The 144,179-nt window shown below is 44.3% G+C and overlaps 1 protein-coding gene and 1 long non-coding RNA gene across 7 annotated transcripts; one reads left to right on the top strand and one right to left on the bottom strand.

The window, feature by feature from the left end:
* Positions 1-36,960: 36,960 nt before the first annotated feature.
* LOC101950137 (uncharacterized) lies at positions 36,961-45,620 on the bottom strand. Of its 3 annotated transcripts, none has more exons than XR_256321.5 (3): positions 45,447-45,620; positions 39,988-40,168; positions 36,961-39,775 (listed from the first exon to the last, which is right to left on the bottom strand). It is a non-coding gene; the product is annotated as an uncharacterized LOC101950137 (long non-coding RNA). The 3 variants fall into 3 exon arrangements; XR_010590929.1 differs by lacking the exon at positions 45,447-45,620 and adding an exon at positions 44,417-44,819; XR_010590928.1 differs by lacking the exon at positions 45,447-45,620 and adding an exon at positions 44,445-44,819.
* Positions 45,621-45,805: 185 nt separating this feature from the next.
* SMAD6 (SMAD family member 6) lies at positions 45,806-118,917 on the top strand. 4 transcript variants are annotated; one of them, XM_005300728.5, is made up of 5 exons: positions 45,806-47,486; positions 55,191-55,247; positions 57,817-57,894; positions 78,202-78,368; positions 118,007-118,345. In XM_005300728.5, the coding sequence occupies exons 1-5, from the start codon at positions 46,682-46,684 to the stop codon at positions 118,166-118,168; spliced, it is 1,269 nt and encodes a 422-aa protein (XP_005300785.2). In that variant the 5' UTR covers positions 45,806-46,681; the 3' UTR covers positions 118,169-118,345. The 4 variants fall into 4 exon arrangements, with proteins under 4 accessions (XP_005300785.2, XP_005300784.2, XP_042712497.2 ...); XM_005300726.5 differs by lacking the exon at positions 78,202-78,368 and having other exon boundaries at positions 45,833-47,486; positions 118,007-118,917; XM_005300727.5 differs by lacking the exons at positions 57,817-57,894; positions 78,202-78,368 and having other exon boundaries at positions 45,828-47,486; positions 118,007-118,917.
* Positions 118,918-144,179: the final 25,262 nt, after the last annotated feature.

Genomic DNA, 144,179 nt, shown 5'->3' with positions numbered 1-144,179 from the left:
TTCCCTCGCTTTTCTCTCATTAACACCTCTTCATCCCACTCCCAGGAAATTTGGCAAGTTCATCTTCAACAGAGGGCAAATTCAGCTACCACCAGACCTTCCCTAACAATGTGCAAAATCAGTATGCGTGACTGTAAAAGAAAACAGAAAAGCCTTCCAAAAGGGAGGGCCCCGTGTGTGTCAGTTATGGCAGCCATGAAATGTAATAAACTTTCATACAGGAATGACTGATGTATGATTCTGTTTACTCTTACTCAAGCAATAAATGATATATCACGCCAGCCCCAGCCTTGCATGGTTGGCAATAATGCAGAGGGACAACCTAACAGCCAGTCAGTTTTTGTGTGAGCAAAAAGGTGCTGTTTCCTTGTCATTTAGGGCTTGATCCTCCTCTATTTGAAGTCAGTGAGAGTTTTGCCACTTAGTAAAGACATGTATTCTCTGAAGGTTTTGGAAAATGGTGAGCAACTGGAAAAAGGGGTTGGGGTGTGTAGGGTTGGAAAAGTTTAGGCTACCTCAGGCCTTGGCTACACTGGCGCTGTACAGCGCTGCAAATTGCTGCGCTCAGGGGTGTGAAAACGCCCCCCCCCCCGAGCGCAGTGAGTGCAGCGCTGTACAGCGCCAGTGTAATCAGCGCCTGCAGCATTGCACGCTCGCTCGCAGCGCTGCAAGCTACTCCCCTCGGAGAGGTGGAGTACATACAGCGTTGCAAGAGAGCTCTCGCAGTGCTGGCGGCGCGACTACACTCGCGCTTCACAGCGCTGCCGCGGCAGCGTTGTTAATCCCCAAGTGTAGCCAAGGCCTGAACAATAGCGAGCATTCCTGCTTTAATAATCTGTCAGAAACATGTCAGTCCCATACAAACACTGTCTCCCTTAAATTGTTAATCTTTTGTTGATGAATCATATCCTCTGAGTCCCATTGGCATCTGAACCCTCCGTAGCTTTTAAACCCTTCCTGCCCATGATGGTAAGTTAATGTTGAAACCATTTTGCCCTCTGTTGAACAGCCCTAGATTTTTATTCCTTGACAGACATTCACTGGTACTTGGGTGTGGGTCATTTTTGCCTGCTTTTAATTAGCACCAGTACAGGGGTCAGGTGATGTCCAGATTCTCTAAACTACCCTCCTTCTGATGCAGCCAGCAAATGTCTTCATATAACAGGGCACCATGTCAGAGGATTTTGTTTCATGGGGGAGACATCACCCCCTATTCTGGTTTCCATCTCTGGCTAGCTAATTAAGAAAAGATCACTCAGGTAAGAAGCAGGACAGCATTTGTTGACCTTGCTTCTCTGCTAATCCAGAAGTTTCTTTGTCAGTGCAATTAAATAAAAATGAACGACAACCTTTGAGATTTACAAAAAAGTGTGTGTGTTTGTGTGCGAGAGAATGGGCGGCGGGGGTGGTGGTGGTGGACTGTACTGTGCAGCTGTGTAATTGGAGTTGAGACCTTTATGCCACTACATAATTTGTGTGTGAAATATCAACATATTACAAGAAGCTTGCGACTAGTCCCTGAAGATAACCTTTCTCACTGATTTCTATTTATTCTTCAAGCTAGCTAGTATGTCATGTTTGCACAAGCAGTCCCAGGTAAACAATGGGATTTTGATTTTCCATGTTCATAAATTTGGAGAATATGTCTGAGATGAACCCAACCCCAGTGGCCGAGTAAGCTCCCTTCCCACTCAGTGCAGGTCTAGGGTTGGCTCCGCGTCAGAGCATTAGGACACCAAAGGCCACATTGTCCATTTCCACGTAATGTATGTAAAAACTGGTCCATGTGGCACATGCCCGTGGAAGCTGCTCCATTCAATTTAATAATAGGCACCAAGGCGCCTCAGGTCAAATGTTTCACAGGCATTCCAGATTATTGCAGATTTCTCTGAAATATGTTATTTTGAGGGAGAAAACCCTTTCTGGTAAAACTGACCCAAATGATAGGTGCTTTGTAGGATTGCAAAAAGAAAGCTATGAGTTTAGGAACCTAGCACTTCATGTTTAGGAGAAAGGCACCAAAATAGCTAAAAGGGCCAGAAGTCAGGACAATTAACAGCAAACCCAAAACCACACATGTAATAATCCAGGCCCTGACACTGCCAAACTATGCTACAATTAGTCTCTGCAACCAAGAAGTCAGTCTCTGTAGATGTTGCCTGTAGAACCAACCCCCGCCTTTCTGCCCAACCCCCCCAACCAACCCCAATCCCCAAATCTAATAAGCTTTAAAAAGTATATTTAAAATTAACTCATTTAACTTAATTCGTTTTTCATTCATAACATTTAAAAATCCAAAATCTAAACCCTGGCCCCAAGCAAAATTGCTGCCAGGAAAAGGGAGAAGACCCAGTGACTGATGTACGGACTGCTGCTATGGCACCATTGTGCAATGCTGTCACTCGTGACATTGCACGAGCTGCAGAAGGTGGGAAGCAGGGAAACAGGCAGGAAAACAACCCGTGAAAGGAAGCCCATTTGCAGACTGTCTTCCTCCAAACCACGTCAAGGCCAAGTGCCTTTTTCCTTCTGAAAGACTAGCTCTTCTCTTCGTGGACTCACCTGTCCTGATAGAAGTTCATTGTACAACCTTTTTTTAAAGAAGTGTAAATTGATACAATTTTTAAAGGGATCCATTTGTGTATATGAGAACTAGAATTTATAATCTGTGTAATGATGTCACTAAAGAGCAGATCTGATTTGTCTTTTCCTGCGAAGGGCCAGACCTTGATTGTAGACACATCACCTTTCACAACTGATTTGGGGTTCAGGGCTGGTGCAGCTGAAAGTCTGACCTTTTCCCCGCCCCTCAAACTTTTTGTACCCTCCCCAATGTCAAACTAGCAGCTGTTCTTTCCAGAACCACAAGTTAGAGAAGTTGCCCCATTTTTGTGTGCAGCTTGTAAAACCAGTTCTTAAATTTCATCCTGTAGGTTTGGGTTTCCCCCAGAAGCCACATGGCTGCTCTACGAGTGCATACGCCATGGATTTTATGTGGCCGGTGTTCAGGTACCATCGTAGATAGAGGGAAGCCCTTTTTAAATTTGGGACCAAACATGGAGGTTAGATTGTCCAAATTTCATAGCAGCTGCTTTTCTTTTACATTTGCAGTATTGGAGCTGAGGGTTTCCAACTGTCTTGAACTGTTGATTAGAGCTGCTAAGAAGATTTACTGGGTTAAACACCTCAGGCACAGGAATTGCTCACAGGCACTGGAGCTGGGGTTCTAAAACCCATTCTGAAGCTGTGCAAGCAAGACTCCAGCGTCTAATGCTGCCAAGTGCCTGAGTGCCCCAGCCTTGCCCTACTTATCTGGAGAGCCTGTCAGCATGTTCTATTGCTAGTGGAAACCACTTTAGTGCTGGAGCCAGACACCAAGGTGCCAGGGGGTCCTCATTTCATTTCTTTGCATGGGAAATTCTCACGCAGCTTAGAACAAATTCTTTTCTGCGTTTCAATTTCTTTTCTTTTGATCCTCAAACCGGCATGATCAGAAAGTGACACAATCCCTGCTACTGGTAAATTTATCCAGAAACTCTTGAATGTAACCATTAATTAATAAAATAAAATAAAATTAAAATAAAGGCTAACAGGTACCAGTCCACATTAAAGTTTGTGGCTTTAAATTGCCAGGATGTTGCAGCGGGTTTAAGCTGCACAAAGGGAGCCATATACATCTCTACCCCAATATAACGCTGTCCTCGGGAGCCAAAAAATCTTACCGCGTTATATCGAACTTGCTTTGATCCGCTGGAGTGCGCAGCCCCGCCCCCCCTTTCCCCGGAGCGCTGCTTTACCGGGTTATATCCGAATTTGTGTTATATCGGGTCACGTTATATCGGGGTAGAGGTGTAGTTAAAAACGCTATCACCAAATCAGAGCTAAACTTCAGGTGTAGGGTTTACAAAATGTACCCCAACACACAGATTTTTTTTTTTTTTAGAAGTAAGCTTTTTTTCAGTAAGAACTTCTGAAATCTATCCTACAATTAAATAATTACTCATCATGTGAGTGCCACTGCAACAATGTATGTGGTGGAACTCTGCCATGAGCCTCTACCTCTCTGCGTGTTTAAAATCAGTCTTGTCCATGTCTAGTGACAGCATGTGATACCTCAGTGAATGCTCAGAGATCCAGACTGAACTGTATACTGTAGATATTCCATAGTTTTACTTAATTGCTCCTCTGAGTAAAGCATGGGCTTTCTCCAGTGGCTTTTGCACTAACCTCTCTCAGGATGCAATTTAACTTTCAGTCTTGCCCATGAGATAGAATGTTTAGTACTGGGGGCAAAAAGCCAGGGAAAAATATCTAGGGCCAGATTGTGCCACTGTGGAACAGCCTTGAGCAGGGGCCATTTCCGAGAGGCATTATGATTCCCCAAACTCTTGGGAGCACAGCTACTTTCCCACCCTTTAGGAGGGAGGAATGTATGCGCTGCCTAGAAGTGAAGTGCTCTACAGACCCCATTCTCATATCCAGCCCCAACTAGCTATGCTACTTCCAGTTCTTAGGTGGCTGGTTACATGCACACACTGATCTCAGCCAGAACAGAGCCCCGAAAAGTGTTAAAAGAAATTCCTAAAGTGGCTGCATTCCTGACAAACCCACCATAGGTGCTTCCATGATGACCCCACTGGGGGTCACAGCTGTCCACTGTGACAGCCAGTAGCACAATCATGTGTCCTTTGGTTTTATAGGCTCCTTTATGCCTGGCACGGGCCCATGTAGCAGGTGGCAGAGTTCTGGCCGGGCTGGCACATATTCACTAGCTTGCACTGAGGAATGGCACCCGGATAACCACTTTGCCATGCGGGTGCAAATTTGACCCCACCCACAAAATAATGGGCCAGTGAAGCCGCTAGCTTCTTTTACCCCACTGACGCCAATGAACGCCACTCACACTCTGCGCTGTCCTGGGTGGCTGGTTGGATTGTAAGGTCTTCAGGCCAAGGACTCTGTCTGTTCTGTGTTTGCCCAGTGCCATGCACAATGCAGTCCTGACCCTTGACTGGGGCTCCTAGGTGCTCTGGTAATACAAATAATCATGCACACAGAGGTGCTCTTTAGCAGACCAGGGAGCAAGTTGGACCCAGCGTGTGGATCGAATTGTGATTGGAGTTGCACTCTCAGAGATACACACCACATGCAGGAGGCACTCAGCCGCGGTCATGATATACCCAGGTCCATTCCCTTTGGATGAGAGCGTTCATGCGACTGAGGCAGGGTATTTGTCCAGTGTTAATCTCGGAGCCTTTCCCCCACTCTAGCATCAGTAACGTGTTTTTGCCAGCAGGCCACTCCAGGGAAAACAAACGGGACTGTAGTTCTTCAGAAAAAGTGTTCTGCTTCCTGGAAATATTACTTTCTGTCTTATCACTTTTCTATTAATTGCCAGATTTTTTAGCGGCAAAGCAGCAGATAGATCGGAGTGCAATATGCACATGACATAAGCTTCACCTTCTTCATTATCTCACAGCAGTTTGGTTCTAATTTAATGGTGGTTAATATTTGCATTAGTTCAGCTGTGAATGCCTAGAAAGAAGGCATATATTAGTTTATTTACCTTGGCAAAGGCAGGCAAGCCATGTACAATGCAGCTTTAGTTTTTGTAACATGCTGAAAAACAGCCTGGAAATGGGCATGTCTGGAGGAAATCGGAGTGAATTACTTAATGGGGCTAAGAAGCCACAGCTGGGCACAGTAGTTGCCTTAACTGGCCACATTTTCCAAAGTGGGCTTTAAGACTGAGGGTGCAGTTTTGTGTCCCCATGCTTTTGAGGGTACAGTTTTCAGTATCGCCAACCCCAAGTGCTCAAAAATCATGAGTTAGGCCACAAAATATCATGAGATTGGTATAAAAATCATGAGATTTTAAAAATAATAAATATGGAGATCTTTTTATTTGCTTTCTGTCTTTCACCTTTTGGCGTTCACATGTTTAAGCTTTTCTCTGCAGCTACGGGAGCTAGAAAATTACTTCTTGACAAACAAAAACTGAGATTCTGGTGTATTCACAGGTCTCCAGGGCCTTAGGGCTTTGTGAAAAACATCAACTATTGCAATAAAATTGTGGCAATTAGCAACGCTGAGTTGTTTGGATCCATGTGTTTACACGTGAGAAAGCCCAGGTTTGCATTTCTCTGCGGAAATGATAGAGTGGGATAAGAATGAGAGGCTGGGCAGAAGCTCCTTTGAAAGTTTGGCCCAGTGAGTAAATGTGACTAGAGCATTCTCTTGAATGGCGCTAGTGCTTTATTCATAGTACTGTACTATATACTAGAGTACGTAACAGCAGTGTGGAGACAGCTTTTCTAGCGGAGGAATATACTTTGAGTTGTGCAATAGGCAGCTGTCAGAATAAAACAAAACCTCTCCAAAGATCTTAAATAAATCAGTGTTCATATGTGACGAATATTATATTTATATCTCAAAGACTCAGTGATCCATACACGTTTGCCCAGGCTCACAGAGAAAGCAGTTTCTTTTTTAAAAATGGTCAGAGATGAAATCCTACAAGTTTTAGGGAATTATTGGGCACGTTGGTGGCATCTAGGGGTGAAATCCTGTCCCCATTGAAGTCAATGGTAAAACTCCCATTGGTTTCAGAAGCACCAGGATATCACTGAAGGACGTCAGCTCACCCTGAGGCCTGGTTTACACTGAAAAATTACAGGCGTACTTGTGGCACCTTAGAGACTAACACATTTATTTGAGCATAAGCTTTCGTGGGCTACAGCCCACATCTGCGGATGCCCACGAAAGCTTATGCTCAAATAAATGTGTTAGTCTTAAGATGCCACAAGTACTCCTGTTCTTTTTGCGGATACAGACTAACATGGCTGCTACTCTGAAACTTAAAAATGAGATCAGCCTAGCTACATTGCTTAGGACTGTGAAAAATGTGCTGTAGTTAGATTGATCTAACCCCAATGTAGACGCAGCTGGGTTAATGGAAGAATTCTTCCTCGCTAGCTACTGCCTCTTGGAGAGCTGGATTAACCCCTTCCATTGATGTAAGAAGCATCTAACTATGGCACTATAACGGCACAGCTGCAGCGGCTATAGTGTAGACATGCCTTGACAAAAACCAGATTAATCAGGCTTCAGCAGTTGCCAGTGGGATGGCGTTATACCTGGCAGAGACATGCTCCGTACAGATCTTGTTGTACTGCTGTGGGTAGGACTGAGCCTGTCTGATAAATGGTTTCAGAGTAGCAGTCGTGTTAGTCTGTATCCGCAAAAAGAACAGGAGTACTTGTGGCACCGTAGAGACTAACAAATTTATTAGAGCATAAGCTTTCCTGGGCTACAGCCCACTTCTTCGGATGCTATATGCATCCGAAGAAGTGGGCTGTAGCCCAGGAAAGCTTATGCTCTGATAAATGGGGTGACAACAATGGCCAAAAGTGCAGTCAAGAAACACCAGCCACAGCAGGGCTCCAGTGACGGCAAGGTGATTAGCCTCAGAAATACCTACATGTCTGCTCTTTAGCTGAGGACAAAGGAGCCAAAAGGTATTTCCAAAAAAAAAGGTGTTTCTAAGTATTTCTAAAAAGCCCTTTGCTGAAGGAAGACAACTTGTAGGTATGCAGCCTAAGGCGGGATTCATTGATCTTCTGCCTCTGAGATCCTAGATAAAATAGAAAACACCCGAGGGGTACTGGGCCTGATTCCATACTGTGGTGTGTAGCCATTTACACAGTGCCAAGTGGGTGCTAAATGCAGCATACTGACTTGGTAGCTTATTACACCCATTTTGCACTCACTTTGCACTAGTATTTATGACCACACAAACTGCAAGGTAGTGGAACCTCTGGCCCCAGGTGTGCAGAGGTTAGAACCATGGGATGGGGGGATGGGACTCATGGGGTCTAGAAGTGATGGAAAGTTTCTGTGTTCTCTATAGCCCCACCTCCAGCGTTGGCCCATGGACACAGGGCTTGTTCTTTTTCATAGAGGCAGGGTAACTGTTGCTGTTGGGTTTACAGACTCTGCAACTCTAAAATGAGACACTGAGCCATGCGCAGTCTCAGATGCTTGGTCAGGGTGGAATTTGGCATGAATTCCCAAGTTGTCATGGGACCCCAGGATATTCCTATCGTTTTCTTATTCTTCGCCTTGACTTTGTGAAATTCATGTATGTTTCCTGCACAGAAGTTTGCAGGCCGCTCTTTTCTGGGTGTACTTGGGGTGGAAAGAACCATTTGGCACAACAGCACACCCACACAGGAGCTTCCACAGTGCTGCTGCTTGTGTTCCCTGGGCATGCTTCGTTCTCCTCTTGTTACACTGTAAGGCCTGTGGAATCAGCAGAGCAAATCCCAATTTCTCCTGGGTAAGTGAGACCCCTGTGTGAAAGGTGGGGAGGGGCCAGCTAACAGCCCCTTCCACAACAAACAGCAATTGGAAAACAAGAGAGACCCAAATACAGCTGGCAGTTGTGACTAGTGTCGAATCCTGGATCTTATTTTTAAATGTTCGAATAGAACAGCATTCACTTAGCTTTTGACGTGAAGAGACTTCTGCAGCCATTCTGCTGTTATTTCTCCCAGCTTATTTCTAGCAACAAAATATTATTTGTTGTTTAACTATCTATATATATATAGTGTTGAATCCAACTATATATATATAGTTACAAAATAATATTTTGTTGATTATATATAGTTAAAAAATAATATTTTGTTGCTAGAAATAAGCTGGGAGAAGTAACAGCAGAATTAAAAAAAACGTGGGAAACATTATACACATCATTTAATATATATATATATAAAACGGTGTGTATAATGTTTCACTCGGGCAGTTTTTTAAATGTCCTCAGGCAGCTAAGGTAGCAGCCGTTTGTAATCACTCACTCCCTTTTGGCCCTGGAATTAGAGCTGTGCGGAACCTTTACCATGAAACCTAAAACCAGGTGAGTTGGGGGTCACAGGCCTGAGAATTAGGTCAGGTTCTACTGGGCTCATGAAACTTGCAGAGCGCCTGGCCCAGGGGCTGCTTATATATGGGCCTGAGCTGCACAATTCAGATGTAGGTTTCAAATACCCCAAATTTCTAGGATATTTGTATTGAAGGGGTTGGCATAAACTTTGACTGTACCTCGGTTTTAATAGAAACCATATGAAACTTAGAGCCCATCAGCACTACTACATCTAAGGGTTTTGCCTTGCTATGGATGGTTGAAGTCTTAGTGCTAGATCCTGCACATGGACCTGCTTGGTGCATTGCAGGGCCCCGAGTGGGTACTGAGGTGCCCCCAGCTGGACCCATTTGCAGGAGTTACCCCTTAGTACCACCAGGTAGTTACCCTGTGACAGGTGCGATGTGAAAAATCCCTATGACAGGGACATCTCTGCACTACAAATCAGAACATGGCTGGAGTTGCGGGGCGGGCGGGGGGAAAGGCCGACCCTACTGAACTCAATGGCAAAACTCCCGTTGACTTTGGTGGGGTGGGGATGGGTGTATATGGGCCCCAAGCGGTTTCAGTAGTTGGTGTTGGGTGTCAGGGTTTGTTTGAACCCAAACCTCACAGCAAAGCTCTGAGTGGGGGTTGAGCTCACACTGATATTTTCATTCTTCTTACTGAAAGTTTTATTGGTTTCAAGAGAGCACTTTGCAGCCAGATATATTTTATGGCAGGACGTTGCAGCGTAGATGACAGCATTTCCAAAGCTACCATATCCCACCCAAAAGACGCCGAAATGGGTGGTGGTGGAACAGAGCTACAGCTTCATCTCTCATTGAAAAGTATTGGATGAAATGAATTTCCTAGCGGGAAAAGAGAAGATGGTCATATAATATGGCCTGCCCCTTCCAAGTATAGCTAGATGGTGCCTACCTTTCTGCTGGCTCCTTGTTATCAATCTTTAATCCATTTTTTAAAAGGGGATTTTTTTCTTCCTAACTTCTAGGATGTTCTTGGTGCAGGAAGCAGTAGTGCCCAAATCCTGGTTCTTGCAGGGTTTCCAGCTTGAATGCAGGAGCAGATGGGTACTGGAGGAGCAAGAGCTTGAGTGGAGGAGCAGGAATTACCAGTGAGAGGGAAACCCGTTCTCTTGAGATTTGCAAACTCAGGCTGGGATTTTCAAAGGAGCCTAATGGAATTTTATTCCCAACTCCCACTAACCGGAGAGCCTGCTTAACTCCTTTAGGTTCTTTTGAAAATCCCAGCCTCAAGAGATGCAGATAGGTGCAAATCTGGCTTGCTTTGTATGGCTAGCCCCACAGGCATCAATGGCAAGCAAGATTTGCTCCCATTTAAGCTGTTCAGTGCTTGTCCCACCTGAAACCTGATTTGGAACTTTTCAAAATTCAACCACAATTAATAGTGCCTGCTTCCAATGGGACTCCACATGGGCTCAGAGGGCCCGTCTGCACCGAGTCCACTCTCGGGCTGGGGCCTGACTTTAAGATGCAGGTTGTGTGAAAGATGGTTTACAAAGTAAGGACTTGCTGCTGTCCTCTTTATTCAGGGCAAATTCCTGGGGGAGGCAGGCGCCTTGCCTGAGAAAGGACTCCAGGACTGGCCCTAGAGCAACACTGAATGTCAAAACAGAACCTGGACAATCTTAGGGTGCTGTTGTGTGCATTTAAACAGCAAGATTATATAGTTTAGGGTTACCATACTTAAGGTTTTAAAAAAGAGGACACTCCATGAGGCCCTGGCCCCGCCCCTTCCCCGGCCCTGCCCCAACTCCACCCCTTCTCCAAAGTCCCCGCCCCAACTCCGCCCCGTCCCCTGAGCGCCCCACATTTCCCCTCCTCCCTCCCAGCCACGCGAAACAGCTGCCCGAGCGCTACCGGCTTCACGGTTTGCCGGGCAGCCCTCAGACCTCCAGACCCTGCGCCCCCGGCCGGGCGCTTCCCCAGCGAAGCCGGAGCCCAGGAGGGGAAGCGCCCGGCCGGGGGCGCAGGGTCCGGAGGTATGGAGGCTGCCCGAAGCCGGTAGCGCTCGGGCAGCTCGGCTCTTACAGAGCTGAGGAGTCAGGGAGCAGCAGCAGTCGCCGGAGCCCGCTCTAAGGTAAGCCAGGGATGCTGGAAGTTGGGAGTATTTTTCCCGGACATGTTCAGCTTTTTGGCAATTCCCCCCGGACGGGGGTTTGATTACCAAAAAGCCGGACATGTCCGGGAAAAACCGGACGTATGGTAACCCTAAGGAAACCCAATATTCCATCTAGCAAAAACCGGGTAGCAGTTGTTCACTGTTGTCCAATTAGTAACTCTAATTCGTTGCTTTTAAAAAAATCTGCCTGGTTTTTTTTTTTTTTATTAAAAAATGTTAGCTTACAAAACAGCCCTCCTGCTCCTCTTGGAAAAGCAGGAAAGCACATGAAGCGCACTGATAAAAGGTAAACAAACCAGGAGACACAAAGTTTCTTGATATGCTCTAATTGAGCTAGTTTCCTTACTTCAGCTTTGAAAAGGAACAGCCATGAGGCGTTCTCAAGAGAGCCAAGTGAACTGCTGTTATCTCGAAAAGGTCTCCTTGATGTCTCGCTCATGGGGACTCCAAGTCTGGTCTGGCCATTGCCTGGAAGTCTAAGAAAAGAAGTCTACTGGCCTCCCTGATAAAGCCGCCTGCTGCATGGCCCATTTTTAGGCCCCGGGAAGGACGGGGTTGTTGACAGTTCATTCCTGTGAAAATGCAGTGCGGTCCAGTCTCCTGATTGTAAATGGAAGAAATATATGGCAGCACTAATGCAAAAGGTATGTGATTAGATAGTCCTGTCTGCTATCTGCCCCAGCATTCTGCTGATAGGCAGCCCTCGCTGGTGCTAGCCATCAGAATTGCCAGACTGACGCCAGGCCCTTCATCAACTGGGGCTGAAGATAAGGGCGGAAAGCTGCAATCTTCACGTAACACAATGTTTCCCCAGTGGGTGAACTTGAGTATTCCTAGCTGCATCTTTCACAGACGTCGTATGGAGCCAGAGCGGGGATAATATATAGTTCTGTACTGTAAGGAATCCAAAAGTTCAGTGTAAGAGATCCTGTCCCAGCCACACACTGCACATTGTTATCTGCCCAGGCTTAAACTTTTCTCTTGAACAAGACCAGATATGACGCCAGCACAAAATGCAGGATAAGAAGTAATACACGCTCGCATTTTAACTGCACTCTGGCCTCTGTGCTGCCCCTACATTCCTTTGCTCTTGCAGAGTCGCAGGGAAATAACAATGAACTGTTATGATGCATCCCACAGGGGTGCTGGTTTGCCCGCGTTACCCAGTGCTGGATTTAGGGCCAGAGGTATTAGTTCCACCTAGTTATTTCTAACCCCAAAATATTACACTCTTGATAGAAAAATGCTTTGCTGTCAAGGGCTAAATTCTGGCTTCTCGAGGTAGCCAGGAGAAGGACTGCAAGGCCAAATGGTTCTGCCCCAATTCTGCCTCCACCCTGAAGCTGCTCCCAGCTGTCCTGCGTGAGCTCCAGAGCGTGGTTGTGAGGTGGTACATGGAGCTCAGTGCGTCTGGCCTCTGCATTCATGAGTCTGTCCTCACTGCAAGAAAGCGGGAGCGCTTAACTCAGGACAGGCACAGCAACTCTGGTTTTAACTTGGATGTAGCAGCTTGATTTCAACTCCAGGCTCCCTTACAGGCTTGAACCCGAGTTAGAACCTGAACTGCCTTGTCTCCACTGCTATTTTAACCTGAGTTAGCTAACCTGAGTTAAGACTGCACCATTATTATTATTATTTTGCAATGAAGACATACCCTATATGTAAATGTCTCCTAATTCCCAATGGTTCCTATACACCCCTGCTTCTTGCAGGAGTAAATGCTGTAGATGGGTGTCTGTTTGCTCAGGGTATCAGGCAGGTTTCTGCTCTGATGCTATAATTTGGTTCCACAAAGTGCTGTGCTGGATACAGTGAGCTGCTGTTATAGGATAGAGTACAGTTCACCTACATCAAGCCTGAGCAGTTGGGTAAAGTGAGCCGGAGATGGGGATTGAAATCAGCTACTCCAACCTGTCCCACCCATGGTTGCTACTACAGCCAGGGGGCTGGAATAACAGTCACAGCTCCTCTCTCTGTATTGCTTGGCGTGCCAGGGCCTTTGAGGGTGTGTAATCACGACTCCAGGACCCCTCCACTGCACACCCTGTATGCAGATCTCTATGTTGGCCTATGCAGGGAGAGCAAAAAAGACAACCTCTGCCCCCACCCTTGTGGCATGCAGGGAGCTTCTCTGTGTAACTGGTCTTCTGGTAGTTCTGTCCATGTGGTTCCATCTCAGGTCTTACCTGGTGCAGAAGGCCTCACATAAATCCTCCAAATCAAGGTGGGCTTGATCTGGAATGGGGTTTAGCTATTGTGATCCCAGGTTCACTAGCTCTGTGTAAATAAAAATATACCATCAGTGTAATTCATATGGTACAAGGGGGACTGATCTCCATCATAACTTGCTCACCTATTTATAAATGCTCTAAAAGGTTAAGCAGTGGGTGAGCCTGAGAGTTAGGGACATTCCCATCTCCCAGACCTTATCTGTTTACACGCCCTACTATAATCTGAGAGATTAACCACTTTTTAAAACAGAGGGGAACTTTCCTCTGATCTCTTCATAATGATTCATGGATTGTGTAGCAGAGCTGGTAGAATAAAACAATGATAGATTTGCAAATGCAAATGGAGAGTTTGATTCTGAGTTACTGGTAGGTTGTTGTTACTCATTGTTTGCAAGTATTTGGGTGGCAGCCAGGTACTGATTAAAATATTCCCAAAGCCCTAAAGATAAATGACTCTCAGCACAGATGAGTATCCCTCTGAAAATTCTTAACAGGAGCCAGACTTTCATTGTTTGCTGTTAATTTCAATAACCAAATCAGGGACTGGAAACAATTCTATGTGACTTAAGTGACAAAACACACACCTGAGCAACAAATAGTAAGTAGGCAAAGTGAACAGAGGGCAAACAACCTGCAGGTTGAAATTTGTATAAATCACATGGGCCACTGTTATGAATAACAACTATGATGGTAGAAATCGAGTTTAATTCAGATCATTTGTGGACTGAAAAATGGGTGAAAGTCGCAACAGGATTATACTCAATGAATAATGCACCCAGTGCTCTCGCACCACATTTATTCTGTGCCTGTCGTTGCCTCTCTCTTACTGCTTTCTTTTCTTCCCTGAGGGTTTTTTACTTTCCTCTTATTTGTTTTTATTGTATTTTCAATAGAACAACTGGGTGCCAGTAATTGTGCAGTGAAATTAGTATTGAGAGTTGAGACTCTAGTTTCTTTCCTATTTTCTTTGTTGTTGTTATGTGGCAGTTTAACAACTTTCATGAGACTGGAGATAAGTTTGTATAGTTAAATGTATGCTGTGTTTGTTAATATAAAAGGGAAATTAGCATCTCGTTAGGAGTTGATGAATGGTTCTAACTCCGATCTCCTGATGTCTCTGAGTGCCTGGCTTTCTAACTCTGGTGCATGCTCTTAGCATATTCAATAGTTATGTAGAACTTGAAAAACAACCTAAAAGGCATCCACAAGAAATAAAAAAGGCACATTTTCCTGCACACTTAGTGAGAGGCCATCTCTGGCCATTAGCTTGCCTTGCATTCTGCCCTAACTCCATGTTCTGTACTGTGGTGTTCTATGTGGTACCCAAATAGTCAATACTTCAGCATATGGAGGCTGTATTATTGCACATGTTGGAGCAAATTTTTAAAGGGAGCTTCAATCTTCAGTTTTGCACTGGCCAATACTTGAGGGCACAGATAGTGGCTGGAGCAAGCGATTTCATTAGATGTCAAACAGCCTGTGTTGTGGGCACAGTCAGATGTTTAGGTGTCTAAATGATCTGTTTAGGTATAGGAGGAGAACTGAAGGCCAGCTTTTAAAGGGCAGTCCATTGTTTATTTTAATGCAGAGTGAACACTTAGGCTCCAATCCTGTGAGTTCTAGAGCATCTCCTGGGGTGTCCTGAGCACTCTCAAATTCCCATTGACAAAAGGGGGAAAGAAGGGCTTTTTTCTGACTACAGCTGTGTTCGTTAGAGGCAAGGCAAGGCGTGGCTGGGTATTTCTGGTGCCCATACTACAAGTTAAAGGCCATTTGGGGCCACAATTAGTTCCCCATGTTGCATCTTCCAATATGCATAAGTGGGCACAAACAAGTGACTGCGTGTGTAAAAGATACAGTTACACACACACAACAGGTACCAGCCTGGATATTCTGCATGTATCATTTCTCTGTGTGTTTGAGAACATACGTATTTTGCAGGAGGAACGTAAATACCTAGTTTTGAAATCACGACCCTTTGTGTCACAAGAACTCCACTGGCTATAGAGCACAGGTGTTAAATTCTGTTTCCTCTGTCTGTTTCTAGTGTACTCATCAACATAACATCTAGGTACCAATGCCTGATCCAAAACCCAAGAAAGCCAATGGAAAGGCTCTCAGTGATTTCAGTCGGCTTTGGATTAGACCCCAATTTATTATAAATCATTCACTGTCTTCTGCAGAGTTGTTATTCTTTTATGTTCACTGCTAACTATTGGGCAACAGCAGATAAAGGCTGCATAAATCGAGTATCTTATAAAGAAGACAGTGTGTTCCTTTATTCAGAATCTTTTCTCTCTCTCTTTTCACTGTACCTCCTGTTAGTTGCTTGGCAACCACAATAATATTATTGCACATGTACGTTACGTTAGCCATTACCTGCAGTCAGGATTTATTTGTCATTTTCGTTTAGCAGATAGAAACCCGGGATATTGAAGGCTACACTAATTGCTGTGCAGAGCAGCTGTCAAAGGGTAGGTAATTCCCAGCATTAAGTGATTGACTCACATATTCACACACTCAACAGGATTCGATATTTCACTCCTTAATACTTGAATGGAGGTTCTTTAAACCGGGATGGTGGTTTATGGAGGATAGAGACACTATAAGGTGCTTATTTTGGTGGCAAGCAGAAAGCTCTGTTTAAATCTAAATTGGTTTGCACTGCATCATCTCCAGACACCCAGCAGTACTGACTTGCCCATCTTTTATCATGGGGGTGCAAATATCTTTTTGCTGGGCTGTGTTTTCTTGTTCTGTGAGGAAAGTCCAGGCATGTCCTCAGCGCTGGAGCGTGGCTCTTACATCTTATTAACATATTTAGAATTTGTATTGAGGTAGTGCCTGTAGCCCCAATCAGAGATCTGAGCCCAGTTGTGCTTAGCGCTGTACAACCACCCAAAGACAAGAAGGTTCCTTCTCAGAAGAGCTTACAATCTATCGCTATGTCTACACTGCCCTGGAGTTTGGACTACAGGGGTGTGAATAGTGATGCGCACCAAAGCGCTGCGCTGTAACTCCCCCATGTGGACGCTGCAGGTGCAGACCAAAAGGTTCCTACTTTGCTTTGATGTAGTCCTGTTTGAAGAGGACATGCCCTCAATGTAAAATGAGATACAACCAACTGCTGGGGGGAGCACAAGGGAAGGCTGAGACTGTTAGAGTTAGTGTACCAAGCCTACAGCCTGTTACAGTGGAATTCCGCAGGAAGCCTTTGAACACCACTCATTCTTCCCCCCAACCCCCCGCCCCATGTGTTTGTTCCTATTTTATTATTGCTAATAAAAAGTAACATACTGAATGCTGGGGAAAGCAGTGTGGAGCTGTCATCTACCACAGCTCCAGAACCCCATATCCCTACAGAGAGAGGTGCAAGGGAGACGCTCATCACTATAAATACAGTTGATGTTTCTTCCTTAAAACGTGATGTAAGATTCAAGATCAGGTAGGCACTACCTAGACCAGGGGTCAGCAACCTTTCAGAAGTGGGGTGCCGAGTCTTCATTTATTCACTCTGCCTTGAGGTTTCGTGTGCCAGTCATACATTTTAACATTTTTAGAAGGTCTCTTTCTCTAAGTCTATAATATAGAACTAAACTATTGTTGTATGTAAAGTAAATAAGGGTTTTAAAATGTTTAAGAAGCTTCATTTAAAATTAAATTAAAATGCAGAGCCCCCCAGACCGGTGGCCAGGACCTGGGCAGTGTGAGTGCCACTGAAAATCAGCTCGCGTGCCGCCTTTGGCACACGTGCCATAGGTTGCCTACCACTGACCTAGCCCAAAGAGCTGCCAGTCAACTTATTTTCTTCTTTAGTCTATATTACTTACAGTTGTCATGTACTGCAGTATGCCACCATGGGCAAAATTCTCCCCTCAGATACACTCTCATGCATCTCCCATTGTCTTCAGGAGGAAGACAAACGTGTGAGAAACAGACTTATCCCAATAGGCTAAAATTTCAGACCAGGGCGTGCGCTTTTGTGTCTGTGCAAAAAAGATTTTGTAAAAGATACACCCCTGCGTGTGTCATTTGTAACTTACCACGCTTTTCTGCACTGTCAAGGCTGTTGCGCGTGCAAAAAAGTGTGGAGGAGCTGCTGCTGTTAGGTAAGGCTGTAGGAGTGGCTGGAGAGCTCAAAGGCAATGCAGCACTGCTCTGTGAATGCTAGCCAGAACAGGGCCTGGTTCAGATGGGAGTTCTGCTCTGAGTACGTTAAGTGGAGGTACAGTTAAGACTAAAACAATATATTTGTTTAACACAAGCTCTTCTTGGGACAATGTGAAGAACACCACCACAGACATGGGGCGCACAATCACACACCCATTGTACTGAAAATGTAGGCCTCTACACCTGTCTAATGTAGGCTGTCACTTCAATCTGATACTGCCACGAGAAATTCGTGAACACAAATCTCTTGCCCTATTGGTGTCAGGTTTTTAATGTATAGTTGAAATCCAAAGTTGTATATGATGACATTGATTTCCCTTTAATATGCCAGGATTATGTGTGTTTCCTTGCTCACTGTGAAGAACGTATAACTTGGTAAATGATGTTAAAATCAATGGTGCAGAAGCAAGTTCCCACAAATCAGTCTTACAAAGCGGACAGAGGAGACAAAATGTTCCTTTAAACTGGCAAATGGAAGCCTTACGTAGTCTGTTGCATGTGCCACTCAGCTGAAACATACAGGTACTGAATGTTTTGAAAGCTGTAATGTAAATACAGGTGATTATGGAAAGATACACCATGAGTGAGCCTTTGAAAAGCATCGATTTGATTTTCAGTGTAAGGATGCACATGGGTTATGTAGCGAGTTTTGCGTTTGTCACAAGATTTCTTAATGCTTAGGAGAGCCGTTTACTGGGCCAAAATAACATGAGCTCTATCTTGCAGCACTCTTTTACTTCCTGGGTGATGGAGATTATACCATGAGAAGACTAGATCTGGGGTTATTTCGGGTTCATAAGTGGCTCCCTAAAGGAAAACCATTGAAAATAGCACACGCTGTAGTGTCTCACAAGGTAAAGGGGAGGCAGGACTCAGTTCCAACAAATATAAAGTGGATTCTTTATTGAAGTTACTGGAAAGAGACAGAGGGCAAGATTTTAGTAAATAGGTGTCTCAAGTTACGTTTCTACATTCACATGAAGGCACCTAAATAAGTGGCCTGAATTTCAAAAGAGCTGAAGATCCAGTAGTACTGACGCTAAACTGTGAAAAGACTCATGTCAAGTCAGTGGGAACTAGTGGGTTCTCAACACTGTTGAAAGTAAGGCCTGATTCGGTGCCTAAATATGGATTTAGGCCCCTTAATTTAGATACTGCTTTATGAAAATCTCAAGTTCTCCTTTGCGCTGTAGCTCCCAGACTAATTCAGAGCATGCTGCCTCATGCCATCACACAGAGGCCCCCAAGTCTTGGTTTAAAGAGACTACAAATACAACTATCAATATGTAATGGCCCTATCCTACTCGGTTACCTCCTCTGGCGCCATTCTTCTTGTGGGTTTGACGGATAGACCTGGGTTCTTCTGGGTCCCGTCTCTAGCCTTGCCTGAGGGTTTTCATTGTCCTGTCCCAATACACAATCACTTGGCAGTTCTTCCACCTCCCTGCCAAAAATACCAGCGGGTGCTGCTTGGAAGGAAAAATTTCTAACTATTGTCTAACCCTGACCCAGCCAACTGATATATGGAGATTCCCAGGGAATAACCCAGAGACATACAGTGTATCAAACCAGGTAATTGTCATAAAGGTAAACATTAATTAACAGTGCAAACAAATACTCTTATGGTCACCAATGCCCAACCCTGTGACTTACTCCAGAAGGGAATAATGTCCAACGTGTACTATACTAGGGCCCTGGCTGGCTGGTGAGGGTGATGTGGGTGGATGAGCAGACAGCAAGTTAGGACACAGTTGTTGAATAGGTAACTTCCACCCAGTGGCCCCAACTACCTAGCTAAGGGTTGATGCACTCATAGACTCCATGATGTGGGTGATCTTCAGGTTCAAATCCTGGCCTGGCTCCCTCAGCAGCTGTAGGAGGGGTCTGACAGTCTCAGTCAAGGCCCATGCTATCCTATGCTGCTCATGTGGAATTTTTCACTGCCAAAAGTATCCTGCTTCTGCCTCTGAGGTAACTTTCCCCATAGAGGGACTCAGGGAACAGGCACAGACTATATAAAAATAATTCTAAAAAAAATCACAAATCCTCATTTTTTATTCTGTATAGCCCAACTGCAGGTTAAAGCAGGCAGGAACTCCAGAGCTAGCAACAAGAAGGATTTCTTGCTGCGTAGTAACTGCTTTAGCTAGAGAGCTAAGGGACTAACCTAGTCCTAAACTAGGTGAAAGCTTTCCCAGCTGAAACCTATAAACTGAGAGCTACCATGAACAGGGACTGGAACCAGTTGAGAACTATGGCTGCCAAGGCCCCAGAGGCCAGTTTTTGGGGATGACCCTGCATGCAGGCATAGGACTCCTAAACTCTCCAAAAAGCATGTTCTCCCTTCAGTAGCTGGCTCGTCTCTCCTCATAACATGGCTCCTCAGGGGCCTGCTCATCATCAGAGCCTTCCTTATTGGCAAGGCTAATTCATTGCCCTTGGCTTAACCTGTCAATTATCCATGTTTTAACCCTTCCCCCCGCCCCCATGTGTCTCTTTGAGCAGGCATGCTGGTGGCCTTCTAGACCCATGCTGCAATAACTTCCCCATGGCCTCTACCGCTCGGACTAGCATCTCCCCTCGCTCCCACTTGGTTGCCTAGCGCCCAGGATTCTGAGTCCAAGAACCAAGGTAAGGCCCACATGGGGTTACATTTAGATTGATTCGGTTTCTTGCAGATCCAGAATGCACAGTCCTAGTGTCTCTAGGAAGCGAAGTGTATAGCGGTTGGATTTTTTTTACCCAGCAAAGCTCTATCAGTGTAAAATGAAGCCACTTTTCCAACCCTCCTCATCTAAGATGATTTCAGTAAATCAGAACGGCGGCGATACTGTGGAAGAAACTTGAATTCACAGCTATACTTGGGCATGATCTTTGTTCCGGCCTAGTGGAAAAGAATTTGGAATTTCAGCACAATGTGGATTTAAGGTCTGCTTTTCACACACACGCACTAACAAAAAACCCCTTCTGTACATGGAACTCAATAGCCAGTTTGTCTAACTGCTATGACATTTTTATCCATGGGCCAGGAGATGGAGGCTACAGGAGGTTTGTAATGAAAAGCATCGCTCTTCTGTCGGTGCCTCTGGACTTGCTGGAGGAATTTATGCTAGAGCAGTCTTTCCAACAGATATTCAATAGAGGCAAGGAGAAAAGTCCTAATTTATTTTTCCCCTCCTCGCATAGTAAACATCTGGAATGTACATGGGTCTTTTAATAAATTAGCATTAGTGTTGCCAGACCTGTGGGTTTCCTGCGGAACTGGGTGGCTTTTTTAATGGAGAGCAGCAGGATCATTTTAATATCGTGTTTTCTGGTGCACCAATCGGTTTTTTCTTTCTGTTCCCTTGCTCTGGCCACCAGTGAAAGTGCTCGTTCAAGTCCGAGCTGCAAGAAGTAGTGAGAGGCTGTAGTGTAGTGGTTGGTGTGAGCGTCAGCTCCTTTCGTGCCATTATGTTTTGGTTGGGGCTGGGAATGGTACGGTGTAGCTGTTCTGAGAGCTTGTTTGAGATTGTGTATTATTATGATCCTTTGGCTGTTTGCCAGAGCAACAACCGATATCTGGAAATCTCTCTCTCTCTTTTTGTCTTGCCAACTCTCATGATTTTATTTCGTTTCGTTACATTTGGGGTGAAATTCTGGCCATGTTGAAATCAATGGGAGTTTTGGCATTGATTTAAATGGGGCCAGGATTTTACGTTTTTTTGGTAAAGCGTCAGGATCTGGAGTCATGTGATTACATGAGAAACTCAGCTTTCGTTTAAAATAAAAGGAAATGTCCAGTCCTCATGGTTTCAGAGAAAAGCTTGAAAATATGAACCTTAAAAGGCTCAGAAACTGGAAGGCCAATAAAGTGATTTCCAAATATATTGTTTTTTAAACCTTCTGATTTTTAAGCCAGCCTTGTGATTTTTTGGGGGTTTGACTCAATTTGTGAACACGTGGGGTTGACAGTACTGCTCTCAATCTCGCTGTTTCTCCCTGCACCAAATACTTCAATACATTTCTGTAATTCTACACTTCTATAATTTTATAAGCTGTAGAAAGGAAAAGGACAAAAACAGCCCAAGTTTTATAAAAGTACATATTAACGGTGCATGCACAAAATGCACAGGGTGTGTGCAAATTGATGTGTGTACCCCAATACGTACTGTATGTGAGCATCTGGCATTTTACAAATGTGCTTCTGAAAATGCAGGCCCTAATGAAGAAACGGTTACAAACTATTCTTCAAGTCTGAGACAAATGTGTCATTTTTACACAGATCTTATTTGAAAACGTAGGGGAAAATAAGACACATGGGGCCAGATTCTGCTTTCAGTTTCACTGGTGCAAATCCAGAGTGGATTTGCCTTCAGTGGAGTTATCCTGAATTTATTCTGGTGCTATTGAGAGCAGAATTTGGCCCATAATCTCTATCCCTGTATGTTTCTTTGGGAATTCAGACTCTTTATTTAGATGTTTAAGCAGCAAAGAGTCCTGTGGCACATTATAGACTAACAGACGTTTTGGAGCATGAGCTTTCGTGGGTGAATACCCACTTCTTTGGATGCATTTAGATGTTGTGTTTCATAATGATATTTTACATTAACAGGTGGCCTTTCATGCCATTGATCCCAACCCCCTTTACATCCAACCTAGATATAGAAATGACTTCATCTACCACTGAAGTGGATCTTGGCAGTGCTGTAAAATCCTACTCCTACCTGGTACAGAGCACCCTCAGCTCCCACTGGAGACTGCAATTTTCTTGAATTGGTTTTTGCCTGGGAGTCAGATCTGGAATCTATTTATGGTTCTTCCTCTAAGGGTATGTCTAGACTATGATTAAAACGTGGGAGGGTGGGCTGGGGTTTAGAATGTATTAGCTAGCCTATTGTAATTAACACCTTCTAAACCTCTGCTGGAGACAAGGCAAGTTGTACTTTGGCACATAGGAGCTGATTAAGTGGAAGCCTAGGCTCCAAAATAACTATTATTTTCCTTCTAAAAATGACAGCTTACATTCGGCAGTTTCTGATGGGGCCGGCAGGGAACTGCTGATGTCAAACAAGAATGGCTTCAGATCCCTGGCTAGACTCCCGTCTCCCAGCTCCGTGCCTTAACCACAAGACCACTCCTTCTCCCCTTTGATATGGCCACTTCTTAGTCGACCAAAAGTCACTGACGAAAGCCACCAAACTGTAACCAAGCTAGAAAAAAAGCATGTGCTGGGCATTCAGAACGTCGTTTCAATCATGTTCAGGGATCAGTAGACTAGACTCTGTTCTGTTGGACAGCTTCTGTGTGCCACCACAAAGATTGTTGTAATTCAGTGGTGGATAATCGCTATATGTTCTTTGGGATGAAAAGCTCTATACAATTGTATGTTCCTTTCCCCCTCTAAGTTCAGCCTTTGGCTTGGACTATCCAAAGCAGTCAAAAGTTTATTAATAGTCTGTTTCTGGAGTCTAAGTGACTCCATGGAGGGGAAATATTCTGTGCAAAACAAAACAGGAAAAGAAAACAATGTCCAAATCCTCCATTCTGAAGTTGAGCTCAGAATGCTGTATTGTTTTATCTTTCCCTGCGAAGCAGAGATCTTAACACAGAGTAGCCATTGCTTAAAGCATGTGATGTGATCGGATACAGAAGCGCTGCAGTCAGAGAGACGCAGGGAGTGTTCAGGAGTGAAATATGACTGACTCTTTTGAAAATTAGTCTGTTCATAGCCAAGTCACTGATTTAGGAATTCAGCAGGAGAATCAAAGAGAGAAACTTGATGGAATCCAAATGTTGGCACATTGTTGTGAATCTGACCCTCATTATTGTTACCAAAGGCATATGTGGTACAGGTGAAATTCATAGGGTCTACAAAAGGCTTATGGAGCAATTAAGTCCCATTTAAACCCTAAATTTTGTGCTGGCCTTCTGCATAGGGGCCAGGTCTCCTTATTTGTCCTCTTCCATCATTAATTAAACTAGCCTTATCTTTTGGGGGTTGTTCTATTATGTGCAGCTACCTCATAGGCTCTAGCAAACATGGGGAGAAAATATGACCAAAAAAATCTCCCAGTAACAATCAAGATACAGGAGCGCAAGGTGAACAGAAGGATAGATGGATGGGCAGCCAGATGGTAATTCCGACAGGGTCTGATCAAATTACCGTGGAAGTCCATTGACACCAGTGGATTTCGGACTGGGTCCTTAGTAGCGCTGAACTGGCTTACAACTGATCAAAATGAAGTTTGCCATCCTGGAAGTCCAGTGTCATCTTCTTTTTGCCCTCAAACTTGTGATTATTTATTTATTTTTCCTTAGGGTTGTTCTGCCTATCTCGGCTAATAAATCCATCTAAGTTGAAAAGAACCAGAGGAGAAAATGCATGTTTGCCCTAATTGACAATTGCAGCATGAAATCACGAACCGTTGGAGATACAATTTCATCCCCACATATTTTCTTTTTTAAGTTAATGATAAGAATAAAGCGCATAAGCCTTTCCTGTATCCGCGGGTTATCCCTAGCCGTGGTTTTCCTCAGGAAAAGCATCCGGATCACTCTTTGTCCCTATGCTGCATAAGTATAAAATAGTCCCCCATGGTATATTCCACTGGGATTTTGTCAGCTGTTAGTGGAGAATAGTTTTTTTCATTGCCACATTTAAATGTATGCCTCACATGACAGCTAAGTGCATTTCCAGAGTCATGTCTCTTTAGATATATAACAAGTTAATTTTGCCCCGAGAGCAAGAATGAAGAGCAGGATAGGTAAATCTGAGTGAAAGTATAAGGGAAGAGTTTTAATGAGCCATACACGAGTACAGAAATGGCATGTATGTTTTAGCAACAAAGCAAGGCATCGGTTTGGGCTTGGAGTCATCTTTCTGTTCCAGGAGTTCCAGTCTGGGTTCCTTCAGCCTCACTTTGCATCCTCCTTATAATAACCTGAACCATTTGAGAAGGGACTGTTTTCCTGAGTTTGGCTTATGTGTGAGACATCCAGGTTTGGGTCTTTAACTTAGAATTGCTCATCAGTTCGCCGTTCCAGGCCAATGGGGGCTGTAGGAAGAAGGGCGGCCAGTACGTCCCTCGGCCCGCGCCACTTCCCGCAGCTCCCATTGGCCTGGAGCAGTGAACTGCGGCCAGTGGGAGCCGCGATCGGCCGAACCTGTGGATGCGGCAGGTAAACAAACCAGCCCGGCCCGCCAGGGGCTTTCCCTACACAAGCGGCGTCCCAAGTTTGGGAAACACTGGTGTAGAGGAATGCACGATCTACTCACCACTGATTTATTAGAGAAGGATCCATGGCTCTGTACAAGAGGTGAACTGCAAAACAAACAACAAAGTCCTGTTCCAAAGAGTTTATAGTCTAAGGGTCCTATTCTACTCCCATTGAACACAGCCACAAAACTCCCATTGGCTTTAATGGGGGCAGGGGCAGGCCCTTACAATTATCAGTTCCTACAATAATATATTGCAACTTACATGTTGAAGAGGAAAATAAACGACTCTCAAGATATGCAATGCAATACACACTCTACTTGGGCCTTGAAGTGTGCTTAGTCTTTGGGCCAAACTCAGCACTACATTGGCATTGGTGTAAATATGGAGTAACTCCATAAAGCCAGCAGAGTTACTTCAGTGAGCGCAGAATTTTGTCCTGGTGTTTGCGCTGCAGCCTCACATATAAGTGGAAATCTTGGCGTCGTTGGGAACAATCAGAACTTGTTAGCTCAAAGAATCGCCCCAATGTCCTGGTGCAGGAATGATGCATTTTATGCAGAGCAACTTTTTGGTTAAATTTCTCTGGGTCAGTTTCAGTGCAGGATGTAGCAATGTCAGCAGCAGAGGAGGATTTCTACACATGTCTCTTCATTTACCTGAGGCGGCTTATTGGTCCCCAGCGAAAGTGGAAATATTATCGTTGCTTTGGCAACAGAGGTATCACATCCTCAGGTAGGTGATGAGAAGTCAGAGTAAGCAGCTCCTGGGGAAAGGCCCAGATCCTCAAAGGCACCTAACTCCCATTGATTTCACTGGGAAATACCTTATAGGATCTGGGCCAAAATCCCATGGAGAGAAGCAGAGGGATTGTTCAGAAATATTTGTAAAACATTTGAGAAATCTTCAAATGTTAATAAAAATAAACCCATATTTCAGCCATTAATACCTACTCCCAACACCCCATTGAGGTAGCTTGATATTATAAATCACGTTTTACAGATAGGGACGTGAAGGCACTGACAGTCAGTGACTTCCCCGAGGCCACAGAGGTAAACCAGTTTCAGAATTTAGGAGTTCCTGGTTCTTAGTCCCCTGCCTAATCCACTGGACTCTGGTGTGTCTCAATAATAAAATTAAAAGAATTGACTTTCATCTCAGTTCTCTGTAGAGTAAGCTGTGAGGCTATCATCAAGGCCTAGGTACCCTGTGGTGAGCTGTACCTAAATTATAGCGCAGGAATCCTTGAGTCTGCAGGACTTCAGTGAAAATTCAGCAGCAGCCTCAGATAAATTTGCAAAATTGAGGTTTGTAATGAATGACACATGAAAATAAACAATAGTGCATTTACTTTGATATTAAATTCAGGTTATTTTATGCTGTCTCCACATTTTGAGTTTTCTAATAGATAGCAGACTGTCTGTCTTCTTTAGGTTTCAGAGTTAACATCAGATGGAGATGAATGGGACAATTCAACACTTCTCAGAGCTATTGTTCTAGGCTGCCTGCTAGTTCAGCTAGACATCAGTTACTCTTGGGTCACGTTTTCTATGTTTTCCCCACAACGGTGAAGGCTAGAAACATACTTTTTCCTTTAAATGAAAGCTGAGATTCCAGGGCCCCATTCTGCTGCATGAGGGGAATTCTGCAGAAAATTCTGTAACCATAGAATGATGGCACACCGAGGGCACTGGCTCTAACAAGAGCTGGTTGGAAAGACTCCGATGAAACATTATTTCATTCAGCAAAATTTGCTGATTAGTCAAAATTGAAACGTTTTGTGGCAAGGGTTCGATTTTGACGAAGTTCTGCAGGTACCTAGCTGGTTTTAAAACGTGGCAGGATGATGAGTAGAGGAACACCTGGTAGCCCAGGTTCATGGCAACCCATGCTCTTTGGTCTTCCAACATCCCTTTCTCCAGGGCATCCCGCCAGGCAGCCTGTCCTGGAGCCAGGGCTCTATTTCCTTTCACAGAAAATTTCAAAATTGTTGATTTTTGTTCAGAGTTGGAGTGTAACCAGATTTCGAAATATCTAAATCCTCCACAAAATGGAATGACCTTTCTCCTCCCAGCTCAAGCGCTAACCTCACCCTGTCCACAGGTTTTCTCACACTTCAAGAGATCTGCCTCTTTCTCTGCATGTTTCTAGTTTGTGAGTACTCTCACAGCCTTGCCAATGATGGCACATCTGAATCTAGTTTCACCGGACACTTTCATTTAATTAATTATCGGAAAGAGTTATTGGTCTCAGAAGATATTTACGCTGACAATGAATTTGTAACATAGTTTCTTTTAAGTGTCTCTTTGATTTTCCCTCCTTGCTTTGTGATGTCTGAGCAGTCTCTGAAAGGCAGAGATGGGGAAAGGGGAAAGATGTTTTCCAACAGGAAACACAGGAGCTACATCTACACCAGGACAGAGGCTTCTGTACCAGTCCAGTTCTACCACTGGCAGCAAAGGTGGTAGCCATAATGCAGACAGGACCCAGTCCTTTTTACCTCCATTTGAGCATCTAAACTTGCTCAGAGGGAGGATGGAAAAAAGGCCCACACAATACAGCTAGTCCAGGCAGAGCAGCACGCCAGTGATGAACTGGGGGTCCCAGTTTTCCTAATGAAGACAAAGCCAAATGCTCTATTTTCCTTTCACGCACATCGGAGTCAATCAGCAGTAACTCAGTTGAAGGCAGTAGGTTACACCAGCGGAAAACCCGTGTAAGTAAGTGGAAAATCAGTCCCGAAGACAATAATCTGAGCGACGATAATCTCTGCATCTGAGCTGAGTGAAAGGGCAGAGATGTGGGGTGTCTGTGAATTGGACTTCTGAGTCCACACTCTGTTTTGTTGCTTTGAGCATATCAAAAGCAGAAGCCAGAGCACTGCTGACCGGCTTGCACAAAGCTTAGAGCAAACTCGCATTTTTAATGTAGGTCCATATGCGGTAACCCCTTATTTACTTGTGGTTTTGCCTTGGACCCCAAGCCTGTGAGGTGTTGAATACCTCTGCTTCTGATGGATCAAGCCCTTTGAAAGCATTGAACATCCAATTGCATCCCAAACAAGGATATTTTTTTCCTTTGTGTTTTCTTTGGGGAGCAAAACAAGTTAAATCTTCATGGCAAAATTGAAAGGCAACATGGTCTAGTGAGTGGGGCATTGGGCTAGGCATCAGGAAGGCTGGGTTCTGTTCCCCACTGTGCTGTGAGACCTTTGCTTCCCCTCCCACCTTTGGTCTATTTAGCTTGCAAGCTCTTTGGGGCAGAGACTGTCTCTTACTTTGGCTATGTCTACAGCAGCATGGTATATAGATGCTTGCTACATTGATGGAATGGGTTATTCTGTCACTGTAATAAAACCACCCCTCTGAGAGTCAATGGAAGAATTTTTCTGTCAGTCTAGAGATGTCTATACCAGGGCTTAGGTTGGCGTAATTATGCCTCTCGGGGTGTGAATTTTTCACAGCCCTGAACTAGTCGACCTGCGTTTTAGATGTAGAGCAGGCCTATGTGTCTGTACAGTCCGTACGACAGTGTGGCCCAGACATCAGCTGAGGCATCTAGGCATGACTGCATTATAAATAAATAATAATACAATTTACTAATGAATGGCCTTCAATAAGATTCGCCCCTCTCCCTAATGCCCTGTTACAACCAATACAAAATAAGAATGCAGGAAAACTGAAAATCCATTGGAACCCCCGCAATGCACTTTTTAAAAATTGCTTTTCAGTCTGCTTTTCCCTCCTTTCCAGGCACACGGTATTCGGTGCCGTTGGCCCAGTGACAACAACAGGGTGGGAATTAAATGAAAATGTACGCACAGTTCTGAAAGGGAGACCAGCACTGAACGACAGCACATTCCTATCACTCTTGATGTCAGTGCTTTCCAGAGCAGACCGAGAACAATGCCCCAGTGTCAAAGAACGGGAACGTCTAGCACTGACAACACTTTCTTTCTTTTCTAAGAACATATGATTATAAGCTGAAGTCATTGTGTCAGCTGGGTAGGGGTGTAATTAGAGGGCTCACATTAGCAGCCGATGGCCAGCCTCTGAGTTGTGATATGACCGATCGTGCTAGATAACTGGGACAAAAAGACGTACAGCCAGCGTAACCAGGGAGAGTAACCCCTGGGCAGGGGGATTCACCAATGGGCAGAGCTGTCATAGTGCTCCTACACTATCCCCTCCTAAGTGCAGGCTTGGGGAAAAGAGGATACCTGGGGTATCTCCGTACCCTCCGGATCCTTGGCTGCTGTACCAAAGTCTTGGTGACTGGCCCCTTGACACCTGACCCCATTTAGAGCAGCCTCTAGCCCTGTTTAATACCGAGCGCTCATGCAGGAAAGCTGTCAAGGCAGGAAAACTTTGCTCTGTGATTTGAATCTTCAGCAGCAGCACACACAAAATTCTACAAGACCTGGCCTGTGGTGTGTTGCTAAGGATATGTCTATACTGCAAAGAAACCCCCTCTGCAGTGAGTCTCAGAGCCCAGGTCGATTGACTTGGGTTCATGGGGCTTGGACTGCAGGCTAAAAATAGCAGTAGTGAGGTTTGGGCTTGGGCTGGAGCCTGGGCTCTGAAACCCGGCAAGGGGGGTGGGTCTTGGAGCCCAGTCTCCAGCCCGCACCGGAACAGCTATCCTGCTGTTTTTAGCCCTGCAGCCTGACCCCCACAAGCCTGAGTCAATTGACACAGACTCTGAGACTCGGCGCTGCAGGTTTTTCTTTGCACTATGGACATAAATAGCTCCACAAAAACAACACCTAAGAATGCTGATGGTCTTGGGCGTAGTTAGCAATGAGTGTGTTTGTTCTCTAGCATGGCCTCAAGTCACTCCTGCCCCTCTGTTCAGCGGTGCATCGTCAGCGTGATACTGTGTCTCTAAGGAGCGATTATAATCTACCACACGGCTCCTAAAATTCTGAGTCTGTCTTAGACTCCTGTGTTCCCACGGAAATTAACGGGAACCATACATGCATCTGCGGGCAGAATTTAGCCCTTACTTTGCCAATGGATTATGATGGATCCTTGTGTGCCACACCCCCATTATAGTCTGAGCCATGATGTCCATCTGCCTGGGACATGACGCTGCATAGTCACTCTGGGTTTGAAAAAGCCTCGTGGAAGTTTAGGGCTTGTCTGGAGAGCAGCAGCGCCTACTAGGGGGTGTGATTTCTAAAGTGCACTAACGTGTTGCAAATCAATTATTCTGTGTAGACCCTGCGAGTGAGAAATTAATGCTCTCGAGTGTACTTTAATGTAGTATTGTTTAACAGCACTCCTGTAGTTTGCACCAACAGGGTCTACACAGATCATTTAATACGCAGCATCTTAGTGCATGGTAGAATCACACTCCCATAGTGTCCACTGGTGCTCTGTGTAGAAAAGCACCTAGTGTATATGGATGGAAAATCAGATTTCTTACTAATGTTTTTCCAAAACACCCAAAGGCACCTTATATGCAGAAGATGAATGGCCTGCCCAATTTTAGTTTAAAACGTGAAGCTGTTTTCCAGTTACAAGACTCATCCCAAGCTGCTTTCTGTTTTTGTCCCCCCTACCCCCAATAAGTTAGCTACCAGGTAGATTTCCCATGGCCCCAAATGTGCTTCAAGAGATAGAAGCAAATAGTTAGGGCTGCATTTCAAACCCCTTAATAAAATGGGAGGACTGTTATCGAAGTGCTGACCCAGCCTTAACTGTGGCGGTGCAAAGAATGGGCCTGGTTCTGCCATGATTAATACCTCACTCCTGGAGTCAGCCCCATTCATGTTAATGGGACTAGTTATGCAGTAAGGAGGGTATCGTAGTCTGACCGTGTGGCTGTAACCCACTGAGCTTGTCTAGAGCCTATACCAGTGTTAATTGTCAGTTGCAGAGAGCCCGGAATGGTATCAAGGGCCCTGACTCCAGACTGGTTTTAATGCCAAGTGATTTAAGTGGTCAAAGAAACAAACCTATCAGAGACTTTCCATGACAAGGAGATGTTGTTTAAAGCAACTCCGGGAACAAAAGCAGCTTTTGTAGGTTCATTTCCTTGAGCATAGCTCCTATGGCTAAAACTGCAGCCCAAAGTAGTGCAAGTTTGGCTGGTAGTCATTAAGCAATAGGATTACCATTTTTGGTTTGAAAGCAGACTTAAAATAGAAAGACAGTCTTGAGCGAGGAAGAAACTCTGTTGACAGAACATAGGGAACATTCTTCCAATGTACGTTTGTAGAGGACTATCTCTGTCTTTAATCTCAGCACTATTTCCTGCACGTCTCCTGGGTCTAGATTCCCTCTCATTGTTAGTGGTATATCTGGAAATGACCTCAGGCAGTTCTCAGTGACTGGCGACCCATGGTCAGAATGACTAACCCAGTCTGTCTCCATCCCTTGGACATCTCCTATTGACTAAAAAAATGACAGGCGCTGACATGTGAATAGAAACAAAAACAGGCTACGAAGTGAAATCTTAACTCTTTGTAGCAAATGGAGTTTGCAATAAACGTTTCAACCCCTCAGCCACGAAATGTAACTAAACTCAATAGAATGACACATCATGCACATTTGTTCCATGGTGATAATGCTGCAAGCTTCAGTGAGATTAGCTGTTAAGGGGAACAGGCCAATATACAGGAAACGTATAGGGTGCAAAGACCACTAATATTCTTAACTGAGCTGCTTAAAAACTGTTTTAAAAACCTTCTTGTCTTTGTAGTTCTTTAACGACGAGTATATTTGTGTATAGATAAATGTTCTTCAGACTTGATTCAGCAACCCTCCTGGGAGGAATCCCATTGAGCGCCACTTTTGTATGACTCATGGATTACTCATGCGAGTAAGGGCCGTGGGAGCAGACGCTGAGCCTGCCATTGGATCCAGGGGAGTGGACCATGCGGAGGTCTGCTGGTATAATTTAACTCCAGGATTGGGGCATTTATTGCATCCATCCTAACAATATCCATTACTGGTCAATGGCCAGTGAATAGACCATTCCCTGCTATTACCACCTCCTGCCCAATGAAAATACTCACCCGGGACTTGATCCAAATCAGCAATGGGGTTTGTAGCCCGTCCTTCTTCCGTTGAAATCAATGGCAAAACTCCCACTAAGGGAGCAGCATTGGGATCTACAGTCTTCTGCCTCTCCCAAAGGTCTCCAATGTCAGGTTCAGTCAGACCTAAAGAAAGAGGGCCCCTATGAACAATTTCCCGCCCCCACATTAACCCTGGCACAGAGCAAGAGCATCCCAGGTAATCACAGGGTGATGTATTTTTAAGCACCGAATCTGACTCTCATCGGAATCCAATGCTAATGTCATCATTGTCCTTCCTGGGAGCAGCATTAGCATCAACAAATTACATCATGGACGTTTCTTGGCTGGCAAAACATTCCTTTTAATATAATCAAAGTATACTTTAAACGCTGCAATAATAACAATGAATACTAATGCTACTTAGAAGTGATAGGGCACTCAGTGTGTTGTAAGGATAACTGCATTGGGCAAGGGTTAACAATGAGAATAATATAAATCCTGGAGAAGTAGTAATGATATGAGGGGTGGATGTGCTGCTGTGGTCTGTTGGCTCTTTGCTTTAATGTAAGTAAGAAATAATTCCCTCTGGCTCTCTGCACTTGTGGATAAGGCCATAAAAAATAAAGAAACCTCAACTAATAAAAATGCTACCCTTGCTTTTATGCCTTAGAGAGCAACATTTGTTGTTTGTCTAATGACGCTATTCAGAACTAGCTCTGTGATCGCTGCTGTTATTATTTAGTACTACGTATTTAATATCTGCATCTAGGGTGTGAAGACCCTGAGCTTGCATTTCAAAGGCTGCTGATCCAGCTCCTCTTGTTACCTGAAGCTTTTTGGGCATCTCTGTCTGGATCGTTGGGAATCCAGTCTATTGTTTTCCCAAACTGTGACCCATTATAATAACTTTATATGAGTGGAAATATTGGTGATTCAGTCGGCAACACTCTTAAGTCTGAGCCAGGTACAGAACCTATGCCCAGTTGTGGGGCTAGAGAGCTCAGTTGTGTTGGCAGTTGCATCTTTCAGGTAACCTATAGGTCATGACCTAATCCTGGTGTTTTAGTCAAAAGAATTACCTTCCTTCCTAAATTCTTCCTGTCTGAGGCTGTTGTGCGCTGTTAAACAGCTGCTGTGCTCCAGATCAGAGGTGGACGCATTTCAGTGGTGACTGAAAACATCCCATGTGCAGCTAAAAAGTGCAATAGTATTGTTCCATTGTATTCATCATATGACTATGGCCTCCTGAGCACCCAATCTGACAGCTTGCTTCGGGGGCCCTAAATTAATAACAAACCTTCCTCCATCCTCCCTGTCTTTCTCTGTCTCTCTCCGAGTTAATCCTCTTTGGTGTAGAGATGTGCTTAATTAATAGCTATCTACTTATTAATTAAATAAAAAGAAACAGATTATTAAAAACCATCAACTTTTATTTAAAGGACATTTAAAAACAGGTAATACACCCACATAGATTCTCTTTATGAGAAGCAGGGTGTTCTTGCCACATATTATCAGTGTGTATGACCTGAGGGGCCACGGAAAGCTATTAGTTCGAGTGTTCTTTTAAGTATCTAAAAACTGATAACTATGGGTAAGTTTTCAAAGCTTTCTATGAATTTCTGCAGATGCTTGTTTCTGTGCAGTTGCCAAAGCACTGTCTATAGATTCTACGCCGGAAACGTGCTGACCAATGTACTTTGAATAGGGTGAATAAAAGTCAGCTTCCAGGTCTAGGTCTGGTATTGGTGTATGTCCCCAGGTAATCATTCACAAAAGACAGGTGAACTTAAATATATGGGCCAGCACCTCAACTGGTAGAAATCGGTGTAGCTCCTATTGCCTTCAATGGAGCTGTGCCAATGCACACCAGCTGAGGACCTGGCCCCATGGAGGAGTGTTACCCAAAGGTTAAGAGAAGCCTTAGAAATGTGTCTCAGCTTGGTTGTAGATGCAGAGAGAGATTTGGAAATCCTCAATTAAGAGTCCTAAGAAATAGGATTGGATTCGACAAGGGAGGTAGATATGTCCTGTCCCAGGTGGGAAACAACAGGGATTATCTGACTGATCTTGATCTTGCAAAGAGATTTTGTTTTGTGGAGACAGAGAAAGAGAAGTTGCTTTCCAGGTCTAGGCATACACCATCTTACAACAATGTCTGAGATTGCATCCTAGTGTGGAGGCAGATTTTTGTTAAAGATGTTTTGGAAAATAAGCCACTGCTTCTGTTCTTCTCACAGGGGTTTTCTGGAGAGAGATTTCTCTTCACTGTTTAGCAGTGAAACACTTAATATATGGATATAGCATTCAGATGGGGGATCTCTTTCCACGGGCATATCATGGGCAACAGGATAGACAAGGCTCTCCAGAGACGGGAGTGACTTTTGAACCAAATTTTCCTTTTTATTAGCAGAGTTTATTCCCGTTAACACCTACGATTCTATTGATACCCTGACCTGCCTGGTGTATATTTAAAGATTAGGTACCCTCTGTTACACCCATGAGCACCAAGGACTTCCAGGTCAGATCCCTTCCTTCCCACCCCATCACTTTCCATGTTCACATACCTCTTTCCTTCCTGAGTTGGCTTTGCAGAGCTTGCAATTCAACCAGAAAGTGGAATGATTAGAAATAGAGGTGGCTGACATTTTGACTAAAAAAGGGATGAATTTTTTTGTAAAAAAATTCCCCATACTTTTGATCACCTCTAATTAGAATAGACCTGTTTTTTTTAATGAGTTTCACATCCCAGTTTGGAAGACCCAAGAGGTTTGGATAGAGTCTGGGGGAAGCACCCGAGTATCTGGTGCTTGACCAACATGCACATTTGAATGAGCCTTTTGAAGTGGACCCATTCACTCGAACGTTGATGATCCCCCTTAGTCAGTAACTCAGAATTAATAGTTTTCATTTTCTTAGGAAGTTCAGGGGCAGTTTCCCCCTCTTCCTTCCCCTGTTCCTGCTGCTCCAAACGTTTGCTCTGAACCAGCAGCTTTTTGCAGATTGGTATTTTGTGGCATTTCTGCACTGCTCCATTTGAGTTATTATTGGAGATGACTATGAACTAACAGTGCTGCCCTATAAGATCGCTACTGCACCACTGCAGAAAATATTTACCAAAGATGTGGTAAGCGGCTCTTTACTGGAGTGACTGGCGTCTGCTCTGAAATGTACCAGACGCCAGTCACTTCAGCAAAGAGCTGCTGCAACAGAACAAATTGCCCAGGGCAGCAAATCTAGGGGAGGGAGGAAAGCCAGCAGCCCAGTCCGTCTGTCTTTGTGTTTTCCAAGGGAGAAAAATTATCTTTTTTACAAGCCTGCCCTAGTTGGCTTTGACCAGCTCTTCCCAGAAAATACCAACATAAATAGGAGAGCAAACTATTGCATAAAAGGACAGAATACCATTTATATGTGACCTCTCTCAGGTCTGCTTTGATGTTTTGGTCAAGTTATGCTTCCTTTTCATCCCATCCCACCACATTTTTAGCTCACGGGGCTACAATGGCAGCACGGGTGCCCCTCAGCCATTTGCAGTGGAGGGCAAGAGAGTTTTGTTAATTAAAGTCAATTTTTTTTAATTAAAAATGTTTTTTTTTTAATTTGGGTTGGCATGTTGCCCAGTCTGTTTCTAGATCAGGTTTGTGGCCCGTACAAAGCCAGAGTGTTTTTGTTACTGTCGAACGTTTCCAAATGGAAAATGACAATCCACAACAATTGTGCCAAAAAAATTAAGGGTCATTTCAGCACTGGGTGTTATCTGCCTGGAAAAGACTCCAGAAAGGCAAACTGTTGCCACAGGCTGCTGAATAAATGCTGATAAAAAGGACAAAATACGACGTGTTTGTTATGGGTGGTAGCTATTGTAGAATGTATCCCCATGTGGGCACTGGTTGCTGTACTCCCCTTCCGATTTGAACGAAGTGTCTGTTTTCTGTGATATCATCTGACTCCTGTAGTCATAACAGAGCCAGCGGAATTCAAACTGCTCAACCCTCTTGTCTATCTAAAGCTGGAAATATCAAAGAATGGGAGAAATGAAGCTTGAGACGTGGGCTCCGTGGGACTCTTAGTTCATGTGTATACCACAGCCTGGATCAGCATCTTCCCAGTGGGAAGGGCAGCACAGAGTGGTGCTGTCCCTGGAGCAGAGCAGGGACTGAATTGTGATTGAGAGTCCCTGCTTCCACCGCTGCTTAATGGGTCAGTAAACTGCTCCGCCCTTTTCCCCAGCACAGATTACTGCCTCTTCTGCGCTGGCTGTGGTATTGGAGGGATGGAGCCCAGGCTCTGTCCACCTTTGGTAAGGATAACAAATGCAGCTCACTCCTCTGCATGAGCACATGGCCACAGTCATGATATGGCCCCATATTACCATATTTTTATCCCTCTTCCAGTGGGGCCTCCTCAGTGGTCAGAGCCATGCCCGCTGGAAACCGATCACTGCAAACGCCATAGTCGTGCTCATTCATTTCCATTGTGTGTGGTGCAAGACTGTCAACACCATGTGTTCTGCCTGCTCAGCCCTACCGTGTGTATTGGGAGGCAGTGTGTCCTAGTGCATAAGGCACCAGACTGGGACTCAGGAGACCCCCTCCTGCCCTTTGTCCTGCCTAGTTAGTTTGTAAGCACTGAAAATAATTCCCAATGTTACAGCAGGCTGGTCTGGTGGCTAGCAGTGTATCCCCCAGAGCAGCGCTTCTGTTTTTATGCTATAAAACACAGAGCATTGACCCTACCTATTACTCACATCCTTGTGAAATTAGGGCTGGACTGGGACCCTGGAGGCTGAAGTTCTGGGTCGCCCCCAGAATAAGTAAAGCAAAGGCAGAGTGACATGACCCTGCCAATGTGTCTAAGGCCCTTCCTGTTGTGACCAGCTCAAGGGGATGGTCTTGTCTCCGTGACCCATTCAGCCCTTGGTGAACACGTGCCCACTGGAAACCGAGCAGAAACCACCCACCTTATTTCACTGCCTGGCAATCGGATGGTAACAACATTTTGTGCGCTACCATTCTGGGCAGGCTTTGAACTGGAGATCTAGAAATGAAGGGTGCATGGACCTATTACTGCTCCCCTGAGTCAACTGGTCCCACCATATTATGCACCACTTTAGAAATAATGTGCATACAATACACGGCAATTCAGGGTTAGTGGAAGAGAGCGTGGATGGTCCAATGCGAAGGTCTCTAGTTCTTCACCTTTTTTAGGGTACAGAAAGCTCTGCTTAGGTTTGGTTTCTCTTGTTCTTCTGACATTACCTAGCTGTGTCTGCCCGTGAGCAGCTTGCGCCTATCATCTGTGATTTTTGTTTTTCATTTTCTGCACCACCAGAAACTGTTAGCTGGGCTATGCCTGTACTTGGTTTCCATATTTCAATGTCTCTCCTAAAACTGACGGAGAGCTAAGAACCATCCAACTTCTTATTTCATTTGGAGCACATCAGAGGAGTTTTGGAGTAACATACAGGAAACATTTGATGCAGATTCTTTTAAAAATCCTAAGAAGTCTGTATTCATTACACTAAATGTCTGCTGTGATATTTTGCTGTGCTCTGGCTTTTCCATGGATTTGATTTAGAGAAGGCCCTGAAGTAGAAGTCCTAATCTTTGAGGACTGCAATTATTTCTGTCTCTGGGGATTGGGACCTCGTTTGATGCTGGCAGAAAATGACATGACCCAGGCTGTGAATTTGGCCTCTTTAAAATCAGCCTGAGATTTCCATCTGGGTTACAATCTATCCTTTTTGATAATACCAGAGAAGAATACTTGCTGGAATATATACTATCCAACTTGTATAGTAAGGATGTATTTCTAATTGTCCAGTATTTCAAGGGAGGAGGATGGCAAGTGTTTTAAGGTAGCCACTCATGATTTATGATCACTGCTGTGATCATCTCTTGCTGGACTGTGAAATTACACCATGAGCTATGGGGGTTAAAAATATTATTTTGGCTGCGTTATGAGAGTGTCCGAGTCAAAGACATTTGAGGGCCAGACAATGAACCATATTCTTAGCTCTGTGCTGTCTGCAGATTGGAGTCTCTGTTGTTTTTCTTCTTCTGCCCACAGCTATGTTCTGAATAGGGATTGAAAATTTTTGCAGCACTAAGAAATTTTATTTCAAGGGCAAAAGAGGAAAGAAAGAAAGGGGGGGCCGGGGAGAGAGAATGGAGAAAACCAGTGAGGAGAAGTAGGAATGATAGCTACGAATCAGCAGAAAGGAAGAGAGCAGGGAGGAAATCTATTGAGAAAAGCATCTTTATCTGCTGCTTGGGGTTTGCAATATGCCCGTTGCTGTCAGGCCCTGAGGCTGTGGTCCCTAATAAAGACTGTACATGTTGAAATGCTACTACAGCCCTGGAAAGGCCGGCCTAGCCTTGCCCCACCCACAGCTGATACTCGGGGGATGGGCTTTGAAAGGCCTGGAAACTCAGCAAAGTTCGTCTTGTCAAGTTTCCATTAACTCTTCCCCATACTCAGCGCCTTGTTCTCCTGGCTGATGGGGGCATGAGGGTAGCAGAAGAAGCAGGGGGTGAGGCCTCCCAGGACCCACAAAGGCCCTGGATCTGCAGGGAAAATACTTGCTCTCCCCTTCGTGCCTCTTTGCTCCCTACCTGCTCTCCTAGCAGCACCGAGGCCAGTGGGCAAGCAACTGACAGCTGCCCAAGAGCCAGTCCCAGAGAGGAGGGAGACTGACCTAATACTCCTGGAAGCAGTACTATGATAGGTGCAGATGTATTCTCGCTCTGGGGGCTCGCACCCTCCTGCCCTTCCCAAATTGCTAAATGGGAGAGGGGCTCCCGACTAGGTGGGAGGGGGGTTCTGCCAAGGAAAGGGTTGGGAACCACTGGTCTAAGGCATTTGTAATGCACCCATCCCTGCAGCATCTAGGGCCCAGACCCTCACAGGGACGTAGGGGCCTAACTCGCTGAGAAGGGCAGGCTTTAGACACTCCCCTCTCCTTGGCAACCTGCTGTTGGCTGGCTCAGGCAGTTCCCTGCCTCACACGCTGGGGCAGTATATAAATCTATCTGGCGGCGGGGGATATCTCCTGCCTGGGAGGGTAGATACTTCTGTAGTATCCGAGCACCTTTACAATCTTTAATGTAACACTCTCCCAACACCCCCAGGCGGTGGGGCGTTATCCCCATGTTACAAATGGGGAACTGGAACATGGAGAGAGACGAAGTCCCTCAGCCAAGGTGGCACAGGGAGTCTGTGGCAGAGCAGGAAATTGAATTCAATTGAGGTAAACGCACCAGCCATCCTGCCCCCTTTCCTCTTCCACTGCTTAGATCCCATGAACCCCAGTCTCTGGGAGCCCCGGCTGAGGGACCGCTGCAGGGTCAGGAAGGAAGGGGAGCAGGACGCACAGATGACTTCTCTCTTCCATGTCTCCCTCCCTGCCTCTGATCTTCATGTTTGTATTCTACGGGCTGGCAGGGTGTGAGCTCTCTGGGTCTTCCTGGGGAACCATTGGCAAGTCACTAGAGGATGGAAGTTCGGTTTCCCGAAGAATTTCAAGATTTCTAAATTTGGTTTGGTTCCAAATTGGAACCCCCGAATTTTGAAATTCCTCATGAAGCAGCAGGCCAGGCATTTTGTGTATGGGGATGATTGAAATGTTCTGTTTCAATTTTGTATTACATAATATAGTACAAAAGCTAAACAATTCAAAACAAAATCATTTAAAAATGAAAAATCAAAATGTTCCAGTCAGAAAATGTCAAACCAGGATGTTTCAGCAAGGTCAGAACTTTTTTCCCCCTCTGGTTTTCTTCCTAAGCAAAATTCAGGCAAAAGCAACCCGATTTCGCAAGACTTTGATTTCAAAGGAATCGCATCTTCTGAAGGAATAGGATTCTGTGGAAATTTCTCAAACCAACCCTACAAGTCATTGAAGCTGGCCGTGACTCAATTCCTCATATGTCAAAGGGGGATGATAATTCTTCTTTTCTCCTAGCCTTTGTCTCTCTTGTCCATTGAGGCTGTAAACTCTCTGAGGCAGGGGCTGTCTCGACTCTTACCACATGTAAGTACAGCACCCTGGCCTATGGGGCTTGATCGGAGTTCACCCCTCCAGCGACTACTGCAATACAAATAATATCAGATCAAAATACAGGGATGTTTTTAAATGTCAATGTTAATTATTCAGATTATTTTTAAATCTCTTCTTATCTGTTAGTTTAACTCGGTTTAAAGCCTTTTAAATATACCAAAGGTATAAAATCTAGAAAATTATCAGATTATTTTTCTTATTAAAACTATAAAATAAAATGGTCCCTATATGCAGGATTTGACCTCAGTTTCCCCTTATGCTGGTGTGGCGGCCTCTGCAGGTCTGTGCTCTGTCTCCCATCTCCCCGCATAATACATCTGCATCCTGGTTCTCTGGGCAGGAGAAACAGTCTGATTCATTCCCCTGTCTTTGGAGCCACTTATGGTCCTTCTAGGCCTTAGAGGATTTGACCTTGTACAGTACCTGTGGGCAGAATAAAAAAAGGATCCATTTTAGGTAACTGGCAAACTTTTAAAACCTTCTAATGCTTTATCCAGCTTTTATTATGAGACCTATATGACAAGCTCGAGAGCATCTCGCAAGAATGTTTGCCCTTATAAGAGGCAAAAGAAATAACACACCGCTATTAATTACTAAAATCCTTTAATAACCAACATTATTATAAATTATATGTACATTATGACAAGTACAATTGAGGTCTCTGTTTTTCTTGCTCCATTTTAGAGTGCCAAACAATGTGATCTTGTTGAAATAAAAAAAAGAACTAGATGGCACATTTAGTCAAATTGGGACTCCTATGTTGCATACCTGTGCTTACAATGATAGCAGGCCTTAGTTATTATCTTGAAGGCTCCATTGTTCTTTGAGCTATACTGCATGCAGGATGATTATACACTGTTGAGAAGCATAATACTTTGCTTGCCAAAACAATAACAGGTCCGTTACTTAAATGAGGTACTATTTCAGGTTTTTATATTTAGATGCCACTAGTAATTGCACATTTGTGACGGTCTAATTTGGGCACCAGTTTGCAATGCTGATATTAGAAAGAAAAGAGTTGGCGAATTTTTAAAGGCATTGAAGTCCATCAAGTTCTGACCTATAAAAAAGCATGAATTCTGAGTAGCTAGAGGCCAGGTATGGTCTAAACACAGCCCTTGGATCTCAGAAGTCCTGAATTCTGCTTGCAGCTCTGAAACGGACTTCCTCTGTGATCTTAGCAAATCATGTAACCTCTGCCCTGGTTCCCCATTGCAAAATGAGGATAATACTTACCGGCCTCTGTGAGGCGTTGGCTAATATTTGTAAATTGCTTTGAAGCATTAGATAAGTGCAAAGTGTTGTTAGGCTGCAGATCACTACTAAGCAAGGAGACATCCTAGTATTATCATGGTCTGTCACATGACATACTTTCCATGCCTAGTGAGTGAACATTCAAATGAGATTCCCTGTATTCACTCCCAACTGGATTTCTGCATAGAAACCTAGTGGGTCTGCTGGGGACAGTACTGCAGAGAATAGCTAATCCCCTGCTCTTCCCCCTAAAGCCCTGAAAACCCTACGGAGGTGGAGAGAGGTTTGAGTGGGGAGTGATGGGGTGTTCTCCCCACTTGGAGAGAGACCCCGGGTGCATGCACACACATGGAATTGATGCTGTGGCTTCGTATTCATTATATGAGGCAGCAGTGTAGTTCGAATATGGTGCTGGAATGACCAACAGAAACGAAGTGGATTTATTACAGGGCTAAGTGCAGTGAGTTATCAATGACAACTGTCTTCCTCCACAGACAATATATAATACAGTCACACAGCTAGCTGCTAACAGGGATCTTCAAGCATTTCCACTTGAAATGATGAATTCTCCTCTCTACCTCTTTTTAGTTTGTCTTCTCAAACCATGGAAAGCGTAAGTTGGGAAACTGAAAAAATACTGGTCAAGGAATCTGCCCTTTGGAGCCTTGGGTATCAGAGATGTGTCAGGTAAGCGCTTTAGGGGCAGGGACTGTCTTTTTGTTCTGTGTGTGTACAGCACCTAGCACACTGGGGTCCATGACTGGGGCTCCTAGAAGCTATGGTCAGACAAAGAATAAATAATGACAATCAGAGGGTAGCATTTTATTTTTTGTCATGGAAATGATATAGGAGGGTTCATCACTTGAAGCCAAATTGACCCCTGGGGTAAACAGGAGCAACTGAAATTACGTGGAGGAGTGCCAGCTGATGCCAGGGTGGCATGGTGCCCTATAACTCTAAGGGCCTGTCTATAGTGGGGATGTCTGTACTGATGAAGCTATAATGCAACCATTGCCCCAGTGCCAGCCTGCCAATGGTATAGGACCATTGCCCCAGTGCCAGCCTGCCAATGGTATAGGACCATTGCCCCAGTGCCAGCCTGCTCTTACAGCTGCGCGGGAGGTTTGCCTCGGTGTAGCTACAGCAGAACACATATCCCATTGCAGATAGGCCCTTAATATGTGTTCATTTATTTTAAGATCAGAAAAAGATGCTTATCCCAAGCTCTAGGCACGCTGCCCTCAATGGAATGTACAGGTCAGAACCATAGAAAACCAAAACAGCCCCAAGTCCCACCCAGCACACACCAGCCTGGCAGCAAAGTCACATCACCCAACCCAAACTCCCCATTTCCTTCAGTTCCCAAAGGCAAGTCCACTTTCCAAGCACCACCCCACAGCCCGCTCTAAAAAAAAAAAGAGTTGCAGAGCTTGCCCTGCAGGTCAATACATTTGGGCTGATTTGGAATGGAGCGGAAGAGAATTCCAAAGTCAAAAGGGATCAGTCTATACATAAATGTAGCTAAACCAGTGCAAACCCCTGTGTGGACACACGAATACTGGTTTAAAATTGGTTATATTGGACTGTACAGGGGCAAGCTAAACTGCTATAGGCCAGCTTTAAATCAGTTTAAGTGTCCTCACAAAATTGTGCTGATTTAACAAAATCAGTTTAGAATCACGGCTTTGGTTAAAGTCATGCAACTCTGTGTTTAGATCAGGCCTAGGGGTCTTTGCAGAGAGCTGCACCCATAAGACCGTGCTGCTGCATCGAGTTGGTCAGGAAACAGAGGAGAGGGAAGAAATCATGAACATTTTAATTTTATTTTTTATTATTTTTTTGATTGAAATTTCATTTTCATTAAAATGTCCGGACCAGTTCAATCACTGGTTGGGAATGGGAGGGGTAGGTGGCATGGGGGTAAATTCTGAACATGTTTGGTTTGTGTATGTTATCAAAAAAATTCAACTGGTTCTAGGATCAGTGTTAAAGGGTCTCGGGGTCTGTTATACTTGTTGGTTATACTTGTCTCTGATGTATAGCTCTGACTTCCCAAACAATTATTTCGGTAAGCATTTGTGTCTGTGAAAAACCTCCATCCTTAGCTGCAAAACGACCTTGTTTTGATGTTTGAGAATGAACAGAGAAAGGGGAATTGAGCAGGTAAAAGCACAGAAAAATGACGTGTCGAGAACTCTTTTACTACCTCTAGCACAATAAAAAATGTTTGGCAAGGAGTTTGGAAGGGTCTCCTGCTACTCAAGAGCGACCTTTCACAACGTCTGTGCCCCTTTAGAATACTGTGTTATGAGAGAGTTACATTGCGAACATCGTTCATGACCAGAGCAAAGTTATCTTACCGTAGCAGCCTCTCCCTTGATATTTACACATTTTTATACATGTCCCTTCCTGGCAAGGTAAACATAGGTAACATTTAATAAGCGGCAGGTTTGCAGTATCACTCAGAAATCTCCCCAAAAGGTCGGTTGCCACTTAAAAGTGAAATTCAATGTGATTGGAAAGGTCATACAAATTATAAGTCATATTTTAACTATAATAAGCCCATCTAGTTTTCAATAAACTTTTTTAGTCCTGAGATAATAAGTTCAGGAAAGCACGTTTGTTAGCCACTCAGTTTCACGCCAAATATTATGTTCCTAGCAGGAGAAAGCTGCTGCTACTTTTAACAAACTCTAACCTATTAATGGGCGGAATAAATCAATTTCTCTGCCCCAGAAAACGTTGTTTCAAGTGTTTAACAAAAACATCACAGCTATGAGCTGCCCGAGCCTCCCTCTAGTGGACTGTCATTGTAATACAGCTTCATTGTTGTGATGTGATAGAGAAACGTACACACAACCTGCTGAAGTGCTCATAATATAGGGTGTCATCTGAATAATTAAATTCGCTGCCAGCTACTAATTAATCTCCCACTAGTATTTTCTAACCCAATATTCATGGTGGTTTTATTTGGTGCTTCTGGCACTTGGGATCTGGGCATTCTAATTAAACTAGATTTCAGAGTAGCAGCCGTGTTAGTCTGTATCCGCAAAAAGAACAGGAGTACTTGTGGCACCTTAGAGACTAACAAATTTGTTAGTCTCTAAGGTGCCATAATTAAACTAGAGACACTGTTCACAGATCTGTAACATCCAAGATCTAAACCAAAGCCTCCTAAATTCCGGGGTGAGACTTATTCCTGAGTGAGGTAGTCAAACTGCCGAGAACTAAAGCTAGAGTAATGCTGAGAGCTACAGGTGCTGAGGCCAAGCTAGCAAGTAACAAATTAAATCTACTCTGGAGCAGATTATAAACAGGAACAACCCCAAATGCAAAGGCTTGTGCTGGTGCATGCTAAGATCGTGGATTGCTTTTTTTGATTTCAAGTTCCTATACATTATACCATAATATACTAACCACCATAAGGTGCATGATGCATAAATACCGCTGAGGACCAATGACGATAACGGAATTTCTTTCATTCAGTGACAATCTGTGATATAAAGTAGGTTGCTCTAGTTCACTAGCCCAACCAATCAGCATTTAAGGGGCGAGGCACATTTCTGCTGAGAGCCAATCGTGATTTTACAAGCCTGAACTTTTGCCACCCTGAACAAGTTAATACATCCAGGAGGTGTGTCCCAGCCTCACTGACTCCAGTGGAGGAAACTACATTAACTCTTCATGTGCTGAACTTCGAGCTAGAACATTCATAGTTTAGACATGCTTTCCTGACCTAGTTTTCCTAGTGTAATGGTAAAACGGCGACGCATCTTAAACCAGAAAACAAAAAGGCCAATAGGGAAGGAAAAAAAAAAAAAAAAAACGCCACCCTAGTGGGGAGGTTGTAAATTAATGTTAAACAAAAAGTTATTTCAAGTGAAATGTTACATGACTGGGTCAAGGTGAAATTGACAGTTTAAAGGCTTGGTGATGAATTGCAGAACGATTGCTCCTGCACGGTTACTTCAATAATCTTCGTCCTCCATAGACGACCAATAATTAATAAAACCTAAACAAAAGACCTGAAGGTTGTGTCTGAGTTACTGTTTATAACATCAATAAAAAGCAGCCTCATAACTCAACGGTGTCCCTGGGAAGCACTTACTGGAAATACATGTGTATCCAGCAGGAACAGAAAACATTTTAACAGAGGTACTTTTTGTTTAAGCTAAAAAGTGGCTTAGCTGTTCTGCAAAGAGGGGGCTCACTTCCTGGGTCGTCAAAGCATGAAAAGACACGTATTTTCTTCCCCCCTGCAGTGATGGTTAGTTCAGTGGGGATTCGCTGTTGGTCCATGCCCATGCATTATCCTCCTGCCTTTGCCAAGCAAGATCAAAGTCTTCTTCAGCCGCCAGTGATTAAGGATGGCATGTGCAAGGCACTGCTTTTTATACCATTAAAAAATGAGGGGTTGTGGATGCTATAAATATGACTTCGCATTTACCAGCTGAAACAAGACCAGATGCGCCACACACCGCACGTTACTCCTGACACCAGAGTTCAGCTGAAGAGTTTTCCCTCCACCTGCAAGCCCTTTTTTTTGGATCCCCAAATTTCGCCTAACATTTTTGCTCGGTGTCCATCTTTTAGCAAACGGTCAGTGTGTGTGTGTGTGTGTGTGTGTGTGAAGGGGCTGTCGGGCTGTCACGCCGCCGGGGAACGAACATGCCCCCACAAACCCTTCCCCCGTGCCTGCGCCTTTGCAAGGGACGTGTTTTCCTTTAAGAGTTAAGAAACTTGAAACCTTGTTTGCGCAACAATCAGTGCACAGAGAGCCGCCAAAGTGTCTAGACTGGCACATGATGGGAGGCAGCCAATGACTCCAGTTCTCTCCTAGGGGGCCCTGTGTGTGTTTTAGAAGAACAAAAAAGAGAGAGAGAAAGAGAGAGCGAGAGAGAGAGAGGGAGAAGGGGAAAGAAAGAAAGGCACAGTGCTGTTTAAACAGATCCCATCGCAACAGAGCAAGCCGAAGTCACTTTTTGGGGTGGGGGCTGCTCCAGGACCATATATTCCAGGCGCTCCAACGTGCAGGATAGTGGATTGGATTTTTGTGTGTGTTTTGTTTTCCTTAATTAAGGATTTCCAGCCGCTCTCTCCGGGATATTTACAATTTCCATTCATGTGTTGAAACGTGCGTGGGTTTTTTTTTTAAAGGGAAACAACTCCAAGTCTAGGACCTGGTGCAAGTTTACTGATCCAGAACCGCCGTTTCGGATTTGCCACCTCTCCCCTTTCACTGTTTTAATGGCAAAGAAACGCAGTTGATGGGGCTAGTTTGCAAGGCAGGATTTGTGTTTGCGAAGCAGCAGCCGCGTTTGCCTGTGACCCCTCTCGCTGCTTTATCTTCGGCTGTAAATTGCTAGTCAATGTAGGGCATCTCCTGAGCGTTTCCCGGGTCAGCCGCTGCAAAGGAGCGTTGGCAGGCGACCCCCAGTGTGTGTCGATGTAGCCCCCCGCGGCGCCTTCTCGGCCCTTTCTTCCTCCCCTCCCCGCAGTCTCCCTCATGTTGCAGCCTTGTTGCAATCTATCGGCGATTAGCTGTGCAAGGCTTTTGCACGGCGCTGCGAGGGGCCGCCGCTCCATGCGTGGTGGCGATCGCGGGGCTTGCGCCGGGGAAGGAGCGGGCATCAAATAAAATCCAACCCCCAACCCCCGAAATTACCAGCTCCGAGCTGTCGTATGTTCAGGTCCAAACGCTCAGGTCTTGTGCGGCGACTTTGGAGAAGCCGTGTCATCCCGGACAGGGAAGGGGCAGATGGGAGCTCCAGGCAAAGCCATGACCACGGTGGGGGCACCAGCCGCAGCAAAACCCCGGAGAAAAACCCCTCCTCGGAAATCCGCACGGTAACCCGCAACCTGGCGAGGGACCCCGCGGAGCTGTGCGCCTGGGAGCCGGGCCAGGAGGGCAGGGGGAGCCCCATGGCGGAGCGGGATGGGCCCCGGGGCGGCCCCGGGCAGCAGCAGGAGGAGGACGGGGAAGAGGAGAGCCCGTGGTGGGCACAGGAGAGCGAATGCAAAACAGTGACTTGCTGCCTCTTCAAGGAGCGGGAGCCGGGCAGCCCCAGGCCCGCGGGCGTCTCCTCCCGGGACAGGGAGCTGCGGTCTGGCGACTTCCCGCTGCGAGCCGCCCCGGAGCCCCGCAGCCGGGAGGCCCGGTCCCGGCTCCTGCTGCTGGAGCAGGAGCTCAAGTCCGTCACCTACTCGCTGCTGAAGCGGCTGAAGGAGAGGTCGCTGGACAGCCTGGTGGAGGCGGTGGAGTCCCGCGGGGGGATGCCCAGCGGCTGCGTCCTGGTCTCCCGCAGCGAGCTGCGCCTGGGGGGCCAGGCGGCGCCCCCGCAGCTGCTCCTGGGCAAGTTGTTCCGCTGGCCGGACCTGCAGCACCCGGCGGAGCTGAAACCGCTGTGCGAGTGCCAGAGCTTCGGGCTGGCCGACAGCCCCACGGTCTGCTGCAACCCCTACCACTTCAGCAGGCTCTGTGGGCCAGGTAAGGAGCGGCCCCTCCGAGGTCTGGGATGGGGGGGTCTCCCTTGGGGGAGCGGGGGTGCGCAGAGACATCCCGCCTAGGGGAGACGGGGCGCTGGGTGGTTTCACACCCACCCCGGTCTGGGAGCCCTAAGCACGCCAGTCCCCCAGCCCGAGAGCAGAGATCGCGCCCCGTCCAGCGGGGGTGGCACGGAGAGTAGCCCGATTTCTAAGCCAGGTGTTGGGGAGCCCTCCTCTAAAGTCCCCGCTTGGTTTAATCGCTACGTGCGATGTACGTTTGACTACAGATGGTTGGCCAACCCAGGTGCACCTGGCGGGCTGGCTAGGGCTGGGTCAGTTTTTATTTTGGTCTGTCCTCTTCCACCCCCACCCCCAAGTACGATTCTTTGCAGGATTTTTTGTTTTAACCAGGAGCAAAATCTGTCAGATCTGCATCCGATTAACCGCAATAACTAGCCCTTGAATCTGATACCTCTATCAAAAATGCCTATCACTGGGGCTTTAAGGATCTAACCAGATCTAGGGTTGAGAGTTAAGGGGAAGATGCAAAGATGCATAAAGGCCTACCCAAGCCAAAAGCCCTAAAGCCAAGAAAATTGGCAACACCACTTTTTTGCTCATATTTCAGTACCCTTTTTGGATTAGATTGTAGTTTTCTGTGTAGGCAGCCATCAGGAACTATTCATCCCCAGAGGTTTTTTTAGTCATAAAAGGGGAAGATGGTAATGATCGGTGAGTTAGGTGTTTAAAACAAACAACCAAAACTAAACTGGGAAGGAATATTTTAGTTCTAGCAACACCAGGAGCATTATTTTCTGTTTTAATTAAGGTGATTTGTACCCTGATTTAGGTTTAAGATATAATGCTGTTTGCTTGTATCAGTAGCCCATCACATATGTTTTAGAAGACTGTGTTGAAATTTAGCTGTTGATAATTCAGGATGGGATAGTGTTCAACAGTGCAGTGGCTGGTGTGGGATCTCCAAACCTCTTGCAGTTAAACGCCTTCACACTTTCTGTGTAGCTGTTTAGCCCTAGCCCTGCTGGAGTGGATTTTAGGAAGGTGCAGAACCTTGTCCCATGTGCATAATATGTTGTACCTACGTCTGTATGTCAGGTCTGAACTTCCTCCTGATTTTCACCGCTTTGGTGTAGTCTATGAATTGCACCATTGTTTCCAACTGGAGTCAAGGAAACACTCTTAATACGCAGCCAGCCAGTTGATGTTATGAATCGTATTTTTCCACCCATTCAAGAAGTTTGAGAATGCCTCAGTGCGCTGGAACTGTGTTTGCATTTTCAGGCAACCCAGCAGAGACACCCCCCCGCAGCCTCTGTCTCTCTTTTAGTCTGGCAGGGGCGCTTCTTTCCCATTGTGCAAAGGCCAGTAGGAGGCACTAGTGCAGAGGGAGGAAGAAGGCTGCTCTCAATTGCTGCTGATAACATTGTGAGATCCACAGAAGCCATCCAGGTCCCCAGTAGTAGGTCTCAGCCCCAGCCCCCCTTGCACCCTGCTGGTCTGCACAAGCCACATGATAACAGGCAAGTGAGTTCTGGTGGCGTGGGGCAAACATGGCAAGCTCTATTGCCCTGGTATCTTGGTGAGAGCCGGCTGAGACCCATTTCACCTGCTCTCCTGGTGCTGGTCTACCTACTTGCTGAGATCTGTTGTTTTTGTCCCCCAGGGGCCACAACTGTCCCAGTAGCACGTGTGTGGGTTTAGGCAGGGCGGGAGAGGTAGCAGCCAGTTGGGGCAATAGACCCTACACGAGGCAAAGCCCATGGTGAGTTGGTAGCTTTAATCTACTCAGTTTGCTGTTCACTTTTAGGCATTACACAGCCGGCCAGGCAGCTCCCCGGAATGAATTAACCCCCTACACTGGAGTTTGCCTGTGTGAGGATGAGGGGTTTATAAACAAGGGGGGAGGATCAAAGAGACCGAAGGCTCCCAGAGCTGGAGAAAGTCTCATCCCCCCTTCCAGTCCCCCCCTTTCGAGCTAGCCCTCCCCAAAGGGAGCCAGCAGCCCCTCTTTCAGAAGGCGGCTGGGCTCTGGTTGCATTGTGCACATAGCTGGCACTCATTGATGCGTGGCTTGATAAGGCTCGGTGTAGTTTCTGTCATTGAGGGAGACAAACTGGACTTTTCCTTGGGCTCCTTCTCCAAACATGCTTTTCAAAAGACTCCCCCGGTCTTTGCCCCCCATTTTGAGACAGCTGGAGAACTTCCAGAGCCGTGTATTTGCTGAGATCAGTGCCTTGGAGAGGGCTGTACTCATTTAAAAGGTGCCTGCCTTTAACCCAACAGATCATAGACATGTTTCATATCTGAGGATGGACATTTTAAGAAATACTTTAATCACGAATACAGCGGATGTTTTTAAAACCCTTTCTCCCAAAAGCTCCATGATCTAGGAATAAACCCCAGTCTCTTTGCTTCCCCATTTGTTATTTTGCTATAATTATAGTCACAAAATGACTGTTATCTAAATCACACTGAAGGAGACACAACTTTTAAGTGACTTTAGAAGGCAGCCTAGAAAAACATGGGTTTGCTGAAGCAAAGAATACAGGCATTAAACAGACAAAAACTTTTCTTTTATTTGGCCCGGCATTATCCCCTTTGAATTGAGATCAGTTTCAAGTTGTACTTAAAAAGCCCTTTTTTCCTAAGGAGGGTCCCCCTCTGCTATTTAGGTGAAGAAGTGGTGATAATATGCAGTTTGCATATTGCTGGCGCCAGTCTGACTAGCTGTTTATCTGACTGACTGGGGATCTAGGCAATTACTGCTGCCTTTCTTAAAGCTGCAGTGACCCCTTTTTTAACTTCTTCCAGCCAGTTTAGCCTTTATGGGTGGGGGAAAGCACATACTCCTTTGTGATAGCTGTTTTAGTGCAAAGAAAACCTGGCAGAGTGAACCAAATAGCCCACCCTAAATAATGGAGGTTAGTTATCCATTTTCTGTGTAAAAATACAGGGTGAGAATAGAAGAATGAAAGAGATTCCAAGATGGAAAGTCCTGACCAAAGAAAATTCTCAACTTTCACGTAGTCTGAAGTTTCTTGAGGTTCATTAGCTCATGCATAAATGCTGTTTTAGTTTGTTATGAACAGAAATCCGGAAGGACATTAAATATCATGTTAATGTTACTTTTTCTTGGGAAGAGCTTTTATTTTATTTATTTATTTTGCAAGCAGAAATCCTGTTTCGCTCTGTGCCATTTTTTGGTAAGAAATGACTGTATTTTATGCAGAGAACTAATGCAGTTCTTTCCCCAGAAGATTATTAGGTGCCTGAACATGAAATCACATTTTAATTGTAGCAGATGTGCATTTACATTTACCTTAGAGAAGGCTACATCTGTAGAAATTTACAAGTTCCTTTTTTATGTAAAAGCTTTCCAAACAATGTAGAATTAAAACCACAAAGAAACAGCACAGCTCTTAACGGTCTTTTTATCATTTTCATACTGCCAATTTGTGTTGGGACCCACCCACTTGGGGCTGGATTTTGCTCCCATTGAGGGCAATCTGGAAATGAGAATCAGTAAGAATTGGATCTGGCCTTGATGCCCTTTCTTCAAACATGTCTGTCTGCCTACTCTGGATTCTGATGTGTGTGTTCACATCGTATACACAAGGTTTACAGTGTGTAACTAGCAGAAGGGTGTGAAAATGCTGTCTGTGCTGTGACAGAGGAAATCTAGTGCAGCGATAGGTCTGTTTTTAGAATATAAGAAGTACATTTTGCAGACACAACTAATGCAATTAGATCCCATTCCTTTAGAATCACCACAATCTGGAATGTTGGCTACTTTTTTTTGTTCTTTGAGGCGCTTAAATACTTGGGAGAAAGTGGTCCTGGCTGTGCAGATCCGGTGCACTGGAGCAGAGTAAGAGAATTGTGTGCTCTTGTTTTATTATGGTTACTGATGCTCATTTCAAGATGTAGGACCTTTCCTCTCTGCAGAAGCAGTAAATGACTGCAGTCCAAATCAAAACCATCACACGGTGGAGATTGAGGTTATTTTTAATAAAGTAATCCAAACTGAACTGCAGATAGGTTAGGGGGTCGTGTTGCCAAATCCGTTTGTTTTCAGGTCACTGTAGAAAACTGAAGAACACACGCTAATCTCAATAATCTGGGGGCCACATTAGGCCATTGAATTTTAAGCAGAACTCCTCATTGAAGCCAGTGGGAATTTCTGCTTAACAGGAATTAACTGATATGACCCTGCCAATAGCACTTGGCTCTCACTTTTTAGAATGTTACATTCTTGAAAGCAAATTTATATAACAAAAAAAAAAGAAAGAACATAAGAATGGCCCTGGTGGGTCAGTTTATCAAATGATCCATCCCCTGTCATGCAGCCCAAGCTTCTGGCAGTCAGAGGTTTAGGGACACCTAGAGCATGAGGCTGTGTCCCTGACTATCTTGGTTGATAGCCATTAATGGACCTCTGTGAACTTATCTAATTCTTTTGTGAACCCAGTTATACTTTTGACAGTAACAACATCGGCAACGAGTCCCACAGGTTGACTGCATCATGTGAAGAAAAACTTCCTTTGTTTTTAAACCTGCTCTCTATTAATTTAGTTGGGTGACCCCCTAATTCTTGTGTTGTGTGAATGGGTAAATAACACCCAGTTTCTCCTCACCATTCATGATTTTATAAATTTCTATCATATCCCCCATTAGTCTTCTCTTTTCTAAGCTGAACAGTGCCAGTCTTTTTAATCCTCCAATGGATGCTGTTCCATACCCCTAATCATTTTTGTTGCCCATCTCTGTACCTTTTCCAATTCTAATATATTTTTTTAGATGGATTGACCAGAACTGCACGCAGTATTCAAGGGGTGGATGTACCATGGATTTATATAATGTCATTATGATATTTTCTATCCCCTTCCTAATGGTTCCTCACATTCTGTTCGCTTTTTTGATTGCTGCTGCACATTGAGTGGATGTTTCCAGAGAACTACCCACAATCACGCCAAGATCTTTCTTGAGCGGTAACACCTAGTTTAAACCCCATCCTTTTGTCTGTATAGTTGGGATTATGTTTTCCAATGTGCATTACTTTGCATTTATCAACACTGAATTTCATCTGCCATTTTGTTGCCCCAGTCACTCAGTTTTATGAGATCCCTTTGTAATTCTTTGCAGTCTGCTTTGGACCTAACTATCTCGAGTAATTTTGTATTATCTGCAAACTTTGTGACCTCATTGTTTACCCTTTTTTCCAGATCACTTATGAATATGTTGAACAGCACTGGTCCCACTGCAGATCCTTGGGGGACAATACTATTTACTTCTCTCCACTGTGAAAACTGACCATTTATTCCCACCCTTTCTTTTGTATCTTTTAACAAGTTACTGATCCATGAGAGGACCTTCCCTCTTCTCCCATGACTGCTTACTTTGTTTAAGAGCCTTTTGTGAAGGACCTTGTCAAAACCTTTCTAAAGGTCCAAGTACACTATATCTACTGGATCACACTTGTCCACATGTTTGTTGACCCCCTCAAAGAATTCAAATAGATTGGCAAGCCATGAGTTCCTTTTATAAAAGCCATGCTGACTCTTCTCCAACAAATTGTGTTCACCTAAGTGTGTGACAATTCTGTTCTTTACTATAGTTTCAATCAATTTGCCTGGTACTGAAGTTAGGCTTACCAGCCTTTAATTGTCAGGATCGCCTCTGGTGCCTTTTAAAAAAATCGGCATTACATTAACTGTCCGCCAATCATCTGGTACAAAGGCTGATTTAAGTGATAGGTTAAATACCACAGTTAATAATTCTGTGATTTCATGTCTGAATTCCTTCAGAACTCTTGGGTGAATTCCATCTGGCTGTGTTGACTTACTACTGTTTAATGGATCAATTTGTTTCAAAACTTCCTCTATTGACACCTTAGTCTGGGACAGTTACTCGATTTGTCACCTAAAAAGAGAGGCTCAGGTGTGGGAATCTCCCTCACATCCTCTGCGGTGTAAAGAATTCATTTAGCTTCTCTGCAATGGCCTTGTCTTCCTTGAGTGCTCCTTTAGCACTTCATCTTCCAGTGGCCCCCACTGATTGTTTGGCAGGCTTCCTGATTCTGACGTACTTAAAAACAATTTTGCTGTTAGTTTTTATGTCTTTTGCTAGCTGCTCTTCAAATTCTTTTTGGCCTGTCTGATTATACTTTTACACTTTACTTGCCAGAGTTTATGTCCCTTTGTATTTTCCTCAGTAGGATATGACTTCCAATTTTTAAAATAATTTTTTTTTGTCTTCCAATTTTTAAAAGAATTTTTTCTACTCTGTTGTTTAGCCATGGTAGCAATTTTTGTGGTCCTCCGTTTTTTTTAATTTGGGGTATACAATATAGTTTGACTCTCTTATGGTGTTTTTTAAAAAGGTCCATGCAGTTTGCAGGCATTTCACACCTGTGACGGTTCCTTTTAATTTCTTTTTAACTAGCCTCCTTGTTTTTGTGTAGTTCCCCCTTTTGAAGTTAAATGTGGTGTGTTTCTTTGCTATTTTCCTCCCTACAAAGATGTTAAATTTAATTACATTATGGGGTTGCTATTACCATGAGGTTCAGCTATATTCATCTCCTGGACCACATCCTGTGTGCCACTTAGGACGGAATCAAGAATTGCCTCTCCTCTCGTGGGTTCCAGAACTAGCTGCTCCAAAAAGCAATCATTAATGTGTCTAAAAATGTCCTCTCTTCATTCGGTCAATACGGAGATAGTTGAAATCCCCCATCATTGGGTTTTCTTTTTGTAGCCTCTCTAATCTTTCTGAGCATTTCACAGTCACTGTCACCATCTTGGTCAGGTGGTAGGTAGAATATTCCTACTGCTATACTCTCATTATTCAAGCCTGATCAATGAAAGAAAAGTCTGACCAATTAAAGGGCATTATCGTACAACCATTATTTTCTTGAGTAGTCCTTATCTATGTAAGTGGTCCAAGAGCTATGTAGGTGGCCCGGATTCAAAGAAGCATTTAAGCACATGCTCAACTTTAAGTCAACGGTCAGTAGACCTACTCCTGTTTAAAGCTAAGCACATGCTTAAGTACTTTGTTGATTCAAGGCTGGTGTAGTGTTGCTAGATTGGATAACATGCCATTATGGTAGGCTATTACTACTGACCTTTTATTCTATCTAGGAAGTTATAGGGACAGACCTAAGTTGCTTAATTGGGTTTACTGGATTTACGTTGGTGTGAATGAGATCAGAATCTGGATCATAATGTTTTCTTTTATGTCCTAAGATAGTGTCTTTTTATTTATGCTATTCAGTTTCTTACTCTCTGACACAATATCCAGCGAATTCTTGTTAAACCCATGTTTATGTTTTGAAACAGGACTATTTTAGACAGATGACCAGTTGATAAAAGCCAAGCTTTTCAAAAGGGACTGATGATTTTGGGTAACTGGATTTTTGGAGATGCCCTAATGTAAAGGAGCCTGATTTCCAGAGGGTGGGTGCTCAGCGCTTTTGGAAACCGCTTACAGGTGTGTTAAATTGGGCACCAAAAATCACCAGCTGCTTTTGAAATATCTTGGCCAAGAGTTATTTGCATATGACTTTTCTGCCATGTTATGAATGGGGATTTACCTTACCACCAAAATATTACTTCCTAGGAGGGAAAACTTGAGGGTTTGAACTTTTAACTTGATATAGCACTAATATGAGGTCTTGTTTTTCCAGAGTCTCCCCCGCCTCCTTATTCTCGGCTGTCTCCTCATGACGAGCAAAAGCCACTGGGTAAGTATTTTCTCTTTACAAACTCTAGGACATTCACAGTTCATAACCAAAATGTTGTATTGTTTTCTACTGGGGTCATTTCCAGCCTGGTGTGTCAGGCAAATGTCAAAATGTAGGAACGTGGAGGTCATCACTAATTCTGAACAAGCATCAGCTGACAAGTTATCAGACATACATGAATAAAAATAAAATAATCTGTATGTTTTTGATCATATCTTTATTACCAATGGTTTTATATATTAACACACATTCTTTGGTACATCTGTATTTTTCAGAATAATCTGCATTCAGGTGAAACACTGTCATTATTAATGAAGATGTAATGACTGGTTATCAGACTTAATTTTTTTATTGGATACTAGATTGAATTGCAGACTGGAGTGGGGGTCAGAACTCCTGGGATCTATCCCCAGCTCTCCATACTGATTTATACCTGCCTCTGGAAATTTCCATTACTTGCATCTGAAGAAGTGAGGTTCTTACCCACGAAAGCTTATGCTCCCAATACTTCTGTTAGTCTTAAAGGTGCTACAGGACCCTCTGTTAGCCAGACTAACACGGCTACCCCTCTGATACTTATCCCCAGCTCTGTAACTGTCCTGCTTCTCTTACCTGGGGCCTATCACCCTGTAAAATAGGGAAGATTATACTTTCACTGTAAAGTTCTTTAAGATTTCAAGACAAAGAGTGCTACGTAAGAGTTAAGCATTATAAGTATAGTGTTTATTAAACTGAGACACGAGCTCTTTAAGCTCCATACTGTAAAACATTTGAATGGAATTTAATTTTTTCCAATGAATTATTCCGACTTTTAAAAGTTTCATTGAAATAAATCTGGTCACAGTGAAGCATAAAATGTGACCTACTTTAAAATTGGCAAAATTCAATAGCGAATGCCTTCCAAAGCATATATTCCCTTAGTAGACGCTGTGCCAAATTCTGCCCTGGCTTTCACGGTATCCAGGTAAATAGGAAGTAACAAGTGCACCTCAAAGGGGGGAAGTTTGATGTGTTTTTTTTGAGAGACTCTGTAGGCAATGGGCCAGATTCTTCCAGTGATAGTCACTTTGAGTGGTATCTTACTTCTCCAGTTCTCCCATGGTCAGTAATGCTGGTTCACAAAAGAGGAAGTACACAAAGAGAGAGACATGTTCATCACAGAGCTGTTAGAATCACAGGGCGGGCGGGATGAGGAAACATTCAGTATTTGCCAAATAGATAAGGACACACTTGGCAAATACATTACTCTGAGGTCTCAAAGGGATTTGGAGAGGTGCACCCAGGAACACCAGACTGGGAATTGTGGGGTCATACAGGAGGTAGAGTCAGACCCAAAGGACTGAGTAAAGATTTCAAAATGGCGCCTTTGATCTTTTCTAAAAACCCCAGAACAAGCTAACAAGAAAACTGAGCAACCAAAAAAATCCCTACAAAAGCCAAAGGCTGGACCATGGCGTGCACAGTGCAACTATGCAGAGGCCTAATGGGAAAGGAGAACTTCCTTTACACCCTTTGCTCAGGCTATTCAGACCTTGGGCCAGGCTGTGCAGGAACACATGGGTGTTGTGTGCCTGGTACTCTCTACATCAGTGGTGGGCAACCTGCAGCCCACAGGCCGCACACGGCCCGCCAGCGGATTATCCTGAGGGGCCGCAGGATGCCCACCACTACTCTACATCCTGGGGCAGGTAGGCAGGGAGGGGTGCTGGTGGGAAGTTTCATAATTCGCTGATGGTCTGGGCCAGCAGCAAATTACTAACCCCCAGAGCAAGGGAATTCGGGAGGGAGCTGTGTCCTGGCAGGGTGTTTGAATCACAGTGCTTCCTGGGACTACACTTGGGGTGGTGCAGTGCATTTGCCACCCCTTGCTGAGAGGCACAACCTCACCCAGAGAAGTAACTCACAGTGTTTTTTGCAGTTGAGGATAGTATGCGTCATGGCTAATGGGTCACACCAGAGGTCCAGCCATAAGAGTGTCCCGGAAAATGAAAGGACTGGTCGTCTAAGCTTACATTACATAAGAAAAATAAGCTCAAAATTAATTCCTTTTAGAAGCTACTTGTGCTGCAGGTATGGAAAACAGTGAGATGTACTTCATGGGTTTATTTGACTGAAAAAATAATCTGTGAGCAAACTTTTGAGCGCTTAATTAAAGGGGTAAGCAAGAGAGAATAACAAGGACTCTTAACTTGTTAAAACAAAGTTTCCTTAGCTTCAGCAAAGAGGAAGGAAGGAAAGAAGCAAGAATAAACAGCTTCAAGAATTTTAATGGTGATAATTAAGTATAGTAACTATGAATTGTTTAGAGGCTTAACGTAACTTTATCCAGTACGCACCAAGTTTCTACTTGTTTAATCAACTGAACTGTAGTTATTTTTGTGGTCGAAGCAATTGAAACTTTTCATTTTTGCCTGTCAGAGAAGAGAAGTAAAGCACTTACTTTCCGCCCTGGGTCAGCAGTAGTTTCACTCTGGAAGGTGTGGGCAGGCAAAGTGGCACAGTATGTCCGTGAGCGGGTGCACAGCGCTTGTGGCACAAAAGTACTAAATGTTCTCCTTCTGTTTTCCAGATCTATCAGATTCCACGTTGTCTTACACTGAAACAGAGGCTACTAACTCACCAAACACCACCCCGGGAGAATTCTCAGGTTGGCAGACGTTAACACATCAGCAGTTGAATGGTTATTGTGTTGGAGCTGTACTTGCTGGTTTTAGCAGAAAAGCAGAATTAAATGTAGTTCTGTATGTGAGATTCTCAGGGAAAACAGAAAAAAATCGAAGGGGCTGCTCAAGTTGGTTGGTTGAATAGAGCTATTCGCAAACTCCAAGCTGTATTAAAATGTTGTTAATTGTCTGATGCACGCTTGGAAAAGCAAGGAGATTTGGAGTTAGGGCAGGAACTCCATTCCTACTCTGGAGGGTGATAAAATCACCCACTGTTAAAAGATCCTACTCAAACCTTGACACAGGAGGGGGAGTTAAGAATGGTCTCTAAGCGCCAGATATTTTATAATAAAAAGAATGAACGGGCAGTTCAGATTTAATGGAGTTTTTTATACTATCCCTGGTGAATATTTACAGCATGAATTAACTGTTGTGTTCAGGATTTAGTGTGCTTGCTCAGGTGAGCAGAATTTACTATCCCATACAGTCCTGTTGAAGCCAGTGAGCAAGAGTTTGCAAAATCAGGCCCATAGGCCCTTCTTCTGGAATTGGCTCCCCACCAACTGTACGGAACCTCATTGATTTTAACAGGGCTTCACGTAGGCCATAGGCCGAGAGGTTGTCTTGCTGGCAAGACTTGTAGGCTTGGAGACTTAGATTGTAAGCTGCTTTGGACAGGAACTAGGGTGCAATTCCATGTAATTCATCCCTGGTGTAACTCCACTTACTGCAGCGGAGTGGTGGGCCGAACTATTCTTTCAGCTTGTACATTTGGGGTGGAAGAGCACTGTTCACAGGCTCAAACCTAGTTTTTATGCCAACGATGACGTATTACAGTTGATGGTGAACCTCAGGCAGCAGGGATAAAATGTTGGCGGAATGGCTGGTGAACCTTTCATGTTCTACCAATGGCACATGCACTGACGAAGTGAGCGTCCTTTGAGCGTTCTTTTGTAACAGTTCACAGAATCATAGAATTCATGTCTGTTAGGTCAACTTGCCCATTCCTTGGCCAGCCTGTGATTGCCTTATGCGGTATATCCTCTAGTGCAGGGGTTCCCAAACCATAATGATACGTGAGCTTGATGTTCCATCCATTCACAGCCGTTTTTAAAACAGTGGTTCATGAACCAATAAAGCCTGGGAGCTGCTGATCTAGTCCTTTTGGCTCCTTTGCCTAGTTAGTGCTGTTTTATCACACCTGAACCATTACATATCTGAAAGATACCGCTACTTTTAATTAGTTTTGGTAGTGGCTGTTAATGCCGCTCACATGTAGTGCAGTATTCGAGATTAGTCTTGTTTGTTTCGTTCAGTGACAAGGCTAGCTCAGGTTGGCAAGGCTCAATTTTTAAATACACCAAAAGGTATGAGCTTTCTTGTCCCTTTGTTTTCCTAATCCCGCTTTTGCTGGTTATTGGGATGACAGACCTGCTTAAAGATCATCAGAGAATTATGGCTCCCCCTAGAGGACTGAAGAATCAAAATATCAGTTGAGGTGCTGTTGCCTGTATAAATAATGTCAGGAGACTGCCTCTTCGCCCTACTCCTTTTATCTCGTCAAAGAGTTTATCACAAGCTTTGGGAGAGCGATGTATTTCTTAGGCCGTTTAAATAGTTCCATACCACATGGCATTTTGAAGAGGTACCTGGTGTTGGTAGAGCACGTCTCCCTTATACATTTTTCATTTTCATTGCCCATTAGGATTCTTTTGGTCCAGTTGAATACATCTTGGTGTTTTGACATACTGAATCCAATGTGCCTGTTGTCAATTGTCCATAGCAGGGGAAAACTTGAGAGCGGGGAGTTGGGATTGGTTTGAGTTTCATTGTAATAAATATATGTTTGCAATTTCTAACAAATTCCTTGTGCGGTGTACAAGTTCATAATGCTTCCGATGTCCCTAGCTTTTATGGCAATTGGATAATAACCGTTAATTTTAGAAACAGAGCTCCTATGGATGGTGTTGGTTTAGTTACTGTGTTATCTGAGTTGGACGTCGGGAAGTAGAAGAGATATTTTAGCTTTTACTTGAACAACATAATGATAACGTGACCAGGGTTGCACTGAAATTGGATACTTCTCTCCCACTGTGTAGTTTCAAATGGTACAACTCTTAATAAGAGTCTGGGGCTAGGTGATTTATTTTCTCCCAGTGGCCATGATCACAGATAGAGGATAAGAGTTTCATTGAAGTTAACCCATGCGTGTTGTCAACCAGGAAGTGAAAAACGTAACTTAGAACAATGTAAGTGCCATATTTTGTTCTGTTTAGTTTATGGTGCAACTTACATATATGCAATGATATATAAAACTTATGTCTGCCGTGCCTTCTCCATGTATCTAAGAAACTGAAGTGTGCATTTAACTCCTGTTCCAAAAATAAGAAAACTTTGGATCTAGCATCAAGCCACTACTATTTTTTTACTTTAGCTTTGATCACCAAAAATGCTTTTCCTACTAAAACCACAAAATTCAGTTTCTGGGTAACAAAGAGGTCCATTCTTCACTGTTGTTAGTTTAGCTGATGAACTTCTAGCCAGGAAGTTTTAGCAAGAAGTCAAATGGTTATCTCTGTAAAACAAAACAAAACCCCTCTCCTTTTGAACTTGGCCTTATTTTCACGAGCACAGTATTGATCCTAGGAATCTTGAAAAGTCTCTAATGAACCAGCAAATCCACTATGAAAATTGCAAAGTATGGGTGGCTTAATCATGGCCCGGAAAAGGACATCCAAAAGCTAATCTTATCTTTTCTCTTTATCAAAAGCCTTCTTAAGATTGCACTGGAAAAAACATAGACATTTATCAAGGTATAAAGGAAAGCTTCTTAAATGTATTGTGCAGAATGTTAATGCAAATGCACACAACAGTGGAATCCCTGGACCCTCCCTCAGCTGGGACTTAAAACATTTTGGTCAGTAAAGTAAATCTTTTATTCCGGGATAACGCTGTGCCAAGTGTACTCTCCCATGAGCAAGCAACCTGTAAAGACAGCGTAGTCTGGAGCCTGGGCTGCTGCTTCTGGTTTCTTGATAAGATATGACAGGTTTTGAAGATTAGGATTGCTCAGAAAAGGCAAATACGAATGTTTGGTTCCAAAGTCTCCAGTCTCTTAGTTCAAGCAGCAGCAGATTTAGGGTTAGGGAGTATAAAGAGAGGTCACATATTTTCCTCGTTGGAGTTATTTCCCCTGCTATATATTATTACTGCTGATTGTTGTAGGCCTGTGTTTAAGGGGGTGGGGGGACAGGACAAGGAGGTCTCGATCCTGCAGTGGCCTGAGAACATCAGAGAGACTTGTACACATGCTTAAATTAAGCATATGCTTAAGTGCCTTCTTGGAGCAGAACCAGAGTGCTCAGCGCTTTTCAGAATCAAGTCCTTATCTGCACGCATGCACGCACGTGCAGAGTGACACGGCTCAGTCGTGAGAAGGGGCGTGTGGTTGGTCCAGTGATGGGCCAGGTCAGAACGTTGGTAAGAATGACCTAAGTGTTGCTAGTAGAACCGCTCAGTGTGGGCCGTGATCGTTATGTGATACACGGCAGGGTGTGTTGGCTGCTCATGCTCCAGTGCACGTGTGAGCGGATGCTAAGTATGAACACAAGTGAAGTCAAACTCAAACAACGTGCAATCTTCCGTACTCAGCAGACGACGCTCTCCTTCCCCACTCCCTTACTTGCAAGTCAAAGGGCAGGAAAATGATGGGCGTGACAGTGCTTTTTTCTCAGGCTTCTTCCCCCCCCCCCCAGACTTGCTCTCCTGCTACTAGTCATGGGGAGCTTGGCAACTGTGCAGCCGTACTCTCATGAATGCCCTGCTCACTACTATTTATCTTGCACTTGTGCATGCAACCCTCTGCATCGGAACTGAGCCGCATCTCACCCTAGCTGACTGCAGAGAGCAAACCTCCAGACTGGGTCTGCAGTGCTGCGATGTTCACCCCTGGGCTCCTGCAGTCCCACGGGGAGAAGGTGGGGGCCTGCTAGTTCAAAGGACAAAAAACACCAACAGTCCAAAATCAAAACCTCAGCCCCGTGACTCATCATTGATGGAACATTAGTAGTAATTTTTTTCCCAGACAGTTGGCTCCTGTTTGAAATGCCAAGAAGCTGCTGTACCCGTTAGACTTGCTTAGCATTTAGAGGGCTGCGCTGTTGTGGAAACTGGTTCTTTACTGCCGTGACATGCTCAAGCAGATGGGAGCCGTGCCTTGCAGTAGGCGCTGTGTAGGATGGTCCAGGGGGCAATGGAATTTGCTCCCCTTCCTAGGTCCCTGAGCACTGAGGGATGACGTCTCCTGTACAGCCAGCTTTTCAAAACCCCATAGCCTGGCATTTCATTACTGTCCACTCCCAAGCACACAGCAGGCTGGACATCAGCGCAATGTCTGTCCAGCTAGCCAGCTGTAATAAATTCATGTGAACAGTGACCCTCCGTTCTAATTTAGTGGGGGTGTCAACTCCTCCTGGAGTCTGGACGGTTGTATGCTATTTGCAGTATGAAGAGTAGTGGCTGTTGGGGGTATTATCCTAGTATTGTGCATGCTGCAGTTTTCCAGTCTTCTCTTAGAGCTGTGCATCTCTAGCATTTCAACAGCAAATCTGAGTTTCTAACGGGCCCATCTGTCACTCAGTTCTCATTCCATCATCTGACTACGTTCCCAATGGCCCAAATCCTGAATGAGGCTGAGCATCTGTAACTTGCAGGAGCGTCAGCAGGCTTCCAAATGCTCAGGTACCACTCAAGATGGGTCCCATTTGGAGCTTACTCTGCGTACTCAGCAGATCCCCGTTCTTTCCCCAGTGCGTTGAATGGAGCCAATCAGCTTGATGACGTGCACCTAGCGTGGTCACATAACAAAACCCCACTCCCACTCCTAGGAGCTGAGCATTGTCCCCTCCATCATCTCCATATGAATATCCCCATTCAGAGGCTCTGAGCCCAGTTCAGTGGATCGTGGTGCTTGGGTCTTCTGGCATTTCAGTCCTTTTTAAGCTTTAATTTGGCTTCCCAGGCTAGCAAATGTCATCTAGTGGGTAGAGCCTGGGGTTGGGAGGACCAGGACTCCTGGTTTTTATTCCTGGTGCTGTCAGTGACTCACAAATTCCCTTTCACTTTTCCATGCCTCAGTTTCTTAATCTATAAAATTGGGCTAATAACGTATACTTCACAGGGACCTCATATGTTCATTAATGATTTGAAAACATTGATCTGCTTGGGTGAAAGGTGAACAATATTATTGTCTTCATTATTATTTCTGGTAGACTAGAGCCTGGAGCAGTTATCTGCCCTTTGGGGCATCAAGAGCAAGCAGAGGTATTGGAATGCTAGATTCCGTTTGGAACAACAGTAGAAGGGCATAAATATTAGATGCAGAAACAGGCTGGCATCAGCTTTGCAGTAACTATGGGTGAAATTCACTCCTGTGCAGGGGGCCATGGGACATTTAGCCCAGTGTGCGCACACTATGCCAGACGGAGATCGGTCTGTGTGCCTCCATGGAAACTGTTCAGAGAGTAATGGGTGGTGCCCAGTTCCATGCAAGAGTCAGTGCCAAGCTTCTGTGAAGGTCATTTTCTCTCAACATGAGCAGCTAGTCCCCACAACTTGTCTCATGTGTCGCTTCGTGCCTGTTCGTTATTTCTCTCTTAATCGGGGCCTGTATAAATCTTTGCGTGGTGCTTATGGAAATTCCTTTGAGAATCGAGTGTTTGCTGCAAAGTGCTAACCCTGGGTGTCAATATTGTCCAAAGGGAAACTTTATTCCCTTCGTAGGTAGGTAGGTAGGTGTGTGTGTGTGTGTGTGTGTGTGTAACGATGCATACTGATGCAATGCAATTCAGTTTTATTTTGTACCAGGCCATCCTGCATAACCTCTGAGCCCCATCCTGCAAAATGTTGCGCACCCTCAAGCTCCTGTGGGGTGAGTATTCCTTTGTGGACTTTTGGGGTCAATATTCTGACTCAGGAGGCACTAAGCACCTTGCAGTGTCAAGTACAATACGTCAAAGCGATTTTGAGTTAAATCCTGCGTAAAAGCAAAGAGGGGAAGATCAGAGCTACAGGAACGGGAGAAAAGACGAGTTATGGGCCGAGAATTGTAATGGAATGGAGAGGCGGCGGATGGGGAGATAGACAGGGAAGCCAGCTGCAAGTGGCAGGAGCTGAAAAGGAGAAGGCTCTCGCGCTAATGATGGCAGATGTTGTGGAGCAGAGCAGGGCAAATGCAACAGAAAATTTTCCGCAAGTGTTCATCCGGGTTTTAGAATTACTCACTTCTGCTGCGTTCCCACCCCGATGAGTTTGCGCCCCAGAGACGTTGAGTGTGCTGGCGGGAAGGTGTATCTGAAACGGTGACTGTTAGTACTGTGAGCATATTAGTGAAAAACAGATTTCAGCTTTGGGATCATGGCTGTTCACATCAGAATCCTTATTCGAGGGCGCAGAAAGCTCACCATGTGGCCTCCCTGCCTCGGCTCTGACCAGCTCGAGTATCAAATGCTCGCACCAGACAAAGAATTATTTGTGGAAATTAATGAACATTTTGAATAAGGGGTAGAGTCTAGAAAATACAGCTCTGTTTGCAGACGGCTCCCAACGAGAAGAGGTGAGAGTTGTCAAATAAATGGTTTGTTACAAATTATTCACCCTGCACTAATGTGGAGGGACAGAGAGGGGAGGCCAGTGCTAACCTAGCAGAGGAAGAAGGAATGGAATGGAGAGAGACTGGTTATGAAGCAGCTTGGAGGAAATCCGTGGAGGGTTTTTAAATACAATGAGGGCGGTTTTGATGTAGCCCTGTCAACGGCTGGGAAATCAGTGCATTTGTTTGAGGATGGGGGTGACACGTAGGTGGGTGTGCGAATGGGGCAGCAGAAGGAGGGAGGCTGTAGAAATGGAATTGTCCTAGTGATCAAGAAGGAATACGCCCCTGAATTGCAACTCAAAACAATACTCCGGCAATTCCTTCAGCACAAAGCAATGGGCATGGTATTTTCTGCTTTCAGCAAGCATTGAAGATGAACGTAAGAGAACATATTTTGAGTCCCAACTGACTGGAGAAATGAATACCCCCGTTTCACCCCCCACCCCTCCCAAAAGACTGCCAGGACTTGTGCTAAGAAGGAAATTTATGAAGATCTCCTCTGTTAGGAATATGAAAAAAAGAAAAGCCTCTAAATATGTGAGGCGGGTGTGTGTGGAAACTGGGCAAACATTAACCTTTCCAGGTTTGAAGAGAGATTGTGAAATTATCTGTTAATAGAAAACCCGATATTATTTTTCACATAAATTAAACCGGGAGCGAATTTTTTGTTGGGGGTGAAACATTTGTTTCTGTAGTTTGGTTCCGCCTCTTGCTGTCGTTTCGCTCTGTATTTGGGATTGTGGCAATAGACTAAATCATTTGTTGCACCAGGCTCTCCATTACTTTGTGTAGGCAACAGTCACTACTCCCTGCGTTAGGCCTTGATCCTGCAATTTACCACGTACGACAGCCTGCTGTGCTCAGGGCCCCTTTGATTTCACTGGGGCTCCATGGGTCATCTGCATTTGGAGGATCAGGGTCTTAAATAGTAAAATTATTGCATCATTTTTTAAAAGACACCGAGTTCGTTTTGAAAAAGCCAGTGCATGTCTGTGCGACCAGGTTAATCGTAGACAGATGTTTATTTGCGCCTGTAATGTTTTTCCTTTTTCTTTCATATTTAACTTCAGGTTAGTTGGCATGTCTCCTCACTTTGAGCAGTCTATAACAATCAGGGCTCGGCTAAAAAGTTTTCTTGTCAGGGTAGCGTGTTCGTTGCCAAGAGCTACTTCTTTGATGCAAAAAAATACATCCTGGAGGTGCTTTGTCAGATGTTTTTATATTAAATATTTTCCCTCCATAGTCCTAGTTTGCCAACGGGAAATAAAGTGCATCTATTTTCCAGTTTACTTTAGAAAATAATTCTTGGCTTCTTTCCCCATATGGCCCATTGAGCTCTATAAACCTTTAAATTAAAATCACAGAGCATGATTGAGCAATATCATTTCCCAGTAAGTTGAAAAAACCCAACCCACAACAGTAAGGTACCTTCACTTTGTTTTTGTTAATACAAAATTTTTTACCATGTCTGGAATTGACATCAAAACCAACATTTACATACAACAAGGTGAATCACTGTTCAGATAACTAATTAATCTTTAAAAGGAAAGTTATGGAAAGTCTGTGATATGGCATGTATAATATTTTGGAACACGCAGGTGGCAGGGAAATCCAGGTGTTGTAGTTTATTTTACAGCAAAAGTTTAAAGTCTTTCTGGATCGACATTAAATACACCAAAAGCCAACAGGTTTAAGGGAAGACACTGATGGGCGTCTGGATTGGGTTTAGAATTGTACTTGCCTCTGTAGGTGGCCTAGATGATAACTTTATGAATGAAATTTGTTTTTTAAGAGAAGGCTGAAAAGACAGCAATAGACTGTGCGGCTTGGTTGACTTTTAGTAACATAGAAAGAGAGCCCATTATATTAGTGTAGGAATAAGGAATATAATATAATATAGGATGGTCCACTAGCGCCAAGTTAATATGCTGCTGGAACCATTGGACTTAACGAATATAAGCTGGTGTATGATTTGCAAAGGGAAGGAAAAGCTCCCAAGATCAAGTTGAATGTTATATGCCCTATAATCGATAGCAGACTGCAGAAGATAAATTCCTGTGCACAGTTGGTACTGCATTTAAATATTGCAACACATCACCGATTGGGGTGCAAAAACAAGCAAACAAACAAACAAAAAACCTTGTATTTGTGTCTGCCGTCATTTGTGCATGCCTGTAAGTATTCACACAAAACTTGCAGGTGAATAATTAAGGCATTCTCCCGTTGACGTCAGTGAGAAAATTCCCACTGATTTCGATGGGCCTACCCGCAGCCTTCTCCTCTTTGAAATAAAACCTAAATAGAGCTGTGTTAGTAGCCTGTGGGAAATAAGCATGTCAAGTGTGCAGGGCCTTCAGAGTATTCCATTGTGGATGCAGTACGATACTTGTGTATAATGAAATCCGTTAATTCTCCAGCTCTTGCTAACATCAAGTAAAGTTTGTTGTTCTCAGCTCGGCTGCCTTTTACGTGGCCAAAAGGAAGTAATCACATAATCCTACTGGCTTCCTGAGAAGGGCATTTTCCAGGCTGGGATGAGGGCAAATTTCCCTGGCTGTGACATCACAATCACATATGCAGAGACCGTGAGCTCTTGCACCACATCCTTCTTGCTGAAAGGCTGGAAAGGGAACTCAGCCAAGAGTAGCATTCTTCCCAGCCTTTATTTTAGTGGAGCAGAGAGGGGCAGCTGGAGGAAGACCATGGCATGGACCTATATATTGTAGGACCCATGTCCACTTGGCATCTTTTTCCCTGCGCACCTATCATAAGGCCATACAGTAGCCATGCATGGTGCTTTACAGGTAAATAAAAGACACTTTCCATGCCTGGAGGAGGTTCTTTAATCAGTGCTTTTGTACCCTAGGGCCAAACTATGATAATAATAGTTCCCCGACTGATTTTCCACATGGATTGCACAGTAGGTGTGCATGTGCCCTATGCATGCGAGACCGGATTCTTTCTGAACAAGTGTCTGTTGGGGCCACACCAGCCTCTTGGGAGCCCTTGCGACCGCTGTAGCCAGGGTTATAAAGGGTGGAGTGGCCTCAACCACCTCTCGGTTCCTTGTTAGCAATGGTGGCTATGAGACAGTACCCTACAGTATCCGAGTTACTGTTAGTTGGTGGTCAGTTCACTAGATACGTTCTATTGCCTAGTTACTTTAGGACTTCACCCCTTTGTGCAAGGTATAGACTCCCCCAAACATATGCCCCAAATGGCCCAAGTTAAGTCTCCTGGGTTCAAGATTAGTCCATCCTCAACACAATAATGCCGTAAATAACGGGCACTCGCCCTGCCTCTCATGCCTAGGAGAAGGGCACGTTCCTGCATGCTGTTCAGTGTGCACATCCTCTCGACGCGCACAAAAGGCTTAATCTCTGAGGCTGCATCTCTGAGAAAGATCAATGCAGATGTCTTCCGATCCAGGCAAGCAACCAGAGAGAACTCCCCCGACCCCCCCGACCCCCTGGTCAGTTACACTCCCTGGTGGCTTCCCGCCCCCTGCTGAGCCATGATGATGATCGGTGCTCACAGGATGCTCAGTAACTTCACTGTTCCACCACTTGTGCGCTGAGCCAGGATAAGGCTATCAGAAGCAATGCTCCAGAGACCAGGGCATGCACAGATCTCTCCTCTCCCCCCCCCCCCCCCCCCCCCCCCCCCGGCAGGAGACAAAAGTTCTTCCCCAGAACTCCAACATCAAAAAGCCTCAAGGCAGAGACTTGGAAATCGGCACAGGTGGTCGCGTCACGTAGCAATGATTGTGCTGCCCCTGGTGCCGCTCATGCAGCAGAACCTACTTCAGCGCTGAGTGGCACTGAAAATATCCATGCCCATTTTATTGGCACCAACAACTAAGGTGGCTTGGGTGCAGATGGCACGGACGGTTCTCGGCAGTAGCTGATTTAGCTGTGGGACTGGTACCAGACTTCCCGATCTTGGACAGGCTGAGAGACAAGAGGATGACCCTCCATTAGCTGGAACTGTGTACGTTCTGGATGTGCAGTGCAAATGACGACAACACAGTGCTGGGTGTGGTGAGAGCCTGGTACTTTTATTTAGACAGGACTGGGTCCGTTAGAGCCTCATCTAGACTGTTTGTTGCATTTGCAGAACAAATGAGAGGACAGCTGATATCCTTGCCAAAACTATCTCAAGGGGTTGCAGAAAGGTCTCAGTCTAACTCAACCCAGGCGGCATCCGCAGCTTCGTTGAATATCGTCCCATTGACTGAGATAAACAGGGCGGTGACCTGGAGTTCAGTCCCTTCTTTCACTACTTGCTATGCCTTGTGGCAGGCTCCTAGAGCAGGTTGGTCCTTCAGTTGATATTTAAATAGAACTCCTCTTACTTGCCTCTGAGCATGGGTTATGGCCTGCTAATCATCAGGCGTGGAATCTGTATGGACAGTCACTCGAAGACGCAAGAATGGTTACTTACCTTACAGTAACTCCTGGTTCTTTGAGAGGTGCTAATTCAGCAGCCTGACATATGGGATTCTTTATTGGCGAAGGAACTGAGAGGTGCCGGAGGCTGCCCTGCCCCCTATGCCCTAGGCTACGGTAGTTGCAACAGCTCCCAGAGGGCGGGGCCTCCGTGGACATTTCTGTTCAAAAAGAATCTGATCTCGCACGCATGGGGCTGCATGTGCACCAAGAGTGGAATCTGTGTGGACAACACATCTTGTAGGGTAAGTGACCGTGGTAGCACTAATACAATAGTGTTTAGAAGCCTCGATCAGGGCCCCGTTGCGTTAGGTGCTGTACAAACCCTGACCCGAAGAGCTTACATCTAAATAGACAAGACAGCTGAAGATTAGGAGAAAAGGATTCCTACCCCACTTTTACAGATGTGGTACCAAGGCACTTCAGAGTCACCCAGAAAATCTGTCACAGAGCTGGGAATTGAGTCGAGATCTTTTGAGTCCCAGCCCAGTCCCTTAACCACAGGGCTGTGCTTCCTTTCCCATTATTATAAATATTGCTTGCACTTCTCTATAGATCTTACAGCATTTTACAAAAATGGAAAATCACCATTGTCTCCATTTAAAAAATGGGAAAATGAGACGCCAAGTAATGACTTGTCCAGGGTCAAATAAACAGTCATGGTAGAATTGGCACTCAAAGTTAGGTCTCATCAGTGTTTTGCCTGGGCCAAATCCACTATATCAGAGCTACCCCACAGACCACACTTCTACATTCAGTCATGCACATGTAGCTCCTGTTGATTTAAATGGGATGCCCAGGGACCATGCAGAATGCAATCATGGGTACATTGCCACATCATTCCAGATAATTTTTAAATGGCTGCATCATTGTGCTCCAGAATCTCACGTGTGATTTACAAAGAAATAAATTCTCTAACCCTTACGTTTACAAAGGAAGCTTTCCAAACCAGAACTCACTGCGAACTGGTGCAGCGATGCCTATGTGAATTTGCAGACAATAAGTCCAAGAGCACTTTGTTTTTCAACAAAGCTGATTTGTCTAATCAGAAAGACATTGGCTTGGACAGGTGAAATAGCCGAGACAGGCAATATTTGAGGACTGACTTTCCCATTTAAGTAGCTTAGCGATGTGAAGGTTCACTGGTCATTTTACAAAAAAGACAAAACAGTTACCCTTCCTCCCCCTCTTACCTGGAATTGGAAGCGGGTTTTAGTAGTTAGTGAGAATGTTTTCCATGTAGACGTTCTCTGAGAAAGCACAACACCCAGATAAACTATGTTTTTGTCTCTGTTTCATTGACTGGTTGTTTGACCTTGAATCGCAGAATAATCATAGCCCTCGTTTGTCCAAGCACCTAAGCATCACACTTAAAAAGGAAACATCAAGAAATAAACAAGTTTATTTAAAAATAAATGAATTTAGTCTTTCTAGCCAAAACATGACAATCTTGTTCCCTGTTAGGAATTGGATGCGACTTTCTAGGTAGTAAAAATGTGTCTTTTAAATAGTGTGTGTGTGTGTGTGTGTGTGTGTGTGTGTGTGTGTGTGTTGCTTTTTAAATGGATCTGCTGAATGCTGGAGATAACTTATTTACAACCTTTGAAAATGGTGAATGGTATGAAGGAGAAATTCTGGCTTCTGATATGAACTGGTAGGGAGAAGTTAGAATTCAGAGTTACAGTAATAGACATTTTGTTTTGGTGCTTTGATGAGGAGAGGTGTTTATAGGCTTGATTTATAACTGAGTTACTAAGGTTTTCCACGGAAATAACTTATTAAAAGCGTGGCGCACACCGAAACGATTGAAGCCTGTAGATTTGGTATTCATCAAAGGCACCTCCTTTCCTGGAAGCCGATAGCTAACTCAGCATTTCACCTCTGGAGGATGCTCAAGTCTAAAAGGGGTGTGCGGTGTGAGACGTGTTTTAGTAAGGGGGAAAAAAAAAAAAAAAAAAAAACCCTCCTCCTCCTAAGACAAACTGGAAAGAAAAAAAAAAAAAGTGACTCCAGGAAAACATCCGCCGTTCTTCAGAGATCTTGATGGTTAAACCTACCTCTCTGGAACACTGGATATTTGTGTGGATTTTACTGTGCAATTCAGCAGCTGACAAGTACAGGCCTTACGTTTCTGGCTGTGCTGTGTAAGACTTCGAACTGCCTAGCTTCCCTGGGACCACAGGCTAAATTTACTGGCAGAGTAGGCTTGGCTCTGGGTTGGAGGGGACTACAGACATGCGCATTGCTGTTTGGATCCCCACCTCCCTGCTCCATTATGCCCTGCCCTGGTTGGTGTGCAAATCAGGGGGAAGAGAAACCAGGGACTCCTAGTTTTCTGTACAGGGTCTGCTTTAAGCTTGTGCCTGCAGTGGGGCTGGGCATTCCAGAGGGGATGAGGAGAGCCCCATTCCACCTCCACATGGGGGCTATGGGAGGAGCTGGCTCCAGGAGGGGAATGTACACTGCGGGTAGCAGCGACTGCACTCCCAGGGGCAGTGTGTTTTTCATAGATTCTAGGACTGGAAGGGACCTCGAGAGGTCATCGAGTCCAGTCCCCTGCCCGCATGGCAGGACCAAATACTGTCTTGAGGTATCCTGGGAGCTCAGACTTAGGCAGTGCCTCCACCGCCCATTCCCAGTGCCGCTCACGTGGGCTAACTGCAGTGTGGACGTAGCGCTTTTGTTGGTTCCGTTTGCTGGGATCCTCAGCCATATGCTGATGTGCTTTCTGGCCTCCATTACGCATGGCCCCCGTCCACAGGGCACCGGTCCAGAGAAGTTTGTTCCTATCCTTTAATATCAAGGCAGTGTTTATTATTCCCCACTGGTCACCTTTGGCCAGAAAAGTGATCCACTATGCAAATATCCTCAGAAATATCTTGCCCCCGAGAGGCAAAGCATTGCAGAATGATGGAAGCCGCAAGTCGAGAATGTATGTAAAACGCCAGCGTTATCTAGCGCTCTCTCCCAGCAGCGGGCTGCATTTCCTGTCCCTCACATTTCTGCCTCAGGCGTTTCCCTCAGAAAGAGGGTACCAGGGTTAATCTGAAGAAAGCGTTGCTATGGTTAAGTACCTGCACAGCCCTCAAGCAGAAAGGAGGGCTGGAGTGACCTGCTGCGGTAAGAAGAGTTGTGCAATAAGCCATCAGCACTAAGACTGATGAAAACTGCTGTTTGGTTTTCTTGTAAGTATAAAAATATTTTGCATGGAAATGCCTGTCTTGGCTGACCTCCTCCGAAATTACTAAATGCTGAATTGTAATGGCCTTTACAGCTCCTTGGTTTGGAACAGAGATTAGACCATGTCCAGCGATAAAATCCTGGAGCATGTTAACAGGCTGTTCTGCTAGCCCCTTCCTTGATATATTGGCTTGGTTTATTGCCCTTGATGGGAATCTGAATGTCAGTTTAGTTAGTCAGAAAGGGAGTTCAATTTGTTGACAGCATCAGACCTGGAAGTAGACGCAGTTTAAAATAACCCCCAAAAGCCAACCCCTCTGCTGAACTTTATCAGGTCTTTTTAAAAACATTTGAAGTCAGTTTGCTCACAGTTTTGGAAGCATTTTGCTTTTAGCACACAACAGTCTGTGTGTGCATGGATCTATTGGCAACAGCGTTCTCCCTGGCCCAGAAAATTCTGGCTTCGAGCCCGACATCAGGGTGTTGGGTCATGCCCGTGTCTGGCTCTGCAGCGCAGCACCAAAGGGTGGCAGTCCATAATAATAATAATAATTAATGGAGATATCCCATCTCCTTGAACTGGAAGGGACCTTGAAAGGTCATTGAGTCCAGCCCCCTGCCTTCACTAGCAGGACCAAGTACTGATTTTGCCCTAGATCCCCAAGTGGCTGAACTCACAAGGTTGTGAGTTCAATCAAGGATTGAACTCACAACCCTGGGTTTAGCAGGCCAATGCTCAACCCACTGAGCTATCCCCCCCACCATCAGAGGTGCCAGCCTTCAGTGAGCGATTGAGCTGAGATTTCTGGTCACTGTCTAAATGGAGGTAAACAAACATTCCAAGCTGCTTGTTGTGACAAAGGAGCAACCTTGATTTCCAGGCTTATGTTCCCTTGTGTAATAAAACCTGTTCTTTCTTGTGTCTAAAGCTGGTGTAAGAATTGCTGAGCACAGAGGAGCTGCCGTGCTGACCTATGCCATTGCTGTACCAGCATCGTTAACTCCTTGGCTTGTAATGAACATTGTATGAAAGGTGCTGTAGAAAACCAAATAGTCAAATTCTCCGCGGGTGTGAATGGGAGACACCCAGTTGAAGTCATTGGATCAGCAGATCGCAGAATATCCCTTTTCTGTGAAGGGGGAAATCCTGTCTCTCTCCATGCCCTTCCTGAGGGCAGATGGCTATTGGGCTGCAGGACCAGTGTGGTTCTGCTCATAGGTGCCAACTTTCCCTGGTGCCGGTAGGTGCTTGTGCCCCTGGTCCCGCCCCGACTCTACCCTTTCCCCGCCCCCATTCCAACCCTTTCCCCAAAGTCCCTGCTCTAACTCCGCCCCCTCCCTGCCCCATTGGACCCCTTCCCCAAATCCCCGCCCTGGCCCCGTCTCTTCCCCGAGCGCACCGCGTTCTCCCTCCTCTCCTCTCCCTCCCAGTGCTTGCAGCGTGAATCAGCTGTTTTGCGGCACAAGCACTGGGAGCCGGGGGGAAAGCAGGTATGCGGTGCGCCCAGGGGAAGAGGCGGAGGCAGAGGTGAACTGGGATGGGGGGGCGGGGAGCTGCCAGTGGGTGCTAAGCACCCACCAATTTTTCCCCGTGGGTGCTTCAGCCCCGGAGCACCCATGGAGTCGGCGCCTATGGTTCTGCTGTGTGGCATTTGCAGGGGCTGTATGTAGGGCAGACACCCCCATTGTAGGGTGAAGCCCAGCTGCATGTACTTTCCCTGTGGGCAGAGGGGACCTTGAGGCGGGGGAGGGACAGTGCTGGCAGATCTATTACTATGTGACTTCTCCATTCTCTCCTGCGAGGGAAGGAACAGAACCCTGGAGGTGACTCTGACTCTTAGTCTAAAGTAGCAGTCTCAGAACAGCTCCGCCAGCTCTTTGCACTCAGGTGAGGGGATTATTCGCTGCCTTCCTAGCCTCTAGCCCCCTTACGCCGGCACAGAGAACACCAGACAATTGAAAGGCTCAATGTCATAGTAGCAGAGAAGCTTTTGAAACTCTCCTTCTATTCAGCTGAACACTGATGTTCCATTGTGGATGCTCGGACGCTGGTGTGGCTGCAGTATACCGTGCTACCACCTGGGGCACCTCAGCTGCAAATGACACTGGGACGTATGTTTCTTAGACCACCTAACAGTTATGTTTCATTGAAATGACGTGGGCTAAGGGCTTGTCTTCATATACAGTGCTGCTGCACCAGTGTACCCCTTAAGTGAAGATGCTACCCCGCTGACAGCAGGGCTTCTCCCATTGGTGTAGTTCACCCAGCTCCCCGAGGAGCGGTAGCTGTGTCGACGGGAAAAGCTCTCCCATCAGCATAGCGCTGTCTACACCGGGGGTTAGGTCGGCATAACTACGTGTGGATTTTTCACACCCCTGCACGATGTGGTTCTACTGATATGGGGCTGTAGTGTAGACATGTTGCCTCCTGCGCTTGGCCGAACATGCTGTGTAGCGTGGAAGGGGGTCAGCAGTTATTAAAACCATTTACCTCCCTTTCCTATTGTTGTGGATGACGTGGAAGTGTGTGCATGACTTTGAAGTCACTGGGATCTGTGTATGTCTTATCCAAAGCTGCATACTAAAAAGAGAGATTTGAAGGCAGACGCTCTGCCCCTAATATGCATGGCCCTTCCTGAAGAGAAGGTAGGGTGGAATGAGGATCGTCGTGTTCTTGTCGTGACTTTCCTGGTTCTTTTTTCTTAGTTTGTGTTGCAGCTGGAGGGAGGCAACATCAGCATGCTTCGTTTTGGGAAGCCACAGAAGCTGAGCTGGGTAGTTGATTAGTTGGAGGTCTCCCATCCTTGATCCAGTTCCGTAAGGAACCTTCTCCCTTTCCCTAGCTCCGTTCCTACCATTTCCCCTCTCAACACATCTCAGCCCCGCTCCCTACTTTCCCAGTACAGTCTGCTCTCTGCCTCACTGTTCCCGCCACCGCTCCTGAACTCGGCAGCTCCCGTTTCCCCTCCCAGCTGCCGTTTCACCAGTGCCCCCGCGCCATGTTTTCTATCGCAGGGGGCCCCGGAGTCTCAGCTGGGCTGACTGTAGACCTGGAACCTCACAGTCTCTGCTTCGTTTATTTGGGAGGATTTCTGCCCTCCCCACTCCACTGCCCCCACCCTTTGGGGAGGAAGAGTAGGCATGAGCCTTTCTCCTGCTGCTAGACACCTCCTGATAGCACATAGCAGCGGCCACCTTTCCACTGCACTCCTGGGGCATCATGCACTTCTGCATTGTGATGTCCTCCGATGAATTCCCTCTTACATGGACTGTCGCTCGCTTGGGAGGGCAGTAGCACCTGTCTAATTTTGGTCACCTGCTTACTATTAACCAGTGGGATTTCAAAAAGAACAAACCCCTTTTAAAAAGCGGTATCATGTCCGAGAAGAACCTCCTCTGAAATACCTGGGCTTGGGAACGGGTTCTTCAGCAGACGTGTAGCGCTCTAGCAGTGAGTGTGTCAGATTTATCTACATAGCCCATTGGGGAGGCAAAATGCTCCAGCAGGCCAACTCTTTTTCGGATCTTTCCATTTATTAGGGCCTAGTTTGAGATTTTTTCCATGGGAAAAGCCAAAGAATGCTAAAGGCTTTGTTTTTTTTTAAAAAAAAAGTCAGTTGACCATTTTCTTTGTTTTTTAACACAGTTTGCTTCAAATAATTACCTATTAAAAACAAACAAACCGCAAACATTCCTTGATTGAAGAGAAGGGGCTCCCTCCAGGTTGCACAGAAAGCAGTGTGGGGACATGTACTTCTGAATGTTGGAGCCAGACCCTCAGTTGATGTAAGCTGGACCAGCTCCATTCAGCGGGGATACCTTGATTTACCCCAGCTGAGCTTCCGCCCTCACAGGTGCCAGGTTGCCATACGTGCCAATCCGCAGCACTTCGCCTTCCTTCCTTTTCGTGACCGTTGCAAAGCGTGACCCTCGACAACGGAACACTTGTTCTCCATTCTTGTCAGAGCATTGGATTCAGACAACGGTCTGTTTGTGAGGCGATACGCCGGGAAAATGTGAGTTTGTCTAGTTCGGAGAATGACTTGGTTGAGTCATCCTTTCCAGCCAAGAGACTCAGTACTCTGTGAACATCCCTGGCTGCTCCTCAACCGTGCACATGGAGCGGAGAAAGCAAACATTGACCACTGGGATGGTAAACTCCCCATGCTCTGTTTTTAGTCACTTCTGAATGAATGACAAGTTATCCCTATTCGCTAGGGCCAAACACTGCCTTTGAGAACACCTACACAGCTTCCAGCCAGGCCAACAGAAGTACGTACGTACACAAGGGCAGAATCGGGCCCCTGAAGCCTTAAGCATCTTTTATAGTTGTGATCTCTGAGCATTAAAACTGCGCTCCCATTTACCCTCACAGCTGCCATGCACACTACATGTTACACATGTAACAAGCGCCACATGTTAGTTTTTTTCCCTACATTCATAGAATTTAGGTCCAGAAGGATCCATTGGGTAGTCTGACTTCCTGCAAAAGGCAAGCCATGGGAATGCCACCCACTTACTCCTGGTAATGAGACCAGTAAGTTGTGTTTGACTAAATCACCTCTTCCGTATATTGGATGTCCACCATGTACAACTCAGCCAGCCTTTAATGACATTCTTTGTAGGGAGTCACCCATATGCATAAAATAGAAAATAGGTCAGACCCTCAGCTATTGAAGTCAATGGAGCTACCTTGATTTCCACCAGCTGAGGATCAGGCCCAAACACTTGACTCCTCCCTATAAGGAGGTTGTCTCTTCTGTACTGGTTCAGAAACCTGAGCCCGGACTGGAGTAGTAGATCTTGAAGAAAGAAAATTAATAGGTAGGGAAAATTTCCCCCTTTCTGAATGTACAGAGAAAGGATCTGAGCACAGAGCTAGGAACTTTGTGGATGGAGTATGCTACATATTTACTAACAACTGCTATTTTTAAGATACCACGCAAAAATAACATTCATGAATATATAGGCTACTTCTGGGGACGATGTAGCTAATATCACTAGTTAGGAATATAGTTTTCTACTTCTTGGACTTCTCTATTTGGTGCTATAATATTGAACATATTGTCCACACACCTAAGTCTGCATTATTCGCCTTTAACATTCGTGTGTTGTGATACACAGACCAGTTTAATTAGACCTGTTCCTAATCAACTTAAGCTAAACTGAAATAAGCTGCTCTTATACAGAAATCAGAGTCTCCACTCAAACACTTGCACCGGTTTAACTGCACTGATACTGGTGCAACTTTCTCATGGAGATAAGTTCTAAAAGACAAGTAATTTCTTAAGGGCCAGATTCTGAAATCCTTGCTCCATCTTACTCCACAATCGGTCCTCCTGAAACTAAGTAAGGGCTAGTTTGTTCCACCCTTATTCACACCAAAGTAATATCTGACTCCTTGAGTAGTGCTGTCAAACCCAATGTGGAGCAAGCTGTGGGTGAAATCCTGGCCCAGCTGAAGTCCATGGGAGTTTTGCCATGGGATGGGAGCCAGGATATCACCCATTGTGTGTAGGGGTATCAGAATTTGGCCCACAATGTTCCCATTAGGATTGAACGGCACCTGAGGCAGGCAGAGGAGGTGGGAGTGCAGAACTGAAACCAGAGATCGTTCAGACCCACCGAAACATGACGAAGGGTGCAGAAGTTTGGATGAAAGGTGGTTTTTTTGTTCTTGGGGGTTTTTTTGGCCCGTCTCTAAATACAGTCAGCGTTGCGGCTTACAATGTACAGTGTGGGGGACCCTGGCAAAAGTATCGTCAACTTTCTCCTTTTTAAAAACTGGAGTCCAAACTTTTGTGGCCTGCCAAGTGAAACGAAAGGCGAAGTTTCTGTTTTCTGCTGTTATTAACCAAACAGGTTGATGTGTCACTGGCAAGAATGAATACGTCAACCTAAAGTGGTGGTTTAAGGTTTTTTTTGCCAACCGTTTAAAGCAACTGTTTGTTGTTTGTAGCCAGCTGCACAGTATTAAGCAGTCTCCTCCCCATCCCTCTTTTCTCCTTCAGCTCCTCCCTGCCTCCAGGCACCTGCAGGCCTAATCCACAACTGTTTGGCATGGAGGCAGGGCAGCTCTTTCAAGTGTACCTCTGGGAACACCAATGCTTCGGAGGCGTTTTCACAGGGATGGCATGCTATTTACCAGAGGTGGTTTTTACCGCCCTGGGAAAAACTCGTGAGCCCCAGTTTATTTATTTATTTAAAGTAAAATTGCACGTGGGACTGATACTCATCTATGTAATTAGACTATTGAACATCGGAATGTCTGTATACATTTTTGGTTTGGTATTTTATCAAGGAAGTTACGCACGTCGTGACTCCTATTTCAGTTTTCAGTATTGTAATAAACAAAAGTCAAGCCCGTTCAGTTCCATGAAAACGCCAATAATGCAGAGTTGTAGGCTTGAAGCATTAAGCAGTCAGAAGCAAGCAGAGTTGCAGACTCAGTCCAGGTGCATTTAGCAATGCCGCATTCTGCAGCAGAAGGCCAACTCTGGCCTAGCCCGCAGACCAAGCCTGTCCTGCAGTTTTGAATGGATGCATCCAAAGTAGGAAAAGATTCGTTCTGGGCTTGCTGAACTTGCTGGACACTGATCCAATTATTGTTCCCAGTTTTCCGGTTTAAACTGGGTTTAAGATGGTATTAAACTAGTTTTTCCTGGGTAATTTCCAACCCTGCATGTTCACCCAGTGAATAAAATGTCACATCTGTATTCTCTTAGCTCAACTCATTTATGCCCATTCTGGAAAGATTTATGCCCATCTCCCGTCAAAAAGAAACAAGTGAAAGAGATGGAACCAGTTTTTGCCCTGCTGCAGGACACTTTCCAAAGTGAATTGCATGCAGTGTAAGTCTGAGATCTATGGAAATTTCCACTCCGAAGGAGATCAAGGAAATTCCTTTGCAAGTACAAAGTAAGGTAAAGATCCTATGTGCATGGAGAGTTATTCCCTCCTCCCCCCTTATTGAGCTATTTTAATGAAAGGGAAATGTCAGCACAAGTATGTACAAACATAGAGCTGGTTTTAGAATGGAAACACTCTGTGCAGCTCCTTTGCTTTATGAAACAAAAAACGTTAGTGGCTTTTTAAAGTTTTCAGGTAATTATGGCCATATATTCTTAAAATACCCTTAGTCTTTTCCACTCAGAACCAGCGATATGAATCTTTCGGGCTGGAATTGAATTCAGCTGTGCTTGAAAGGGTCAGTCATTTGAAACTTTTAACATTAAAGATCTTTGCAAATTAGTTTTGCTCTTGCCATACTGAATTTGTTTGTGCAGAAAACCTCAGCGACTTTTGGTATGTGTCCTTCTTTGAAGGGGTTTGCTTCAAAGGCTCACTCACACTTCGTATTTTAGACCCTGAGATACGCTGCCCATGAGGCTTGTTGCTTTTGGTGGAAGCCTCAGTGACTGGCTGAGTTCAAATCTTCAGGAAAGAAAAATGAGGCTTACATTTTCAAAGCCACCTACGGATTTGGATGCCCAATTCTCGTTCTTAATAGAAATTGAACATCTAGATTCTTTAGGCACTTGGAAAAGTGCAGCCAGAATCTGAAAAGTAAATATGTGTGTGTGTGCGCGCACATATATGCACATGCATGCACATATGTTGCACGTATGACAGGGATGCATAGTCGGTCTGTTTTTTATCCGTAGTAAGGTGGTGTGGGAAACTGGAAGTAAAAAAATTGGAAATTTGGCCAATGGAATGTTTGCCATTTAGTGGACAAGATCAAGTAGGAACTGTTTAATATTGGGGTTTGCTGGGTGCTTACTTTTTGTTTTGTTGCACGTTGACACACTCTTCCTCCAAACCACAACTTCTCCCTTGAAATGGAACTACATTGACTTAAGATGGGGTGACTGGCTTTGAGTCACTTGTCTGAGAATCTGAAACCCTACTTGAACCTTGGTGTAAATGGATGCACCTCCTATAGGGCTACATTTCGCCTTGCAACACCATTGATTTCAATGGCAGTGCAAATATTGTAAATCAGAACAGAATCTGTCCCCCTCTATACCGAACCCTCTTGCATCAGGGCACCATTTCGTCCCATTCTAAATATTGCTACAATGAGACTTTGTGCCTGATCCTTCCCACGCTTCATGGCTTCCCTCCTGATTTGCACAGGTGAGAGAGGAGAAACTTTTATCAATGAAACTTAGATGCTGGAGAACACGGAAAATGTGGGCCGAAGCTACAGCTCCTCAAATTTTGGCACCAATCCCAACAAACCTCTGCCCAAACTGTCCTGTGCAGTGGACTAGACGTGAAACGATTTCATTATTTCATGAGATTACTGCATGAAATGAATGGTCACTCTTCAGCCTATAACAAAAGGAACGACTTCTTCAAACAACATGTATCCGTCTTGCGGAATTCTTTGCTGTAGGTGGCCATTCAGTCAAAACATTGTGGCTGGATTTTACAAGAGCTGGATTAGTTTGTGACCAGTAATAACATTTTTAGTTAAACATACATGCTAGGGCACAGGAAATCAAAGCTCATGTTTCAAGGCATAAGCAGATAGCATAAAGGGAACTGGAAGATAGTGTCTTCTGGGACAGCATAGCGTTCATTGACTTTTGCATATTTGCATTATCAGGGTGGAGCATCATACATTGGCATCAGGGTGTTGCCCATGATGGACCTGTGTTGTAACTTGGAAGGGTATATCTTTCATTCATAAAAATCCATCAACTCTTGTCCGAGGACATAGGAAATTAAAGGAATCCATGTTGTTTGTCTGTCTATCTACCTAGCAGAGAAACAGTCTATTTCAAACTGTGAGTGACTGATTTAATGCCAGACCGAAGGAAGGTATTTTCCTCCATTACTACTGTCCTGCCCCCTCCTCCTTCATCTATTGCTCTTTTGGGAGGAATAAGAAGAATTTTCCTTGTTTGTTGCCTTGTGGCTGTGTTTGGCGTATTTGCTGCTGGGAATTGTTTATGCTGTAGTTTTTGCACTCTCCTTGTTTAGCATATTAGCAAAAACACCCGCAGAATACAACACACTCAAATACCGTTCCAACACTGTTCTAAAAATCAGATGTGGATTAATATTAATAATTATTGGTATTTCAATAGTTGCTTATAGACTACTGGGGCTATTGTCTGCAGACGGCGTCTTATGCTTTTCGGACACGTTGCCAGAATGCTGCAAGACATTCCGGGGAATGCCGTTCTCCGGGAGGCTTGCAACATCTGGGATAAAATTCCACCGACCGAGAGATGGAGGCGGCCCACAGGCAGACCCCTATTACCTGGGTGCGTCAAGTCTGTTCCACATTGGGCTCTTTTCCTGTCAATCCCTTGTGATCGCACAGGAATGGACCGAATGGCTAATGATCTCTATGGCTGACTCTGGCTAAGCGTTGAAGAAGAACAGTTGCTTGAGGCTCCAACGAGATTACGGGATTAAGCTAGGTCCTGTACAAACACAGAGTAGGAGACAGTCCCTGCCCTGAGACGTTTACAATCTCAATAGACAATCAGAAGGTGGGGAAAGCAATACAGTATTATTATCCCGTGTACAGATGAGAGGTAGAATGAATTCCCCAGAATCTGTGGCTAGGGTCAGAAAAGTCAGAGGCCTGGCTAAAACGCCATGTCTACCTCCTTTGCCATCCACCAATAGGCCCCAGCATTGCAGAACTCGCAGTAAACAGACCTGTATGTCTGAGATCCCTAAAAAGAGGAACATAGGCCAAATCATGCAGAAACTAAATGCATTGACAACATCCGTGTAGGTCCTGTATGCAGAGCAGCTGCAGGAGCTCGTTCTAAATTGGTTGCCAAACACATTGAAAAAATTCCCAAGCAGTCATGTAAAACAACTTTAAAAAATGAGACCACTGCAAAAAATAATCACTGCCGTGACCAACTGCGTCCCTCCTTGTAAGAAAGAGCTTATGGTACATGTCAAATGCCTTTAGGAATAAAAGATACTGTGGTTGTCAAACATTGAGATCTCTGCTAAACTGAGTTCTGTTTCTTTTTTTCAAGTGTGAATTTCAGGGCTAGGCAAAGGTGTTGCATGGGCAGTCATAGGAGACAGAAGTTTTCTCTTTCTTCACAGAACAGGAGCGTACAGGCAGCGGCGCTGGAAGGATTAAAGAACACTTCAGTCTCCATGATCATTTATCAAGGGGTAGCCGTGTTAGTCTGTATCTACAAAAACAACAAGGAGTCCGGTGGCACCTTAAAGACTAACAGATTTATTTGGGCATAAGCTTTCATGGGTAAAAACCTCACTTTTTTGGATGCATCCGAAGAAGTGAGGTTTTTACCCACGAAAGCTTATGCCCAAATAAATCTGTTAGTCTTTAAGGTGCCATCAGACTCCTTGTTGTTTTCATGATCATTTAGTCCTTGGGCTGATTGTTGTGACTGTCGTCCAAAGGAACATGCTGAGGGATTTTGAGATTTAAGGACAACTGGCCACTAATAACTGAACTGAGACCATTGGTTTAGTTCACTCAGTCAGCAGTTTTCTGATGGCTACGGAAGCTACCTACCTGATCTGGATTTGAACCAATCATGGTTCACCAGTAGATGGCCATTTAATAAAAAAATACTGAAAGGCTCGGCTCTTAAAAATTTCTTTTTCCAAAAGTAATCGAGTTTTGAATGCAAAAATGTCAGAAACTGGCAAACATAACCTATTTTGCACACATTATTGGATCAATATCTGAACAGGTTGTATTAAATTAAGATGTGAAGTGACAGGAAGCAGTTTTATACCAGGCTGATATCTGTATGCGGAGTTTCAGTGCAGTGCAAATTTTAATTACTGCTTTTTAAACGCAGGATAAAAAGATACTAATAGAACTGTCTTCGGATCCTTAAGTATTGTGATGCTAGTGGGAATTGCTTTAATAGCAGAATACAGAATGACTGTCGGCATGATTTAAAAAATGTATGTTTGTTGTCCACCTTGAATGTAAATGCTTCATTTGTGGCAAATTATATTTGGCTTGTGTTACCCAGCTGATCCAAATGAATAGAGTGCGTTTGAGAGGTTTATTTGTATTACATGAGCGATCCCAGTTTAAATGAGGACAAACTAAATAACACAAGAACATTTTTGAGAGCTAAAAGATAATCCTAGATCAGCTGCAGTTTGAACTTCCATAGTACCCTGGTGTATAAAAATCTTGTTTTCCTGCTCTTCCCCCTTTTCCACTCTCATTGAGATTTATACACAATATTATTGAAATCCTTACACTCTCCAACCTCCCACCCCCAGGTAGTTAGGGCAGGCTGTGAAAAGTACACAATTGGAAACAGCTGACTATGAAAATGAATTTTCCCTTGAAGGCAGGAGCAAGCTGTGTGCAGAGGCCTGGCAAGGTTGAAATTGGCTTACAGCAACGCCAGTGCATGTTCATTGCTTGTTTCTTGGTGCCTGTCTGGCATTCTTTAAGCTCTCATAGCCTTCAAAACGCTTTGCTCCTGGGTCTGTTGCTTTTGAAACATACAATATTCTCAGGGGCTTTCCCCCTTTACTGTTGGTCCATGTAAACACGTGTTGCTTCAGATTTATGGAGAACCTTCCAAAGAAGTTTGGCATGCTGGAACCTCAAGGGAATTTCTGTGTCCTGCTTAGGTGCTCCCGAGAATCCCACGACACACCAATCTGCAACTTTAGGGGCCTCAGTATATTTGAAAATCAGGCCTGGCTGGAGGTGCTTGCACTAGAAAAGTTTTGAACTTGAAATGTAGCCCAAACATATACAGGGAATTATGTTTATATTACAGATGATATATTCTGCTGGATCTGCTGTATAGATCATATCTCTGCAGCGATCACTCCACCCGCTGCTGAAATGTGACCACCTCCAGGGTGAAATCAAGCCGTTGCTTAGTAGTGCACAGCACAGTATGATTCACAACAGATTAGGTGGGAAGTGTCCAGCTCCTTCTCCCCATGTGGGAAAGCCCCATAGAATTGCGTATGGATTAAACCAATAGGTTTCTATAGACAGTATACTAAGGAGCTATAGAATTCATCAAAGAATGTATTTTTCTAGGCTTTCTGATATTGAAGTCTATAGTAGAGATGTAATTTTCTGTTCAGTTCAGTTGGATGGTCTGAAAAATCCTATTGGAAAGTGATCAGGTCTGCTGAGTGTTTTAGGATTGATTCCTGGGGCAGTGATGATGGTAACGAAAGCACTGATCTTTAAAAAACTACACTTGGTTCAGGGCGCAGCAATCGGTTTCCTCAGCAAGACAGACTTAGAGCTTATCATCCTAGTGCTCCATTCTCTTCGCTGACTGCCAGTTCAGGATGGATTGGAACCAGTGACTGAGCCGCTTCCTATATCCACCGTTCCCCTGCAGTGATTTCCTTTGGTTTGGTAAAACAAAAAGGCTGATGGAATAATAACCGGTCATCAGGCTTTTGGTTCTCGCTTCAAATCCCTCCCTGGCGTCCGTCTAAATTACCCGAGGGAACCGCTTTACCCTTTGTGATCACAGCCTCCCATGACACATACATTCCTCTGGGGCAATGGAGATGCCCGCCCCCGGAGTGAGAGTGGTGTCTGCTGAAGACAGAACTTCCTTGGTGCCCGGCCTGTGAATCCAGAACTCACTCCCAAGAGATCAGAATGCGCGTGATCTTCTGCACCTTCACAGCAAAACACAAAACCCACTTCCTCAACAGTATGGACGAGAGTCTGACAAACAGGATACCTGTTGCACATGATGTCGGGCTGACTCCACAAAGGACAAGGAGCCATTTTTAGCCCCAGTGTGACCTTAGAGGAGTTTTGTCCACTTACCTGGAAGCTGAATTTGTCTCATAGATTCCATGGGTCTGGAGAGAACCTTTGTTTTATACCCTTTTCTTCATGTTAGCAGTAATAGCCATGAGCCTTCTTTTGGTGGGTTTACTTTTTTCCTCTTTAACTGTGAAAGTAGTGATGATTGTCATGCAAACAGGCTGATACGCTCTACGAGACACGCCACATCAGCAGTGGCCAGGTAGGTTTCCCCACAGTGCCCCATCAAGCTGCATCAACTTTGACTTGGCAGTGTTTCCTCCATCGTCGTTCAGTCCCTGGCCCTCCTGATTGGTTTTAGTGGTCATTCTTGTGATGCGTGCAGCTAGTCTGAGACCACTGTGTGAGCAGACAGTGCTCAGTTGACCATCTACCATCACAGGATAGATTTGAACCAGTCACCTAAAGGGGTTAGCAGCCCTGAGCCACCTCATATTATTATTATTTGCCTGTTTGTATTACTGTAGTGCCTTGGACCCTGTATCCACAGTTCCCCCTTCTGATGGGGTAAAACTCACAGAGTCAGATGCAGGGAAAAATCTGAATGATCCAAAGAGTTTCCAATGCTAGTCCCATCCAGTGACCGTCCGTGTATGGGATAATGATTGAATTGCTCCACTGGGGAAAAGGTGGAGTGTTCATATGTGGAGCCTCTATTTCATTATCCTTTCAGCCTCACTCTTTGGCTGCTCGGGCCGGTGTTCAGTTTCCAAGATGCTCGCTAGCCCAATGGAATTCCCGCGGGGAGGTGAATAAATCAGGAATCGGGGTTTGGAAATAATGCGACTCGAGCACTTCCACAGTGGTGCCTCTCTGTTTTGAATAAGGTCGTGGATTGTTTATTTGAGGGAAGAGAGGCCTCGGCCAAGCATCCTGCTTTTCAAACCCGCCTTCGCAGCAGGAGCAAAGACCTCTGAAGCTGTGTGTGTGTGAATAGTCTTTTAGTGTGACTGTGTTGAATTCTCTGTGAACAGAAGGTGTGCTTTGCTGCAAGGTAATGAAGTAAGCTGGAAGTCATCTGCATATATCATCGGGTTTTTCAGCCATGCATTCATAAGAAGGCTCTTTTATTCCTTTTCGTTTTCAACATGACAAACCTTGACTGACAAGAAAATATGCCTGTGGAAATGTCTAAGATTAGTCTAGGGACTGGGTTGGTACAGAGCTCTGCAGATCTCAGCGCTTTCAAAATCATGGGAGTCTGAGCCCTGAGTTTTGCGATAAAACAAAACTTGTCCAAAACTGCCAAGTATTTTTTTCCCCTGGTTTTTGGTTAAAACTGCTGTGTTTTTTCCTTATTTCAATCCCAGGCATTGGCCTGCTAGAAACTTGGCCCAGATTCACCCAAAGAATTACAAACATATTTATGTTTCTGGAGTTGTCAGGAAACCTGAAACCAGGTGAGTTTGGCTTAGTCTGGGGTCTCATTAGGGAAGTTTTGCACAGCTCTAATTGGTTCCCCCCGCCCCCTTTGCACAGTTTAGCTCAAATTACTGTTTGCCGATTTCTTATAACAAGTCTCTGTGCTGTACACCACTGTGAAAATGAGTGGAAAATCAAATTGGCTGTGAACTTTAAAGAGTTCAGGAATGAATGGCTGTTCTAATATGAACGTTATGGGCTGGGAACAGAGCTGACATATATAACTTAGAATGGGATTGTGTGTCCCATGCTAAAGAGTGTATTTCCAGGACACAATCTCCTGCTCAGCTTTCAAGAGGAGCACTCCCTTTGCCACGGACGGCCACCTCCAGTTACATTGTAGTCTTAACAGTTCAGCCAGATCTGTTGGTGAGGGCCAAGGGGTTTTCTGTGCACAAGGAGAATGTAGGGAATGGAAGCAGGAAAAAAAAATTCATCTTCAAGTTATTGGAATGGTAAGAAGTATTCTGTAGGCGCGCACACACACACACACACACACACACACACACACACACACACACACACACACACACACACACACACACACACACACACACACACACACGCCACAAAGCAGACAGCCACACAACCAAAGGTATGAAGCCAACTCATGTGGATGAAGGAAGACTGGGTTTCATTCTCCTCTTGTAAGTTGTGCTGCTGCCTTTTGCCTTCAGGATTTATTGTGCAGCCAGTGACTCTCTTGACTAACTCAAGAGGCCCTTTGCAAAGCTAATTTCCTGCAGCAAATGAGAAGGTGGAGACAGTGAACCTGCTTTACAAAGGGAAGGGGAAGAGCAGTGTGAATATTCAGTGGTGCCGGCAAGACTGTTCTGGTAGATGCAACACTACAAGGGTAGTCATGAACCTGGGCAGAATGAAGCAGGGTTTTGTGTGCAAGTGTATTGTGCACCAAAAAGAAAACCTTTAGCAAGTTCTGTGGGTGCAGAAAAACTTCATAATTTTAGAAGAATCTTTTTAACCAACAGTCTGTTCTTGGCAATTCAAACATATGGATCCTTCAAACTGCAAAACAACTTAATAGCAGCTCCTATTTTTAAAAAGCGATTCTAAGGTGAGACGTGTGATTCTGAATGTTAGGGTCTCCCATGTGCCAGCGTCAGTTAATTCACATCCTCAAGGCCGCCTGAATTCAACCCATTGTTTACATGCTTGACGCCCATGTGTGAATGGAGACTGGCACGTCCTCGTACAACTGTTCACTTTTTAATGGGGTTTGTGGTATTTGAATTATGAGTTGGTGTTATTGATGCTATTACCAGTAAATGGCATTTTGGGTAGAATCATACTAGTTATAGCTGGAAAACTAGTCCCTACCGCAGCATGCTGAATAATCCAGCCACAGCCTGGATAAGTAGGCTTTCTAATTAAGGACTGGCATTTCTGATTTTTGCCAGGGTCGGGCTTGTGAATTGCATTTGTATTTAAAAAGACCATCCTATTTATGTTAGCAGTTTGGGGGGTTCTCTTTTTCCTGCTTTGAAACCTGGTATGTGCGTGTTGTTTTCAGACACACTGAAAAACAACCTGGGCGAAATGTGTAAAAATACCCTTCAGTTTTGCAGGTGCAATTAAGCGAGGGCACAAATGCTGGTATTTAGGTACCTGCATCGTTGCTCGTGCTTGCAAATAGCTAGATGTTTAAATGGTAGTATTTGCATGCACAGTTCATTTCCAGCACAGTGTTAAGCCCAAACTAAAATAGAGGCACAGGGCATGTTACCTGTAAAATTAGTGCAAACATTAAAACACGAATGCATCCGAAGAAGTGGGCTGTAGTCCACGAAAGCTTATGCTCTAATAAATTTGTTAGTCTCTAAGGTGCCACAAGTACTCCTGTTCTTCTTTTATTAAAACACGAGAGACCTTTAAAAATTTGGCTTTGTATGGAATTAATGGATGGAGAAATATTTGAGGTAACTTGGTGGCACCTGATGCCCTGTGTTTGGTATGAAACTTTGCCATCTTGGTTTATTCTCTTTGGCAACCAAGCTAATGAAGGGTGTTTGGATGATCATCTGTGGCATGTGAGAGAGAAAATAATTTAACATGTCAGCCTCTATCTGCTCCCATTGTAATCAGTGGCAAAATTCTCATTGACTTTAATCAGGGCTGGGTTCGCTTCATTTTGTTTGAAGTCAAGAACATGATGTAATGAACAGCAAATAGCATTAATTATCATCTGAGTAGGAGTTGAAAAATATCTTTTTATTTCTTCCTTTTATAGTAACCCTTTGGAAGCTAAAAGGAGAAATCTGTCCCTTCCTAAATATTTTCCAGATCCATTACGCAAACACTAGCTTGTTATTGTAGGGTTGCTTCTGAGCACTGTTACCTTCATATTACATATTTATATTTGTCATTTTATCAATTGATAGCTATGTAGACAATCTCAACAGAGATTATCTAAAGAATACCATAAATGAATATGCAATATTGTAGCTGTGTCAATCCCAAGATATTAGAGAGAAGGTGGATGAGGTAATATCTTTCATTGGACCAATTTCTGTTGGTGGGAGACAAGCTTTTGAGCTTACATGTAAGCTTGTTTCTCTCACCAACAGAAGTTGGTCCAATAAAATATATTACCTCACCCAGCTTGTCTCGCTAATAAGTGAATATGGAGTTTTATCCTAAAACATGCTAAATAAACAACAAAGTCAAACATGTATGGAAAAGTCTTATAGAATTTGATATGGATGAAACTGATAGGGTTTTATAACTATTTAATAGGGTTCTATCGAAATTATTCCAAATAAATACAGAATTTAGTAAAGAATTATTTCTCTTCCCCCCCCCCCCCCTTTTAATTGTTTGCTAATTCTGTGACAAGCATATAATCTCTTCAGTTCTGTAGAGTGGGCTAAAAATACCTATAGCGAGATTACAGTTTTAATTTAAATTCTATGAATCTTTTCCATAAAGGGAGATAATCTAAGGCCTTGATTCAACTAAGTGCATATACTATAATTTAATCACATGAGTAGTACCTTTGACTTCAGTGGGTCTACCTGTGTGCTTAAAGTTAAGCAGGTGCTTAAGGCTTTGCTAAATCGAACTGTAAAGGAACAAGACACAAATGTGGTACAGATAAGCATAGTGTGATGTATTTATTATACACTGTATTTGGAATATTTCGTAGAGCACAGGGGCTTTTCAGAAGGTTTTGGACAGAGCAACGGAAAGCAGTTTGGTGATTATTAAGGGTAATATGCGCCTTGCTTTACTAATATTAGTAGTCACAACGGTTTTGTGTAAGCGAGGTGAATAGAATTTCGTCCTAAACTTGGGAGAACATTTTCAAAAGCACCTAAGGGATTTATGAGTCTAAATCCCATTTTCAAATGTGATTCAGGTCCAGATTTTCAGATATTTTGGTGAATCAAGATACAAATAGGCACCTATTGGGATTTTCCTATGGGAGCTAGACACCTAAGTGTTTTTTATAATCCTACTGGGTGCCTATTTGCATCTTTATTTGCCTAAATACCTTTAAAAATCTGGCCCTCGAGCATTTAGGAGCTTAATGCCATTGATTTACAATGAGACTTAGGCTCCTAAATGCCCGAGTCCCTTTTGAAAATGAGACTCAGGCTCCTAACTCACTTAAGTGCTTTTGAAAATATCATCCTAGATCAGTGGTTCTCAAACTTGGGCCGCCGCTTTTTCAGGGAAAACCCCTGGCAGGCCGGGCCGGTTTGTTTACCTGCCGCGTCCGCAGGTTTGGCCAATCGCAGCTCCCACTGGCCACAGTTCGCCGTTCCAGGCGAATGGGGGCTGCAGGAAGGGTGGCCAGCACGTCCCTTGGCCCGCGCCGCTTCCTGCAGCCCCCATTGGCCTGGAGCGGCGAACCGTGGCCAGTGGGAGTCGCGATCGGCCGAGCCTGCGGACGTGGCAGGTAAACAAACCGGCTCAGCCCACCAGGGGCTTTCCCTATACAAGCGGCATCCCAAGTTTGAGAACCACTGTCCTAGATGATAAGGCCACCTCACAGCATTGGACGCTTTGTGTGTATGCTAAACCAGAAAGTACTTCCCATCGCATCTGTTGCCTGTATCAAGACCTAATACTAGAACTCCCTGAATGAAATGCAATCTGTGAGAAATGTGAGATGACCAAAATGTTTATAGACAAGATCAAGTATGGCAGCTTGTTTCTTTAGAAAGAACCCTCTCATTTTGATAAAAATTTGTGTCACAATAAAAAAAAAGTATCTGGTGAATTTTAAGGTTCGTGGCGCTGTCTCATGCCATTGATTGAAAACTCCCTGTTGAAGTCAGCAGAGAGCTAGCTACTTAATAACTGGTGGCAGAGAATGGCATTTAAAGTGGGCTGCTCATTTAAAAAAAAAAAAAAAAAAAGAGAATTGAGTACCCAGAACCAAACTCTGCTCTCAGATACAATGGTGTAAATCCAGCACACATGAAGTCAATGGAGCTACTCTGGACTTACATCAGTATCACGGATTCAGCTACCGGAGTTCATACTGGGGAGTGGTTTAGAATAAACTGAAAAAAAATAAATAATGCTGGTTAGAAAATAAGTGCAGGCTGCTCACCATATAATTGGGTTGGGTACCAAACACATATTGAACTTTTATGTCTTGACACAACTTACCTTTTCCAAAGCCAGTTGCCTCTAATGGCACCATTCACATCGCTGAGGGTACAACAATAAATAAAAATTGAACAGTGCTAGAAATGCAAGGGATGTGAAAGCCTTTAAATGATTTAGTCTAAGATAATGTTATTTAACCATTTAATTGAATAGAACACTTTCATCTTTAAAAGAGTAGCCTTTAACTGCCATCCAAGTCTTCAGTGACTTTCTTTGCACTTCATCAGATGCAATACAATGCCATTAATTTGCAACTTCAGTAACCTTGTATTTCCCCATCTCAGTTTCTTGAGGGTTTTTTTTTTTGCCTCAAAGAAACCTAAATTGCAGTAAAGAAACCATTTAATGGAAAACTGCTAAATGTGCTGTTTGCCCCATTAGTTAGAATGATCTGCTTTTATTTAAGAATTTTAGTTAAGCTTGGTCACTTGCTGTGATCAAGCAAATTACTGCACAATCTTCAGAGCCTACCGATTACAGGTGTATTAGTTGATAGAAGCAAGTGTTCACCTATTGGGGATATGGTTTATTCTAGCAGTATCCACTAGTGTTGTAGTGTTTCTGTTCTAGACACCTATATTGCAGTGTTTTAGAATTCAGCTATAACCAATGAGGCTTTGCTTCAAACCTGCCACATGGCATTTGAAAGAAAATCATTTCATTCTTGAATCTGTAGGACTGTAAAACAAATAGAAGTGGCTTGTTTCAGATTTACGTCATTTTTGCTCTTACTGCAATAAATAAATAAATAAATAAATCCAGCAGTGTACTTTAAATTGAAAAATTGCAGGTCTTCCATCCATAATGCAGACTATTGTGTGGCTACTGTAGGTAGTTTGGAAAAAATATTGAGTGACCACTGGAGTTGTGTTTACTGTAATGGTTTATTACACATCCACACTCCATTTTGGGGGGAGAGAGAGGTGGACCGGGTTAGTAATTATTTCCTGCTGATTTTTAGCATGAGGAGCACCCAGTGTGTAAGTGTAGCGGAGGAATGGCGTGCAGTCTTGAGTTCTCTAAGGGCTCTTTGTCACAATCGACTGGAACCGCTTGAGGAGATCTTATGGTCTGTTGGGTCCAGAATTAGCTTTCGAAAATGTCTGTGTGTTTGTATGTTTAAAAATTGTGACGCGTGTGCTTAATTGGTAGACAGCAATGGTTCTGACATAGAGATTTATGGCCTGCTAAGTACATTGTAGGAATTTTATGAAGTACCTTAAATATTTACACAATAAGCATTTAAGGAAACTCTGGTATGTCTCCAAAGGAGCTGTTGATCATTTTAGATCCTTCAGACCATTAATACGCATTTTAAAAAAAACTTGTCTGTGCTCCAGGAGTTTCTTTTTCACCTAATTGCTTTTAAATAGACAAACACATGGAAATTCATACACAGGAACCTATAAATAACATTAATGGCTGGCTTGAATCCTCAGAAGCCAGGAAATTCAGAATCATGACTGAAACTTTGCCTGTAGCTCCTCAACTGATGGTGGATAGTGTAGCTGATTAGATTCTCTGCCAAGAGATACTAGAATGGTCTCTTGACCTGACACGCCACAGTACCTAGCTCCTAGGGTTGGGTTAAGGAAGGGAGAAAAGTGTTGTTTAATGTGTAGAGTTCAGGACTGGTAATGAGAACTGATAAGACTGATTGTGTTCCTAACTTTGCCGCCATACTTTGGACAAGTGTCTGACCCCGGTATCCCTGTTTACTTGTCTCTGACACGGGGAAGAGTGTAGCTTGCTGTCTCATGGCAATCTTGTGAGGCATAATTCATTAATGGTCATAAAGCACCGTCGGAGCTATATATGCAAGAAGTTAAATTAGTGCAAAACGTAATTATTACTTATATATTTAGAACTCTGATTATGTTAGCTTTTCTGGCTGTAGGTGTCCTAACGTTATAGTTTGTGACTAGCCATTTTGCCTTCTGTGTTCATAAAAGAATACGGTGCTCATACGGTGATGGTTGGAAGGCTCTGTTGGTTAGTGGAGATTATGCAGGCTCCAGTATTTCCTCAATATCCTTTTGATTCCTGTGACAGTAACAATACAATATTTCCTATAAATACAAAATCACTTAAGGCAGTTGGCACTGCAGTTGTCCAATTAGCTTTTCGATTTATGTGGCCAGCGTACACCACATGCGGATGGGCGGTGCCATGTGATTAGACTTGTGGTGGTAGACAGAAGCTTGAATATTTTGGTTTACGTGTGTCACAAGATTTGTGTGTTCTCTGAAGTTTAGCGTCCTGTTCAGATCCCGCTGAAGTCAACAAAAGGCTCCTTTTGACCTCACTGGGAGCTGGACAAGGCCTTCAGTCCCCTTCTATTCTACTCACTGTATCACAGCTCTGTCCCGCTGCAGTCCCTTAAATGTCAGCATTTTAAAATGTTCTCCCCACCACCAACTCTTGGCCATTGATAAAGATTATTTATAGCAATGAGTTTACTCTCCACCCATGTGTTCCAGAGGGATGCAGAGACGTTGGAATAAACAGGATGTCTGAGTGATCAGACAGACAGCTTAATGTAGCTTTCAGACTTCTGCATTTGTTTGGGAACTCCCGCTCTGAAGATGCACCCTGGAAGCAAAATGGTGGCATCTCTTTGCACGAGTTCCATGTGTCTCCATCTTTCTGTACCAGCTTCTGCTCTCAGTAAATCTAGAATCACTTCATTTATTCACTCCAGCGTCACTGAGAGCAGAATCTGGCTCTGTGGCCTGAGGGTGGGCGTTCTCATTCTTCTGACTGTGCAGCCGAGGAGCTTGTGAGTTTGTAGTTTCTTAATTGGTCCAGCATTAAGCTATAAAAAAGGGTGGCTGACTGTGATTAAGCCTTGTAAGGTGCTAAGCACTGCTGTGAAGCGTCTTCAGATCCCACGGACTTCACTGGGACTTGCTGCTACACAACGCCTTCCGGGAGTTCTCAGCCCAGCTAAGTAAGCCCTTGCTGCATAGGAAGGCCCACTGAGGTAAATGCGACCCCTAGTGGAAGTTCCATTGAAATTTATCAACTGGTTTCAGTTGCTCAGCTAGGTTTTGGAACAGAGCAATGGATCTGTTGGTGCTAGTGGTTATTAGGGCTAGCGTTATTTCAGTTGGAAACTGCAGATACCAGTAGAAATCAGCTGCCTGATTCTAACAGTCTGCTGGCATTTCCACTAATATATGGAGATATACCTATCTCATAGAACTGGAAGGGACCCTGAAAGGTCATCGAGTCCATCCCCCTGCCTTCACTAGCAGGACCAAGTACTGATTTTGCCCCACATCCCTAAGTGGTCCCCTCAAGGATCGAACTCACAACTCTGGGTTTAGCAGGCCAACGCTCAAACCACTGAGCTATCCCTCCCCACTAGAGATGGCTCCTGTGGATAAGGACTACTCCGATAAAGGATGTGCAGAATTACCACCCAGACCCTCATCGTGAAATAGTCCCTCCGAGGAGAATCTGGACAAAGCTGTAATACTGCTAGACTGAGCCCTTTTTTTGGCCTACTTCAGAATAAATGGTCCAGACCCCCCCCCCCCCCCCCCGGTGGTTGCTGTTTCCTTTCATTCAGGCGTGCACATCGTAATGCTTCTCCTAGTTGGCATTACTAGAAAAATCTGTATCGCCTAGTTGAAAGTCTGTTTTCCGCTCGCGCACACACATGTCAACCCTTCAAATAGATTTTATTCCACTGATTTCATTTACCTCCCGCTGACGGCCTTTACTAAACTGCTTTCCCTTTTTGTCCAACTAAATTAAAGGAGAAGGCTGAATCGGAATTGCTGCACACTTTAATGGCAATAGGTCATAACTTCACCGAGCCCTAAGCAACAACTGGATCGTGAGCGGGCTCAGAACTCGTGCTCAGCTTTTTGCAGAACTGCGTGTGTGTGTGTTCTTTTCTTTTCGCTCCGTTCAACTTGCTGATTGTTTTGTGCTTCCTGAGATGCACAGTTTTCTCCCGCTAGCACAGCAAACGGATGTTTAGAGCACAAAGGAAATAAGCATGCTAGTTTCTCTGCTCTGTACATGGAGAATAGCCATCCAAAATAACTGACTGAAGTCTTAAATGCCAGGGGGGGAAATGAAGGCAAATCACTGTAAATAAATAATTGGTCTTCCTTTTCAAAATGCTACACTTCATCCCCAAGGTTGCACATCCCTCTTGTGTCACTGAATGTTGCATTTATTTTTGCTTTTTATTTAATGAATAGTCACTTTCAGAGGCAACTTTATTTGTTTATTAGCATTCATTGTGCAGAAAGAGTCTTGCATCAAAGGTGGTATTCTAGATGATTAGAAAGGTGGATTTAGTTGGACATTGAAGTCTAGATTGTGACTTGGAGGACTACCTGGTTGCACAACAGAACTTAGGGGAAGTAAGAGCGTGCAGTTCTTCATTTTGCTGAGGTCCACAGAGCTGTTAGGATGAGTACTTCAGCCTGCTTGCAGCTTGGGGACAGAACCAGCCCTGTCAATCGCTGGCTGAAGGGGAAGTCACACCTCTGAAGTTCCCATCCATTCTCTCTGCCTCCCCAGTGGCCGGTGGCTTCCCTTGTCTTTCCTGCTGCAGAGCCTTTGGGAAGGAAATTGCAGACTTCATTTCCAATTCCTCACTAATCTTTGGACTCGGTAGTGTGTCCGTCTGATTCCGAGCTGCGTCCCAGGGCTGCATTTACCCTTTGGGGAGATCGTCTTTGCCCCTGCAGGCTTCACGGCGCAAGCGAGGTTGAGTAAGATCATCCACAGTTTCTGGCCTACACTGGAGACAAACAGATCCTCCAGAATAGAGATGGAAATTGACATCCAGAGATTTGGGGTTGTCTCATTGGGGGAATGTCCTACTCTGCAGTAGGACATGTGTTTTTTTTTCGCACAGTACATGTAATACCGTCTGTAATTCGGGGAAGTAGAAATGAATTATCCTGGCTGTTGAAGTTTTCCCAAATGGAGACCGATTCAGGGGGTGGGGCATTCCCCTGCTGCCTGTGATTGGCAAGGCGGTCCTGCCCCCTAGCTGTGAGCCGGCTGATGTACCTGTTGTAACAGGTCTGTGAAGCTTATTACTTTAAGGCCAGGTCTACACTATAAACTTACATCGGTGTAACTACGTCACACAGGGGTGTGAACGATCCACACCCTGGAGCGACGTGGTTATAGCGAAGCTCTCCTGTCAGTGTAGTAGCATCTTCACTGAATGTTTTAAGTGTAGACCTGCCCGAAGAAAAGAAATTGTCAGGTAAATGCAGAATTCCACCTGGATGGGCTAGGAGTAAGCAGGCAGTGTATGTATCCTTATTCCTACCCCATCCACTGCACCTTGGCCAGGCTGAAACTGGTGTAGCAGGTGTCGTTGGTGTACCATGCGCTGGTGGTATAGGTGAGCGGCAAATTCCAGCCCTGGAGCAAGGAGCAAACAGGGGAGGAATTGTGACTTAAAGGGGTCTCTGTGTCTCAGTGCCTCCTACAGTACTCCGGAGTGGGGCAGCTTGGTCATCGACCTTTGCTCAGGGCTGTGGCTAAAGTCGCAGTGTGGCCCTAAGAATGTCATTCACTGCCGGACAACACACAGTGCAAGATGGCCTTCCGCATGAGCTCCCAAGCGAGAAGACCGAGCCAGGAAACCACAGTGAAGTGGCAGGCCAGAGGAAGGCGTGCCCAGTGGCGGGATGTTTCGTTTTTGTAATGCTGGGTCTCGGGGATTAAGAGGCTCTTTGGAAGGGTTAGAATGAAGAGATGCTGGATGCCTGGCATCGTGAGACCAGGAGGTAATTCCGTGCACCTAAAGGATACGTCCACACAGCAAAACAGGACCCGCAGCAGCTGACTCAGGCTTGCACTGCGGGGCGAAAAGTAGCAGTGTAGACGTTTGGGCTCAGGCTAGAGCTTGCGCTCTGAAACCCGGCGAGGCGGGGTGTTAACACCTACCCTGCTATGTTTAGCCGGGCAGTGTGAGCTTGGGCTCTGAGACTCGCTGCTGCAGGGTTTTTTTGCTGTGGAGACGTACCCAAAGCGCCCATGGAAGAAGGCAGGAAGACCAGAGTGGGAGAAGATACATAAAGAGCTGTGAGGCCCGCATGATGGATGGAGCAGAAGGCATGGAAGGGTTAGGTGACAGCGCCAGTTTGCTCCACTCGGAAGGGGCTGCTGTATTTTTGCTAAACCAAATTGGTGTGAATCAGAGATCCAAACAGTGTTGTGGGTACTACTGGGACCTCTCAGGTGTGACATTAATACAAATAACGATGATAACTGTCATCTCCAAAGACTTACAGATAAAAGTGTCACAATGTTTAGTTTAAAATGTGAAATAAATAAATGAGACGGTACAGTTATCAGCCATCCCTTCCCACTCCATTGGACCCTCGGCTGGCTTCTGGTCCTGTGCAGGAAAACGTTATGCATTTAAAACGGTGCGTGCGATGGAGCATCACAAAGACTGATCTATTTCTCAGTGCTAAAGCTGCCAAACTAAAGCTTTTGTCTCTTTTCCATTGAAGAATTCACTTCATGGAACCTGGTGGTACTGTCCCTGGTGAGAATTAACCAGTTAAAGCCACATAGCCCCAGACTCATAATGGTGACAGTGGAATTACTTCAGATTTACACACAGATGCTAGAACTAGGCCTGCTGCAGCACCCCCTGGCTTGAAATGGTTTCCATCATATCCAGGGTTTGCAGTTTGGTTCAATGGCTCTCAGCCCCCCACTATACAGATTGTTCCAGCCCCCCTGAATTTATATCAGTGAAAGGCAGACGTTTGCCCTTTGTGTGCATTCAGCCACAGACTAGGTAGAGCTTGCAGAGACTGTAAGACCTACTGTTGCATCTTGATCTAAACAACCTCTACTTGGATCAGGGTGTAGGTCTGTATGCTGGGAACCCGTAGTCTTTGCTGGCTGCACCACTCTAGTGAAGGTGAACTTGAGTGCAGTGGGCTACATTTTATAGAAATCAAGCACATCCCATAGGCCCAGGGTGCGTTGCCAATCAGCAGCCCCTCAGTTGTGCAAGCCTTTGGACGCCCCTCTTGAGAAGCTCCCAGCGTTTGCCACTCCAAGCAGGTTTTGTCAATCTCATTACAGTGACAATGGGAACTGTAGAAGAGGGCTCCGTGGGTTTGTTTCCCCCCCCCCATGGGAAAGCTCTGTGTAACATGATAATTACTGCAAACATTGCGGGCCACTGAGATGGGGATGAGAAGGATGGGGAGTTTTTTTAGACTTTATTTTATTTTTTTGTTTGGAAATGCAGCCTGTTGCAGTCATGTTGTCACAGTTAAAATAAGGTTTAAATTACAGGGCTGGCTGTGGGTTTTTTTTCCCCTTTCTTTCAGAATTTTTGCCAACTTGCAATTTACTTAATGAAATCCTGCTATTTCGTTTAACGGGGATATTTTTTGCAGATGTTGATTTAACCCAACTTTATAAAATATGTGAATTGTGCAGTTTCTTTCCTATTTTTAACAATGTCAGGATTCTAGTTCACTATCTGGACCGCATGTATAATGCCAGCAGCATGGCATACTGTATTCAGGTTGAACAGTGTCCCATCCTTCCCCACCACTCTCACATACTCCTCTCCCTAGCAGAAATAGTGGGAAATGTTAGGACAAGGAGTAACACTAATCTGGTATAAATAGGAATTAAGCATGTGCAGGCTATGGAACTGTGTCAACAACTCTGCTGATTTACTCCAGCAAAATATAACAGACCTTACTTTTTCATTGAATATTTTTTCTGCTGCTTCTGGGCTTATTTCTTGATGTGTATACTCATGTGTGCATGCACGCACACACGTGTGTGTGATCTAGACTCACAAGGTACTTCACCAATGAAGTGAAATGAGAGATCATGGTGCCATGTGATCTGTTTAGCACATGCTATTGAGCCTACTTTGCCAAAAGTGTTTGTTTCTTTATTTTTGTAATGAATTCACATTGAGGGGAGAGAGAGACTAACATTTGTCCCTTGGTGCTAAACGGTGTGTAGTGTGTACAGTCTTGAACTCGTTAGCCATAATGAAGCATTCACATGCTCTGTTAATCTGACTGCCCCCGATTTGCAAACGTTCCTACCGCCCCTCCTGTCCTCTTTTCCTTAAATGAGAAAGTCATTTAGTGTTCTACTCAATCAAGCAGTCTTAATTACCAGTGTTTATAACGGAATCTTTAGAGTGACTTTCCCTCTTTGTAGGAATGTTCTGTGGGCCTAAGGGAAGGACTGGCAGAGCTAAGAGCAGTAACGCTGATCAGGCTGGGCATTTTAGATATGCTGTTTCTTGGGATTAAATTGAATTTTTTCTAAAAAGGTGATTTATTTGGCTTTAAAGTCTTGCACCCGCCCCCAAAGATGTCCGTTTGTCCAAGAAAGCTAGGAGGATATATCAGTCAGTTGAAGGCCCTTCCCTTCCTGGGAACAGTCATATTTCTCCTGACTACAATGAATCCCAAAACGAACCCACAAATGATTACAGTTAAATTATGCTGAATGAGTGACACGGAAAACCAGGAGACTCAAAGTTAATGCTGTGCATGTGTCTTCACTGAACGCTTCATGCTTAGGTACTAAAATGCCCATAGTGTATCAGATCAGCCCCCTGGCTCCTTGGAGACACAAAACAAAACATGATTAATGGAGTTACTCTGGATTTGTATGAGTGTAACAGAGCAGAATATGATCCACTGAGTTTGAATTTTCTTTCGTGAGTTGGTTTCTCTCCCATCAGTCAAATCATTTGGGGATTGTGTGTGTGTGTGTGTGTGTATTTTGGTATTTTCTTTTGTTTCCACTTTAAAAAAAAATAGTGGTTTTCAGCACTGAAAACCAATTCCTCGGGGAAGGGTGGGTAGTTGGCATGAGTCACCTCCTTTCTGATGCGTACATGCCTGGTTAGGGATTTTGTCAAATGGGAGATTATTGTGAAAATGCTTTGGGGGATTTATAAAAGCCATGCTTTGCTGACTTGTTGGGCTGTAATGGATTTCTGCTAGATGCTATGGATTATCTTGAATATACCTGCTTTTTAGATAATTTAATAAATACATGGGGTCCACTCTCACCAGATGAAAGTATGTGCAACCACAGAGCGGAGTTGCAGTTGCCAATTCCATGTCTGAATTTGTTCCATTACGTTTATCTGATAGACTTCAGTGCATTTATGGGGCCCATTGTAGTGAGTATGTAAAACATGGTTAAGTTTGTTCCACAACTGTGTTTAACCCACATTCGCAGAAACCATCCAATATGTGCCCTCGTGTAGTACAAACTGCTCCCTTAGGGTTATTAATTTTCTCTACCCAATGTTGAGTGAGGAGTATTCAACAACACACCTTAAACTACACAATCAGCGCTCCAGTAGAGTATGCAAATGACACAAGATTTATTTCCCACTGATCTTTTCTCTCATAGGGGCTGATTCATGATGCTTTCATAGAGAGAGAGAGGGATAGTTCAGAGGGGCAGGAGTCTCCAACATGGAACTTTCAGTGAGATGATTATGAATATTCAAAAATAAATACTGATAAAGAGCCGAAATCCTGTGGCCCTTAATTCATTGTTTACCCATTGACTTAAGCGGGAGTAAGAGCCCAAGTATTTGGGCCAGGATTAATTCTCAGTGGGGTAGGCGGAGCAGAGGAGCTGCTAACTATAAGCAAGGGCTGGAATAGTTATTGAAATGTCTACACATATATAAACAAGCTAGTGATCAGAAAAATGTACCAGTGTGTGTGTGTAGATGTGCAGCGGGGTGTGTGTGTGTGTTCGGGGGAGTGAGAACACTGGCAGACCCGGGGGAAGAGCAGGAATCTTTCTCACATTCTCCATCCAGATCTGGGTAGTTTAAAAGTGCTACTGATGTGCTCTAGCCTTAATCCCCACCATTACTCCAGTCCTGTCCCACAGGGCAGAGTTAGCTACCGCCCACAAAGAGCCACTTCCCCAGAATCACCCTTGCAACACACAGACCTCGTCCCATTTTCAGTCAGCCTCTTTCCAAAGGAAAAGAGGGGTAGAACCCATACACGATACAATTATATCTATGTATTGTGCTCAGCTGGCTTCATACACAGAGGGCAAAAATTTGCAGAGGTACAAAGGACAATTAGGTGTCCAGTTCACACTGACCCTAACTCCCCTCTCCTCCCAAAGCAAATCAGCAAACCCCCCGACTAGGTTATACAAAATCACATCAGTTGAGCTACAGACCAAATGCTACAGTGCTTTCTCAAGACCTCAGTGGGAGTGTTACCAGGGGCAGGACCCCACTGGGCGTTGGCCCAGTAGGAACAAAGCTGGAATCTTAATTTCATGTTGCAAACCATGTCGTGTGTTGCTCTCACGTAAGTGTGGGCATTGAAAAAAGCCTGGCTGTTGGATATGGGGCGAGAGGGGCTGGTTCAGGTGGCCAAGGGCTGGGAGTCACTTGCAAAAGCCTCCAGACCTCCTTGGGCAGAGGGAGGCGCACTGTGATGTGGAGCCTGTGTGAGGTACTGAGCATTAGCGTGGTGGGAAGGAAGTAAAAGGGGACCCCATAGAACCCAATTGTGGGGTGTGTGGGGCGATAAAACTTGCACTCCACTTGAAACAGGCACCGAACTGTCCGTGCTGCAGGGCCCCCTCTGAAGGTAATGTCCTTCACACTTTTCTGGGCACGCTTACTTCCTTTCTTGTCCCAAAATGCCACATCATCCAAGGGAGAAAGAGAAAAGTCCCAGCTTAGCCATCCCATCCAGACCTGGGTCTAAGGGTCCACTTGCCCCATGAACACATGTTAAATTACAACTTGTCCGTGCTGCATTAAGGTATTAAATGTGACCTACCCCTTTTATCTTAGTGTAGATCACGGGTAGGCAATCTATGGCACGCGTGCCGAAGGCGGCACGTGAGCTGATTTTCAGTAACACTCACTGCCCGGGTCCTGGCCACCGGTCCAGCGGGCTCTGCATTTTAATTTAATTTTAAATGAAGCTTCTTAAACATTTTAAAAACCTTATTTACTTTACATACAACAATAGTTTAATTATATATTATAGACTTATAGAAAGGGACCTTCTAAAAACGTTAAAATGTATGACTGGCACGTGAAACCTTCAATTAAAATGAAGAAATGAAGACTCGGCATACCACTTCTGAAAGGTTGCCAACCCCTGGTGTAGATGTCCCCGAGCAGGGATTGTTGCTTTTACCCTGGGTTTGACGGTGATGCCACCCCATCCTTTGGGCCATGAAAGGTGGGAGCGATAAAGGAATGCTTGCTTGAAAGCTGGGCTCAGTTCCACGTGCTGCTCAACTCAAAACATTATTCCTCGAGCCAAGGTTTGCACATGCCTCAAGAGCCACGTGGGGTGTCACAGGGTCACCTGACTCAGGAGCAGGACTGTGGCAACGGGGTTGTAGAGAGGAAGCAAAATTATTCAGCCTCAGCCATTGCACAGCCCAGTTGGAGAAAAACACTGGATGGGCTCCTGCTTCCTCGCCCTCTAGGAGCCCCAGCAACCTGACATTCCACGGCCTGAGCTTGTTCTCCGGGTCCACAATACCGTTTCCGTAGAGCTTTCATAGTCAGTGGTATTTTCAGTTGTATTGGCGTACAGCCCACAGATGCCTGTCTCCAGAACCCCAGTTTTCTCTCCAGTCTGCTGCTTGCAGCCATGAGCCAAATCCTACCGTCCTCAGTCCATGATGATCAATGTGGTCTCAGTTCTATCAGACTTTTAGCTGCCTCCCACATCCCACAGCAAAAAACAACAACAGCAACAAAAAACCCTGTGAAAACCACTTCAGTGTCAACATGAAGTCCGAGATCAGAATGAGACTGAATGCATTTTTCTCTAAGTAGGAAACAATTCAGTTTGGGAGTTAATTGTGAGCTCCTTTAATTAAAAAAAAAAAAAAGGATATCCATGAAATCATATCTGTATCTAATCAGTGGTTTGGTTTTTCTTTTTAAAGAAGCCTCATTACTAGTTTTCTGGTTTATAGGAAAGCATTCAGAAGCTATTTCACTCACAGCCTACTTTGTATCTGCTGTTGTTCAAAAGCTTTTAGGCCTGAATTTTCAAAACTAAGCACTGTGGGATCTCAGCTTTCAGATATCCAGCTGGAGACACCTTAAAGAGCCTGCTGAGTGTATGCCTTCGGAAAATCAGATTCTGTTAAGATGTCCCAAAAACTGAGGCACCCAAATCACTCGTCACTTTTGAAAATGTGGACAACCTAGAAATGAGTCTAGTTGTTTGAACTGCCATTTGACTGGGAGTCTCACAGCTCCTTCTTACCATGTGTGATTTTACTGCTGAGTCTGTTCATAGGCACCGAGCTTGGCAGGAGCTCCCACTCCCTCAGTGTGCAGAAACTTTTGTGACTGGGGAATGGAAGCAAATGTGCACAGATATTTTCACTTTGACAATTACAAGTGTCTTAGTAATGTTGAGGATTACAATGGCCAAAATGGCATGAATAGCTAGTGATTCACTTACTTAGCTAGCATGGCACTTCCAACATTTTCTGGGCACAGTTGTCCTTTGCTGTTCTAAAATGCTTACTGCCCTGTTAGTTATTATCCTAAAACCCTAAAAGTCTGCCACAGGTTTTCCTATCCTCAGCCTGGAGGCAGCATCACATTAGAGGGAATGTGAGTCAGGAGTTCGAACACTGCTTAACATACTTTTAACTTGACCATGGTCAGATGATGTGGTATCAACTGGGGCTTCTTCGGATTACTGCAATATGATTAATACATAATATTACAATCATAATGATATCAGTGCTGGATGGACATTAGTGTTCCCACGGCTGCTTTATCGCCAGTGGAACGTCATTGGTGGCTGTGCAGCAGCTGGAGGTGTGAAGATTTGAACATTTGTAGATATGCCTTTACAGCTGCCCGGCACGACAGTCTTACAAAAACTGTGTTGGTAGGCTAGGTCCATATAGAAAATCTTTGAAAAGTGTCCGTTTCTAGTCTGCGCTGGCTGGAAGAGCAGTGTTCATGGTTTGTTAGTGTGAAGCATGCAAGAATGGTGTTTTAACAGCCCCAAATCTCTGTGCTTCAGGTTATCCTCTTGTAAGAAGATGGTCCAGTGGTTAGAGCAGCGGTCTGGGAATCGGGAATTCTGCATTCTATTCATGGCTCTGCCATTAACTCATTGTATGGAGTTGGGTAAATCATTTGACTTCTCTGCTTTGGTTTCTCCATCTGTAAGATAGTTTTCTTACAGGGGAGCTGAGTCTTAATTCATGAACCTTTGTAAAGTGCCTTGAGAGCTAGGCCTGAAATGGAAGTGCAAAGGAGCATTATTTCTGTTACTATTAAAAGTGGACCTAATAATTAGTCAGTGGTTGTAAAATGCTTTGAAGCTCTCAGATGAAGGTGCTTTACAGGCACAAATTATTATTACATTGTTTTCAGGGTCCGCTGGTTTGGGGAAACATCCCCTCTCTGCTCGTTGATCAGTTTTATCTCCCCATCTGTCAAGGATTAGTTTTTTTTCTCTCAGCATTAAAGTTGGGATTTTTCAATAAACTCTGCATTGATCTAACTGTGCTTCCATTGAAGTCAGTGGCAAAACTCCTATTGGTTTCAGTGGGAGCAGAGTTAACCCAATGGAAATCTCACCTCAACTGTGGGAACTGCATTAGATGGTTAGTACATTGTTGTGTGTCAGAAGGGTGGTTGGGTTTTTTCTTTTTCTTTTAATGTTTGAGTCTAAATGTTCTTTCTCGCAACTTGTGGTCACAAGATACGGTTGAGATATTGCAAGGAGCCTAATGTAACTAAAAGGATTTGGCAGGCTGAATTTCAGCCCACCATCCCAGCCAAAGTAGGAAGTGGTTAGGGTGGCCAGGAATTCAGCATGCGTCCCCTAGATTAATTAACAACAAGAGTTGGCTCTGTGCCACCCCAAGCAGCGGAGAGATAAAGCAAACAAAGGATGGTTAACAGTGGGGGAAGGAAGAGTTTGACTTTGCTGTGGCTAAAAGGGAAACATACAGATGAATGATTTATTATATGAGTTCTCCCAGATCTGCAAGTGTTTTCTGTCTTATGTTTCTCGTAAAGGACTGCAGGCACACTTTTAGGATCTGAGAGTCACAGTTCCCAAGATTTGAAACTTTGGCAGAGGGGTTTTTTAAGAGATTTTGGTGCCGCTTCACACTCCCCTGCTCCCTACCTCCAGAGGGTGCTGTGTGCATTGGGTGATTTCTCCATGTAGCCTGTTGTGTCCTGAGAACAAAGCTGAAGGGCACGAGAAAAAAAGCGGAGAAATAAGCTAAATCTTGCCAGAATGAGCCCAGAAGTCTCTGGTAGCTGTAGCCCCCCAGATTTCTTGGCAAGTTGATTTCTGTAACCTTTTTCTCCTCCTCTCCAACCCCCACTTCCCATTTTCTATCTGATTTCTCTCCCCTCCTCCTGGACTGTAGAAGATTCTTATCTGTTTGGGTCAGGGCTGATTACCCTAGCAAGAGTCCTCTGCCACTAATCGCCAGGACTGACTGCTTATTCTCTGACATGGAGTACGTATCACCCAGTTCTCTTTAGGCCTTGGCCTCATGCCCTCTTGCTTTATCAGAAGAAATGGCCTCGACTGGAGTATTTGCTGAGATCCTGCTGTCGTTGAAGTCAGTGGCAAAACTCCCATTGGCTTGTATGGGAGTGGGCACTCTGAGAACAACTGAAAATAACTGGTAGTGAGGGGTTGGATCTCCATTTGAGAAGCGCCTGGCAGGGAGTGGAGTAAGGCCGTTGTTCACAGGAGTCAAAGCTGCCAAAGAGGTGCTGCTGTTTCACTACTGTACAACCATTTAATGCTGGTCTGAATCTGGGACATTTGCTGGGATTGGAACTGCCCAGGGCTGATTTCCAAAACCTGAAAGGGTCTCCGCCAAATCGGGGCTGATGACAGCTCTGCTGCTTTCATAATTGGCAGCAAATGTAGGTGGTTATATTTTGGGTTCCTTTTTATGACATGTTTCTATGACTGTGTTAACTTTACATGCCATGTACAGAGCAGTTACATGTACAGCATAACACACAGATGTGCTCCAATGTCATGGATGTGCCTATGAAACTTTGAACCATGAGAAATGGAGATTAAAGGGCCTAAGTTACCTTGAAAAAAAATCACCTTTGTACGGGAAAATACTGTACTCTGTGGAGTTTGCAAGTAATACATAAAAAGGTCAGTGGCATGCTCAGGGTGCAAGTGACTGCCATATTTGGGGTTGGGAAGGAATTTTTTCCTGGGTCAGATTGGCAGGTTTTGGGGGTTTTTTTGCCTTCCTCTGTAGCATGGGGAATGGGTCACTTGCTGGTTTAAACTAGTGTTAACGATGGAGTCTCTGTAACTCAAAGTCTTTAAATAATGATGTGAGGACATCAGTAACGCAGCCAGAGGTTAGGGGTCTATTACAGGAGTGGGTGGGCGAGATTCTGTGGCCTGCGCTGTGCAGCAGGTCAGACTAGATCAGTGGTTTTCAACCTGTGGTCCACGGACCTTTGAGGGTCCGCAGACTATGTTTAAGATTTCCAAAGGGGTCAGCATCTCCATTCAAAACTTTTAGGGGTCCACAATTGAAAAAAGATTGAAAACCACTGAACTAGATGATCATGATGGTCCCTTCTGGCCTTAAAGTCTACGAGTCTAAAAATAAATATGTTGTTTTCAATTTGTTTGCTTTTTCATTGTTTCTCCTGTATAGCTAGTTTCTTTCTTGCCAAAGAGACCCTCATAAATATCAACAGGGAAGCAGAAAAAAACTTTTTATGATATTTAAGTATAATATTCAGGACACACTATTTAAAAGGCAAAGGAATGATGTATCAGAAACCAGTTTCTTGAAATTGGTCAGTTTCAAAAATAAAATAAAATAAAATAAAATAAAAAAAATCCAACTTGAGTGTGTCATTTAAATTGGAGTTTTCAGACCAGAACTCAATAGGAACATATGTATTTGAGGGGTGTGAAGGTTTTTCAGGAGCTGATGGTTTTGTGGACTGGTTTCTTTTATGCAGAAAAGTTGTTGGTATGCTAATGGTGGGTATTGTCGTTGGTCCCTTGCTCCTGCATGTTGCTTACTGTAGAATCAGGGTCTTAGCTAAGTTGTATTTTAAATTATCTTCAAGGAGGCCAAAAGTCCTGCGATCGAGTAAAATACGACTCAGCACAGCTAAGTGTGATAGAACCTGACCTTTATTGATTGGGAAGTTATTTAAAGAAATAAGATGACTGCATGGCTTTGCGGGGTTGGTAATTGTATTGGAATCTTTGGCTGCAAAAACACTCATTCAAATAAACAGGTCAATTCATGATGGAAAGCCTGGACTCTGTGACAGTTTCTCAGAGGCTTTCATGAGATGGTGAGTTATTGGTCTTGGTCCAGGCTGGGACTTTCCAGGGTCCTGCGGGAGTTACACACCCCAGGCCCAGATCATTCAAAGTATTTAGGCACCAGGGGAGTGAGGTGCCCAAATACCTGGGAGGCCCAGTTCCCATGGAAAATCAGCAGGAGCTGGGAGCGTATTTCCTATGGCCCCTTAGAAAAATCACAGTCCTCGCTATTTGTCTCCACCTTGCTCAAACCAGCAGCGTGGCTGCCGCTATTTGTTGCTGTGGCTATCAATTTCCTGAGAGGAACCACAGAATGCCTGGACACGGCCAATGAGCTCCCTTGTTGTCGAACAAACAAGGGGGACTCTCACATCTCACATTTTTTCTGTCCTACATTGGATTTTTCTGCAGAAGGGATAAACACTAAGAATTGAATCCTGACACTGGGCTGTTTTATGCTGTCTTCTGGCCCTAAAGACACTTACTTCGGTGCCACATTGAAGAGAATCAATGAAAGAAATTGCGCTTATTGAATGGAACTTTTTGTTTTTCAGTTCCTCCACAAAATGACGAAATGTTGGACTCTGAAAGAGCTCAAGAGCTCTCCTGTGAGGGGATAACTCACATTTTGCAGAGCATCTGCCTTCCCTAGGATTGGTGGCTTATTTTCCTAAATCTTAGAACTGAACGAAAAATGTCAGTTACGGTTCTTGAGAACGGATAGAACAGGAACCAGTGGCCCTGAAGATATCTCAAAGAATTGGCCTCCTGAAATAAGCAATTTTAGTAGTGACATTTTTAACTGAAAAATGCTGCCATCTGTCATAAATCAATATCTCTGCACCTCAGAAAAGCAGATATAAATGCTTGTAAGAAAACAGTGGAAAATGAGAGCATTTGGGATTATCATGTTCTATTCCGTATACATGATCACATAAGTAATTTCTCCACAGGCAGAAAATCTACACAAGTTTCTTTATGTTGGAGCTTAATGTAGTGTAGTGGTTGGGGTTTTGTTTTGTTTTGTTTTTTGTTTCTTTTTTAGTGATCCATTCCAGCTGAAACTTGTAAGGCTGAAGTATGTTAAGTATATTGGCTTAACAAAAACGATTGTGAGCATTGCTGGGGCAGATTGACAATTAATTGTATTTTGTAGGGCCATAAAAATTCCATTTCTGCTGTGGAAAGTTTTAACCTCTTCACTACCCTGGAACTTGTTTCAAAGAACATTAACAGGGTTCATTTCCGCTGATGGCTCCCGCGTGGTCTGTAACAAGATTTTTTTTGGAATATGAACATTTTCTTTTTGCTGCACTTTCTAGCTGGATCTTGCTTAGGAAATTATTCACAGACAACATTTTTTTCTAAAATTATCTCAGTTCTGTGCTTTCTTATAATATGTAGTGTTTATTTTGAAGCAAAAGGTAAGATATTACTGAAAATAAAAGGAAGATTATATATATAAAAACTCTTACCCTTTTTTAGACTATATATATATATATATATATAAAAACTCTTACCCTTCTTTAGTATATAGTCTAAAGAAGGGTAAAAGTAGAATGGAATGTCTCCTGCAAGCTTCTCCATGGAGAAAGGATGTTGCTGAACAGAACACCTTGGGTCTTAAGCACATGCTTTATTGACTAGGGATGGCTTAAAGCAGGGATTGGCAACCTTTGGCACGAGGCCCGCCAGGGAAAGCCGCTGGAAGGCCGGTTTGTTTACCTGCAGCGTCTGCAGGTTCAGCCAATCGCAGCTCCCACTGGCTGTGGGAAGGGCGGCCAGCACGTCCCTCGGCCCGCGCTGCTTCCCGCAGCCCCCATTGGCCTGGAGCAGCGAACCGCGGCCAGTGGGAGCTGCGATCAGCCGAACCAGCAGATGCTGCAAGTAAACAAACCAGCCCGGCCCGCCAGCGGCTTTTCCTGGTGGACCGCTTGCCAAAGGTTGCCGATCCCTGGCTTAAAGTATATGCCTATAGTTAAACACTGCTAAATTGGGGCCTAAATTCAAACATTAAAGTGTGAGGCAGAGATATTTTAATTGTGCGTGTTGTATAATACCTAGTGATTTTTGTGTGTTTTCTGGAAAAATGTTGTAAAATTTGATGGACAATTCCGTCGTGCTTTTAAAAGGTAGCATGGAACAGCCAGCAAGGACATTTTTGGTTAGCATTTTGTTTACAAGAAGCATTTTATTAGTGAAGTGCTTTGAACTTTACTTACATTTAAAGTGCTGTCAGCTCACAAACCGTCAGAACCTCAAGTTGTGTTTTCTTTACCTTGAGACCCCACAGAGAGAGAGAGAATTTCCTTTTGGAGGTGTCTGCTGGGAGGTACAGCTTCACCAGGGGAAATGGTGACGCGAAGGAACAAGACCACAAGTAAACAAGAGCCAGAGTTCCAGTGTATACATCTGATCGATAAAGCCGGCTTTGATGGCAGAGAGAGCTCTGACGCCAGCCGAAATGTGGCTGTCAGAAGTTGTAGCTGCCTATAGTGATAGTTGTTAAAAATGTGGCCTGTACCACCATTGAGGAAGGCAGTATAGGGCTAACATACTTCTCTTTTTGAACAAGCATGGCTCTGTCCAAAAATCCCTCCTGATCTTGTTGTCAGCACAGAAAGGGCAGCATGCAAAAGAGGGGGGGGGGGGAAATCGGCTATTTATTTAAATTGCAGGGATATGACTTTCTGTCCATTGCCCCTGCTGTCTGGTGAGTGGTAGAGCCTAATGGCTGGAGGCGAAACTAATACTTGGCAGTGGATAAGACACAGAGCAGGCTCTCTTGTAATAGAGGCTGGCTAAAGTGCTTGCTTTATGTCAGGGTTGCCAGATGAGTTCATCTTTTCAGGATTTGTTTGAATACGCGGAGAGATAAAAGAATGAAAACCAATCCACCTCTGCACAGGCACCCACTTTGTTTAGCTGGGGAGACTGCAGAAAGAGACCCTTTAGAAAGCTTTCCGGAGGCACAGCCTTTTCATTTGAACCTTTTAACTGTCTCTTTTCAGTGTGTTTTATTTGCCTTTTGGGCCCTAGATGAGTTCCCTTTTCAGCTATTGCATGGCTTTTAAAAGCCATTATTAGGCCACTCACCCCCAAAGAAAAGTGGGATTGCAGGGGAGACTTTTAGCTGCCTTGGCCGTCCAAACACGGTTAACTAAAACTAACATCCGTCTCTGCTCTAAACATAGGAGATGTTTCACATACTTTTTCATTGCTTACCTCCCTCCTTTTTTGGATATCCTTGAAAGGAACTGAAATGAGGGAAAAAGAGATGAAGTGTGTTGGCTGGTTGTTTTGGATTAGAGATGTTGAGTGGGTGTGTGGATGGATGTGTGTGTACACACCCGTATGGGGGTAATTGATTCTCAAGTCTTGTCTGGAAGTTCTTTTAATAAAGGCATCTAATCTGCGTTCATCAACGGTGATGTAATGATTGATTAGGAACATCCTAGTTGAAAAAAAGTCCTTTGTTTACTCTACTCCAGACAGGGAAGAGGAATTCCTATCAAATTATTGCATATTCTTGGAAAGTATGCATACTATCGGGGACACTAACAGCCTGCTATTAGAGCTGGAAATGGATGTAGTGCGTATGCTGCATTCCTTCATTGTTGGTTTTATTGGACAGAAGGCAGAGCGATTTGCAGTAAAGAATGGAAAACACCTATTAAAAATGTCTAATGCTGGCTGTTCTAAAGAATTTTACTTTTAACTCAGTGCAAAATCAAATTTTGAAGTTATCCTCTCTTTAGTTTGTAGGGAAATTTAGGGTTAAGTGGTAATTTCTGAAAAATATAATAACAAAAACTACTTACCTAATGGGCAAACAGGGCTTTGCAAAGGTTCTGAGGTTAAACAGATGCAGAACTCTGTAATTGCTACCAGGCTCCAGACCTTACAGATGAAAAGCCACAAACTTTACTGTAGCTCAGACTATTGGTATGACTAAGACAATGTGGGACAACAAAACTTAACAGTTGGTGTGGGGAGGGGATCAGGTACGTTGGGCATCTCAGATACATGATATTCTAGGGGAAAGATGATCTAGAAAGCTAGCAAAAAGATAAAATTTTTCTGCCCAGCAAATGATGTTTGTTTACACTGTACACCATGGAAGATTTAATTACAAATAAAATTCATCTGCTCAATACCTGCTTTCTGTTCTTTCTACGATAGTTCTGTCTGTTAGTCATCCTCTGCTCTCCTCATAAAGTTTAAGCATTTCAATAGAAATATATAACTCTTTGTTTTAGTATTTTATAAAGAAGAAAATGGGCATGCAGACCTGGAACAAAATCTTATTCTCACTGGATGGTAATAGACAGGGGGAAATTGCAATATAAGGCCAGGTTGGTTATACTCATTCCAAACTCCTTGAATTCAGTGGGTTGTACAGACAAAACTGAGGACAGAATTTGATTTGGCTGATAGTGTTTTGGAAATCCTTGATTGGATGAGACTTCAGTCCGTACAGATTTATGTTAATATCACTGACTATATTAATGCATTTTTGCAAATACTGCAGTAATACTGCGAAGAGGTTCAGAAACTTCTTTTTAACCAGTTCCTGAAGTCTTAAAATTTACTGTTCTTCATTCTGATTAGAGATTTGTGAAGTTGAAGAACTTGCTATGTCGTATTTGGATCTAAACTGGTCTTTTTATGAGTCAAAATTAACTTTGACTATTCTTCCCTTACTCACTCTCCTAAAACTGCATGTTCCCGTGACTAGTGCCTGGCAAGTGATCATGACATGTTTTGGGAAGAGCAGAGTCCAGTTGACAGTGTTTATTGATGTGCTTGGATATATGTTCATCATGGAACTGTGGATGAAGTCATTACTCTTCCAGAGTAAGCATGCTGATCATTTAACTCCCCCGTAAGCCATGGGCTGTAGGTTCTTTCGAGATGGTAAAGGAGATAAAGACTTTTGGTCAAAGGGTTAAAGAAAAAAAAATCTTCAATGTTTACAAATTCATTGTGCTGTGAACCGTCTGGAGAACTTGGAATGGCTCTTTATGATATAGTGACTCACTGAGCTGTTTCCAGCCCTGTAGGAAGATGGAAGGGAAATTTGCTGGAGTTGGGATTCATTTTTTGCTTTGGAGCCCAAAGCAAACAGGTTGTAAGGGTGCTTTTGTTTATGTAGGTCAGTGCGATGTGTCGAGCCAAAGGGCTAAGTTATGTGATTGTGCTGGATGTTACTTCCCTAGAATAATTTTCTTAGTTGAACAGGAACTTTAACTTCCGCCCAAAGGTTTGACAATTAACTGTATTCAGTTTGACACAGCCTCTCCATGCTAACGCTCCGTGTATCAGAAGGCAAATGGCAGAACTTTTATAGCTGGGCCTATTAATATCTGACGTTGGACTTAAAAATTGTAGTGTAAGATGGGATATGCCGTTTGGGGTTTATGAGATGGTGGAAGGCTAACCTTGTGACTGGCTGTGAGCTAGTCAAGAGCTGAATAAACCTCTCTCTTACCGCTGGGTGTGTGCATGTGAAGAAAGGCAGGGGATACAGTTTTAAAGACGTCATCTGTGATCTGTAGAAGAAAAACGTGGGTATGACTTCAATGTGAGAACAAAAGACTCCCATTTTCTCAGTCCAGCCTATGTAACTTGCTGATTTTCTGGATTCGGGCTGAGATTTTCAAAGGCACCTACTTAAGCAACTAACTCCCAGTCAGTTTCTGTGGGATTTGGGCACCGAACGCCCTGATGCCATTTTGAAAACCGCAGCCCCAACATTACCCTCTCTAGTTATTCCATCATGCAGCTGTTTGTCTTTTGACAGTGATTCTTATTGTGAAAAGAAAAAAGATCGATAAGCAGTCGCTTAAACTTATATTGTCATTTTCATTGTGACTGTAATTCTGCTCGTTCCACTGCTGGATCGAAACCTTTTCATAATGATAGGTGATGCTCTCATTCATTTTACTTATTGGCATTTCTAAGGGGTCCGTCGTCATAGTAACCCAGTGCCATGCAAATATTCGTGAACTCCTGCTCAGAACCCCATGTAAATATTAACATCCCCATTTCACAAGGGGCTGGAGGCACAAAGGGTCAGATTTTTAAAGGTATTTCGGCACCTATCTATAGAAATACCCTTATGAATCGGCCCAGAAGTGACTTGCCCAATCAGTAACAGCAGAACAGCTCCGTTGACTTCAGGAAAGCTACTGTGACTTGTGTACATTGATGTAACAGAGCTGGATTTGGTATGCCATTTGTTACAAAGAAAGATTTTGGTGGAATTTGGGCTCCTGAGTGCAGAAGCTAAATATCAAAGGTAGCTCAGGAATGGAAACGTGTTAGTGCGAAATGGGTGTATTTATTGCTAAACTCACGAATGTCTTATTTTCTGTATATATAATACCCTATACCAACAAAATTAACTTTCCATTGGCGATATTTCCCTCCTGTCCCTCCCCTTTTCCCCCATCGCTGGTTTAAAGATTCTGAGTGTTACTGGATGGGCGTTGGGATGGAGAAAAGGGGAAGCTGCAGTGAATCCAGTGTGTGTTTACTGCTCAACCATCCCACTTGGCCTAAATGTAACTCCATCCCCACCCTCACTCCCAGGGAAGCCAGAGTTCTCCTGCAGTATGTATAGGAACACAATGCTTACGCTAATGCACAACAACTTTGAGCTTTCTACAGCAACTTCCTTTGTCTCGTTTTGGATTTTTAGTCACAGAGCTGGGATTAGGAGATCGAGATATGTGCTGCCATTTTCTTTTGTTCTTGCAGCGTGTGAAAGTGATACCTGTCTGAACGTCCGTGTATATTTTATGCAAAATTCACCTATGAACTTGTGAGTAAGACATAACCAACCGTGGTTTTTGAGTTAACCTTTCTATTTTCCCTTTGTTGGCTAGGCCGTAGTACACAGTGGAGCTGCGGACTTCTGTTTCCTTGCAGATTCACCAAGTCTCGCTGATAGAATCAAATAAATCTTCAAAACAAAGGCCGTTAGGAAAAGACTAAAAGAGCTACATCTGTATAAATTGGCAAAGGGCTTGTCTGCACACACAAACTGTAAGGCTTTAACAGTATAGTTAAAGTAGCCCAACCCACCTAGTGTGGATGCAAGGGAAGGGAAATATACTGTATTGGTAGAAGGCACCTTCATACCAGTATAACTATGTCCACACTGGGGGATGTGCCAATTGAACTACTTGAGTAGAGAATCACACCCCTAACTGAAATTGTTAGGGATACAGACCAGGTCACAGAAATGATTCACAGGGTAGTGCTCGTGGTAACGAGATAAAGAGAAAGTATTTAGGGTGGTACAAGGAATATCACTTGGAGTAAGAAGGGAGAAATTAAGGCTGAATATTAGGGAAAACTTCCTGACAGATCTATTAGACTGTGTAGTGATCTCCCTGGGGTGGGGGTGGGAGGGAAGCCCATTGCTAGGGGCTGTACAAACTGGAGTAGAAAACGTACTGTTGAGAGCAGTCATGGGAGCTGGATTAACTAATAGGCCTTATGCATCTTCTGTTTCTAAGATCCTGGGAAGAAGAATCTTGTCTGAAGTACATCGCCTGTGTAATATAGGAGTAAATTCAGCCCCAGGATCCTACCTTGTCTTTCATCCAAAATTTTAGTAGCTTGCTTATCAAAGGCACTCGGACTAATTTTTTTGTGTACGTGTTAGAGCTACTGAGGGTGCAGCTTCTGAGAAATCCTGTTTACAACCAGAGCAGTCAGGGAGCCAAAAGATGCTTTTAGCCCTGCCTAGCCTTTTATGGAGGAAGCTGGAAAACAGGTTTCAAAAGCTGGAGGACTCTGAGGGTGAACTCCGTGCCACATTGAAGTCAACAGGAGTTTTGCCCTTTACTTCAATGGGGACAGGATGTTGCCCTGAATTTTTGGTAGTTGCTGAGCACTGGCTCGCTCCTTTGTATAAGCCACCTTAAGCAACAGGGAATCATCTAGCAGGTCTCGTTCCCCACAATGAAAATGCCTTCAAACCTCCGGGTGGGGACTCTGTAGAAACAGGGCTGGAGCTTCTGCCTGGCAGGCATTCACGTGGATGTGTGAGTGTGTTGGGTCTGGGAGATTCTATATACAGATGTATGGGGGATGGAGAGAGCCGTTCTCATACTTCTGTTGAGGTTGGGGTGTGTGACAGCTCACGAGCGTCCACATAAAGGGGCATTCCCCGTCCTTGTCTTGCAGCAGTCAGTGCTTGCAGCCAGATTTTTGCCAGGCTGCTCTATGTTTAGAGGTGGAAAAGCCCAATTACCCACCATTTTTCTCCTCCTTCCCGCTTCCCCCCCATTAAAGTTGTATAGTTACAACTCAAGTTAAACTCTAACAAAGCAGCTTAATTCAAAGACTGTTAATGGGAAGGAAAGCCCATTCCACTCCAGTGTAATTTGAGAATGAAAAGAAATGGGGCTGTAGGCCTGTGCTTTAAATCCAGTGCCTTAATAGAGTCTCTGAAGCAAAATAATGGCATCACCCTGTGTGTGAGTTAATCAGACTTGATGGCATGAAGGCAGAGAGGTCAACAGGCCACGGTCTTGTGATATATTGTCAGGGAGCTTAATGCAGGGTATAGAACAAGGCCGGCTCAAAGCAGAACTCCTTGCCGGGTTTATAGCTCTGGGACCCTTGCCCAGAACAAGAATGTTAGGCGTATTTTATACAGAAGTGGCCAACTTAGATTGGTTATGAAAAGACCAGTCCCCTAACAAATGAAGTAATTGTTTTCTTTAATTTTTTGTTTGCTTATTTATTTAAGCATGGCACTTGTAGCTAAACATAGTTTTGCCAACAAAGTAAACCATTTAGGACTAAACAAATCTGAAGCAGAAAAAAATCTTACTCCAGAGTTAACCTCCATTAAAGAAGAGCTTTGTATAGGTGAAGGAAAGTATGCATCGCTCACTCCTCTGAGGGGTTTAATCTGTGCACTTCATTAGTATTTTGAATGCCGAGAGACCTCTGACGTGGAGCACGTACGCTGTATATCAGTAATAGCTGGAAGATCTAAGCTAAAGTTAATTGAAATGCAGCTGACTCAAATAGAATGGAGAATATGGATGAAGAATCTCTGTTTATTATACGGTCATCCTTGAAATCACAGAGTGGATTTTTGGAAAATAGCCTGTAAGCATCAGGATTACGTGTTTGGAAAGAGCCCGTTTCACCTTTTAGGGCCCCTTTTAGAGATGTGAATTCCTGTACAGTTTCTAGAGGCACTGTAAATAGTGATAAGCATGAACTTTAAAGGCGCCTCCAGCTGTCCCAATACCTCCATTCTTCATTCAACATGGCTCAGAGAAGGAAGAGGCCTTCCTGTTGGTCAGGAAGATGAGTAATTCAATGTTATATACAAATATTTGTATAGTTTTATGGAAAATATTATACCCTTGGCATGAAAGGGTGCCTCACATTTCTTGTTCTCACTAATGATACCAGAGCCTTTGTCAAAGATTGTTAGCTAGGAGAAATCTTCCAGAATATACTTGCATTCAAATCCTTTACCTTGACAGGTAATAACATTTCATGGGTATATCCATGCATTACATGTCAATATGAGTTTGCCTTTGAAAACCCAGGTACATTGGTTTATGAAAGTGAAGGCCTGGCTGAAGTAACTTCTGTTTTCAAAAGTGAGTTGGAAGAAATTTCACAGATATTTTGTGTCCTTTAGTCTCCGAGATTGTCAAAGGGGAATATTAATGTTTAAGTTAATATGGGAGTTTATTCCCTGGTATTCTGATAAAATGCTTCCCCCCTCCTCTGACATCAGGGGTAACATGAAGGAACTTGCTGTGGTTCTGTTGGTACTTGAGGAAAAGTGCAGTTGGCCAGCAGATATGTGTGATACTAAAGTCTGAAACCGTGCACTTGAGTCACCATCTTCACCTTTAACATTGAAAAGCAAACCATGGAGGCTATAGATCCCAGGCTCCGGTGTCCCAAGACAGAGCACTGCATGCCGAGACTTTTGGTTTCCTTGACCCCTACCCATGTGTTAAAGAGGAAGATCTCTACTGTCGGCTAGGTTTCCCCTTCCTCCAAAAAATTTAAGGGGCTGTTAATGTCACTAATCATGTGAGTTAATATGACTCACCTGATTCCGTGTTGCAGGATCAGCCTGCTAAGTTGTAATCAGTGCTACTAACCAGCTAAGAGTTTGCACCGTCTGTTACATTTTTATTTTGTTTCTCCCGACCCACCACCCAGTCTGGCCTTCTTGGTTTGCATCATTCTCCTGCTAGGTCTTGTCTTTTGGACTGTAAATTCTTTGGGGGCAGGGCCTGTTGTTTATATGTCTGTATAGCACCTATCACAATAAGTTTGCTTGTGGCCTTTAGGTGCTATCACAATACAAATGTTAAAGTGTAATATATGGGATCTGTGGGATCCTGACAAGTCGCTGGAATGGCCCACAGCTTAGACCGTTTGGATGGCCCTGATCTAGGCACAGAGGGTCTGCTGTGGGATTGACTTAGATAGGGGCTTCTTTCCTTGTGTCATTTTCAAGCGATAGTAATTATTAAATGGGTTGTTTATTCGTGTGTGACTTGAAATAGGTCAATGCTATATCAGCAACCTTGAATGTGTCTTTGCTTTTTTCCCCCACAGATGCCAGTATGTCGCCTGATGCCATTAAGCAGAGCCACTGGTGTAATGTTGCCTACTGGGAACATCGGACTCGAGTGGGACGCCTCTACACAGTGTATGAACAGTCTGTCAGTATATTTTATGACCTACCTCAAGGAAATGGCTTCTGCCTCGGACAGCTAAACCTGGAAAATAGGAGTGAGACTGTTAGAAGGACTCGAAGTAAAATCGGCTATGGGATTTTACTTAGCAAAGAACCGGATGGTGTGTGGGCCTACAATCGCAGTGAGCATCCTATCTTTGTCAACTCCCCAACACTGGACATTCCCAATTGTAGGACTTTAATAGTACGCAAAGTGATGCCTGGCTATTCGATAAAGGTATTTGATTACGAGAAGTCTTGCCTCTTACAACACGCCACGGATCTGGATTATGCAGATGGGCCCTACGACCCAAACAGCGTTCGGATAAGCTTTGCTAAAGGATGGGGGCCATGTTATTCGAGACAGTTCATCACGTCATGTCCTTGTTGGTTGGAGATATTACTCAGCAACAATAGATAACAATCAGCCTCTGCCGAAAGAAAGGAGGAAAAAAAAGAGAGCGAGAGAGAGCGAGAAACACAGACTATTCCAAATATCATCTACCTAGATTTAATATAAAGTTTTATATATTATATGAAAATATATATTATACTTGTAATTATGGAGTCATTTTTACAATGTAATTATTTATGTATGGTGCAATGTGTATATGGACAAAAAAAGGAAAATGCACTTTGGCTTATATAATTCTTACAATACGGATTTAAAAAAATTATACAGCAAAAATAGGAGAAAGCCCTAATTTTGATGTATGGTTTTTTGAAATATTATTAATACCAGACAAAAAGCTAATACCAGTCACTCATTGATAATAAAGTATTCGCATTATAGGGGGTTTTATTGTCTTTTTTTTTTTTTTCCAAAGAGGGAAGAACAGTTATTTTTCTGTCTTTAAATAAAGTTCTGAGCAGTCTCTCCTCAGGCATTCTGGAGTCAATTTAGATTTTCCAGAGTGAAGATTGCAGGCTCGAATCCATGCCAATTCATTTTTAAAAAATCAACTCCTTTCTGACTAGAGGGCTCCAGTTGTCTCCAGTGCTTCATACATGAAGGGAGGCCAAGATCAAGGGGGTGGAAAAAAGGATTAAAGAAAATCTGTTTAGAAATGTAGTTGTGTATGCTGGTTGGGATGTAGTGAAGTGTGTATGTGCGTACACACACATTTAGCAAATTAATGGGTGACAGGATTGATGGAAAGGACAGAATACAATCGGGGGCCTGATCCTAAAACACTAAGTCCACTGGGATCAGTTTGCGGTATCAAGGCCTTGTAGCTATTCAGTCTTTCTCCAGTTCTTAGTGAAGAAGCCCAAGATTTTAAAAAGCGACTGGCAGTTTTGGGTGCCTCCATTTTGGAATGCACAACCTGATATACCTTGAAGTAGCCTGAATTTCAGAAAGCTGGTGATGGGGGATGGATCACTTGATGATTCCCTGTTCTGTTCATTCCCTCTGGGGCACCTGGCATTGGCCACTGTTGGAAGACAGGAGACTGGGCTAGATGGCCCATTGGTCTGACCCAGTATGGCCGTTCTTATGTTCTTAAAGTGCTTGAGCACCCTTTTGAGAACATCATATGCCTTTTAAGTGTCTCAGATCAGGCACCCAAAAATGGAGGCACCCAAGATCTCTAGTCACTTTTGAAACACTGTTGAGGCATTTTGGCCCCATGGTGGTGGGAAGTTTGCACTGCCACTCTTCTAGTCTATATCTCAGCCACTAAGCTAAGACTGCAGGGCATTGTTGTAATCACATTTGGATTGTGAGGTGCAGTTGTGATCAGAAAAGTGACTGAAGAAAAGGCCCTTTCTGCCTTAGCAGATCTGCACCCTTTGTGAATTCAGGGTAAAATCTGCTTACTTTTTGGATGAAAGATATGATTTTCCTACCTTTTATTCCTGTTAGCACGCCCAAGCCCACCCAGCTGGGGGGGAATGTTGAGAGTTTTCTGGCTCCTGCATTGTTATCAGTACAGTTGATAATTGCATTGTTCATTTCTAATGTGGCTACCTCTTGCCAGTTTATTTGGAGTCTCCCTGTATTTGTTTTCATAAATCCCCAGTTTCTGAAGTCCTGTGTGATGAGGTGAGAATTTCAGCTTTCATTTTAAAAAGTCCGTTTCTAGCCCTCATAGTTGCAGAGAAAAGCTTGAAAATGTGACCCCGAAAAATTAATAAACTAGAAGGCACATCAAAAAAACACCAAATTTATTATTTTTTGTAGCAATAATGAGTGAGGATGCACAAGCCAGGCAGAGTACCGCTCAGTTCTCAAATCCTAGGGTGAATTTACAAGGCTGCCGTCATAACATAAGGGCGACCATACTGGGCCAGACCGATGGTCCATTTAGCCCAGTATCCTGTCTTCCGACTGTGGCCGGTGACAGATGCTTCAGAGGGACCGAACAGAACAGGCCCATTTATCGAGTGATCCATCCCCTATTGTCCAGTCCCAGCTTCTTGCAGTCAGAGATTTAGGGACAACCCAGAGCATGAAGTTGCATCTGAATCCAGTTATACTTTTGGCCTTTACAACATCCCGTGGCAACGAGTTCCACAGGTTGACAGCGTTGTGCGAAGAAGGACTCCCTTATGTTGGTTTTAAACCTGCAGCCTACTAATTTCATTGGATGACCTCTGGTTCTCGTTTTATGGGAAGGAGTATATAACATTTCCTTATTCATTTTCTACACACCACTCATCATATTATCGACCTCCTTTGTCTCCCTCCTTAAATCATCTCTTTTCTAAGATGAACAGTCGAAGTCTTTTTAATCTCTCTTCATGTGCAAGCTGTTCTGTACCCCTAATCATTTTTGTTGCCTTTCGCTGTACTTTTTCCAATTCTAATGTATCTTTTTTGCTATGAGTCGGCCAGAACTGCATCAAGGTTTGGGTGTACCACATATTTATATCCTGGCGTTATGATATTTGGGCAGTTAGAAAAAAAAATCTTCTCACTTGTAAAATAAGCAAACTTGATTGGGAAGTCAGTGAGCCACAAGCGTGGAATGCCACGGTGCCATTTTCACAGTCACTTTTCAAACTATAATCATGCTTTAAATTATTTTTAATTGGGACCAGATTGGTTGATGTCATGCAGCATAAATATTAATATTTTACATCATTATTTTTCTGTTTATTTTACAACTGTTGTCGGGATGGTGTCAAAACATGTAACCATCAGTTAAAGCCAGCTCTTGAGATATTGTACTGATCTTTTTCTTTTTGCCTAGTTTTGTTGCATAAGGCCATACCAGCTACATTACAGGCTACATCTGGCACATGCAGTATTTTAAAAGGCCACTTTCATATTGTGTCACTTAAAAAAAGAACAGTTCTCCCTCATTCCATTTCTGATAGTAACTTTGATTAACTTAAAAAAAAGTCTAATTTACTGTTCACCATTTATGATATTTACCTTTTTCAAAGTTCTTTTTGCCTTCTTCATAGTTACAGTCCAAATCCCACTGAAATTCAATGAGAGTTGGACACTGAATGCCTCTGCCCATTTGAAAAACTCCAGCCTTCATGCATTTTAGTCGGTCTGAGCAATGAAAAAAGAGTGGTTTGTTTCATTTTCTAATTCACATGTACTGGCAAATTCCTCCGGGTTTGGATAAAACAGTATGGGGGATATTTTAAATCCAAACAACAAAAAACCCAAGCCAAAACCCTTCCTGTTTCCATTATTCATTTACTCTTTCATGTCACGAGAACAATTGCAGTGCTACATTGTATAAAACTTGTTCTTTTTTTATCATGCTTGTATTTAGGGCTTTAGTAGCTGATGGTCTCCTTTTAAGCAGGGCACCCACATTTTTTCACATGGGGGTCCAAAATGGCAGTTTACCAGAAGCCCAAAGGAGCTTCCATAAAATAGATCAGTTTGTACTACCTCTAACCTTTGATGTGGATCAGGTTCTGCCTGTGGAGACTACAAGTCCCAGCATGCACTTCTGTATCACTGAAGTACCCAGGACCCAAGGTCTGTGCAGGCCACTGCCCAGTAATAAAGATGAACTTGCCATAGTGTAGAATGCCATAGGACATACTCCTATCCTCCCTGGCCAGATGAAAACCACGGGCCTGATTCTCCACTGCACTGCCCCTGCTGTCATCCTTTGAGGCCTATGCTACCATTCTGATTGGATAGCTTTACCTCCGACAGGTGTAAATCAATTCCTAGACACAGCCCGGCAGAGTCAGGTTCCATCTATTTGTAACGTCATTACCTGGGATACTAACAACATCTTGGCTTTATAAAATAGAATGAATTTCTGACATCCCATTTACTGGGCCCTGTTCCTGCTGTTTTATTTTTGCACTTCACTCAGCTTGGACAATGTTAGTGGCTTTTCCTTGAACCCAATTCCTGGCCCGTATCACAGCTCCTCATGAAATAGCACAATGGTAGCGATCAGGTTCCCAGGGTGCAATGGAACAGTTACATTTAGGGGGGGTTGTTTTTGTTTTTTAATTTCATGCACACTTTTCCATGAATAAATCTGGAATCCAATTTCAGTTGACAGCAACTCTTGAAATGTGATTTAGGTTTTAGGAAGAGGCTATGAACTAAGACATCCACTTTTGTTTTTCACTGCCAAGTTGGGTCCTTTAATATATTTAACTAGGACCTTTTAGTCCTTACCCTGTTCTAGATTCTCACTGTGCTTAAGTTAAATCTTCTGTGAACTCAAGCCCCTGCACTACTTTTGAACCTGATGGTTGTTTGGTAACTATAAATCAGCACTTCCAACAGCCTTCATTGTGGTTTCAAGCAGTGTCGTGTTAAAAAGACCTTGTAATCAGACCACCCAGAACTCACTTCTAGTCACTTCATGAGTCATGCTTTGTAAGTTCAAGAAACCCAGCCTCAACACGATAGTTTTCAGAAGTCAGATAAAAATGAAAAAGAAAAGAATGTTCCCTCTGGCCTCTGACGAAGGTGAATAAGCTTCTCATTTTGCCTTTTCTGAGACTACCCTCAGCTGCTTTTATTTCACCAGTATTCCTTTTCTAGATTCATGTCGTTTGGTAGTGAGTGAGCCAATGCACGTACTGCCAGTGTGCTTCAATCCTAGCTGAGAGGCACCAGCTTTCAGGGCGGGAGGGTAAATCAGTCTTCATGTCTATTCACATTTGGATTTCCTCAGCTAGAACTACGCACAAGGGTCACCTGTGGTGGTGTTTTTTTGGGGAGTTGGACACCTGTTTTCTGGGAATGGGAGGGAGGCCACAGACATATTTCACACAGGTGACCAAGCAGCCATCTAGCGATAAACGAGCTTACTACTAACAGGCTGGATTTGAACTAGCAAGTACCTCTGGACTCCAGTTCCAACCTCCCACATCTTCCAGTCTCCCCTGTTTTCACACTGACTTTATGCTCTGTAGCAGAGCTATTAGTTACTCAACTGCTCAGCACCAATGCCTTCTAAACCCGCTCAGTTATTTTCCAAGAGTCACACACTGACTATCAAGCCCAAAACACGCATTTGAATCACAGCTAGGCAGTAAATCTATCTGTCTTCCCCAGGGTGGGAAGAGACTGTCCGTCTATCAATCAATCAATCAATCACACATTGAGTTCGCTCCCTAAATGCATGACACACACAAACCTGAAGCAGGCAGCTGCAGGAGTTTAAGTGGAGAACTGCCTTTAGCTCCGCCTCATACACTCCCCTATATAAATGGGAAGACAACAGCCACCTGTTCCTAATAGTAGGGTTACCTAGATTTTCAGTTGTGCGAGGCTCCTCTCAATACAAGCCTAGCTTCTCTCAGACCCCGTTGGAACAACATTGTTTTTGCCTTACTTAAGGTAAGTAAGGGGTCTTCTGTTCTTGTTTGTTCTTGAATCAGAGACCAAATGCATAGTTAAGTTTGTTCCTGCTGGAAGAAAATAATTACTTTTGTGTTTGTGTGGAAAGTGCTGGTACCATGGGGAGGGAGGGATGGTCTTATAAAACCTGAGATCTGTCTAAGCAGTAATCATGTTGTTCTCTTCTGGTTAAAGTTAAATGGGTATAATGCAAATATTCAAATCTTGCCTTGAAAGTGGGTGCCAATAAAGAAACCAGACATAAGTAGAAATGAACTACAAGAGCAAAGGTCCGCTCTAAGGATCCCCAAAGTTTGGTGGCTGGCTGGATCCAGGCCCATCACTAGAAATGATACAGTAATGCAAATTAAAGCTTCAAATAACAGCTGTGTTTGCTCCAGGCCAGTGTTGTGTAAATCTCCCCCTCCCCCTAGCACAGTTGAGGGAGGAAGTTGGTGTTGTAAGGACTGAGTTCGCTAGCCCTGTTCAAAGCGGGTCTAGGTAATGCAGCATGTAAAGCGTTAATGTCCTCTAGCACCTTGTTTACTCTGGTGCTCCTGCCCCTCCCCCTCTGGTTTCCAAGCAGTCAACATGGAGGGGGGCAGGCTGGTCCGCCAGTCACCAGTGATGCTACGGGTCTGGTAGTTGTTCACCTAGCAAAGCACTCAGATTCCTGACCGCAAAAGATCAGGGCAAAGACACATTTGTATCTTTGATTGTGGGCTGCGCTGGGGACTCCAGTTGCTGCATAGACACTCTAGAAACCATGGTTAAAGGCTTGGCGGGGGCTTGGTTTTGGCCCCTCTGGGAAATTTTGACCCATTTCCTAACTGGACATTGTATGCTTGTCATTTAATGTAGGGTCAGCCATGTTCTTCCTAAGGGAAATGGGCTCTCTCCTGCCTGAATTGTTTGAGGGCATCACAGGCTGATGTTGTCCCTTTAAGAAGGAAGAGGCCGGTGCTCCCATGACTGGGTCAGTTGACCCCTAAGGCAATGGAGCCCTGGAGGGAGGGAGGAAGCCTGGGTGAGTCTGAGCTGAAGGAGGCGCAGGTGAGGACTGCCCAAAGCTGGGAGCCCCGGACGAGCAGGAGGCTGGGACAGTAGCCCCTAAGGGAAAGGGGAAGATCCAACCTGGTCAGGGGGAAGCCAAGCCTAGAAGAAAGGAGGGGTTGCTGCGGGAGGGTGGATCCCCCTGAGCACAGTAGGACTTGGGTAGGGAGGCGTAGGGCTTGGAACCCGCAGGGAGCTGAGTGAAGGGCTGTGGGCAGACTGGCTGCTCTCAGGCAGGGAGCCCTGGAGGGTGAGGTCCAAAGGAACAGAGGTGACTTGGTAGGGATGTCTCTGGAGAGGGGACTGGGAAAACCTGCTATATCTTTAGAGGTTTACTGCGGGAACTGGGAAATGGTTTTACTACAGGGGTAGTGAGGCGCTACTGCACTTGCGGCTATGAATAGTGTGTGACCGTAGATGGGCTCGTATCAGGCCCTGAAAGACTGTTCCTTTCATGGATGAAAAGCGTAAACTGAGGCAAATGCCGGTGGTGCTGCAGCCTGCCACTAAGCGCCCCAGGCAGGGCTGCCCCATGACACGAGGCACAGGGAAGAGAACTCGTCTCGTGTGCATGGCACCACCCTAGCGCTATTCTCTCTTCTCCTGCCCTCAATGCACGAATTGACTATTTGCTGAAGAGGACAGGAAAATCCTCTCCAGAACTGGCTTCCCTTGACAACCAGTATAGATGGCACCATGGCAGGAAACGAGGAAAGTTTATCGTCCCCCACCCCTGATGAGAAATTACTTGTATTTAGGATGGGACAAATACCGAATACTAGGAATGCTTAACTACAACAATAGGGCTACGTGCCTCTCACTAACACCAGTGCCACACTCAGGAAGCTCCCCTGTGTGTTGCAAAATCAGTAAGAACAGAACAGCCGAACTGGGTCAGACCAATGGTCCATTTGACAGTGACCAGTGCCAGATGCCTCGGAGGGAATGAACAAAAATGGTAATTGAGTGATCCATCCCCTGTTATCCAGTCTCAGATTGTGGCAGTCAGAGGTTTAGGGACACCTGGATCATGGGGTTACATCCCTGATCATCTTGGCTAATAGCTATTGATGGCCCTAACCTCCATAAACATACCCAATTATTTTTTGAACTCTGTTATATTTTTGGCCCTCACAACATCCCCTGGCAATGAGTTCCACAGGTTGACTGTACATTGCATGAAGAAATACTTCATTTTGTTTATTTTAAACCTGCTGCCTATTAATTTCATTGGGTGACTCCTGGTTCTTGTGCTATGTGAAGCGGTAAATAACACTTATTCACTTTCTCCACACTATTCATGATTTTATAGGCCCCTATTGTAGCTCCTCCCTAGTCACATGGGTGGAATGAGGCAGGGCTGCGGGGGAAGGAGTGGAATGGAGAGGGGCTTGAGCTCTAGCCAGGGCAGAGAGATCTGCCATGGTCCTAGCTGAGAGTGAGAGTTTGACCCCGGCCAGGGCTGAGCTCTCAGCCCCTTCCCGCGTGCCCCACGCAACCAGTGGCCCTGACGGAACTCTCAGCTCCTCCCACCCCCTCGCCCGAGCCAAGGGGAAGCTTCACCCACTGCCCGTGGTAATTGCAGGGAACACTAGCTTAATCCTGAGGGAAGGGTCTGAGGCAAACGATGAGCGGTCAGGATGGATCTATCTAGTTTACGTGGCTAGCTTGCTTGGAGAAGCAGACATCCGTTAGCCCAGAATAGTGAACTCTACAACTAGATGTATTTACCTCGTGCTTTGAAATGATTGGGAATCAGGGGTCTAATTTCCCTCTTGTTGGCATTGGTGTGACTAAGAGCATTACACCCAAAGTAACTGCTGTTACTGCACTCCCCTGTCACTCCGGCTCTGAGAATATGTTGGGGTTGTGTTGTCTCCAGGAGGCACATTTCTGAAGGCGTGGCTCAGAGAGAGAAGGGCCCAGGTGGACTGGAGCTTTCAAGGGGTGAACTTACGGGCTATTTATGGCAGTGCTGTACTTGGAGAATATCCCCTGGTCCCTTATCATAGAAGATCAGGGCTGGAAGGGACCTCAGGAGGTATCTAGTCCAACCCCCTGCTCAAAGCAGGACCAATCGCCAGACAGATTTTTTCCCCCAGATCCCTAAATGGCCCCGTCAAAGATTGAACTCACAACCCTGGGTTTAGCAGGCTAATGCTCGAACCACTGAGCTATCCCTCTTATGGCACAGGTCTGGATGCTGTATCCCATGGCAGCAGAGTATGTAGGCTGGGTTGGACAGAATTTGTCCTGTGGTCTAAAAATAAAATCAGAGGGAAATATGGTTCCAGTTGCTTTCTGGGGCAAAACAGGGCACTGGTTCTTCAAGTACTGGTCCCTGTGTGTATTGCACTCTGGGTATGCATGAGCTCCATGCACCTGAGAGCAGGGAATTCTTGCAAGCAGTGTCCAGTTGTCTGCACCTCCGCTCTCCTTGTGCTCTGCACCGTGGGTACGTGAGGCAGTGTGGACCCACGCTTCTCCAGTCCCTTTTTATTGCCGCATGGCCTGAGTTGGAATCCTCCAGTGTCTAGAACTGATCCTACTTTACCAACTGGCCCACCTTCCTCCTCAGGTGGGGTAAAAGCTCATTCCTCGGTAGCATCACTTCGAGGTGCCCCTGCTTGATATTTGCAGGGCAGCTACCTGGAGATCCATCCACACTTGAAACGTTCTGCCCTGGTCAAAGCGGCCTCCACTGACTCATCCTTTGGGATGGCAGTTCTGCAAGCAGCTACACCCCCTTCTCTTCTGAGTACTGGTTGTCAGTCACCTGCAGTGCAATACACATAGGAACCAACCCTCGAAGAAGAAAGGGAAGTTGCTTACCTTACTGGAGTTCTGTAAGATGTCTGGTCCCTATTTGTCCCCCTTGCCCTCTGCTTTGAATCATGACTGGCTTTGCAGTAAAGAAGGAACTGGAGAGGCAGTTGCTCCCCTCTGCCCCTCTTACCCAAGATGTGGAACAGGAGGAGAGCAAGGGCACAGGTGTGGGCCAGGCGTTGCTTGTGAGAATTCTCCAGTCTCGAATGCTGGGAGAGCATATGTACCCACAGTGGAATACAGATGGGGACTATGCATCTCGAAGAACTCCAGACACAATAAGGTAAGTAAACTCCCTTTTGATGGCAGGTTCACTTTTAGGCAACTACTTTTTGCTCTCTGGTGACTCTTATGGGCAAGACATGTTAGCTGAAGATAAGAGACCTGTTAGGTCATCTAGTCCAGTGGTTCTCAACCAGGGACACGCAGAAGTCTTCCAAGGGGTAGGTACATCAACTCATCTAGAGATGTGCCTAGTTTTACAATAGACTACATGAAAAGCACTAGCAAAGTCAGTACAAAGTAAAATTTCATGAGACAATGACTTGCTTATACTGCTCTATATGCCATACACTGAAATGTAAGTACGATATTTATATCCCAATTGATTTATTTTATAATTATATGATAAAAAGGAGAAAGTCAACAATTTTTCTGCAATAGTGTGCTGTGACGCTTCTGTATTTTTGTCTGATTTTTTTTAAGCAAGTAGTTTTTAAGTGAGGTGAAACGTGGGGGTACACAAGACAAATCTGACTCCTGCAAGGGGTACAGCAGTCTAGAAAGGTTGAGAACCACTGATCTAGTCCATCTTTCTGCCAAAGCAGAATTGTTCTTGTATTGATTTTTCTCGTGCTCTGTCCAGTCCTAGAAATGTCTCAAGTGATGGGGCTTCCCCCTTTTCTCTTGGGAGACTGTTTTGCAGTCTGGTAGTCCTCGCTGACAGGAAAGGTCTCCTGACATTCAGCCTGTTTTCCTTTTTTGTTCTATTACTTTTAGTTACACCTCCATGTTACTGCTCTTCAAAGTCTTTGGTAGATGCAACTGTCTACGTTTCAAAGGGAGCTTCTCCCTTGTTAATGAGAGCAGAATTTGTCCCTCTTTCTTCACTTTTACTTATCGAGGGTGCTTTTGAGAGGTGAGCCTGAAAGGCCAGGCTGTAGTCGGCTCTGTCTATTCTATGGTGGTAGAGAGCCTCTTCTAATACAGAAAAATTAACCTCCAAAGCCTATCACAGACTTGGGTTGAAGTGCAATTCCTGGCTTACCGCTAGCAGCAACTTCCTCTGGTCCACTGTCACAGACTTTTTACCATTTCTATCTAGAACAGTTTGTTTTAGCCATTTTTGTTAAAAGATGAATGCTAGGGCAATGATTTGGGAGCCTAGGATAAAATAAGTATGTACCGAGCATAGCAGTCCTCCAAAAGTTTTTGTGCAACTCCGTGATGTGATCAATCAACTTGCTACATCTAAGAGTTACTTTTCTCAACATGAAGGTCTCCAGCTATTTCTTGTCCAGTGCCATCTGAGATGATAGGTGGAGCATATGAAACAGTTGGGTGTAAAACTGTCTTGGATTGTACTTACCCACTTTAAAATCATTCACATTTGTCTTTAAAATAAATGTGTGTGCTGGGAAATAATTATCATTTAAGACGGAAGCTTGTTAGGAAAATGTACTCACTACTATAAATGGCTGCCTGCAGCTGAGCCCACTGAACTAGGGTTGACACAATTTAACGACAGTGTAGATGGGGAGGAAGCGGTTTGGAGCCTTTTCTGGTTTTCAGGCACTATCACAAAGTTATACTTTGGGTCCTGCGGTCAGATCTGCCCAGGCATGAATCCCCCAGTGGGAATCTGACTGCAGAATTAGTCCCCCATTTCCAATATTGCAGTGGAAAGTCCAAATTAAAGAACAAAACTGTTTTCAGTGGAATCAAAAACATTGAATTAATATTTCTTCTTGTATGAAGTTTAGCAAAAACATGTAGGAGGAGTGTAGTGACTTGAGAGGATCCCTTTAAATGGGATAAAACTGCCTTTTAAAAAACAAACTGTTCAATATGTTGATTTTGAATCAACTAATTGCTGCAAAGCAAACTGTTGGAGAAGAAAATGGATGTTTTCCCCTTTAGAGGCAGTTGGGGAAGCAGGCACCTGCAGTGAGAGAGACATTTGTCGTTCCTGCCTTTGATGCACGTTACTCATTTGATTTGAAAATAACTTTTCCTTTTCCAGTGCAAATGGAATCCTTAGTTAGCTACTTAAGCCAGCTTTAAATCTGCTTTATGCTTCCTGGAGTGGCATGTTGCAGACTCGAGAGAGGCTGAGCCTCTGGGTCCTGCATCGGTATCTATATTTAAAAAAAGGGGGGGGGGGCGCGAAGTGGGAAACAAAAATGTTTGTAGTGAGAAGCACTGTGCTTATCTGCAGGACCGTGTCCCTGCTATTAAGTGGCTGGGTTTGGTGACTTTGTGTGGGCACAGGGACTATGCTAGGACATGTGTTGGATAGATCAGAGCCTTTGTGTTCTTTTAATGTAGCTCAGTGCAATATCCAGGCACCTATACAAAAGCAACAAATAAAAGATTGAAAAAAAACAACAACAACCCTCCTCCCCTTCATTAAAACCCCCCAGTTAAGGTTGCTAATGGCAACTACTTAAGTTACTGACTTGCACTGATCAGCCTCAAATTCAAGGCCATAAACATACACGATTTTGACTTCCATTGGTAACGATGTACATAATTCCTCAGAATACAGCTCAGCATTTATAGATTTGTAGGTCTCAAAGTCCTCCCCAAAGGAGGGCAAGTTATTCCCCTTTTACCAATGGGGAGACCAAGGCACGGATCACTGGAGTGACTTGCCCAAAGCCAACGGCAGAGGTGGTGAGCCATGCAGGGCAGGAACAGTCTTTGATCTGGGTTTGCGCAGCACCCGGTACAGTGGGGTTTCAGTCAGGATTTTGGTATTGCTACTAGGATATGAATACTTAACAGTTTATTAACAGTTTAATAAAGCCAAGGCTAGAACCTCAAGATCTCCTGGCTATTTATTACCACTGCTGAGTCCCCTATTCCAGAGCCTTCTCCACTAAGCAGCACTGCCTCCCACTATATGGCGCACATAACTGCTTTCTTCTTGAGAATGTTGTAAGTACTTTACCAAACATGTCCAACTGCCAGTTTGACAAAATATATTAACTGGTAATCTATTTTCACTTAAAAGTATCCTCTCAAAGAAAACATTTAGGTACCATATATATTAGTGACCAGTTTGTGGGTCAGAGTTAAGGTTAAATATAGTTTAACCTTTAACATATACATTTTTTTGTACTTGACAAGAATGCATTTATCTAGGTAGTATCAAATTTATAGGAGCCAGAAAATGAGTAGTTCTGGTTCATCGTGGGAGTTCTGTGAAAGATGGGGCTGGTGCAGACACTGCTGTCACTTAGCTACCTCAATTGTTATTTTACTGTAAGCCATTTTAAGGGTAGGGTGCTGAATTGTGAGTCAGGAGACGTGGGTTCAGTTCTGCAGGTGTGACGTTGAGCAAGACACTTCCCTTGTCTAGTCCACTCTTTCCTCTCCTATCCTTTGTCTTGTCTCATTAGATTGTAGGTTCTTCAGGGCAGGACTGTCTCTTACCATGGGCTTGTCTACACTTAAAATACTACAGCCTAGTGCTTCAGTGTAGACACTACCTATGCCGATGGGACAGCTAGTGCTGACTTAGGTCAGCTTAATGACACTGCTTGGGGTGTGGAATTTTCACACTCCGGACTGGGGTAGTTATGCCAACCTAATTTTCTAGTATCAGAGGGGTAGTCGTGTTAGTCTGAATCTGTAAAAAGCAACAGAGGGTCCTGTGGCACCTTTAAGACTAACAGAAGTATTGGGAGCATAAGCTTTCGTGGGTAAAAACCTCACTTCTTCAGATGCAAGGCACGAAAGCTTATGCTCCCAATACTTCTGTTAGTCTTAAAGGTGCCACAGGACCCTCTGTTAATTTTCTAGTGTAGACCAGGCCTTAAGTGTCTGTACAGCATCTGGTTTAATGTGCCTCTGATCTCGATTGCAGCTTCTAGTTGCTACCATAATGCAAGTCTTTATTAAAAATAATTTTGGATTTGAAATAACCCAGGAAGAAACCTCTCTCTCCTCTCCTTTCTGGAGACTACTAGGTGCGCTGAATTGCTGAACTTATGAAAAATCACGCAAGGAAGCCGAGCACGCCAGTCAAACGGCTGTAGTTGTTATACTAATATGTCACAGCTGGTTGCTTCATGCCATTTTATGGAGCTTGTTCAGAGCCCTCCTAACATGCTGTATTTAAAGGAGAAATTGGACAGTTAGAAGTAGTAAAAGATCAAGAGAAAAGAAGGTAAGAGGAGTCAGTGTAACGGGGAAAGGGGAAATTAGGAGTAGTATGGGACTTCTTCACTGCTCCCTTTGCTGTTCTTTCCTTCCTGATCCCTTCTTTCATAGCATAGGAGGACTGGAGTTTTCTCCCCTGCACATATCTTGGCTCTTGAAAGCCGGGCACGTGTGTTATACACCCGCCTCACTGTTGAGGTGTAAGAAATCCTCCTTCAGAGACCTATGTGTCTTTAGGAGGAGATTTTCAGAGGCACAAGGGCTGTGAGGCTCCCAACTGGCACCCATTGATTTTCTATGGGACTTGTGTGGCTAATTGCCTTATTGCCTTTCAAAATGCCTGCCCTAAATGGTTGAAGGTAACTGCTTAGCTGCCTTGTGGTATTCTAGTTCTAATTTCCCTATGGGTCCCTATGGTCTTTATGATCAGATCTAGGAAAGTGTCTCAGTGCAACACTGCAGTTCACCATTGATCACCAAGGGTTATTTCATACCAAGTAGTTTTATTCCTGCTTTTCTAGAATGTTTTATCTTGTTGCTCTTCAACGAAGCTTTTCTTGCTGCTTTGTTGGTAATCCTATTCTATTTTCCTGATTTATGACCAGGCACAAAGTAGCAACTGTATGATGTACACTGTGGGAACAACCCAAAGTTGCTCTGCAACTGAACTGGTTTGCAATTATACTGAATCCTATTAAATTAAAACACATAGCACATATATTACACAATAAACCACAGCTATTTCATGGATCAAATTAAGTTTTATTCGGGCAAATTACAACCTTTCTTACAGTTGTGCCTTTGTGAAACCATTCCTTTTTCATAAAAGCAAGCATTTTTGGCGAACACTCTTGACGTATGCATTCCTAAAAATTGCATAGACAGTTGCTATTTTTTTAGATGTATGTGGCTAATTATCTTCTCCCATTTAGGACAGATTCAAACACGAGAGAGTCGTCGTCCTACTATCCCATTCTTCGTTCTCCTGGAATTTCTTATTCCTTTCCATTTTTTTTATTAGCTTGGCTATGGAAGTCAGCAGAAAAACCTTCTACTCATTAAAAAGCAGAAAAGCATTTCCCGGAATTCTTGAGGAAATATGACTCACTAAATCACCCTCTAACAACGGCTTTGCTCACTCTGCTGCAAAACAAAGTAGCTCAGTGGATAACGGTGGCTTGGAAGACGAAGGTCAAAAACAAATCTCTGGGAATGTGGATGCAGCTTAAACATAGGGAGCCATAAGGCATCAGATGACAGGACTAAAAACATAGCCCAGTGAAGGGGGTGGAGAACTTGTTGGCTGGTAGCGAGTATGAAGAATGTTTACAGGACCGAAAGAGAAATTATGGTTTGGGAATGGAGACAGTCTATAACCCAAGATTTCAGTGGTTCCTGGCCCTTCTTGTTTGTTTGTTTTTCTGGCCATTAATTGCCTAGTGACAATCCGACACAGGGGATTCCCATTGACTATCCCTGTGGGTGTGGCATAGAGAAGATGCATTCCTATGTACTATGTCCTCAATCACAACCTTCTGGCTTAATTCACTAATTTCAGTCTCATAGGTAGATTTTTTCCTTAGCTCTGCTCAGAATAACTTGCTAAATGTTACTCTTTAGTGGGCAAACAGGTTTGGATAAAATAAAAATAACCCAGACAACTCTTTGTGAGGCTTGAAAAAATGTTGCTTAACTGTTTTTCCTGCCTCTCTGTTTTCCGGTTTCAGTCGGGGCCAGAGGTAGAGCCACCAATGTTCTGTGAGAAAAGCTTTTCCCACAGTATTCTCAGCCAGGACCAGGAAATACAGGATATCTCACAAGTACAGGCTTCCTTGGGTGATATCCAGTCCAATTTGTAGACCAATGAGATTCAGGTAAGCATCAGATGAGCATCCAAACATTTAATTTCTTTAATGAACTGAATGGAACCTTTGCAACTCATCAGCTCACATTTTTTAGTCACCATTGTTCTTGAGGCAAGCTGGAATGATGAAAATGCATCTATTAACATTTGACTCTGGCTCTTTACCAGGCAACGCTAGTGTTCAGATTCTCCTACTCTCCCGTTCCATACCATGGCAAAACATTTGCATCTTCTCATTTCTCCATGGCCAGAAGAAGAATCGCCACAAAGCAGGGCACTTGAGGGCAGTGAAAGAAGGAAGGATGGAAATATAGGGGGATCCTGGATGTGTGCCCACCAAGCTCCTGAAATGTCTTTAAAATTTCTGAATACTAAAGTTTTAGAAAACTAGAAAAACGTCCAAGTTTCAAAATTCCGATCTGGGTCTAGCATGACCCAGGGAACCTGAGTCTTGGGGGTACTACACTCAGCGGTGGTGTCTTTCAGATAAGAGGGCTTCCTTTTTCACGGTGGAACTTTATTTGGATAAAGTATTTGCTGCTTAAATTGTAGTGGAGAGTTGCAATATACGGTTAGGGCACCGCATTTCTCCCCAGAGGCGTTTCTCCAGCAATGGGGGTGAAGTGATCCTTGGGAATTCTTTTCACATTGGCTTGTAGTGCACTTTGGAATGAAAGGGTATGCATTAAAATAAGAGGATTACTTTTATACTCTACACAGAAGAACCCTTAAATGAGGAATTGCTTTGGTTTTCTCAGTTACTGCAGTTGGCCGGGTCCGAGTCCCACGCTTGTTTTCACCATACATCAAGAAAGAAGTAGCAGACTCACGTTGGAGGACTACAGAGCAATCCTCAGAAGAGACGTGTGTTCGGAACTTGGGCTGTGTTTTCTTGTCTGCTGTTGCCCATATTACACCTGTGATGCTGTTCTGACAGCAATACTTTCACCAATGATGTGGCAGCCCCATTGCCAGTCGTGATTCTAAAATGTCTTTATACGAAGCACTACTGCCTTCCAGAGAATAAACACTACTTTGGGAAATACCACAACCAGAGTGTTTTGACATGGCTGTCCAGGGTATTGTGGGAATACGCCATAGGCACTGGTGTGTAGCGGGTATTTTCTGCATGCCTCTTCTAGTTATTCCTTTATGTACATGCCTGTTTGTGTACAGAGGTGTGCAATGGCCGCTACTGGTGCATGTGTGCATAGAAGGCACCACATCTGTGTCTCCAGATGCTGCTTGATGATGATGCAGTGTCTCTAGCCTGTATAGGATATAATTAATCCTGGCATCAGTCCAGGTTTATTGGTAAGCACAGCTGGCTGAATGAAAACATTAATTGTGAATAAGTTATCCACCAATTGCAGAAAAATAATTGTAACTACTTTATCTGTCAGACAGGGTTCAACCTGGTAGATCTGAGTGGGGTGGAGGCGTTTATTCCCGTACCTGCGCATTATAAACTACAGGATCAAGGCCTGAATACTCAAGACTACAAAAAGAGGGTTGAGGGGGGAGTCTCTCATTATTCTTGTTTTTACAAATGGGGAATTGACAGAGACTAAGTGACTTGGCCAGGGTCACCCGAGGAGTCTGTGACAGAGCTTGGAATTGAACTCCGCTATCCTGAGGTTCAGGCTGCTCTTGTGGCTAAGGCACTAGGAATTTCTCGTTATGAAGATTGCCTTCAGACATGACCAGTGCATTAGGAGCTCCATGACTTGGTCTGCATAAGCTTGACTGTCTTGCTTCGACCCCTTCCCCCTCCTACTTGTCTGTCAAATGGTTTAACTTTTCCACTACATACTTTCCTCTCAAATGGCAGATTCTTCCCCCCTCCCCCATTTATTCCCTAAAATACATCTTATTGTGGGCTGAGCTGAGCACTGGTTAACAACCGTGAAGTGCCTCGCTCCCAAGTCTAATGACGGTGGCCCTTCTTGTAAAGTTTTTTACTCCATGGAATGTCAAGAATATTTCATGCTGCTTCTTCCCCACACCCACCCCTTCTTCCACTCCAAACCACAAATAGAAAGCAGAGGAGGGAAGGCTGCAGAATTCCTGATGCACTGAAAGCTTTTTCCAGTCCTTTTCCTGTCTCGGCATCTGAATCCTTGTAAAATCTGGAAATCGACACAGATACAGGAGCATGGGATGTCCACTTGGTGCTAAACAGTTATGGTGTCATGTATACAGCTGTGGCATTTCTCTTGTTGGGATACCAACATGGGTCAATAGCATCTTTGTTATGTATGGGAAATGCATTCAACCAGCCGTTTCAACACTGCAGATCAGGGCTTGGGAAGAGGGGACCACAGCATACTGTTAGCTGTCATTGCAGCAGTGTTTGGGACTGCCTCCTCATGGAATCCTTCTGAAAGTATACACAATGTATCACACATCCCTCCGGGCACTATTGTCATACAGTCAAGAGCTATTATGATGCAGTCTCTGAAATCACATCTGCACTGGATGTATAGAGTTGCATTCAGTGGGACTATGTCCACAGGCCGTTGACTGTTTGGTAAACCACAAATGAAATCCATAGCATAGAACTTAATTATTTGGTGGTGGTAGCTGTCACAGTGAACAGCACCTCTAACTCCTCCTGGTCTTTGACACCCTCTTTTCTCCACTCCCAAACACCTGGCTTTGGTCTCTCTTGAGGTGGAATCATGTGACTCCTCCCACTCTTAGGCTGAGTCCTGGGTTATGTCCCCCTGTGATCAACTATGATTACCTCAGCAGGCCTGACTTCAGTGGCTGTGTTTCCTCTCCCTCCAGGAGCAATGACACGTATACAGTGACCAGACAGCCACCTTAGACTAAGGTGTTAATTTAGAACAAAAGCATTTAAGAGAAAACAGATCTTAAAGATATAAACCAGTGTTCCCTTTACTCCTTCCTTTCCCTGGGTCCAGGCAGCAATAAGCCTTGGGGGGGAAAACCCATCCTTTCAGACTGTAGAGAACCTCTTTGTCAACCGGTCTCCCTGGCGGTTGACCCCTGCCCTCCTCTCCTCAGAAGGGCTTTTTAACTGATGAGTGCTTTGATCTCTGGCTCCCAGCCTGGCAAAGTGAGGCTTCTATCTTCATAGGAGACAGGATCCAGGATCCTCAAAACTGATAGCTTCTCTCACTGTCTTGTCATTGCTACCAGGTGTTTGTCTTGGAGGTTATGTATCTGGACCCATTGTGTTTGTTTCCCTGTTTGTTTTCCCCACAGTTCCCCATTAAGCTAGAACAACACAGTCGCGCGGGAAAGTCCTATAACCCAGCATACAATAACGTGCCCAGCATGAACCAGGTCACCTACAGGGTTAATAAAACAATGACACCTCAGTATTCTTAGGTTATTACATAGCGATTCTCTGGCCACCACAGTAGTACTCGTGACATACTTTCTAGGTCCTCAAGAAGGAGCTCACAGTCTGAGGACAGATAGGCAAACAAGTAGACGTTGGTTAGGGAAGAAAACTAATGGGATTTTTCTCCATATATGAGCAAGATGCACAGAACTGCCTAGAGTGGATCTCATTGACTTGTCCAAACAATCTCTAACTTGAGCTTTTGCTGCCTCCTCATGGAAGGCAAACACTAGGGAAGGGGTTGTCCCTCCTGCTATGGCCCCCTTATGCTGCTACTGCAGATTGGGGGCAGGAGGGGAGACACAAAAGCCCCAGATCAGACTGGGATAGTAGGTCCCTGGGGCAGGAATTGAGTAAGACAGCCACAGATTGTCTTGCGGGGTCCTCTCCACAAACCCTCCTGTAGGGGGCATGCTGGGGTGCGGCTGTAGTGAATGTTGCTATGGCAACTCTCACACACAGACAGCCTGTGATGCTGCATGTTACAAGGCAGCAGTCCTGAATGGGGAGAGTGTAAAGGTGGCTCCAAAAGTTCACCGTTGATCCCTGTGCCTGGGCTGTGAGCTTTGCGTTGTGTCTGAGAGGTGCAGCCCAGCCCCTCTCCCTCACTGTATAAATTCTCGTCAGCCCAAACGTTTCCTAAGCACTCGCACCGGTGTTGGAATGCATCCCACAGGGCCTGGGTCAGAGCAGTCATCCACCTGCCTCACACCCGTCCTGAAAAGCACCGTGGTTCATTTGCAGAAATCCTGGCCGCTAGCTATCCAGCGCTAGTGTCTCCGGCAAGTCATGGGGGGAGCTTTCTATTAACAAGGGAATAGGTATTCCACTCCTAAAAGGACTCTCTTAATCCAGACAGAGGGTCTACAACCTGATGTCCCTGGGACCTATGTGACCTATAGTGCCACTGGGACCTCTTCAACAGGAACTTCAGCTCCCAGGCTAAGGTTCTCTCTTAACCCCCACACACGGGTAGTATAGCCATAACACTTGGCGCCTCAGCGGGAGTGCGTGTAACATCAGTAACTATTTGCACTGATTGCAGCCTGTACAGTTGTTTCGCTGTTAGTCAGCTGTCCAGGCCAGGTGAAAGCACGTTCTGTCACCATGGCAATTCCTTTGATCTGCCATCGTTTCAGAGCAGAGAATGCGCAGCTAGGACAAATACAGGGAAAAGAAAATGGGGTGGGGGAAGGGGGCGCTCCTGTAGATTCTAGGAAATTTAGACCCTGATCCTGAAGACACTTAAGCACGTGCTTAACTCGTGTCAGATTACCCGGGTGTAAACTTAAGCATTGCTTGTTTTTGCAGGATTGGGGTATGGTGGGTTTTTTAATCCCATTTTGCAGTATTGACCGATAGACGCTCTTGCAGTGGAAGATGATGCAATTCTCTCTATCCATGGAATTTAAATGCCATCACCCTAGTCTGAGCACCGAATGTGTTTATCTTCACAACAACCCTGTGAGGTAGGGCAATGCTATCATCCCCATTTTACAGATGGGGATCAGAGGCACAGAGACAGAGTGATTTGTCCTAGGCCAAGCAGGATATGAATGGCTGAGCAGGTACATGAGCCCAGGTCTCCTAAATTCTAGGCTTGTGACCTAACCACTGGTAATCCTTTCTGCTCTAATTGTGTAGGCCAGCTGTTTTGTTGAGGGAGTGTCTTCTTTCTTCTGCTTGTTGTCAAATGTAAATCATTCATGATTATTCCTGGTTTATTTCAGGCCTCTCTCCAAAAATCTTTAGTATCTTCTACTTTTTGATGAACTTCTTAAAAAAAAAAAATTATTCAAGGAAGGTGTTAGATCTTAGCAATGCACCACCAGAGTGGAGAGTTGTTCCAAATCTGATTGCCAGTACGTGTATCGGTAGGCATCAGTCAGAGCTACCAATTTTCCTCCCATGCGTGTAAATGTTGAGGAAAACCATTCCCAACACCTAATGAGGGCTGAGGGCTAAGTGAAAACTCTGAGATTCTGTTGGTTAATGCCGAACATCTGAAACCATTTTCACTGAGCATGCGCTGTGTGTTGTTTTGTGGCAGTGGGGTTACTTGACACTTCAGTGGATGCTGCTTAGGAGCACAGGATCGAAACCACAAGCCAGTTTACAAAGAACATACATGATATCTGCTGGGAGAGGAATGCTCACCCTCCAAATCTAAAGGGGGAGAGGAAAAAAAAACCCTCAGACTTCTGCAAACTGCTTCCCTTCCTTTTATTTTTTTTTCTAAATAGTGTAACAAATGAAACAGACTGAACATCAAAATGCCATTAGTTTCATTATTGTATGCCAAGCTTGAACACATAGGACTTAAGGGTACTCAGAGCCTGCGCAGTTAACAGTTAATTATTACTGAAATGATGTGTCCGAGTTAAACTCTTAAAGGACTGAAGAATTATGGAACTGTAACGAGGGAGACCCATTCTTGGCAAACACTTAAATGATTCAAATGCTAGGGAATTAAGCATGTTTTTCTTCTTCCTCTTAACACTTCATAAGCAAGCTGATGGTCCAGATCGCATAATGTGGGTTGAACAGTCCCATCTATCTAAGGAACTGACATTATATTAGAGTTGCCACTTAAGCATCAACTAACTGAAGCTATTTTAACTCACTGTTATTTTAGAAACTACCAAGTGTTTAATTTTTAGATGAAACTATTGAATGTGATCGGAACGAGGAGTTCGCACCAAGGTTGGATTCTGCTCCAACCCAAAGAGAGCCAGCAGTAGTACACAATGGGATTTGTACTGCCTTGTAGTGTTTGGTTGTTGAGCCCTCCTACTCCCTTATCCATGTGTAGTGGAGGTCTCTTTGGGGTGTCTGTAGAGCTGGTCAAAAAGTAATTTTAAAAATCTATGCAAAATTGGGTTTAAGTAAACTTTTGTGGGAAGTGCCCAGCTGCCCCTGAACGCTTTCAAATTTTTCATTGGAAAACCAAAACTTGAAAATTAATATTTTTTTGGCTGGAAATTTTCACTTTTTTTCAAATAAAAAGTTTGTTTTCTACAGACCATTTCCCTGTCCATTTTCCAGCCAGCTCCAGGTGGCTTGTCTCTTCTTAGAGCCTAGCCAGTCTGTGCCTTCCCTGGGCATGTCTACGCTGCAGCTGAGAGCGTGCCTCACAGCGCGGGTATACTGGCGCTAGTTCCGCGTGCTAAGAACTAGCAGCGTGGATCTTGTGGCGCAGTAGGTGGCTTGGGCTACCAGCCTGCCGGACCCCCCGAGTCCAAGCTTGGATGGCTACCCCGAACTGCCACCAGTGCCACCATGTCCAAACTATTTTTTTGCTCACTTGCTTGAACAGAGCTAGCGTGAGTCTGTCTACCTGGGCTGGGAGGCTTGTTCCCAGCTGCAGTGTAGACACCCCTCCTGTGGCTTTGAGAATCCATGTAGTTCCTTTTAGTCAACCATTAGCTGGGTGGGAAGACTCCACCTCCCTGAACGTATGTCGTCACTGCAGAGTTAGCTGGGTGATTGGCACATGGGTGTGAGAGGCCACACTGCAAAGCCAGATTTGAATGTATCCACTCAGCTGTGTCCATACTGGGGCTGCACTCACTCCTGTCAGGTGCTAGGACTCCTTGAGGCCCGTCCCCTGGTGCTGTGTGCTGCTGTACGCTGCGCTGATCTATGATTCTTTATCAGAGAATTGTGGGAGAACTTGTCTGTCCTGGGCATCTGGGGCAATTATGGGCAGGCATTGGAGGACCATGCACTCGAGTTGTATAGTTTGTCTCCTCAGTTCTTGCTGGAAAATGGGCGGGTTACCAGCCTTCATGCTAGATTCCCCAGAGCAATAGCCTGAAAGCACTGCTAAACTTAAGTGAGAGGGGTTTGTGTGCGGGAGGGAGGGAGGTTAGGGAATACAAGAGGAAAAGAGTATAGGCTAACTCTGCATTGAAGACACCCTGAGTGCTGAACCAACATATCCTTGTTTCCCCTTCTGCCACAACACTGCCCACAAGCTCAGAAGGAAGAGAGTTGCTTACTCTGTGCCCTTGACCCCTATGTAGGTCATATACATCTTTCTTTCCTGGAGACAGCAGAGAGCTCTTTGCATTAATGCAAGCCCATAGCTTTTCCAAGTTAAAGTCAAGCCCCAGTAGGTTGTTATTAGTATTTCACCTGAAAGGAGAAAAACAGACAAAGTTGATGATAAAGACCTACTTTAACATGGAACCTATGCTAAAACCCTGCAAGCTGACACTGCAAATGTAACTCCCATAGAAAAGTTTAAAAAAACGAGGAGTCCGGTGGCCCCTTAAAGACTAACAGATTTATTTGGGCATAAGCTTTCGTGGGTAAAAAACCACTTCAGTTGTATTTGAAGAAGTGTGTGGTTTTTTTTACCCACGAAAGCTTATGCCCAAATAAATCTGTTAGTCTTTAAGGTGCCACCGGACTCCTCGTTGTTTTTGTGGACACAGACTCACACGGCTACCCCTCTGATAATAGAAAAGTTAAGTAAAGCTGGTCGGGAAATGAAATTTCTGTCCCATGAGAAATTCCAAAATTTTCTTTCATACTGCTTAAGGAGGAAATGTCAAAATTCTGAAATATTTTGTTTTGGAACATCAAAATGATATTCCCAAAATGTTTCATTTTAATATCGACATGCTTATTTTTTAATGTTAAAACTTTATAATATGAACTATTTAATATACATTTAAATGTTAAAGTTGTCAGAACAAAATGAGAAAGTTGGAATGAAATATTCCACTTTGATTCAAATATTTGTGAAATTTTTCTGTCAGATTATTTAGAAATTGACATGAAACATTTTGACTGTGACAAAACAGCATTTTCCAACACAGAGCTGTCCCATTTAATTTTTTTTTGAACTACTCTATAGTGTTAAGATACTGGACTTTTGTACAAGATAGACTGGTCTCGCTATCTCTGTCCCGTCTTTTGGAATTACCACATGGTGTATGCCTCCCAGAGAGAAATTTATTATAGTGTGGTTAGCAGCTAGCTTTTTTATGGTTTCCCCTGTCTTCGAAGTAAAGTTCTCACAGATTGCAAAGAGGGCAGAGATAATTGATCAGATATGTCAAAATGCACATTAGCTTTTATTTCAATGGACGCGTCAACTTAACAGGTATTTCACCCCAAGTCCAGTTTTGTCGTTCTGTCACACTTTCCTATTATAAAGATGTTTTGAATCCCTATTGCTCCAAGTGAAAGATTTGCACAAACCTCAGGGGAAACACTGACCACACAAATATCCTAGTTGCGCAAAGACGTACCCCTGGGCACAGCTTGATTTAGCTGAATGGTCACATTGAAGTCAATGGGACTGCTCGCGTAGTTGTGCTGGTGTTTTGTCTTTGCAGGATCAGGGCCAAAGTGCTGACAGATGCAGAAAGTAAAGCATCCTAAATAACATAGCTAGTTGGATATTGTTGTTTTGGCCCCATTACTTTCTGCCTGAGGCACTTAAAAACCCAGTGCAAATGTAAACAAACCGTGGAAGTCAATGTACATACCAAACAGGATTGTTGATGGCTATTATGTTATATTCAGTGTGTGCATGTAACACATACACACACACACACACACACACATGCTGCTATACTTGACCTACATGATTTTAAGGTGGACGTAATGGAAATCTACCCAAGAAAAGTCCTCCACTGCCACTGCACTGGAATGGATTTAAAATAAGGACCATATTCAAGAAAAATTTCCCACTGACTTCAGTGAGAATTTTGTTTAAATATGGACTTCAGGACTTGGACCCAAAGCTTTTAATGATGATTGCTGCGTCTGCTCGTAATGGTAGCTGGTTGGCATAAAAACCAAGTGCTGTTATTTGTGACAGGTAGCACGGGAGCCGTGTGAAATTCATCACCAACCTTCCTTGCGTTTTCATGGAGGGGTTAATCCCAAGTGTATTAAATATTGTGTTTAGCTATAAATAGATGTAGGTTTCTTCTCCTGGCTAAAGCAGGTGGGCTAGTGGTTCTGCAAACTCCCCCTCAGGGTCCTCACAGTGACGCCTCTTTCAACAAGATGCCACTTACCTGCAGGTGGCTCTGGTGACCCGTAAGTCAGTATTTTCTTTTCAAATACAGTTCCCTGTCTACTCCTGCTGAGAAGTGTTACTTGAACTCTCAAAGAGCGAGGCTCAGCAACTGTACAGTAACTAAATACATTGACAGGACAGCTCCATTAGAGCTGTAGGTGGCTGAGTCTGCCTCGAATGTGCTGCTATTAACTGCGATGCATCCTGAAACATCCTTATTCTGGTACAAATTTGGGAGCAGCTCCGTGCTCTTCCCTGGTAAATGAAGTTATTGAAATCTTTGTGCTGTATCCCCTGACCCAACTGTCTCTAGTCTCTTTGGGGTGTCTGTCCTTAAGAGCCAAGCTGCCTGGGTGTTCCAAAGAGACGGGGCCAAACGCTGCTCTCCACATTTACACTGCTATAACGCAGAGCACAGTTTGGCCCAGTTGTGTCCTAAAAGGGCAGCTAGAATGGCGTCCTCTTTGAGCCAGACTGGGTTGGCTCTAGATGGATTTCAAAGACTTGCCTGCTGGAATACTGTAAGGTACTACTTGGTGTTTGAGTGAGGGCTGTTGCCACCTACGGGCTGGCCCACGAGGCAGATGAAGGAACTACCATTCCTAGCACCTACAAGAGTTCTTTCTTAGCAGCAGTGGTAGAGGTCTGTTTAAGAACTGAAGGAATAGAGGAACAATCCCTGTTCCTGACATGGGTGGAAGAGATTTGCCCAGTAGTTGCGGCTG

Source organism: Chrysemys picta, chromosome 10, assembly GCF_011386835.1.
Source record: "Chrysemys picta bellii isolate R12L10 chromosome 10, ASM1138683v2, whole genome shotgun sequence".
In the NCBI taxonomy this organism is placed as follows: Eukaryota; Metazoa; Chordata; order Testudines; family Emydidae; genus Chrysemys; species Chrysemys picta.
This window is presented reverse-complemented; position numbering and strand designations above follow the sequence as displayed.

Excerpts from the sequence above, each read along its gene's own strand:
- SMAD6 (XM_005300726.5), top strand. The coding sequence starts at position 46,682 with ATGTTCAGGTCCAAACGCTCAGGTCTTGTGCGGCGACTTTGGAGAAGC. Across the intron at positions 47,487-55,190 it reads CAGCAGGCTCTGTGGGCCAG|AGTCTCCCCCGCCTCCTTAT; the intron begins GTAAGGAGCGGC and ends TTGTTTTTCCAG. Across the intron at positions 57,895-118,006 it reads CACCCCGGGAGAATTCTCAG|ATGCCAGTATGTCGCCTGAT; the intron begins GTTGGCAGACGT and ends TTTCCCCCACAG.